At 33.8% G+C, this 144,179-nt stretch overlaps 2 protein-coding genes and 1 long non-coding RNA gene across 4 annotated transcripts; 1 reads left to right on the top strand and 2 right to left on the bottom strand.

Moving 5' to 3' along the window:
• Positions 1-25,028: 25,028 nt before the first annotated feature.
• Positions 25,029-130,947, bottom strand: LOC139862209 (uncharacterized). The gene is made up of 3 exons (XR_011764088.1): positions 130,714-130,947; positions 130,082-130,213; positions 25,029-25,213 (listed from the first exon to the last, which is right to left on the bottom strand). It is a non-coding gene; the product is annotated as an uncharacterized lncRNA (long non-coding RNA).
• Positions 129,932-132,425, top strand: LOC139862207 (glycosyltransferase family 92 protein RCOM_0530710-like). Its single transcript, XM_071850772.1, has 2 exons — positions 129,932-130,197; positions 130,702-132,425. The coding sequence occupies exons 1-2, from the start codon at positions 130,086-130,088 to the stop codon at positions 132,249-132,251; spliced, it is 1,662 nt and encodes a 553-aa protein (XP_071706873.1). The 5' UTR covers positions 129,932-130,085; the 3' UTR covers positions 132,252-132,425.
• Positions 132,426-134,118: 1,693 nt separating this feature from the next.
• LOC139862208 (serine/threonine protein phosphatase 2A 57 kDa regulatory subunit B' theta isoform-like) lies at positions 134,119-138,877 on the bottom strand. 2 transcript variants are annotated; one of them, XM_071850774.1, is made up of 3 exons: positions 138,804-138,877; positions 137,144-138,532; positions 134,119-134,711 (listed from the first exon to the last, which is right to left on the bottom strand). In XM_071850774.1, exons 2-3 carry the CDS (start codon positions 138,329-138,331, stop codon positions 134,355-134,357), a joined length of 1,545 nt encoding a protein of 514 aa, XP_071706875.1. In that variant the 5' UTR covers positions 138,332-138,532; positions 138,804-138,877; the 3' UTR covers positions 134,119-134,354. The 2 variants fall into 2 exon arrangements, with proteins under 2 accessions (XP_071706875.1, XP_071706874.1); XM_071850773.1 differs by lacking the exon at positions 138,804-138,877 and adding an exon at positions 138,686-138,794.
• Between the last annotated feature and the right edge of the window lie 5,302 nt (positions 138,878-144,179).

Genomic DNA, 144,179 nt, shown 5'->3' with positions numbered 1-144,179 from the left:
CAGGTTGTGTATCGACTACCGAGAGTTGAACAAACTTACCATCAAGAACCGCTACCTACTATCGAGAATTGACGACTTATTTGATCAACTACAAGGCTCGTCTGTTTATTCAAAGATTGACTTACGTTCCGGGTATCATCAAATGCGGGTGAAAGAAGATGATATTCCAAAGACTGCTTTCAGAACACGTTACGGTCATTACGAGTTTATGGTCATGCCGTTTGGTTTAACTAATGCACCAGCTGTGTTCATGGACCTTATGAACCGAGTGTGTGGACCATACCTTGACAAGTTTGTCATTGTTTTCATTGATGACATACTTATTTACTCAAAGAATGACCAAGAACACGGTGAACATTTGAGAAAGGTGTTAGAAGTATTGAGGAAGGAAGAATTGTACGCTAATTTTTCAAAGTGTGCATTTTGGTTGGAAGAAGTTCAATTCCTCGGTCACATAGTGAACAAAGAAGGTATTAAGGTGGATCCAGCAAAGATAGAAACTGTTGAAAAGTGGGAAACCCCGAAAACTCCGAAACACATACGCCAGTTTTTAGGACTAGCTGGTTACTACAGAAGGTTCATCCAAGACTTTTCCAGAATAGCAAAACCCTTGACTGCATTAACGCATAAAGGGAAGAAATTTGAATGGAATGATGAACAAGAGAAAGCGTTTCAGTTATTGAAGAAAAAGCTAACTACGGCACCTATATTGTCATTGCCTGAAGGGAATGATGATTTTGTGATTTATTGTGACGCATCAAAGCAAGGTCTCGGTTGTGTATTAATGCAACGAACGAAGGTGATTGCTTATGCGTCTAGACAATTGAAGATTCACGAACAAAATTATACGACGCATGATTTGGAATTAGGCGCGGTTGTTTTTGAATTAAAGACTTGGAGGCACTACTTATATGGGGTCAAAAGTATTATATATACCAACCACAAAAGTCTTCAACACATATTTAATTAGAAACAACTGAATATGAGGCAGCGTAGGTGGATTGAATTATTGAATGATTACGACTTTGAGATTCGTTACCACCCGGGGAAGGCAAATGTGGTAGCCGATGCCTTGAGCAGGAAGGACAGAGAACCCATTCGAGTAAAATCTATGAATATAATGATTCATAATAACCTTACTACTCAAATAAAGGAGGCGCAACCAGGAGTTTTAAAAGAGGGAAATTTAAAGGATGAAATACCCAAAGGATCGGAGAAGCATCTTAATATTCGGGAAGACGAAACCCGGTATAGGGCTAAAAGGATTTGGGTACCAAAATTTGGAGATATGAGAGAAATGGTACTTAGAGAAGCTCATAAAACCAGATACTCAATACATCCTGGAACGGGGAAGATGTACAAGGATCTCAAGAAACATTTTTGGTGGCCGGGTATGAAAGCCGATGTTGCTAAATACATAGGAGAATGTTTGACGTGTTCTAAGGTCAAAGCTGAGCATCAGAAACCATCAGGTCTACTTCAACAACCCGAAATCCCGGAATGGAAATGGGAAAACATTACCATGGATTTCATCCCTAAATTGCCAAGGACTGCAAGTGGTTTTGATACTATTTGGGTAATAGTTGATCATCTCACCAAATCAGCACACTTCCTGCCAATAAGAGAAGATGACAAGATGGAGAAGTTAGCACGACTGTATTTGAAGGAAGTCGTCTCCAGACATGGAATACCAATCTCTATTATCTCTGATAGGGATGGCAGATTTATTTCAAGATTCTGGCAGACATTACAGCAGGCATTAGGAACTCGTCTAGACATGAGTACTGCCTATCATCCACAAACTGATGGGCAGAGCGAAAGGACTATACAAATGCTTGAAGACATGCTACGAGCATGTGTTATTGATTTCGGAAACAGTTGGGATCGACATCTACCGTTAGCAGAATTTTCCTACAACAACAGCTACCATTTAAGCATTGAGATGGCGCCGTTTGAAGCACTTTATGGTAGAAAGTGCAGGTCTCCGATTTGTTGGAGTGAAGTGGGGGATAGACAGATTACGGGTCCGGAGATTATACAAGAAACTACCGAGAAGATCATCCAAATTCAACAACGGTTGAAAACCGCCCAAAGTCGACAAAAGAGCTACGCTGACATTAAAAGAAAAGATATAGAATTTGAAATTGGAGAGATGGTCATGCTTAAAGTTGCACCTTGGAAAGGCGTTGTTCGATTTGGTAAACGAGGGAAATTAAATCCAAGGTATATTGGACCATTCAAGATTATTGATCGTGTCGGACCAGTAGCTTACCGACTTGAGTTACCTCAATAACTCGCGGCTGTACATAACACTTTCCACGTCTCGAATTTGAAGAAATATTTTGCTAAAGAAGATCTCACTATTCCGTTAGATGAAATCCAAATCAACGAAAAACTTCAATTCATCGAAGAACCCGTCGAAATAATGGATCGTGAGGTTAAAAGACTTCAGCAAAACAAGATACCAATTGTTAAGGTTCGATGGAATGCTCATAGAGGACCCGAGTTCACCTGGGAGCGTGAAGATCAGATGAAGAAGAAATACCCGCATCTATTTCCAGAAGATTCGTCAACACCTTCAACAGCTTAAAATTTGGGGACGAAATTTATTTAACGGGTAGGTACTGTAGTGACCCGAACTTTTCCATGTTTATATATATTAATTGAGATTGATATTTACATGATTAAATGTTTCCAACATGTTAAGCAATCAAACTTGTTAAGACTTGATTAATTGAAATATGTTTCATATAGACAATTGACCACCCAAGTTGACCGGTGATTCACGAACGTTAAAACTTGTAAAAACTATATGATGACATATATATGGATATATATATAGTTAACATGATACTATGATAAGTAAACATATCATTAAGTATATTAACAATGAACTACATATGTAAAAACAAGACTACTAACTTAATGATTTTTAAACGAGACATATATGTAACGATTATCGTTGTAAAGACATTTAATATATATATATATATATATCATATTAAGAGATATTCATACATGATAATATCATGATAATATAATAATTTAAAATCTCATTTGATATTATAAACATTGGGTTAACAACATTTAACAAGATCGTTAACCTAAAGGTTTCAAAACAACACTTACATGTAACGACTAACGATGACTTAACGACTCAGTTAAAATGTACATACATGTAGTGTTTTAATATGTATTTATACAATTTTGAAAGACTTCAATACACTTATCAAAATACTTCTACTTAACAAAAATGCTTACAATTACATCCTCATTCAGTTTCATCAACAATTCTACTCGTATGCACTCGTATTCGTACTCATACAATACACAGCTTTTAGATGTATGTACTATTGGTATATACACTCCAATGATCAGCTCTTAGCAGCCCATGTGAGTCACCTAACACATGTGAGAACCATCATTTGGCAACTAGCATGAAATATCTCATAAAATTACAAAAATATGAGTAATCATTCATGACTTATTTACAGGAAAACAAAATTACATATCCTTTATATCTAATCCATACACCAACAACCAAAAACACCTACAAACACTTTCATTCTTCAATTTTCTTCATCTAATTGATCTCTCTCAAGTTCTATCTTCAAGTTCTAAGTGTTCTTCATATATTCTACAAGTTCTAGTTACATAAAATCAAGAATACTTTCAAGTTTGCTAGCTCACTTCCAATCTTGTAAGGTGATCATCCAACCTCAAGAAATCTTTGTTTCTTACAGTAGGTTATCATTCTAATACAAGGTAATAATCATATTCAAACTTTGGTTCAATTTCTATAACTATAACAATCTTATTTCAAGTGATGATCTTACTTGAACTTGTTTTCGTGTCATGATTCTGCTTCAAGAACTTCGAGCCATCCAAGAATCCGTTGAAGCTAGATCTATTTTTCTCTTTTCCAGTAGGTTTATCCAAGGAACTTAAGGTAGTAATGATGTCCATAACATCATTCGATTCATACATATAAAGCTATCTTATTCGAAGGTTTAAACTTGTAATCACTAGAACATAGTTTAGTTAATTCTAAACTTGTTCGCAAAAAAAAGTTAATCCTTATAACTTGACTTTTAAAATCAACTAAACACATGTTCTATATCTATATGATATGCTAACTTAATGATTTAAAACCTGGAAACACGAAAAACACCGTAAAACCGGATTTACGCCGTCGTAGTAACACCGTGGGCTGTTTTGGGTTAGTTAATTAAAAACTATGATAAACTTTGATTTAAAAGTTGTTATTCTGAGAAAATGATTTTTATTATGAACATGAAACTATATCCAAAAATTATGGTTAAACTCAAAGGGAAGTATGTTTTCTAAAATGGTCATCTAGACGTCGTTCTTTCGACTGAAATGACTACCTTTACAAAAATGACTTGCAACTTATTTTTCCGACTATAAACCTATACTTTTTCTGTTTAGATTTATAAAATAGAGTTCAATATGAAACCATAGCAATTTGATTCACTCAAAACGGATTTAAAATGAAGAAGTTATGGGTAAAACAAGATTGGATAATTTTTCTCATTTTAGCTACGTGAAAATTGGTAACAAATCTATTCCAACCATAACTTAATCAACTTGTATTGTATATTATGTAATCTTGAGATACCATAGACACGTATACAATATTTCGACCTATCATGTCGACACATCTATATATATTTCGGAACAACCATAGACACTCTATATGTGAATGTTGGAGTTAGCTATACAGGGTTGAGGTTGATTCCAAAATATATATAGTTTGAGTTGTGATCAATACTGAGATACGTATACACTGGGTCGTGGATTGATTCAAGATAATATTTATCGATTTATTTATGTACATCTAACTGTGGACAACTAGTTGTAGGTTACTAACGAGGACAGCTGACTTAATAAACTTAAAACATCAAAATATATTAAAAGTGTTGTAAATATATTTTGAACATACTTTGATATATATGTATATATTGTTATAGGTTCATGAATCAACCAGTGGCCAAGTCTTACTTTCCGACGAAGTAAAAATATGTGAAAGTGAGTTATAGTCCCACTTTTAAAATCTAATATTTTTGGGATGAGAATACATGCAGGTTTTATAAATGATTTACAAAATAGACACAAGTACGTGAAACTACGTTCTATGGTTGAATTATCGAAATCGAATATGCCCCTTTTTATTAAGTCTGGTAATCTAAGAATTAGGGAACAGACACCCTAATTGACGCGAATCCTAAAGATAGATCTATTGGGCCTAACAAACCCCATCCAAAGTACCGGATGCTTTAGTAGTTCGAAATTTATATCATATCCGAAGGGTGTCCCGAAATGATGGGGATATTCTTATATATGCATCTTGTTAATGTCGGTTACCAGGTGTTCACCATATGAATGATTTTTATCTCTATGTATGGGATGTGTATTGAAATATGAAATCTTGTGGTCTATTATTATGATTTGATATATATAGGTTAAACCTATAACTCACCAACATTTTTGTTGACGTTTTAAGCATGTTTATTCTCATATGATTATTAAGAGCTTCCGCTGTCGCATACTTAAATAAGGACGAGATTTGGAGTCCATGCTTGTATGATATTGTGTAAAAACTGCATTCAAGAAACTTATTTTGTTGTAACATATTTGTATTGTAAACCATTATGTAATGGTCGTGTGTAAACAGGATATTTTAAATTATCATTATTTGATAATCTACGTAAAGCTTTTTAAACCTTTATTGATGAAATAAAGGTTATGGTTTGTTTTAAAATGAATGCAGTCTTTGAAAAACGTCTCATATAGAGGTCAAAACCTCGCAACGAAATCAATTAATATGGAACGTTTTTAATCAATAAGAACGGGACATTTCAGATACGCATATCGGTGGATGTAAGTAGAATAGTAAAAGACTGTTGAATCAGCTTCGAATAATGTACAGTGTAATTTATTAATGTGAAATCTAAATATTCCTCAGGTATTACCTACCCGTTAAAATATTTTCACCATTAACAGTTTGTACAAAGGAATTTTTAATTACAATCTTTATGAAAACATATATACATATATATTTTCTTCAGATGTAATTATGGATTTAATGAGTTAATATTATATTAAACTCATTTGATTTTAAAATAAGGATATATAATCTCTAAAACACTAGAGATTGCATAATCTCCATGTAGAACGAAGATAAATGATGTAGAACGATACGTAGAACGATGATCATACTCGAGGTACAGAATGAGATGTTGAGGCATGAATTGTTGATGGTACTGGTGCTGTTACTGATGGTACTGTTGGTGCCGGTGATGTTGCTGAAGCTGGTACATTTTGCACCATATTCTCCAGATTGATTACTCGAGCGCGAAGTTCGTTGACTTCTTTTATTATTCCGGGATGATTGTCGGTCGGAACAAGTGGATGAATAAGTTTTAGAATTTTAGATAGAATATAATCATGACAAGATATCCTGAAAATAAGGGTGAAAATGGTGTTTCGGGCTGATTCGCTGGTAAATGTTTCAGGTTCTTCGCCAAGAGGTGAATTCGGTTGGTGGAAGGGATCACCTTCTTCGCGTCTCCATTGATTAAGTCACCTACTAAATCATCAGATGAATTGGGGATGGCTGATTGATTGATTCATTCTGGTGACACCGCTTTTGGAGCTTAGGTGAATATCCATGTCGGAATAGTTGTCGGAATAGCTATCAAAATCTGAGGGACTTGAACTGATTGAGGGATTTATCTCGTATGATCAGATGAATGATTTTTGATAAGAAATAGATTATAGGATGTAGATTAGTACCCTGCAATACATAATTTACATATGCATATATAATACTAAAATCCCATAAGTTACGGAGGAATCTACGAAAGCTGTCAGGCAAAGGTAACAATAACAGATACGCTAAGATATGAATTTATCTATACACTGTCTATGCAATAGAGGCAGTAAGACATGTCTAGACTAAGAGTGATAAACAAGTAGTTCCCTGAGAATGATAAGCAGGTAATTTTCGACACAAAATGATAAGCAAAACTTTTGACATGCAGACACGGTCGAAGTCCAGACTCACTAATGCATCTAAACAACTATCAGTTAGACACTCTAACGCAAGACCTGGTTCGCTAAGACCATCGCTCTGATACCAACTAAAATGCCCCGTCCTAATCCATCTGGACGAAGTCATCAACATTTGATTCCAGAGAGATGATCGACTCCAAGTAATGTCCTTAAAATGAGCAAATGCACAGCGGAAGATTTCTTTCATACCTGAGAATAAACATGCTTCCAAGTGTCAACCAAAAGGTTGGTGAGTTCATAGGTTTATCTTAAAACAATAAAATTCATCATTTTGATAGACCACAAGATTTAAATGATGCATGGTACAAATGGGCCCGAATCCTATACTCACCTGTAATGTACATGCGATATCTTTTAAATAAAGTACACCTTTCTCGTGTACGAAATCATCTTTCATAAATCTTAGTAACCGTACACATATCTCGTGCACAAAAATAACATACACATAACCTGTGTATAAAATCATTCTCTCGATACATAACATTCATATCAATTGGTGGCAATTATCATGTCCACATAATTCAATGGTGACAATTATCATCTCCACATAATTCAATGGTGGCAATTATCATGTCCACATAATTCAATGGTGGCAATTATCATGTCCACATAATTCAATAATAATCCGCAGAACTTCTGTCTGCATAATAATTCATTCGAGGAATGTTTTGCTTGTGTCTATCTTGTCAAACATTTATAAAAGCATTTCATGTATTCGCAGTTCAAAACATATTTCAAAAGCATTTAATAAAACAGTTGTAAAAGCAGCGCATGTATTCTCAGTCCCAAAAATGTAAAGAGTAAAAGGGAGCAAATGAAACTCACAATACTGTATTTTGTAGTAAAAATACATATGACGACATTGAATAATGCAGGGTTGGCCTCGGATTCACGAACCCTTTAAAAATCTCCTCTAAAAAGAATTGCCCAAGACGGGGCTCGAACCCGCAACCTCTCCTTTCCCACAAACACTTTTAACCATCGGGCTATTTTGATTTTTCAAATAAAGCACCAATGTGCTGCTGCAGTTCGACAGAAGGAAAAAAAAAGAATTCGGCATTTAATCTCCATCATCATACTTCATAATCATCTAGCTATCATCATCATCATCATTATCATAATACCGTACATCATTATCATATATTCACCATCACCATGATCATATTGAATCACCATCATTATCCCAATCGTCATCATCATCATCATTCGATCTCGGTATTATTCTGGAAACCATCATCGAAGCATCACGTACCATATACATCATCATCGTAACATCGTACATAATCATTATCATGTTATTATTCGACATTCACCATCAATAATCATCTTTTTCTATCGTCACCATACTTCACAGCATCCTCACCTTCATTACCATCATCATCGTTTATTCTCTATCAACATTCTTCAAAACTCATCGTCATTATTATCAAATAATCCCCACTGTTCACCTTCTTCCTCCTTCGTCACCATCATACATAACATCGTTATCCACATAAGCAAAAGACTGGAACGAAAACGAGAAGTAAAGAAAAAAAATATAATAATAGTAAAGGTGATGATGGTGGTTGTTAAGGTGGTTGTGGGTTCTTTAATCAAAAACAGTTACGGTGGTGTGTAGGTGAGTAGTAGTGGTGGACTAAAAGTAGCAACAATAGTATATAGGTGGCGTTTGATGATAGTAGCTGTAGGTGATTTGTTTATGGTTATTTGGTTCTTTAATTGTTAACAGAGCCAGAAAGATCGAATGGAAACAATTACATAACAGTTTATTGTTCGAGCAAGTGGGTTGTGGTGATGAAGTCGAAGGTGGTGATGTTTTAGAGCTAGAGACGGTTGTGATGTTGTGGTTGTTTATGTTGACAGAAACAATCACAGGAGTAGCTGCAGTTCTAGGCTGAAGACGGTGGTGGCGTTTATGGTGATGTATACGGTGGTGTCGTGCTCATGAAAGGTGGTTAAAGAGGTGTTTAACAATGGTGGGTCTAGTGGTGAGTGGTTTTGTGATTGAAACTGGTACACATTTTGTTATCTACATATAAGTAAGATGCTTATATATATTACTCGATTTTTATTGTAAGGAAAAGAGCAAAAGAAACAAAATAGAAATAATTAAGGCAGACAAATTGATTCTTGGTGGGGTTTAACAAAAAATATATATAGAAAGATGATATGTGTTGTAGTTGCAAATGCAAGTTTGAGTGTGAAAGGGAAATGTTAGTCAACATAAAAATTTGGAATGGAATGGTGGTAGCATGAGACAATTGAAACAATCGGGTATTGGTGGGGATCGATTGAAATGTGGTATATATATATATATATATATATATATATATATATATATATATATATATATATATATATATATATATATATATATATATATATATATATATATATATATATATATATATCAAAGGAGTTAGTGGATGAATCACATCAAATACAGTAATTCACAAATAATGTGTCAATTTATAGATTAGGAAAGCAACCGAGATTTTGTTATATAACGGATTGTGTATCGTGCGAAACCAGTGGTGGATAAAAGTGTTCAGAATAATTCCATATTTTTAAATTAACTATATTTATTTATTTTGGTCATTATGGTATAAAATTCAATCATTAATTTAATAAATAAAAATTACATCAACCGTCCCTCTCATTTATGGGTAAAATATAAAAAGTATTAAAATTAAATAATTAGATCCTAAATATACTTTTAATAAGCATATAACTTATATAACTCATTTTTGGATCACTTTTCATTTTAAAATTTCTTAAGTTTTGAATTTAACTTGCTTAGTATTAATCGGAACATCAAACGAGTATTACAAGCATTTAATATTTATTTTTAATATACTTTATTTATATATAGAGATATATTTTAAATAATAATCATTATAATATCCTATCTTTATTTTATTAATTTTTAATAACAACATATAATACTTCAATTTATATTTTCAAATTATTATTTATATATACATACACACATATCTATTTACAATTAATTGTTCGTGAATTGTCGAGAGCAGTCGGAGGTCAAATGAATTCATGTAAACTGTTTCAAAGTTTTCGAGACTCAACATTACAGACTTTGCTTATCGTGTCGAAATCATATCAAGATTAAGTTTAAATTTGGTCAAAAATTTCCGGGTCGTCACACTCACACCCCAAACCCTAGAGAGAGAGTAAAGGGTTTAGAGAGAGAAAGCTCGAATCGGGGATGAAGAAGAGTGATTCGGGTCGGGTCTCAAGAGTTAAAGTTGTTCTCCTCGTTCATGGCTACGTTGTGATAGTGATGGTAAGTTCTAACTCCGAAATTCATCTTTATGATTTGGTATTCAAGTTAGGGATTTTAGCTTTTTAGTTGTAAAACCCATTTAGATGATGAAGTGGGTTTATGGAAACTAGTTATTTTTGATACATGGCGGGTTTTGGGTTGATTGACGTTTTGACCATGATTAGGCTTTGGTTTTGGGTGTAATCACTTAGTTTAGTGATTTTGGACGCGTTGGAACCCTTTTGGGTGTATTCGAGTTGACTAATTTTGAAATGGGTCAAAATTAGGGTTTATGTGTCAAAATGGGTTTCGAGTGATGAAATTATGAGTTTGGGTCTTGCGTGTGTTGGTTAAACGTTAGAACACTTGTGTTGACTTGGTTTTTGGGTGTAAACCCTAATTTAGGTCAAAACGGGTCAAATGGGTATTTCGGGACAAGTAAGCTTGATTCGGTGTCAAATTAAGTTTTAAGTCAAGTTTTGGTAAATCAAGTTGGAAAATACTTGATTTAAGTGTTAGTGGTTGTCTTGAAAATATAATCACTAGTCGTTAGTGATTTTGGGGCGTTTTATGACTTTGGTCAAAATGAACAATTTGAATTGGATCAAAATTGAGGATGACACTAATTTGGATTAATTGGATGTTAAACGCTTTTGTTAAGTGTTAAATGATGCTTTTGATGTAATTACTCGCGAGAAGTGATTTTAGGTTAAAATTTGGTGTTTTAGCAATAAAGTCAAACTTGGTCAACCATGGAATGGGTTTTGTGTAAAATACGAGCTAGTATGCAATATTTGGGTATTTTGGGAACGCGGGAACTAGTCTCGTTAGTTTTGGACCTTCGGGTAGTGTTAAAAGTGCAAAAGGGTGTATTTTGCACTTGTTGTTCATTTGGGCGGGTCGAGAGTCCAAATGGGGTTGTATGTTGATTATGTGTATACCTATATGCGTATTATAGGTAAAATCTTGCTCGATTGCGTGTGGTGAGGATTTCGCGCATGGTTTGTAATGCTTGTAGAGACCCGTCCTAATCCATCCGGATGAAGTCCATATCGATTACAAACGATTCACAACAGTTGATTACATCGCAAGGTAATTGACCTCTATATGATAAATTTTACAAACATTGCATTCCTTTTTAAAAGACAAACTTTCGTTACATCGACAGTTGACAGGCATGTAAAGCATTTCATAATATATCCAAATATAATTGACTTAATAATAATCTTGATGAACTCAACGACTCGAATGCAACATCTTTTGAAATATGTCATGAATGACTCCAAGTAATATCTCTAATATGAGCAAATGCACAGCGGAAGATTTCTTTCGTACCTGAGAATAAACATGCTTTAAAGTGTCAACCAAAAGGTTGGTGAGTTCATTAGTTTATCATAAAGAATCATTTCATAATTTTAATAGACCACAAGATTTCATACTTCCATTTCTCATAATCATACGTCCCATGCATAGAGACAAAAATATCATTCATATGGATTGAACACCTGGTAACCGACATTCACAATATGCATATAAGAATATCCCCATCATTCCGGGATCCTCCTTCGGACATGATATAAATTTTGAAGTACTAAAGCATCCGGTACTTTGGATGGGGCTTGTTGGGCCCGATAGATCTATCTTTAGAGTTCGCGTCAATTAGGGTGTCTGTTCCCTAATTCTTAGATTACCAGACTTAATAAAAAGGGGCATATTCAGTTTCGATCATTCAACCATAGAACGTAATTTCGATTACTTGTGTCTATTTCGTAAAACAGTTATAAAAGTTGCGCATGTATTCTCAGCCCAAAAATATAAAGGGTAAAAAGGTAAATGAAACTCACAATACTGTATTTTGTAGTAAAAATACATATGACGACATTGAACAATGCAGGGTTGGCCTCGGATTCACGAAACTATATCAACTATTAACACATTATAGTATAAATCAATTAAGTTTATATATTTGTTATGTATTAATTATTCTTATAATATATTATGATACTTATTTGATATTTAATTAATGTTATATCAATAATATTAGTTGAAACATAATTTTATGTAATATTATTATATTTTATGTAATAATATATTTACATATATATCTTTTGTTTTGTAAAATTAATAATTGTAGAAATACCTAAGGATAATAATAATAATAATATTAATAATAATAATAATTTTTAAAAGTATAAAACTACCTTAGGAGTCAGTTTTAAAAAAATTGCACCAAGCCGGGCTCGAACCCGAGACCTCTCGCTCACTCATCAACACCCTTAACCATTCCTCTATTTCAGTTTTTCTGATTTATAATACAAACCCAAATACTTATCTATTACATGTTTCAACCCACTTCATCTTCTTCACCAAAATCTAAACAATCAAACAACTTCATTCTTAATAGTCAATCATCAAAATGGTTTTAGGACTTCTAAACAAACATGAAACAAAAAATAAAAATGTGTTCATGATATAAAAAAATGAGAAAAAAAAAACAAAAAAATCCTACTGCTTGCTGGTAGCCAAGAAAAAAAAAATTTGTTTTCAATTTTGAGTTCGTTTTGGACAATCTTTACAACATGAAACATGTTTCAAATCATTCCTAAAAACTATTGAAATCATCAATTGAACTTAAAACATCAAAACAAACTCTAATTTCTCCAAGAACAAAACAGTTGACTTTTGACAATTTAACTTTGACTCGCAAATTCGAATTCGTTATCAAGAATTGGAACTTGAGATTTTGCAGGAAGTTTAAGTAAATGATTCCTAACAACTCTACATTTTTAGTTTTTGAAATTTGTTTCAAATTCACGTTAGTGTATATCACTGTGAAGAACTCAAGAACTCAAAATTGATTTTTAGATTAAGTGTTATAGGTTATGATTACAACATGAATTGTGTTGCAAATCATTCCTATAATCTTTATGGATCATCAAATTAACTGGAGATATCAAAACAAACTCGAATTTGATTCAAGAACACTTAGTTGACTTTGAAAACCAAAACTTTGACTCTCAAATTAGAAATTAATAGAAAGAATTGAGGATTGAAAACTTACAGATAGTTTAGATAGACGATTCCTAACATGACTGCATTATTACATTTTGAAAATTTGTTCTAAATCAAAATATGGTGAAAAATATGAATGTACAGAGTGTCGAGCTTATTTTCTGGGTTTTCTTTGTTTTCAACTCAAATTGCAGTTTGTAACTTATATAGAGTGATTAGGTACATGATTTAACAGTTAAATTGATTTCCAATTGATTTGTGAAGTAGACTTGTAACAAACTGGAGACATGAAGTACGTAAATTATTTTCATGTGAAGAAAAGAAAAAAAATTGATAGTTACTTCTAACAGAATGGGATTCTCTATTTTTATTTTTAATAAATATTAATAGTAAATACCCTAATAATATTAATAATAATTCTAATAAAATAACTAAATAATATCATAAAAATGATAATAAATAAAAATAAGAATTCGTTTAAATCATAAATAAATTTTAATCTTAATTATCTTGTACATTATTTTACATTTTCAATTCAAATGATTATTTTGTATTTTATTAATACAACTTAATATGCACTCTTATATTTATATATGTATATATATTTACACACAATTGTTCGTGAATCGTCGGAAATAGTCACAGGTTAAATGAATCTATATAAATAGTTCAAACATTTCGAGACTCAACATTACAGGCTTTGCTTATTGTGTTGGAACATATAAAGATTAAGTTTTAATTTGGTCGGAAATTTCCGGGTCGTCACAGTACCTACCCGTTAAAGAAATTTCGTCCCGAAATTTGAGTGGAATGGTCATGGCTGACAATAAGTATGTTTTCATGACGTATCCGAGCTAGAAATTAGAATTTTATCATCAGTGAGTAATATAGGTAAAAAAAATTGATTACGCGAAGAGTATAATCGAAGCTATCGCAAGAGAGGGAACTGATGACGTAGTTATGATTGATTTCCGGAATTCATGGGATTTAAAGAAAATCTTCGTAATAAGATTTGGTTCTTCGGCGATATAGGAAATCAGATCTTCTTTGATTAAATGCAATAATCTGTTTCGATTGCTCTGTCGGATATTTTACTATAAATCCACTCCATTCGTTTCCTTATTTTCACAGCTCACACCTTTCATTCTTTCTCCTCTGATTCATATTTTTAAAGCATTCATTAATATGCTCCATCCAGTTCTGATCATTGATATACTCTTAACTTTCATATATGTCATTCTTCTCTTTCATCTACCACCGGAGGATTATATTTACTTCTACTATTATCTTGGGGCTATAGTTTTTCTAATTTTCCCGTGCCTTTACGTGACAATACGTATTGATATGCACGGTTTGTAATTTATGTGTTGTTGTCGAGCTTTATATTTTCTTTATATTCAAGAGTTCCATACTTTCGTCTCCTCTTCCCGACTTCAAGTCAAGCGAATAATGGTCCGGAATTCGTAGATATGGATTTTGAAATGAACATAGTTAATGTTCTAGAAGGAAATCGTAATGGCACGATCTTGATTTTCAAATTACTAGAATATCTGAAAAGATAGAACTATTAAGAATTTATGTTCTTGATATACTTGGAGATTGGGTAGAATGTAAGAGTCGTGTAACATGGCACATGATGACGTTATGATCTGTGAATCATCACGTTCCATTAGAAACTCAGCATGACTTACTGTAATATAATCACGTTGATCAAGTGTCATTATATTATACTAACTCATGCATCAGTTCCCAAAATTACTTCAATAACATTCATATTTCAAGCTCGAAAGTTTACAGAATATAGAAACTAACAGTTTCTATATGATGTAACACTGATAGCACGAAGAGATTAATGATTTCAGATAAGAATTGTTATGAAAATATTCTCAGAAATATCAAAGATATTTATGATGATATTTTCAGAATTTCTGAGATCGAATGTTGATGAAGAAAATCCTTTCGCAAGTATTTAGAATAAATAAGGAGCAAGATATTCACTAAAGACTTCATCAGAAACAGAATCATCAGGGTTCTTTATGTACAAGTTTAGTCCTTGTGATTTGCTCAGAATCTCCTTCATGGTTTGCTCAATTCGTTTTTCAGTACCAAACTTCCTTTTGAGCTTTTCCAACGTATCTTTTTTTTTTATCAAACTTTTGATTGTTAAAATCATCCATAGTTTTTGTTGCTTCATTCAACATTTCAAAATTTAGAGCATTAATTCACAGACTGGGTGCTTTTGTGAATTTCAGAATGGAAGATCATAGTTCTAAGAGATAAATGTTATATGGATACATATAACTGTTGATGTGGAAACGTTGCGAGACTCAAAATACAAATTTGCTGATTCCCGGTAATTGGTATGGCAGTTCTCGTTACAAGATGCGGATGAGTATATGATAGGGTTTCAATGAATAAATATAATGATTTATCAGAGAGATTTAAGCCAAAAAAACAACGAGGCTGCTGGTACGTCTTCTGGTAATATGGTGGAATATAAAAGAATTCTCCGTTATAAAAAGGGTAATTGTATATATCAGGATTATAGTAAGGCTACTTCGAATGAAAAGTCGAAGTTGACTTGCTGGAGCTGTGACAAAATTGGCTACTTTGAAAAGGGATCGCAAAGTTATTTTTGCTAATAAATGCCAAAGGATCTGATGCGGCTACGTGTTAAACTTTTACTCAGTTGCCGAGAGTTTCTCAGGTGCATAACTATATGCATAAACCTTTCCTTCTGTAGATGAAGTGCGGTTGATTCATCCTATCGATTGAGGTGTTTTCAAGAATCATGAAAGGTTTGAACGCAGATTGTAATCGTCAAGATACAGATGAGGTTTAAGATGAGATCAAGTGGCAAACTTGAAGATATGTTTAGTTTCATATGTTATAATCAATATTTTAATTCATTTTAATTATCCAATGTCGACAGTCCATATTTGATAGTCCACAATTAACAGTCCGATAATACATATATAGCTTAATATATAATATCTGAATTAATTAATACGTATCGGGACCCGTGTACATGTCTCAGACTCGATCACAACTCAAAGTATATATATTATTATAGAATCAACCTCAACCCTGTATAGAGAACTCGATCATTACTGCATATAGAGTGTCTATGGTGATTCCAAATAATATATATAGATGCATCGATATGATATGTTAAAACCTTGTATACGTGTCCCGATATTTAAAGTGCGTAAAATAAATAACAGGAATTAAATAACGATAACTAAAGTGCGTAAAGTAAATAACAGAAATTAGATGACAATAAATAAAATTGCTGGAATGTAAATTGCGATAATTAAATTGCAATAAATAAAATGCGATAAATAGAATGTAATCAGTTAGCTAGGAACAGTTAGCTGGAACAGTTAGCATGGTTTCTTAACAAAATTCCATATTGTTAATTAGTCTGTTTCTAATCAATTTTTATTGTGTCCATTATTTCTTCATTATGCCACTTGTTGGATTCTGGTAAGTAAAAATCCAAATATGAAATTGAATTTGAATGAAAATGGTTATTCTGTGGTGAACGGATTCGTTTATCGATAGATGTAGGTAGGATGGTAATCGACCATTGAATCAGATTCGAAGACTATACAATGTAACTTATTAATGTGAAATCTTAAATATTTCTCGGGTATTACCTACCCGTTAAAATATTTTTACCATTAACAGTTTGTACGAAAGAATTTTTAATCACAATCTTTATAAAAATATATTTACATATATATTTTCTTCGGATGTAATTATGGATTTAATGAGTCAATGTGATATTAAACTCATCAGATTTACGATTAGAACTATGATACATAATCTCTAAAACATTAGAGTTTGCATAATCGTCATTTCGAACGAAGATAAATGATGTAGAATGATTTGTGGAACGATAATTATACTCGAGGTACAGAATGAGATGTTGAGGCATGGATTGTTGAAACTTGGGTTGTTGGTGGTACTGGTGCCATTGGTGCAAAGGCTGGTGATGTTACTGGTGTTGGTGATACTGTTGATGATTGCAAATTGTATACCGTGCTCTCTAAAGTTAATACTCGAGCTCGGAGTTCTCTAACTTCTTCTACTAACCCGAGTTGTTTATCAATGTGAGGTAGAGGTCGGATATCTTCTCTAGTTCCATTAATGGTAGTTTCAAGACGAAAAATTCTTGCAAATAGGGTATAAACGGTATTGCGAACGGGTTCGCCGGTGAGCGGGTCAAGTACTCTAAGGTTAGGTGGTAGATTTGATTCATGATATGGAGTACCTTCTTCCTTTCTCCATAGGGTGAGTATGTCGCGAATCCATCCCCATTTTCTCCAGTAATCACGGTAGTTAATTGGTTGGTGTGCTCCTGTCACGCTGTCTTCGGAGTCAGAGGAACTTGGTCGATTCGTAGAGGCCATCTTAAACGATCTCAGGAAAGATTTTTGGTATGAAGAGTTTAGTGGCATCAATTGATAGTTAGATGGTATTCTCAATGCATAATTTGCATAGATATATATAGTACCAGGATCCCTTAAATTAAGGAGAAATTTACGAGAGATATCAGGCAAGGTCTACAGTAACAGATACACTAAGATATGAATTGTCAGATACGCTAAGATATGAATTTTGTCTATACACTATTCATGCAGTCAATGCAGTAAAATGTGTCTAGACTAAGAATAATGAGTAGGTAATTTCCTAAGGATGATAAGCAGATGTTTTCCGATAAAAATGATAAGCAAAACTTTTGACATGCAGACACGGTCGAAGTCCAGACTCACTAATGCATCCTAACGACTATCAGTTAGGCATGCTAATGCAAGACCTGGTTCGCTAAGACCACCGCTCTGATACCAACTGTAGAGACCCGTCCTAATCCATCCGGACGAAGTCCATATCGATTACAAATGATTCACAACAGTTGATTACATCGCGAGGTAATTGACCTCTATATGATAAATTTTACAAACATTGCATTCGTTTTTAAAAGACAAACTTTCGTTACATCGACAGTTGACAGGCATGTAAAGCATTTCATAATATATCCAAATATAATTGACTTAATAATAATCTTGATGAACTCAACGACTCGAATGCAACATCTTTTGAAATATGTCATGAATGACTCCAAGTAATATCTCTAATATGAGCAAATGCACAGCGGAAGATTTCTTTCGTACCTGAGAATAAACATGCTTTAAAGTGTCAACCAAAAGGTTGGTGAGTTCATTAGTTTATCAAAAAGAATCATTTCATAATTTTAATAGACCACAAGATTTCATACTTCCATTTCTCATAATCATACGTCCCATGCATAGAGACAAAAATATCATTCATATGGATTGAACACCTGGTAACCGACATTCACAATATGCATATAAGAATATCCCCATCATTCCGGGATCCTCCTTCGGACATGATATAAATTTCGAAGTACTAAAGCATCCGGTACTTTGGATGGGGCTTGTTGGGCCCGATAGATCTATCTTTAGAGTTCGCGTCAATTAGGGTGTCTGTTCCTTAATTCTTAGATTACCAGACTTAATAAAAAGGGGCATATTCAGTTTCGATCATTCAACCATAGAACGTAATTTTGATTACTTGTGTCTATTTTGTAAAACAGTTATAAAAGTTGCGCATGTATTCTCAGCCCAAAAATATAAAGGGTAAAAAGGTAAATGAAACTCACAATACTGTATTTTGTAGTAAAAATACATATGACGACATTGAACAATGCAGGGTTGGCCTCGGATTCACGAACCTATATCAAGTATTAACACATTATAGTATAAATCAATTAAGTTTATATATTTGTTATGTATTAATTATTCTTATAATATATTATGATACTTATTTGATATTTAATTAATGTTATATCAATAATATTAGTTGAAACATAATTTTATGTAATATTAGTATATTTTATGTAATAATATATTTACATATATATCTTTTGTTTTGTAAAATTAATAATTGTAGAAATACCTAAGGATAATAATAATAATAATAATAATAATAATAATAATAATAATAATAATAATAATAATAATAATAATAATAATAATAATAATAATAATAATAATAATAATAATAATAATAATAATTTTTAAAAGTATAAAACTACCTTAGGAGTCAGTTTTAAAAAAATTGCACCAAGCCGGGCTCGAACCCGAGACCTCTCGCTCACTCATCAACACCCTTAACCATTCCTCCATTTCAGTTTTTCTGATTTATAATACAAACCCAAATACTTATCTATTACATGTTTCAACCCACTTCATCTTCTTCACCAAAATCTAAACAATCAAACAACTTCATTCTTAATAGTCAATCATCAAAATGGTTTTAGGACTTCTAAACAAACATGAAACAAAAAATAAAAATGTGTTCATGATATAAAAAAAATGAGAAAAAAAAAACAAAAAAATCCTACTGCTTGCTGGTAGCCAAGAAAAAAAAATTTGTTTTCAATTTTGAGTTCGTTTTGGACAATCTTTACAACATTAAACATGTTTCAAATCATTCCTAAAAACTATTGAAATCGTCAATTGAACTTAAAACATCAAAACAAACTCTAATTTCTCCAAGAACAAAACAGTTGACTTTTGACAATTTAACTTTGACTCGCAAATTCGAATTCGTTATCAAGAATTGGAACTTGAGATTTTGCAGGAAGTTTAAGTAAATGATTCCTAACAACTCTACATTTTTAGTTTTTGAAATTTGTTTCGAATTCACGTTAGTGTATATCACTGTGAAGAACTCAAGAACTCAAAATTGATTTTTAGATTAAGTGTTATAGGTTATGATTACAACATGAATTGTGTTGCAAATCATTCCTATAATCTTTATGGATCATCAAATTAACTGGAGATATCAAAACAAACTCGAATTTGATTCAAGAACACTTAGTTGACTTTGAAAACCAAAACTTTGACTCTCAAATTAGAAATTAATAGAAAGAATTGAGGATTGAAAACTTACAGATAGTTTAGATAGACAATTCCTAACATGACTGCATTATTACATTTTGAAAATTTGTTCTAAATCAAAATATGGTGAAAAAGATGAATGTACAGAGTGTCGAGCTTATTTTCTGGGTTTTCTTTATTTTCAACTCAAATTGCAGTTTGTAACTTATATAGAGTGATTAGGTACATGATTTAACAGTTAAATTGATTTCCAATTGATTTGTGAAGTAGACTTGTAACAAACTGGAGACATGAAGTACGTAAATTATTTTCATGTGAAGAAAAGAAAAAAAATTGATAGTTACTTCTAACAGAATGGGATTCCCTATTTTTATTTTTAATAAATATTAATAGTAAATACCCTAATAATATTAATAATAATTCTAATAAAATAACTAAATAATATCATAAAAATGATAATAAATAAAAATAAGAATTCGTTTAAATCATAAATAAATTTTAATCTTAATTATCTTGTACATTATTTTACATTTTCAATTCAAATGATTATTTTGTATTTTATTAATACAACTTAATATGCACTCTTATATTTATATATGTATATATATTTACATATTTATTTACACACAATTGTTCGTGAATCTTCGGAAATAGTCACAGGTTAAATGAATCTATATAAATAGTTCAAACATTTCGAGACTCAACATTACAGGCTTTGCTTATTGTGTTGGAACATATAAAGATTAAGTTTTAATTTGGTCGAAAATTTCCGGGTCGTCACAATGCTCGAGTTCACGAGGTGAGTGGAATGATTATACATGTGTGTATATAATGTATTTACTTGTACGAGGTTCGATGTGAGTTTAAGTTCGGGCATTCGATACCACATCGAGTCATTATATGATATGGGTTTAAAGTTCGAGCGTTCGATACCATGTCATATATGTGTGTGGGCGTGAAGTGTGGGTTTAAAGTTCGGGCGTTCGATACCACATTACACGTGGCGGGTGGGTTTAAAGTTCGGGCGTTCGATACCACTCAGGGGTAAGTGATATAATTCGTTGTACACTGACGGTTGTTGGGAACACCGATGGGAAATTGGAAGTACCATTTCCTTGTACGATTGGTTAACCATGGTTATGTGTTGTAGTGTAGCATATTATATTGTTCGAGTTATATATGCTATTGTTTGTGCTAGCTTGTGGTCTTGGAGATTTAGTGTTATACTTTGCGATGCTATGCCATGTAAATTGCTAGCGTGTATGAGGTATTTGTGAAGTGTTTGCAAGTAGGTATATTATATATGTATATGTATAATTATTGCATTCACTAAGCTTTATGCTTACCCCTCTCGTTGTTTACCTTTTTACAGGTATTGTGATTATGAAGCTAGCTAGTTGTAGACTAGATGCTTAGGAGCGCTTGGGCTCGACGGGGTAGCTTTTGGATATTTGGACGTGGATGGGGGATTTGGTAGTCCCCGGGATTATGCTCTTGGTATTGGGTTGGGTTATTGAGTCTTAACCCGTATTTCTTGTGATCGGGTCATTATTACAAATGATTTTGTAAAGTGTAATTTGTGTGCCAAGGGTCATGATAGATTGTTAAACGTATCATTATGATGTTATGATTCGATTAAAACAGAGTTGAAAATGTATTATATTAATGGGACCTAACTAATAATAATAAAAAAAAAAATGTACTCCGTTTTTGGTTAAACGGATTTGGGTTGTTACATCAAAATGTGCAATGAAGTGTTGCAACCTTTCAAATTATAATCAAAGTACGCAACCTTTGTCAATAGACATGTGTTAAAGGGTGCATTGGTATCCTAATAAAGCTCTTAAATATGTCCCAAAACGTTCAGGTACACCAAGCAACTATTTATGAAACGTTGCAAAACGTTTGGGCAAAAAAAGTCACTTTTCTACAACATCTGCAGCATGGTGCGGTGCACCTCATCACTTCATGCCTCACAGAACAGCGCACCATGGAGTGGCGCGTCGCACTCAGAAACATCCAAAATTATCAATTAGCTATTGTCAACGATTTTGTGATTTTGAGTCATATGGTGCGGCGCAATAAGCTTCTATCACGCCACACCACTCTCCCTTATGGTGCGGCGCACCAACTAGCAGGTGTGGTGCACCGTATGCCTGGACAATCACTTTTGTTTGTTTTATCAACAAATCACAACTCAACTCAAACTATCTCTTTAGCTCTTTCACGGACATGTACTTCACACTCTTCAAATCCGTTCTAAAGCATTAGAGATTGCTTCACTTTCAACCTAGCAAATTCAATACACTAAAATGATTCATTGGATCACACTAAAGCAATATAAGGATTTACATGTTGAAGTCTAAAACAATGGACCAAAATTAAAAGCTTTACATGTTGGAGTCTAAAGCAATGGACCGAAATTAAAAGGGAACGAGTCAGATAACTCTCATCCTTTTAAGTGACATGACAATGACGATGATGACGATTTCGGAGAAGCGGGATCAAGAGTTGATTAAAGAGGTTCATGACGTTGAGGTACATGCTCTTCGGATGCGGGTCCCGTACCACCAAAAAAAAGTTTTTCCAAGATCTTTTAGATCGGGGAAAGCTTCCCTCTTCCCCAACCATTTTGATTATAGATGGATCCTCAAACGTTTTATCATACAAAATTGAGAATCTGTCCAGGAAAAATATTTTACAAGAGTAGAAAAATGGTAAGTTGAAGAAGACAGGTACTAAAGGTTGATCAGTTTGTCTTATATTTGTTTGTTTGGTTGTTTTTGGTAGTTGTACGGTTAGACTTTTCGTTCATGCGTGTTTAGCTCAATCTAACCGTTGTTTAGTTTGTTTGGATTGCCATTTTTTGAGTTTTTTTAGTGGAAACTCGGTTATAGATAATTTTCGTTCGTTAGTAGCTTTTTATGTTCGAGTCTATCCGTTCCTCTGGTTGTATATGTCGTTGAAATTGTTTTATTTTGAAAAACGTCTTCGTTTCCACACGAGTTTGTTTTTTTGTTGAAAAAAAAAAGATACAAACTTATAAACAATAATATGAAAAACTCGATTTGAATTAAACTCTGATTAAAAGTAAACAATGATAAGTTCTCCGAATAATGCAAACGTTAATCAAGGAAAATAGAATGTATTTGGATAGAGTTACAATTACATTGATAGTTAACATCTATTGTTATCCATAGTTACAAAATTAGCTTACAATCGAATTTAAAAATAAAATTTACCGTCAACAATAAACACAACTAAATAAACAACAACAATAACAACAAAACTCAATATCACATAAGTAATGTATGGGGAGGTGAGATGTAGACAATCATTCCCCTATCCGAGAATAAAGATAAGTCATTTCTCCACCCAGAATGAAAACACTCTCAAAAGTAGAGAATATCATCAATCTATTTATTCGACTGATAGAGATATTACTTCTATTTTTGAAATATTTGTATCTAAGGATATAATGATGTGAAGTATCACTCTTCTTCTTATTAAAGCATAGTCATATTTAAGTAATATTATTTTCAAATAAAAAATCTTGACCATCCATTCAAACTAATCATATGATTATAATTTATAACCATTAAATTTAATTTTGAAAAGATTATTACTTAATACTTTTTTCAATTAAAAACCTTTTTACATCAATACCCTTTAAACATTTTAGTATTACAAATTTTCAAATTACAATAACAAAAAAGGCTCCACAAATTTCGGGAATCTAAATTTAAATGAGAATAATCTTGCACGATTTATTTAATGCATTCAAATCAAATTAAATTTAAAATAATATAATTATAATCATATAATCATAATAATAATAATAATCAAATAATCAAATACTTATATGTATATCCGATAATAATTTAAATATATTAACACTTTAAAAATAGAAACAAAATAAAAATGTGATAAAATATAACTTTTATAATTAATTGTAAATCCATCCATTTAATAATCAATCCATTTATATTATAAAACTTCATCATCATAAAACGTAATATAAGGAACAAAAATAACCGACTTATTATGGTAAAAAATCATAAAGAATCCAATTATAAATAAGCGATTTATTATGGAAAAATTAAAAAAAAAAATCCTAATGCATTCAATTATAATTAACCGATTTTAACATATATATATACAGTCAGTGGCGAAAACAGGAATTTTTTTCATCCGGGGCGAAAATTTTTTTAAAGCGTATCAACTTTTTTTGGTAAAATATAGAGGTTTTTGGGAAAAATATTGTGATTTTTGAGCAAAATGTGGAGGTTTTTAGGCAAAATATGAAGGTTTTGGGGCAAAATATGGAGGTTTTGGGGAAAATTTTTTTTCCACCGGGCGCAAAGTCGAAAAACCCAAAATTTTTACACTAAAAATTGCAAATCGACCGGGGGCATCTGCCCCCCCCCCCCCCCCCCCCCCCCCCCCCCCCCCCCCCCCCCCCCCCCCTTGCCCCATGCTATTTCCGCCACTGTATACAGTATGAAACAATATCACCATTCTGTCAAACTATGTTTAATAGATATAGATATATATGAAACCGAGTATTACAAGCTATATATTTCTAGCTGGCAGATTTGCATACCTAATATATTTGATATGGTTTTGAATGCTAAATTTACTTTCAAACTTCATGTGATTTTTTCAAATCAATTCTAAAGATAACTTATTTTTGAACGTAACAACCTCCTAAGTTGTAGCAACACATTTATTTCCACGGATTCTATACTACATTTACATACAAACATTATTCACATTACATATTCAAAATACAAAATATTTTCCTTCTCTGGCATCTCACGAACTGTCTAATCTCTACCATCGACATTCATCATTCACTAATAACAGTTCATCATCGTTATTGTGGATGCTTCGTCGTCTAATAAGAATCAAAAGAAGAAACGTGTTAAATATAAGAAAAACAATTATCACCAGAAGAATAGGCCTAGGTACGTTCCAAACATGTTTTGCTCATACATGTTTATCAAATACGTGTATTTCAGTAAACTGTAGGACATCGCATGTATAACAATATCAAATTTTGATTACATCTTCATTTCTTAATTTTGATTTATAACTCAGGCGCACAAGTAGCAAAATCTTAAGGAAAAAAAAACGACTAGCAGTCTAGAAACTTCGAAAGAAAAAAGAGGTAATTTTGGAATAAGTATTGTTGTTTTTATGTTAATGCAATAATAATAATACTATACTCCTTCAGAATAATAAGTTCATTTTGGTGTTTATTGCAATAATATGTAGTTTACAGTGTTGTAAATCTCTCGAGATCTCCCTCGAGATCTCATTTTTAGAAGGAAATCGAGACGAGATGTTCATCTCCCGAGATTTCTCGATCAACGGGGTCAAACTTAGTCAAAGCCACGATTTCTCGGATTTTCTTGCTAATTTGTAAGATTTTCTTGTAAAATTCGTAATTTCTAAGATTTTCTCGCTCATTTCTCGGATATTTTTGTAAGATCTCGTAAAAACGTATATAAATATACATATAGTTATGGTTTTATGTATATTTTTATTAAAAAACTTATAAAGGCAACATAAGTCAACGTCCGAGATCTCCCCGAGATTATTTCGAGATGGCGAGATCTCCCTAAAAAAGTTCAAACGAGATCTCCCCGAGATCCGAATTCTCCAACCTTAGTAGTTTATGAATGAGTTTATAGTTTAATACAATTTTAAATCGTAAATATTAATTTCATGCTAGGAATGCATGAATAACTTGAAAGGCAAAATTCAACAACTAAATGAAAAGCTTCAAAACAAAAACAGATCAGAGGATAATCAGTTCATTTTGATGTTTAGTGCAATAATAATCAGAGAATCAAGTTAGTTACTTACTTATTTACATTTATTTATGTATGATTATAATATTTAATATTATCTGTTACGAATAATCGCTTTATTAAGTTTAGTAGAATTAGTATTTATTTGTTTTAATTAATTGTTTGTGTTAGTTTGTAATTCTCACATGTGAAAAGAATATATCACAAAATAGTAAGTGGTTAAGTCAAATCTATTTTGTAGGGATTAAATGTGATGACCCGGAAATTTCTGACCAAATTTAAACTTAAATTTTATATATGATTTCGACAAAATAAGTAAAGTCTGTAATATTGAGTTACGAAATTTTGAAAACTGTTTTGCATGACTGTATTTGTCCTTTTGACTATCCACGGCGATTCACGAACATGTGTGAGGAAATAAATATGTATATATATATATATATATATATATATATATATATATATATATATATATATATATAACAACATAAGAGTATACATAATACTTCTGAATTAATAAACTACACTTTAAACAATCTGAAATTTAGAAAGTAAAATAATAAATAGAGTAATTAAGTTATTATCAAAATAAATATATATAATTATATAGATATCATTGAAAAGGACATATATAATACTACGTATTAAGATATTAAATTTAAGTACAAGATTTAATGTTATGTCAATATTACTAGTATTACTCTCATTAATTGTATGAATATTAATATTAATATTAAAAATAATTATTTGCATTATCAATAGTATTATTTTTAAGGTATGTTATATAGATATAAAATTGATACATTTAAATTGTTCTTACTAAAATCATTAAAATCATTAATATTATAGTTATCATCAAAATGAATTGTTACTAAATTTATATTTTTTAAAAGATATCATTATTCTAATAACTAAAAATATCATATTATCATTACTAATATCTTACTATAAAAATTATTATTATTAATTGTTTCATTAAGATTGGATTATGATATTTGTGTAATTAATATTATTATATTATGTTCTTTATATATATATATATATATATTATATATAGATATAGATATATGCGTATTAAAAACAGATTTATACAGACTTATTATACATTTTATATAAACAAATTTAGATACAGATTTATATATAAAAATATAAACACTGTTAAACAGATTTAGATGTATAGGGAATCAGATAAGGGTCCACATCGAATTCTTTTTCGTTTTTGTCTATGACTGTTAAATTGATTCTTCAATATAGTACGAACCATGAATCAAACACATAGATAATCCAAAATCTGTTTTGAGTCATTATCAAACTTTTATATTTCTTTTATTAATTCTGTACGATCAATAAATCCTGTCGACTACTCAAATTGCTATAACACGGATTAATTCACGTTGTATGTAATCATACAAATCCCATTTCACTACCTTAGACCACCTCGATCACCACACTACTACAAGGATTCAACAAATGTTCTATTTTCTGAATCAAAGACCACACATACCTGGAAATATATTAACCGAACCACCTTACGTCATCACCATGAAACTATCATGATCAAACACCATCGAGACCCACTTGGGATGCTAATGTTACTATTACTATATATATTCCGTTTCTATTTCCAACCCGAACAAACGGTACGTGTTTCCATTTTATTCTACTAATCAACCAAACAAAACTCACTTGTTACTACCTTCGTTAACATGCTACAACATATTTTTTTTTTCTTTTCCTTCGAAACCCACAATCAAACGACTCAAACTTGCTGCTACTTGTCTGTGTTCATTCACTGAAAACAGACCCAAAACAATCACCACCTTTCCCGTCATCGATTAAAGTAAATCATCAAGCTCAACCACAACTGTTATATTTTTTTCTTTCCTTCTTCTTCTGTTTGAACCCGAGAACACTATGAAGACTTGTTTCTTCTTCAACTATTTTTCTGTGTAAAACCACCACGATCAACAAGCAACAAACCACGACACCAAGAGCCACAACCACCATAAAAATCACCACACACCTTTTCCATCACAAATCGTAGGTACCTGCTGTTTTCGTTTGTGTTTCTATTTAATGAAAACAATGAACATAATGTTAAGTTATATACTATATATTGAATAAGTGGGTTCTCCTTGTTGGCACAATTAAAAAATGCCCCACCTGTTTATTTAAGAAAACGAAATCGAGTATTATGATGATAAATGGGGTCACAATGAGATAATGTGTTTGAATTTATCTACGGTTGAAATATTTTTTTTCCTTTTTGTGGGCCACGACAAAGGGAGTAGGAAGGACACAATATAATTGTTTAAGTTGGCTGTATCATGAAAAGAATGAAAGAAAGGAGCCTACATGACTAGCATGATAATGATGTTAGACAAGGAATGATGGTGATGTTGTAAATGAAAGGATCATGATGATAAAGTGATGTTGTTATTGCTCGCATGTTACCTGTTCCCATTTCAAACCATCCCAAAATAACCATCAACTACAAGTTCGTTTTCCTATTTCTTTTAATCCGTGAACAAGAGAAGTAAAAAGACGATGATGATAGGAAGTGTTGGTGAACCGTATAACTTTAGGGTTTTCTAATCATTTGCTTAAACGAATTGTTAGATGGTAAATTGTTATAATAAGCTATTGGGCTGTTATGATTCTAAATTGTTGGGCCGAACTCTAGTTTTCAGTTGGGCCGAGAACTAATTCTTTTCAGTTGGGCCGAATCTTAATTAATTGGGCCGTGAACTTTGATTTAGATGTTGAGCCAGATTATCTATATAGACGACGGGTTATATAGTTTAGGATATAAGTTAAAACAGAAATGCAATGGACAGAAGAGTGGCTATGGGTGTTTGTGTTTAGGCGAGAGGTCGCGGGTTCGAGCCCGGGCAAGTGCACTTATTCTTGAGGTAGTTTTATTATTATTATTATTTTATTGATTAAATTAATTGTTACTAGTACTAAATTAATACAATTAATATTATTATCATTTTAGTAAAAGTATTATTTTTATTAAAAACTATTATTATCAATATATATAATAACATTCTTAGAAAAATTATCATTTTTATTACTATTAGGAATATTATTATTATTATCATAACTAGTATTATCTTTATCATTAATATTATTATTACTATTATTATATCAAATGAAGATTTTCTATATAAAAAAAATATTTATGACATAAAACCTAATCATATTAACACTTTTGTAATAAAAGTTAATTATCTATATAAAGATAAATATATCTAATTAAGTTATTAATGAAACACATGATATAAAATAACAAATAAAATCACTAATAATATATATATTTGTTCGATTACTGGTACCTGTATTAATATAGATGATGGAATAATAGGTTCGTGAATCCAAGGTCAACCCTACACTTGTTCATTGTCGTAATATGTATTTTTACTACAAAATACATTAGGTGAGTTTCATTATTCCTTTTTAAGTGCTTTTGCAATATATATCTTTGAGACTGAGAATACATGCAAATGCTTTATTAACTGTTTTACAATATTTATATTGCGTGAGTTTCATTTGATCCCTTTTACTCTTTACATTTTTGGGCTGAGAATACATGCAAATGCTTTATTAACTGTTTTACAATATTTATATGCGTGAGTTTCATTTGATCCCTTTTACTCTTTACATTTTTGGGCTGAGAATACATGCAAATGCTTTATTAACTGTTTTACAATATTTATATGCGTGAGTTTCATTAATCCCTTTTTAAATGCTTTTGCAATATATATTTTTGGGACTGAGAATACATGCGCTGCTTTTATAAATGTTTTACGAAATAGACACAAGTAATCGAAACTACATTATATGGTTGAATGATCGAAATCGAATATGCCCCTTTTTATTAAGTCTGGTAATCTAAGAATTAGGGAACAGACACCCTAATTGACGCGAACTCTAAAGATAGATCTATCGGGCCCAACAAGCCCCATCCAAAGTACCGGATGCTTTAGTACTTCGAAATTTATATCATGTCCGAAGGAGGATCCCGGAATGATGGGGATATTCTTATATGCATATTGTTAATGTCGGTTACCAGGTGTTCAATCCATATGAATGATATTTTTGTCTCTATGTATGGGACGTATGTTTATGAGAATTGGATAGATGAAATCTTGTGGTCTATTAAAATTATGAAATGATTATTTATGCTAAACTAATGAACTCACCAACCTTTTGGTTGACACTTGAAAGCATGTTTATTCTCAGGTATGAAAGAAATCTTCCGCTGTGCATTTGATCATTTTAAAGATATTACTTGGAGTCATTCATGACATATTTCAAAAGACGTTGCATTCGAGTCGTTGAGTTTATCAAGATCATTATTAAGTCAATTATAATTAGATATATTATGAAATGGTATATATGTCTGTCAACTTCAGATGTAATGAAAGATTGTCTTTTCAAAACGAATGCAATGTTTGTAAAATGTATCTTATAGAGGTCAAATACCTCGCGATGTAATCAACTGTTGTGAATCGTTTATAATCGATATGGACTTCGTCCGGATGGATTAGGACGGGTCTCTACAGTTGGTATCAGAGCGGTGGTCTTAGCGAACCAGGTCTTGCATTAGTATGTCTAACTGATAGTTATTAGGATGCATTAGTGAGTCTGGACTTCGACCTGGTCTGCATGTCAAAAAAAAAAGTATTACTTATCATTTCTTATCGAAAATCACTTGCTTATTATTCTTAGTCTAGACACGTTTTGCTGCATTGACTGCATGAATAGTGTATAGACAAAATTCATATCTTAGCGTATCTGACAATTCATATCTTAGCGTATCTGTTACTGTAGACCTTGCCTGATATCTCTCGTAAATTTCTCCTTAATTTAAGGGATCCTGGTACTATATATATCTATGCAAATTATGCATTGAGAATACCATCCAACTATAAATTGCTGTCACTAAAATCTTCATACCAAAAATCTTTCCTGAGATCGCGTAAGATGGCCTCTACGAATCAACAAGTTCCTCTGACTCCGAAGACAGCGTGACAGGAGCACACCAACCAATCAACTACCGTGATTACTGGAGAAAATGGGGGTGGGTTCGCGACATACTCACCCTATGGAGAAGGGAAGAAGGTACTCCATATCATGAATCGAATCTACCACCTAACCTTGGAGTACTCGACCCGCTCACCGGCGAACCTGTTCGCAACACCGTTTATACCCTTTTTGCCAGAATTTTTCGTCTTGAGACTACCATTAACGGAACTAGAGAAGATATCCGATCTCTACCTCACACTGATAACCAACCAGGGTCAGTAGAAGAAGTTAAAGAACTCCGAGCTCGAGTGTTAACTTTAGAGAGCACGGTACATAATTTGCAAGCACCAGCAGTATCACCAACATCAGTAACACCACCAACCTTAGCACCAACAGCATTAGTACCACCAACAACAACATCCGCATCACCAGCTTCGACATCTCATTCTGTACCTCGAGTATAATCATCGTTCTACGTATCGTTCTATCTATTTTATTTTCGCTCGACATGGCGATTATGTAATCTCTAATATTTTAGAGATTATAAATTATTGTTCTAATGGTAAATCAAATGAGATTAATAGCACATTAACTCATTAAATCCGTGATTATATCTGAAGAAAATATATGTATATATGTTTTCATAAAGATTGTAATTAAAAATTCTTTTGTACAAACTGTTAATGATGAAATATTTTAACGGGTAGGTAATACCCGAGGAATATTTAGATTTCATATTAATAAGTTATATTGTACATTCTTCGAATCTGATTCAACAGTCATTTACTATCCTATTTACAACCACCGATATACGTATCCGTTCACCGCAGAATAATCATTTTCATTCAATTTCATATTTGAATTTTGATCTATCAGAATTCAACAAGTGGCACAATGAAGAAAACATTTGAAGGAATAAAATTTGTTAGAAACAAACAAATTTACTATGAAAAATTTTGTTAAGAATCCACGCTAACAAAATCCTAGCTAACTGTTCCTAGCTAACTATGGACTAATCAACTGAGGACTACCAACAGTGGACAATTAAAATGAATTAAAATATTGATTATAACATATGAAACTAAATAATACTTCAAGTTTGCCACTTGATTTTCATCTTAAACCTCATTTATATCTTGACAATTACAATCTGCGTTCAAACCTTTCATGATTCTTAAAAACACCTCAATCGAGAGGATGAACCAATCGCACTTCATCTACGGAAGAAAAGATTGATACATACAGTTATGCATCTGAAAACACTCGGAACCTGAGTAAACGTTTAACACGTATCTGTGCTATCTCCTTTGACATTGCTATTACCAAAAATAACATTTCAATTCTTTTTCAAATTAGCCAATTTTGTCACAGCTCCAACAAGTCAACTTCAATTTTTCAGACGGATTAGCCTTATTATAACTTTGATTTATAAGTTTGCCTTTCGTCATCGTTACCGGGGAACCGTTTACACCCCATCACATTACCAGAAAACTTAGCAGCAACTTCATTACTCGTTGGCTTAAGACTCTCCGAAGAACCATTATAATTGTTCATTAAGACCCTATCATATACATATCCGCATCTTGTAACGAGAATTGACATACCAGTTACCGAGAATCAGAAATCAGTATTTTGAATCTCGCAGCATTTCTACATCAATAGTTATAGGTATACATATATAACATTTATCTCTTAAAATTATGATCTCCTATTCTGAAATTCTGAACAGCACTCTAGTCTACGAATCAGTTCTTCGAATTTTGAGAAAACTGATAAAGCAACGAAAACTGTTGATGACATTAACAGCCCAAAGTATGAAGATAAAGAAGGGAGTGTTGGAAACGCTCAATAGAAAAATTTAGTACCGAAAAGCGAATTATGTGAAACCCTGAAGGAGACTTTGAACAAATTACAAGGACTAAACTTGTACATAAAGAATCCAGATGATTCTGTTTCTGATGAAATCTTTAGCGAATACCTTACTCCTTAACCATTCTAAATCATTATGAATGAATTTCTTCATCACAATTTAATTCTGAAATCCTAAGATATCATCGTACCTTTCTTTATTAATATCCTCAATATTTCTGAAGATATCATCATAAATATTCTCGTTCGATATTAAATATCTCTCTGCACTATCCGTATTATATCATAAGAGGAAGCTGTTGTAGTTTCTATATTCTGCGAACCTTCGAATTTAAGATATGAATGTTTTGAAGTAGTGTTGGAAACTGATGCATGAGTTAGTATAATATAATGACACTTGATCAACGTGATTATATTACAGTAATTCATGCTGAGTTCTAATGGAACGTGGTGATTCACAGAACATACCGTCATCATGTACCATTTACACGACTCTTACATTTTATTTAATCTCCAAACATATTAAGAACATATATTCTTGTTAGTTCTATCTTTTCGGATATTCTGGTAATTTACCAAATCAAGATCGTGCCATTACGATTTCCTTCTTAGAACATTAACAATGTTCATTCCGAAATTCATATCTGCAAATTCTGGACCATTACAAGCGATGCTTAATCACCAGAAGAAGAAACGAAAGGACACAACTCTGAAATAGAAATTGGAGTATAAATCGCAGCAAATAGGAGAGAGCATTAACTGTGGATGACAATGATTATTGAAGACAGAAACAGGGACATCAAAATATAAGGGAAGATATAAAACCCAACAACCACCCAAAAATTATAAACCGTATAGATCGATGCAAATAGCAATATAAAGGCACGGGAGAACTAGAAACACTATAAACCCGAGAGTATAGTAGAAGTAAATAGAATCTTCCGGCGGTAGATGAAAGAGAAAAATGACAGATATGAAAGTTAAGAGAATATCAAGGATCAGAATGGGATGGAACATATTAACGAATGTTTTAAATTATGAGTTGAGGAGAAAGAATAGAAGATGTGAGATATGGAAAATAAGGAAAAGAAGGGGGGTGGATTTATAGTGAAATACCCATCAGAGCAATCGAAACAAATTATAGTATTTAATCAAAGAAGATCTTGATTTCCTTAATCGCCGAAGAACCAAATTTTATTACGAAAATTTTCTTTAAATCCCATGAATTCCGGAAATCAATCATAACTACGTCATCAGTTAAAACGATTCTACATTTACTCATTTCGCTCTTTTACGATAGCTTCACACATACGCTTCGAGAAATCGAATTATTTTATCCGTATTTCTTAATCATGATAAAACTCTATGGATCAGCTTATATTCGTCATAATAACATTCTTACTGTTAGCCATGACGACCTCTATCAAATTTCGGGACGAAATTTCTTTTAACGGGTAGGTACTGTGATGACCCGGAAATTTCCGACCAAATTTAAACTTAAATTTTATATATGATTTCGACAAAATAAGTAAAGTCTGTAATATTGAGTTACGAAATTTTGAAAACTGTTTTGCATGACTGTATTTGTCCTTTTGACTATCCACGGCGATTCACGAACATGTGTGAGGAAATAAATATGTATGTATGTATATATATATATATATATATATATATATATATATATATATATATATATATATATATATATATATATATATATATATATATAACAACATAAGAGTATACATAATACTTCTGAATTAATAAACTACACTTTAAACAATCTGAAATTTAGAAAGTAAAATAATAAATAGAGTAATTAAGTTATTATCAAAATAAATATATATATAATTATATAGATATCATTGAAAAGGACATATATAATACTACGTATTAAGATATTAAATTTAAGTACAAGATTTAATGTTATGTCAATATTACTAGTATTACTCTCATTAATTGTATGAATATTAATATTAATATTAAAAATAATTATTTGCATTATCAATAGTATTATTTTTAAGGTATGTTATATAGATATAAAATTGATACATTTAAATTGTTCTTACTAAAATCATTAAAATCATTAATATTATAGTTATCATCAAAATGAATTGTTACTAAATTTATATTTTTTAAAAGATATCATTATTCTAATAACTAAAAATATCATATTATCATTACTAATATCTTACTATAAAAATTATTATTATTAATTGTTTCATTAAGATTGGATTATGATATTTGTGTAATTAATATTATTATATTATGTTCTTTATATATATATATATATATATATATATATCTATATATAATATATATATATATATATATATATATATATATATATATATATATATATATATATATATATATATATATATATATATATATATATTATATATAGATATAGATATATGCGTATTAAAAACAGATTTATACAGACTTATTATACATTTTATATAAACAAATTTAGATACAGATTTATATATAAAAATATAAACACTGTTAAACAGATTTAGATGTATAGGTAATCAGATAAGGGTCCACATCGAATTCTTTTTCGTTTTTGTCTATGACTGTTAAATTGATTCTTCAATATAGTACGAACCATGAATCAAACACACAGATAATCCAAAATCTGTTTTGAGTCATTATCAAACTTTTATATTTCTTTTATTAATTCTGTACGATCAATAAATCCTGTCGACTACTCAAATTGCTATAACACGGATTAATTCATGTTGTATGTAATCATACAAATCCCATTTCACTACCTTAGACCACCTCGATCACCACACTACTACAAGGATTCAACAAATGTTCTATTTTCTGAATCAAAGACCACACATACCTGGAAATATATTAACCGAACCACCTTACGTCATCACCATGAAACTATCATGATCAAACACCATCGAGACCCACTTGGGATGCTAATGTTACTATTACTATATATATTCCGTTTCTATTTCCAACCCGAACAAACGGTACGTGTTTCCATTTTATTCTACTAATCAACCAAACAAAACTCACTTGTTACTACCTTCGTTAACATGCTACAACATATATTTTTTTTTCTTTTCCTTCGAAACCCACAATCAAACGACTCAAACTTGCTGCTACTTGTCTGTGTTCATTCACTGAAAACAGACCCAAAACAATCACCACCTTTCCCGTCATCGATTAAAGTAAATCATCAAACTCAACCACAACCGTTATATTTTTTTATTTCCTTCTTCTTCTGTTTGAACCCGAGAACACTATGAAGACTTGTTTCTTCTTCAACTATTTTTCTGTGTAAAACCACCACGATCAACAAGCAACAAACCACGACACCAAGAGCCACAACCACCATAAAAATCACCACACACCTTTTCCATCACAAATCGTAGGTACCTGCTGTTTTCGTTTGTGTTTCTATTTAATGAAAACAATGAACATAATGTTAAGTTATATACTATATATTGAATAAGTGGGTTCTCCTTGTTGGCACAATTAAAAAATGCCCCACTTGTTTATTTAAGAAAACGAAATCGAGTATTATGATGATAAATGGGGTCACAATGAGATAATGTGTTTGAATTTATCTACGGTTGAAATATTTTTTTTCCTTTTTGTGGGCCACGACAAAGGGAGTAGGAAGGACACAATATAATTGTTTAAGTTGGCTGTATCATGAAAAGAATGAAAGAAAGGAGCCTACATGACTAGCATGATAATGATGTTAGACAAGGAATGATGGTGATGTTGTAAATGAAAGGATCATGATGATAAAGTGATGTTGTTATTGCTCGCATGTTACCTGTTCCCATTTCAAACCATCCCAAAATAACCATCAACTACAAGTTCGTTTTCCTATTTCTTTTAATCCGTGAACAAGAGAAGTAAAAAGACGATGATGATAGGAAGTGTTGGTGAACCGTATAACTTTAGGGTTTTCTAATCATTTGCTTAAACGAATTGTTAGATGGTAAATTGTTATAATAAGCTATTGGGCTGTTATGATTCTAAATTGTTGGGCCGAACTCTAGTTTTCAGTTGGGCCGAGAACTAATTCTTTTCAGTTGGGCCGAATCTTAATTAATTGGGCCGTGAACTTTGATTTAGATGTTGAGCCAGATTATCTATATAGACGACGGGTTATATAGTTTAGGATATAAGTTAAAACAGAAATGCAATGGACAGAAGAGTGGCTATGGGTGTTTGTGTTTAGGCGAGAGGTCGCGGGTTCGAGCCCGGGCAAGTGCACTTATTCTTGAGGTAGTTTTATTATTATTATTATTTTATTGATTAAATTAATTGTTACTAGTACTAAATTAATACAATTAATATTATTATCATTTTAGTAAAAGTATTATTTTTATTAAAAACTATTATTATCAATATATATAATAACATTCTTAGAAAAATTATCATTTTTATTACTATTAGGAATATTATTATTATCATAACTAGTATTATCTTTATCATTAATATTATTATTACTATTATTATATCAAATGAAGATTTTCTATATAAAAAATATATTTATGACATAAAACCTAATCATATTAACACTTTTGTAATAAAAGTTAATTATCTATATAAAGATAAATATATCTAATTAAGTTATTAATGAAACACATGATATAAAATAACAAATAAAATCACTAATAATATATATATTTGTTCGATTACTGGTACCTGTATTAATATAGATGATGGAATAATAGGTTCGTGAATCCAAGGTCAACCCTACACTTGTTCATTGTCGTAATATGTATTTTTACTACAAAATACATTAGGTGAGTTTCATTATTCCTTTTTTTAAGTGCTTTTGCAATATATATCTTTGGGACTGAGAATACATGCAAATGCTTTATTAACTGTTTTACAATATTTATATTGCGTGAGTTTCATTTGATCCCTTTTACTCTTTACATTTTTGGGCTGAGAATACATGCAAATGCTTTATTAACTGTTTTACAATATTTATATGCGTGAGTTTCATTTGATCCCTTTTACTCTTTACATTTTTGGGCTGAGAATACATGCAAATGCTTTATTAACTGTTTTACAATATTTATATGCGTGAGTTTCATTAATCCCTTTTTAAATGCTTTTGCAATATATATTTTTGGGACTGAGAATACATGCGCTGCTTTTATAAATGTTTTACGAAATAGACACAAGTAATCGAAACTACATTATATGGTTGAATGATCGAAATCGAATATGCCCCTTTTTATTAAGTCTGGTAATCTAAGAATTAGGGAACAGACACCCTAATTGACGCGAACTCTAAAGATAGATCTATCGGGCCCAACAAGCCCCATCCAAAGTACCGGATGCTTTAGTACTTCGAAATTTATATCATGTCCGAAGGAGGATCCCGGAATGATGGGGATATTCTTATATGCATATTGTTAATGTCGGTAACCAGGTGTTCAATCCATATGAATGATATTTTTGTCTCTATGTATGGGACGTATGTTTATGAGAATTGGATAGATGAAATCTTGTGGTCTATTAAAATTATGAAATGATTATTTATGCTAAACTAATGAACTCACCAACCTTTTGGTTGACACTTGAAAGCATGTTTATTCTCAGGTATGAAAGAAATCTTCCGCTGTGCATTTGATCATTTTAAAGATATTACTTGGAGTCATTCATGACATATTTCAAAAGACGTTGCATTCGAGTCGTTGAGTTTATCAAGATCATTATTAAGTCAATTATAATTAGATATATTATGAAATGGTATATATGTCTGTCAACTTCAGATGTAATGAAAGATTGTCTTTTCAAAACGAATGCAATGTTTGTAAAATGTATCTTATAGAGGTCAAATACCTCGCGATGTAATCAACTGTTGTGAATCGTTTATAATCGATATGGACTTCGTCCGGATGGATTAGGACGGGTCTCTACATTAAATGGGTGTATTTCTTTAGTGGGAGTAATTGGTGGTTTTGGTAATGTAGGTTGAGTGTAGTATATACATCATATCGCTATACTGTTATGAATAAAGAATGTTTTTAGTCTTCATACTCATTTAATATTTGAAGAATATAAATGTTTAAAATGGATATATATATATATATATATATATATATATATATATATATATATAATATTGTTTTTTTAAGTGGGTAAATATATAATATTGTTTTTCTTTACGGGGTCGGGGTAGATTACTCCGAGCTTTGTTACATGGCCGATAGATTCCAATGTTCCCCCGGATCCTTCCCATTGAAATACTTGGGTCTTCCACTTGGTGTTAAAATGAGCAAAGCTAACTTTTGGCAACCGGTCATCGAAAAGTTCCAAAAAAGACTATAGGATTGGAAATCTAAATCGGTATCCTTCGGTGGACGGCTAACCCTTGTGAAGTCGGTGCTAAGTAGCTTGCCTCTCTACTTCTTCTCTCTCTTCCGAGCTCCCACAAGTGTTCTAAAGCTCCTTGAATCCTTGAGGTACAATTTCTTTTGGGGCTGGACGGGTGAGGGAAAAAAGATTTCTTGGGTCAAATGGGACAAGGTGATTCTACCTTATGATTTGGGCGGGTTAAACATTGGGTCTCTAAATACAAAAAACCTATCTCTTTTGGGCAAGTGGTGGTGACGGTTCAAAACAAACCCAAACTCACTTTGGGTTAAAATTATTTCAAGTATTTATGGGGCGGATGGGGGGTTAGGTGATACTAACTTTGACAGGTCACGCTTTGGATATACAAATTGGTGCAACATCATCAAAGCAGGATCTATAATCGATGCGATGGGGGTGGTTTTCACATCTTCATTCACCAGAGTTATAGGGAACGGGCAGTCAACTATGTTTTGGTTTGATTCATGGCTTGGTGATTTCAAGTTAAAGGATAAATTTCCCAGGTTATTTGCACTAGAAGTTATCAAGGACGTGTCGGTTGCAGATCGAGTGGTAAACGAAAATGGATCCATCACCTTCTGTTGGAATTGGTCTAGTAGTGTTCGAGGTCGTTCTAATAGCATGTTACAGATTCTATGTTCGATGATTACAGCAAATGGGTATTTAAGTGACGCTAATGATTCATGGAAATACAACTTGGAATCGGATGGTATCTTTAAAACAAAAGGGTTATCAAATCTAATCGACATCTCACTATCGTCCACAATCCCGACTCCTCATTTGAAAACTCTTAAAAATAAAGCTATCCCTCTCAAAGTGGAAATCTTTATTTGGAGAGCTTTACATTCAAGGTTACTGGTTAGAGTCGAGCTAGATAAAAGAGGCATTGATTTAGATTTCGTGCTTTGTCCCATATGCAATAACTATGTTGAATCCGTAGACCATCTCCTCACTCAGTGTTCCCGTGTTATTGAGTTATGGAATCACGTCCTTAAATGGTGGAATCTTCCTACAATCAATAGTGCATTGATAATGCTAAAAACGAACATATATTTCATAGCATTATTCCTCAAGAAAGACAAGCTTTTAGTTGCAATTGTTCTATTTAAAAGTGATATTCGTTTAAATAATAAAAGGTGAAGACAAAAGACAGATTCGACGAATTGAAGACGCAAACGACCAAAAAGCTCAAAAGTACAAAAGACAATCAAAGAGGTTCCAATTATTGATAAGAAACGTCTCGAAATTACAAGAGTACAAGATTCAAAACGCAAAGTACAAGATATTAAATTGTACGCAAGGACGTTCGAAAATCCGGAACCGGGACCAGAGTCAACTCTCAACGCTCGACGCAACGGACTAAAAATTACAAGTCAACTATGCACATAAATATAATATAATATTTAAATAATTCTTATAATTATTTATATATTATATAAATATTTAAAACCGTCGGTAAACAAAGAGCCAAACTTGTGTGAGCTGTAAAAGCAAACTCCGCGACTCGCGGAGTTTGAAGGCAAAAATGGCCGCGAGTCGCGGAGCCCCAAACTCTGAAACTCCCTATAAAGCCAACCGAATTCTGATCATTTTTCATCATCCATATAATCTATCTCTCTATCTATATCGTAAAAATATATATATAATTTATATTTTAATTTTAATTTTAATTTTAAATCCTAATAATAAGGGTATGTTAGCGAATATTGTAAGGGTGTAAGTCGAAATTCTGTCCGTGTAACGCTACGCTATTTTTAATCATTGTAAGTTATGTTCAACCTTTTTAATTTAATGTCTCGTAGCTAAGTTATTATTATGCTTATTTAATCCGAAGTAATCATGATGTTGGGCTAATTACTAAAATTGGGTAATTGGACTTTGTACCATAATTGGAGTTTGGACAAAAGAACGACACTTGTGGAAATTAGACTATGGGCTATTAATGGGCTTTATATTTGTTTAACTAAATGATAGTTTGTTAATGTTAATATAAAGATTTACAATTGGGCGTCCCTATAAATTACCATATACACTCGATTGGACACGATGGGCGGGGTATTTATATGTACGAATAATCGTTCATTTAACCGGACACGGGAATGGATTAATAGCCACTAGAATAATTAAAACAGGGGTGAAATTATATACAAGGACACTTGGTATAATTGATAACAAAATATTAAAACCTTGGGTTACACTCAGTCGACATCCTGGTGTAATTATTAAACAAAGTATTAAAATCTTGTTACAGTTTAAGTCCCCAATTAGTTGAAATATTTAACTTCGGGTATAAGGATAATTTGACGAGGACACTCGCACTTTATATTTATGACTGATGGACTGTTATGGACAAAAACCAGACGGACATATTAAATAATCCAGGACAAAGGACAATTAACCCATGGGCATAAAACTAAAATCAACACGTTAAACATCATGATTACGGAAGTTTAAATAAGCATAATTCTTTTATTTCATATTTAATTTCCTTTATTTTATATTTAATTGCACTTCTAATTATCGCATTTTTATTTATTGTTATTGTATTTAATTGCACTTTTAATTATCGTACTTTTTAATTATCGCAAGTTTATTTTATCGCACTTTTATTATTCGCAATTTCATTATCGTTATTTACTTTACGCTTTAAATTAAGTCTTGTATTTATTTATTATTTTACATTTGGTTTTAACTGCGATTAAAGTTTTAAAATCGACAAACCGGTCATTAAACGGTAAAAACCCCCCTTTATAATAATAATATTACTTATATATATATTTGTATTTTTATAAAAGTAAACTAATATAGCGTTAAGCTTTGTTTAAAAAGATTCCCTGTGGAACGAACCGGACTTACTAAACACTACACTACTGTACGATTAGGTACACTGCCTATAAGTGTTGTAGCAAGGTTTAAGTATATCCATTCTCTAAATAAATAAATATCTTGTGTAAAATTGTATCGTATTTAATAGTATTTCCTACTAAAATATAATAGTATTTTATATACACCTTGCGAAACATCAAAGTATTTTTGGCGCCGCTGCCGAGGAATCTCTTAAAAGCCGGAAGCGCAACGCTAATATAAAAAAAAAAGATTTTTAGTTTACTTTTATTAAAATTTGTTTTTATAAAAATACGTTTTAAATATTCAAAAATATAAAAAGAAAAACAAAAATATAAGTATTTTTTTAGAAATTTGATAAATATTTAAGTTTTATAAAGTTTCTTTAGTTTGTAAAAATATAAGTTTTATTTAATTTATTTTTTTAAATATATTTTATAAATATAAAACCGAAAAAAAAAAATTTAATATATATAAATATATTTTTAAGATATTTTTTTATAAAGTAGTTCTATTTTTATTCTAGTTTTCAAAAATATAAGTTTTTTATTATATAAAAATTTTAGATTATAAAACAGAAAATATTAAACAGAAAAAAAAAAACGCGTCAAAATTAAAACTGTACCAGAGTTGAATTTTGAACCCCGCGACTCGCGGAGTTTTCTGCCTCGACTACCGCAACTCGCGGAGCTATTCTGACACCGACAGAAACCCTAAACTGCATTTATTACGGGTAATTAATTATTATTATTATTATTATTAACCCTAATTATTATTATTATTATAATTAGTTTTATTTTAAGTTATTTTTTTACTTAATTTATATTTTAGTTAAATTAGTTTAATTAAATTGTAAAATTAATAGTTTTAATAAATAAATAATATAAAAATAATATTTTTATAAAAATTGTACTTTTTACAACTTTTTGTATATTTTTATATTTTGTCCCTTTTTAATCGTTTTAGCGTAATATTTATATTTTTAGCCCATATTTAGTTTTAAACTTAGTTTTTGCCATAGTTATTTTTACTTCTAGATTTTTAGGCTTTGCCGTAAAATCCCTTAAGTGCTTTTTCTTTAGACTAAGATTTAGGTGCTTTAGAATTTTGCTACGCCTTTTTAAGTTTTAGTTTTTTTTTAAGTGATTTCCATTTGGGATATAGTTTTTATTGTAAGCTTTAATATTTTTAGACGACTTTTACCTATGTATCAATTATCATTCCAATTAGTAATCTCAATTTGCGATTATAATTTTAAGTTAGTTGTAGTAATAAGGTTAGGTTAGTCAAGTATGTTTAAGTTTTATAAGTTTCTTTTATTTTTCCGTCACCTTTTATTTTTCAACCATTTTTCTTTTTCGACCTTTTTCGACGAACTCTTTTTCTTTCTTATTTCTCGCTATTCTAGTTTTAGGACATAGATTTTTATTCTACTTCTTATCTAAATTTCTTAAAATTACGAAAATTTATTTTAAGTGGTTAAATTGATAGACATCAAAATTTTATGGTTCGTAGTAATAGTTGGATTTGTACGTGGACCGGGTTATTGGAGCTAAACAGTCCTCAATTATATTGAGACCAAACGAATCCTGCCCCTCTGCTGCATCTTTTGGCTATTCGAAACGTGGGCAAAATCAGAAAAGTCTATTGATTGGATAACTTATTATAATTTTTCTTTCCTTTTAAAAAACTAATAGGATATTCAGTGAATGCACCGAGCAAGACGTTCACCACCTTTTGTACGTTCACCACCTGTAACTAGATCAAGACATTTAGCAAATATTACCGCCGTTGATTTTTCTTTAGAATCGTCATCCAGTCGACCAAGTACTCCAGTTCAAATTTCCGATAATCCATTTTTTGAACCCGGCCTCACAATTGAGAATCCGGAGAATATTCAGGAACGATTCGTAGATCCTGAACCACTAAACTTTCCTCCGGAACCACCAATCATTCAAACAGAGATTGTTGAGGAACGAACCATTAAATCAGAATCCTCTAGTGATTCCGATTCAACAAATTCAATTATGGAGAATCTGGAACCTTTAAGTATGGAAGACCGAATGAGAGCTAAACGCACTGGCCAAGGTCACGCAATTACTCATCCAGACATTAATGCGCCAGATTATGAAATCAAAGGACAAATTCTACACATGGTGACTAATCAATGCCAATTTAGTGGTGCGCCAAAGGAAGATCCAAATGAACATCTACGTACCTTTAATAGGATCTGCACACTATTTAAAATCCGAGAAGTGGAGGATGAACAGATATATCTCATGTTATTTCCCTGGACTTTAAAGGGAGAAGCCAAAGATTGGTTGGAATCGTTACCTGAAGGGGCGATTGATACATGGGACGTTTTAGTTGAAAAATTTCTTAAACAATTCTTTCCTGCATCTAAAGCCGTAAGACTTCAAGCAAAAATTGTTACGTTCACACAGAAGCCGAATGAAACTCTATATGAGGCGTGGACAAGATATGTAAAGTTATTAATAGGATGTCCGCAACATGGTTTAGACACCTGTCAAATAGTACAAATATTCTACCAAGGATGCGACATCACTACAAGGAAAGACATAGATATAGCAGCCGGTGGTTCTATTATGAAGAAAACCGAAACTGATGCTTAAAAAATTATTGATAACACTGCTTCCCACTCACATGAGTGGCACCAAGAAAAAGATATCATTAGATCATCTAAAGCAGCCAGAGCCGATTCTTGCCATGACTTAGATTCCATTTCCGCAAAGATAGATGCTGTGGAGAGACGAATGGAAAAGATGACTAAGGATATTCACTCAATACGAATTAGTTGTGAGCAGTGTGGAGGACCACATTTGACAAAAGATTGTCTCAGTATTGAATTAACAATGGAACAAAGAGAGAATATTTCATACATAAACCAAAGGCCTGGAAATAATTATCAGAATAATTATCAACCGCCAAGACAAATTTACAATCAAAACCTGAATTATAACAGAAATATTCCATACAACAACCAACAAGGTCCTAGCAATCAACAAGTATCCAATAATACTTACAACCAGCAAAGACCTAATTTTCAAAACAAACCACCACAACAAACCGATGATAAAAAGCCGAATTTAGAAGATATGATGACGAAGCTAGTTGAAACTCAAACGCAGTTTTTCACATCTCAGAAACAAACTAATGAACAAAATGCTCAAGCATTTAGAAATCAAGAAGCTTCTATTCAAAACTTAGAACAAGAAGTAAGTAACCTAGCAAGGTTAATAGGTGAAAGAAAACCCGGAAGTCTACCTAGTGATACAAATGCTAACCCCCGGAATGAAACAGCTAAAGCTATTACCACAAGAAGTGGTACAACACTTAAACCACCTGAAATACCTGTAACTTCTGATGAAGCTATTCCTACTCCACAAGAACCACAACCTAATCAAGATAAGGAAAAAGAACCGGTAGTTGAAAAGGTTAATGAAGATAACACAGTTAAGGCTAAACCTTATGTTAAACCATACCAACCACCACTTCCTTACCCGAGTAAAATGAAGAAAGAGAAACTTGAAGCCGAGCAATCCAAATTCTTGGATATGTTTAAACAGATAAATGTAAATCTTCCTTTCATTGATGTGATTTCAGGAATGCCTAGATACGCTAAATTCTTGAAAGATCTAATCTCAAATAGAAAGAAAATGGAAGAACTCTCGGCTGTTACCATGAATGCTAATTGTTCAGCAGTGCTGTTGAATAAGATACCAGAAAAACTATCTGATCCAGGAAGTTTCACAATTCCATGTTTTCTGGGTAGTCTTAGTTCAATAGAAGCATTGGCAGACTTAGGTGCTAGTAAAAATCTAATGCCGTATTCACTATACGCTAAACTAGACCTTGGAGAATTGAAACCAACCAGAATAAGCATACAACTAGCCGATAGATCAATAAAATATCCTAGAGGGATAATGGAGAACGTGCTAGTTAAAGTTTGTACTTTAGTATTTCCAATAGATTTTGTTGTTCTGGACATGGAAGAAGATTCTCAAGTTCCTCTCATATTAGGAAGACCATTCTTAAACACGGCTAAAGCAATGATAGACGTGTTCGGTAAGAAATTGACCCTAAGTATAGAGGATGAGAGTGTTACCTTTTCAGTGGATAGAGCAATGCAACAACCACAATCTGCAGATGATACATGTTATTATATTCAAACTATAGATGCACATGCAGAATTATTAGAAGAATTTCCAGAATTACAAGGAACATGAGAATGTTCTTTAGGAGAAAGTAATGAACCAATTGATGAAGCTGAAATGTTAGCTACACTTATAGCTAATGGATATGAACCAACAACAGAAGAAATTCAAATGCTAAAAGAAGAAGACAGATATCGATACAAATCATCGATAGAAGAACCTCCGAAATTAGAGTTAAAGCCACTTCCAAACCATTTGGAATACGCTTATTTACATGGTGAATCTGAATTACCTGTAATAATATCGTCTTCTCTTACTGAAAATGAGAAATCACAACTCATTTCTGTGTTGAAAGCTCATAAACCAGCCATTGCATGGAAGATTCATGATATTAAAGGAATAAGTCCTTCGTATTGCACACATAAAATCCTTATGGAAGAAGGTCATAAAACGTATGTGCAACGCCAACGAAGACTAAATCCTAATATGCAAGATGTAGTTAAGAAAGAGATTATTAAACTGCTAGATGCAGGTTTAATTTATCCAATTTTTGATAGTCCATGGGTAAGCCCAGTTCAATGCGTACCTAAGAAGGGTGGCATGACTGTCATTACAAATGAGAAAAATGAGCTTATTCCTACTAGAACTGTAACAGGATGGCGTGTGTGTATTGATTATAGAAAATTAAATGACGCCACCAGAAAAGATCACTTTCCCTTACCTTTCATAGATCAAATGTTGGAAAGATTAGCAGAAAATAGTTACTATTGTTTTCTAGATGGATTTTTCGGATATTTTCAAATTCCAATAGCACCCGAGGACCAAGAGAAAACCACATTCACGTGCCCTTATGGTACTTTTGCTTACAAACGCATGCCATTTGGACTTTGCAACGCCCCTGCAACCTTTCAAAGGTATATGATGGCGATTTTTCACGACATGATAGAAGAATGCATGGAAGTTTTCATGGATGACTTTTCAGTCTTCGGTGATACATTTGAATCATGTCTAGTTAATCTGGAAAGAATGCTTATTAGATGCGAACAATCAAATCTAGTACTTAATTGGGAGAAATCGCATTTCATGGTTAAAGAAGGCATCGTTCTTGGACATAAAATTTCAAAAGAAGGAATTGAAGTGGATAGAGCTAAAGTAGATGTAATTGCTAAACTTCCACATCCCACCAATGTTAGAGGAGTTAGGAGTTTTCTAGGGCATGCCGGTTTTTACCGACGTTTCATAAAAGATTTTTCTAAAATTGCCACTCCTATGAATAAACTCCTAGAAAAGGATGCTCCATTCATCTTTTCAGATGAGTGTATCAAATCTTTTAATATTCTTAAAGAAAAACTCACTAATGCGCCGATCATGATAACACCAAATTGGAATCTACCATTTGAACTAATGTGCGATGCAAGTGATTTTGCAATGGGAGCCGTTTTAGGACAAAAGATTGAAAAACGATTTCAACCTATATATTATGCTAGTAAGACGTTACAAGGAGCACAAACGAACTATACAACTACTGAAAAAGAACTCCTTGCTATTGTCTTTGCTTTTGACAAATTTCGATCATATCTCGTTCTAGCAAAAACGGTGGTCTATACCGACCATTCTTCTCTTAGATACCTATTTTCAAAACAAGATGCTAAACCAAGATTAATCCTTTGGATCTTACTCTTACAAGAGTTTGATATTGAAATCCGAGATAAAAGAGGAGCAGAAAATCTCGCCGCTGATCATCTTTCTCGTCTTGAAAATCCCGAATTAGAAGTTCTAAATGAATCGGCCATACAAGACAACTTTCCTGATGAATATCTATTGAAGAAAGATTATAAAGAAATTCCATGGTTTGCAGACTATGCAAACTACTTAGTTTGTGGATTCCTTGAAAAAGGATTATCGTACCAAAGACGAAAGAAATTCTTCAGTGATATAAAACACTATTTTTGGGAAGATCCACATCTGTTTAAAAGTTGTCCAGATGGAATAATACGCCGATGTGTATTTGGAGATAAAGCCAGTAAAATATTAAACCATTGTCACACATGACCAACAGGAGGGCATTATGGGCCTCAACTAACAGCAAGAAAAGTTTATGATGCTGGATTCTATTGGGCTACAATTTACAAAGACGCACACCTTCTTTGTAAATCCTGTGATGCTTGTCAAAGGGCCGGAAAAATAAGTCAACGTGATGAAATGCCACAGAATGTCATCCAAGTATGTGAAGTATTTGACATTTGGGGTATTGAATTTATGGGTCCATTTCCAAAATCTAATAATAATCTATATATACTCGTAGTCATTGATTATGTATCTAAATGGGCGGAAGCACAAGCTCTCCCAACTAACGATGCACGAGTTGTAGTCAACTTTTTAAAACGTCTTTTTGCAAGGTTTGGAACACCGAAAGCTTTAATAAGTGATCGGGGTACTCATTTCTGTAATAATCAACTTGAGAAAGTTCTTAAAAGATATAGAGTAACTCATAAAATCTCCACCGCATATCATCCACAAACAAGTCGACAAGTTGAAAATACCAACCGAGCTTTAAAACGTATTCTAGAGAAAACTGTAGGATCAAATCCGAAGGAATGGTCCATTAAATTGGAGGATGCACTCTGGGCTTTTAGAACAGCCTACAAAACTCCAATTGGAACCACACCTTTTAGACTTGTTTATGGAAAAGCATGTCATCTTCCAGTAGAAATTGAACACAAAGCATTTTGGGCTTTGAAGACATGTAATCTTGATTTACATGAAGCCGGACGTCTACGATTAAGTCAACTAAACGAATTAGAAGAATTAAGACATGAAGCATACGAAAATTCGTTAATCTATAAAGAAAGAACGAAGAAATGGCATGATAAAAGAATCAGAAGTTCAAAAGAATTTAAAGAAGGAGACAGAGTTCTTCTTTTCAATTCACGATTCAAGCTATTTCCTGGAAAATTGAAATCAAGATGGTCTGGACCATTCATAGTTAAAAGAGTTTTCCCATACGGAACAGTAGAATTGATAAATTCAAATGGGATTGAATTTAAAGTTAATGGTCACAGAGTTAAACACTACATACATGGTCCGATGGAAGTTGACAACAAAGTTAATCACAATTTCGACACCACAGCTAACTAAGTGTGAGGAGAATCAAGTCTTTAAAGGATAATATGTATTTCTGTTAGAGTTAGATTGTCTGTTTTCATGTAGTTCTCTAAAATGGAACCCGAATGGTCTTTTCCTAGCAGACCCTAAAGAACTAGTCTTCTCCCCCCATTCTGAATTTTTATTTTTTTTAGGAAATGAAGACTGCCTGTGAACTAAACCATGGTCTAATGCAACACGCTTTGATCACTAAACGTAATAATGACACACTTCCGAGTGAAATAGTATCAGTAATCAGAGAAAGAATGGACGGAGTTAGAAAAGAATCTAGATGCGAAGATAATAAGTTACAATTTGGTAAAGGAAAATCAAAATCCACAGCAAAAAGAAGATCACGACACCTAGAAAGATGTCACAAATGCGGAAAATGGTCACATGGAGGTAAATGTTCAAATAATCAAACCTATTCAAACACCGAATTTGTTACTTTATGCAGAGACGGACCGTTCATATGTTTAGAAGAAAAGACACTGAATGCTCGAGGTTACGCCTATGTAGCTATGGAAAACCAATTAAACCGACTATCTTATGAATGGGATAGATCATATAACTAAGAAATCTATTTAACAGGTATGTCTGTACAGTTTTTATTTTATTTTTATTTTTATTTTTAACCTTTTGATAATAAAAGCTAATTTGTTCGCTATAAAGTATTAAATTGGTATTGAATAAAATTAGGTTTGGCGACCGAAATTATTGATATCATTCAAAAATTTATTACATCACTGCGAAATTTAACGTTTATTCTTAAGGTATAAATATCTTTAATCAATCAATCCAAAATATTTCAAAAATTCGTCATGAGTTAAATTAGGTCTTGGAACCGAAATTACTTTACCGAAAAGAGGGGCGCATATTTTTGATAATATTTGATTGATTAAAGTGGGATAAAAAGCCAAAAAGATTTTTAATTTTATTTTTACCATGTTTTTAAAATTAATATTTAAATCTTAAATTAATATTGTAAACTTTGTAAAAACAATATTTTTAAAATTGTAAATATTTGAAAAATTAATATAAGTTTGGTTTGAATTTATAATATGAATTTTTAAATTAAGTTTGGTGTGAATTTTTAATTTTTAAAATATGAATTTTATTTTTATGCATTTCAAATTTTAAGTTTGGTGTGAATTTTTAATATTAATTTTGAATTTTATATTTAAGTTGTGTGAATTTAAAAACAAAAATTTACTTTATCTCATTAAGTTAAAAATACGATTTTTAAAATTCGTCGTAAGTTGAAGACTAGGTCTTTGAACCGAAATTGCTTTACCCAAGAGAGGGACGAGAACTTTTATTATCATTATTTTTAATCTTATTGAATTAAAGTATGCCAAAAACATTAAAAAACCCAAAAATCTTAGCTTTTAAAACAATCGCTACAAAAAGACAAATTTTAAAATTTTGTCGAAGGACGGACTAGGACATTGATCCGAAACGACCTCGTCCTAAATAACAAGGGAAACAAAATTTTAAAATTAATTACTTAATTGTTTTAATTAGTATAAGATATAAAAAAAAAAATACAAACTCCGCGACTCGCGGAGTTTGAAGCTTTAAACACCGCGAGTCGCGGGAGGACCGAAATAGAGAAAAGAAAAAAAACGCAAAGAACTGCTCAGACAACACACACAACTCAAACATACAGCGAAATACTGCACGAAAAAACCGCAAAACACCCCCAAAATCACAATTTTTAACCGTTAATCATCAAATCTTTTACTAAAATCATGTTGAGAAGGATGCTATCAAGGAATTACTCAAGAAAAACGGTAAATTTCTACACCTAAACACCATTTAATCCGAAAATTAGTGTTCTTGAGCAATTTTTTCCCCAATTTGATTTTGATGCTTTTTAGTGTAATTATGCTTAAATTGTTTATGTATTATGCTTGTATAACCTAGATTGATGCTATTTAACATGATTAGAAGCGTTAAACTTCAAATTTTGAGTAATCTAGGGTTTGTGTTCTTGAGCAAATTTGGGGCTTTTTGATATAAACAGGTTATGGCCACTTTTGTCATGAATTGTTGCTAAATTAAGTAGTGTAACATGTTTAGGTAGTTAAATGATCCAAACTTTGAGCCTAAACATGATTTTGAGAATTAAAGTGGACTTTTTCAAGTCTAAAAATTCATGAACTTGATTTTTGAGAGATAATGCCATTTGAAACTTGTTTAATTGCTAGTAATGATTATTTTGACATGTTATTTGAGTTGAATGCTTATGAACTTGGCGAAAATTTTCGTATATGCTTATTTGAAAAAGTGTAGATTTGATAAAAATATGAAAATGAGCTTAAGTTTGATATAAATTGATCATGTCATTGTAATTATTTTGATTGATGATTTTGCTGACACTAATGCATATTTGGATGCACAAAAATTGTGTTTGATGTGTTTTGCAGACTGAAAGGGGTGAATCTTCATCCCAAGCTCGCAATGCTCCTGCTGAGAATGCGGAACAACAGGAGGTGGATAACTTCTACAAACAAGATATACCTCATCCAGTCATGACATTTTCTGATATGCACTTGGAAGATTTGCACCCGAACCTGAGATTTGACAGACTTTGGATAGATTATCCAAAATACTAAAGGGGTTTGCATACTCTTCATTCTAAAGTTATTGAGGTACCTAGGGTCATAGAATGGGGACCATTAGAAGCTGTAGAATTGGCCGGGCCAATTAGGGAATTACTTGCACAGAGGTATGGTAATTCTACTTTTAACGACTGGGTACGTTTATTCACCATGCGTAGACCTGTATATAAAGTATGATGTGAAGAATTGTTATGTAGTATAGAATTAAATGATCGGGTAGCTAGTTTAACCGATCGATCTTTTATTAGATTTTTGTTAGGAGGTTCGATACGCCACATGTCTTTACTAGACATGGCTCAGGCTTTACGTATATATACGCCTGAGGAGTTAGCATCTGCCGATTGTAGAGGGTTGATACTAAATGGTAGAAAGATAGATGAAAATTTTGATACACACGGTGTATGGAGTCAAATGACAAGCCATCACCGATTCAAAGGGGGAAATTACTCTTATTTGGATATAGATAGAGCTGAATTAAGAGTGATTCATAGGTTTTTAGCTAATTCGATTACACAAAGAGGTAAGAACAAGGAAAAGGTAAATGAACAGGATTTGTTTTACCATATGTGTATTCGAGACCCACAAAGCGCTGTAAGTATACCTTATTGTGTGGGTTATTATTTATCAGCTATGGTTAGGGGGATGAGACCGCATAGCATAATAGGAGGTGGTATTTTTATTACTTTGATTGCTGAATATCTCGGTGGGGATATAAGTCGGGGGGGATTATTAGTCGAAGAACCAGAACCCCGCGATACTATAGGTTTAAATGTATACCATGGTGCGAAAGTTTTGAAGAGGCGAAATAACGCCGCAGTACAATACCATGGTAGACATCCACAGGTTGAGAGAAACCAACAGCAAGGTAATGTAGGAGGGGGAAATGAAATGCAAGAAATGCAAAGGTTTATAGCTTCACATGAGTACGAAAATGCTAGACAGAGAGCATTTGAGGATTGGCAAGTTCATCAAAATCAAATCATAACTCATTGCCAACATATAGGTAGAAACTATATTCCTACACCAAAACCCATATTCCCTTCCTGGTCTATAGAGATGCAACCACCGTATCCTACGTATAACCCTGCCGAAGCATTCTATAGCACCTATGGTTATGCTTGGAACCCCTATTGGTATCAGTATCATCCCTAGTCTACTTAGTTTTATTTATTTTGTAATTTGTAATATTGATACGTTTAATACTTATGTTAATATTGTAATAGTTTTTATAATTTTCTAACTTTTATTCTTAGATTTTAATAATTTTTGAATGTGGGGTAATATACCAAACTTCAAAAATATGTATATATGTTTGCAGTTTATCTTATGTACACAACAGGGTAAAACAACGCATTTTCAAAGACTGGCATTAAGTTCAGCAAAAGCAACTAATTTTGACGACAAGATGCAAAATATATGTGAAATAACAACAAGACGGAATGAACAAATGATGTGCACCATTTATCATTCAGCAAACAAACGCCAATATATTTGGAAACTTTGGTAAAAATTTAATCATTTTCACACAAATCACCCTCAATAATTTAAATTGTTACTGATTTCTTGCAAATGAGGGCATTGCAAGATCTTAAGTGTGGGAAGGGGTTAAATTCTTTCGGATTTTAAAATTTTTACTTTATACACTGGGTTACCATTAAAAATACTAGTAAAGTAGTAGTTGTATTAGAATCTAGTGCTCTCTAATAATAAAGAACAGCCCTAGTCTTATATACTGACTACCCAATTCTAGTAAAATTTTTAAAAAATTTTCAATTAAATGAACTCAAAATCATGTTTATACATATTTATGAACGATGAAACTAGGTTTTAACATCGAAATTATTGTAACCTCGGAAAGGACATAAATTGAGAAACAAACCAAAATGTTAAAATTCATTTAAAATGGAATAGAGGACGATAAAAAATAAAATAAAAACCAAGTGTGGGAAAATTTACCAAGTTATCTTAAACATATGTCACATATATCTGTAACAAATAACTGAAAATACTTTTGCTTTGGATCTACACGATGAATCAATTCCATCATTAGAAGGAAGTAAAGTCTTCCGAAAAAGACACGCGCTTCTTGATTTAAGTTAAGAAGTTGTCGTCCAGACCAGCTGTAGGTTGACGAAAAATCTAGAAAAGTCATCACTAAAATCAGCAGGAAATCCACGGACCTCAGCATTAAACAGGGTCGCCAAGTGGTCAGATTTATCCTAACCATGAGAAGGATTTATCTCGTAAAATGGGGGAGCACCATGAAAATTAGCTGGATAAGACTAATGAATCAGATCCCCAGAAAGGATAATCTCCTTAAAAGATCAAAAATCAGCTTTTAAGCCTGATATTACTCAATCCTTGCGATTGACCTTAAAGATTGAGAATTACAAACTCATGGAATTCAATGATATCTAAACTCGAGCTTGAACGAGAAAATATTTTGATCAAAATTACAAACCGATTTGTTTTCTGAAAACCCTATTTTCAATACGTTCATTACCATTGAACGTAAAATCCTAGGAATTCACCTGGAATTCATTAGGTCACCTGAACTAAATCGGGTGTCAACCGTAAGAACGGTGGTTGCATAGCATGGTCAAAGACAGGACCTTGTGCCAGACCGAAAAATTATAAGGGTGAGCTTTACTATTGCTCCTACCAAGGATAGTAATTGCGTCCGACACGTTATAGACCATAATTAAAAGCATGTCAGGGGACATTGCCTTAACAGTTGCTTGTTCAACGCTTTCCTTTACAACCGGACGGTAGTTTACCGAAAGGTAATATACGGGACAAGTAAACTGGACGTGTTGATTTCCAAATACAAGGTTAGCAAGTGGGTGACACAAAACCATAAGTTTTGAGCTAAAATTTTCAAATCTGAAACCCACCAAAACCACAATAATATTTTGCAAACACCGGTGAAGGGTTATTCCGGAAAACTTATCTAGGGTAAAAACTAGATTTAATTTTCAAAAGATCAAATGTTTTCATAAAGATCCAATTTCCTTAATGGATCTAAATTTTTATAGTCATGTGGGACTGTAAACCATATCGTTACTACCATTGTTTATACCGCCATATAGAAATCCCTGATGTACAAAGTGTGAAGAATAAAGAAGTGATTCTTGTATTTCAAGACGATATTGCTTGAGGACAAGCAACGCTCAAGTGTGGGAATATTTGATAATGCTAAAAACGAACATATATTTCATAGCATTATTCCTCAAGAAAGACAAGCTTTTAGTTGCAATTGTTCTATTTAAAAGTGATATTCGTTTAAATAATAAAAGGTGAAGACAAAAGACAGATTCGACGAATTGAAGACACAAATGACCAAAAAGCTCAAAAGTACAAAAGACAATCAAAGAGGTTCCAATTATTGATAAGAAACGTCTCGAAATTACAAGAGTACAAGATTTAAAACGCAAAGTATAAGATATTAAATTGTACGCAAGGACGTTCGAAAATCCGGAACCGGGACCAGAGTCAACTCTCAACGCTCGACGCAACGGACTAAAAATTACAAGTCAACTATGCACATAAATATAATATAATATTTAAATAATTCTTATAATTATTTATATATTATATAAATATTTAAAACCGTCGGTAAACAAAGAGCCAAACTTGTGTGAGCTGTAAAAGCAAACTCCGCGACTCGCGGAGTTTGAAGGCAAAAATGGCCGCGAGTCGCGGAGCCCCAAACTCTGAAACTCCCTATAAAGCCAACCGAATTCTAATCATTTTTCATCATCCATATAATCTATCTCTCTATCTATATCGTAAAAATATATATATAATTTATATTTTAATTTTAATTTTAATTTTAAATCCTAATAATAAGGGTATGTTAGCGAATATTGTAAGGGTGTAAGTCGAAATTCTGTCCGTGTAACGCTACGCTATTTTTAATCATTGTAAGTTATGTTCAACCTTTTTAATTTAATGTCTCGTAGCTAAGTTATTATTATGCTTATTTAATCCGAAGTAATCATGATGTTGGGCTAATTACTAAAATTGGGTAATTGGACTTTGTACCATAATTGGAGTTTGGACAAAAGAACGACACTTGTGGAAATTAGACTATGGGCTATTAATGGGCTTTATATTTGTTTAACTAAATGATAGTTTGTTAATGTTAATATAAAGATTTACAATTGGGCGTCCCTATAAATTACCATATACACTCGATTGGACACGATGGGCGGGGTATTTATATGTACGAATAATCGTTCATTTAACCGGACACGGGAATGGATTAATAGCCACTAGAATAACTAAAACAGGGGTGAAATTATATACAAGGACACTTGGTATAATTGATAACAAAATATTAAAACCTTGGGTTACACTCAGTCGACATCCTGGTGTAATTATTAAACAAAGTATTAAAATCTTGTTACAGTTTAAGTCCCCAATTAGTTGGAATATTTAACTTCGGGTATAAGGATAATTTGACGAGGACACTCGCACTTTATATTTATGACTGATGGACTGTTATGGACAAAAACCAGACGGACATATTAAATAATCCAGGACAAAGGACAATTAACCCATGGGCATAAAACTAAAATCAACACGTTAAACATCATGATTACGGAAGTTTAAATAAGCATAATTCTTTTATTTCATATTTAATTTCCTTTATTTTATATTTAATTGCACTTCTAATTATCGCATTTTTATTTATTGTTATTGTATTTAATTGCACTTTTAATTATCGTACTTTTTAATTATCGCAAGTTTATTTTATCGCACTTTTATTATTCGCAATTTCATTATCGTTATTTACTTTACGCTTTAAATTAAGTCTTGTATTTATTTATTATTTTACATTTGGTTTTAACTGCGACTAAAGTTTTAAAATCGACAAACCGGTCATTAAACGGTAAAACCCCCCCTTTATAATAATAATATTACTTATATATATATTTGTATTTTTATAAAAGTAAACTAATATAGCATTAAGCTTTGTTTAAAAAGATTCCCTGTGGAACGAACCGGACTTACTAAAAACTACACTACTGTACGATTAGGTACACTGCCTATAAGTGTTGTAGCAAAGTTTAAGTATATCCATTCTCTAAATAAATAAATATCTTGTGTAAAATTGTATCGTATTTAATAGTATTTCCTGTAAAAATATAAGCTATTTTATATACTACTCTGCTAAAACATCATGTATCTACTGAACAAATCGTGGACGACTGCTCGCTATTTTCATCCCAATTGAATTCGATTGGAAAATGCATTTGGCAAGGCCTTATGTGATGACCCGAAAAATTTCGACTTATTTAAACCAATTCTCTGTACGATTTATTATTTTGACACGTTAAATAAAGTCTGTTAGGTTGAGTCTCAAAATTTTAGAACTGTTTCATATATTCAATTACCTTTGACTACTCTCGACGATTCATGAACAATTATATGTATGTATGTATGTATATATATATATATATATATATATATATATATATATATATATATATATATATATATATATATATATATATATATATATATATATATATATATTATAAGATGTACAAGTAAAAAAAACGACTTTCCTACAGTAAAAACGACTTTTCTACAGTAAAACACTATTTGCTACAGTGAAACCGAAACACTATTTGCTACGGTGACCACTATTTGCTACAGTACCACTATTTGCTACAGTAAACACTATTTGATGTCGGCGAACTAGCAAACAAAAGCAGATCAGGCGGCCATGCGATCGCATGACAAAAACCCTGAAAACTCATGCGATCGCATGGGCTACAGTAAATGAAAAAGTATTATAAATACGCCAGATTCTGCTCGACTCATCTTCACACTCTTCTTCTGTAATTCATATTTATATTTATAATTTTAAATTTTAAATTTAATTTTAAGTTTAATAATAATAAAGTATATTCGAGGGTGTTTTAATTCGGGTTTCAAACCGTTTTAAGCTAAGGAAATATTGGGTATTGTTCGGGGTATTGTTTGTGAATCCAAGACCAACCATACGGTCATCCACTATCTTTACGTCTACGTAATTTGCCTACAATATTGAACCTCAATATTGAAAAGTGAGTTTATAGTCTCCCTTTTTAAATACTTTAAATATTTTTGGGCTGAGAATACATGCAATTTATTTTAAACGCAATAAGACACAAGTACATACTAAATTCTACACTGAGTTAAACTGAAAATCCCTTAGCTTTGGTAACTAGTAGCTGCCAGTACATAGGATATGGACTGGTGGACGCGAATAATTGTATATGGATCCATAGGGCTTGACATCCCCGTCCGAGCTAGAGCGCTAGCCTTTTAACGGACGTATGTTATTTGAGTTTATGACACGTTGGTTTGCGTGTATTAAAACGAATGGGGTAATTATCATTATAACGTTAAAGTTTAGTTACCAGGGTGCTCTGTTACGTAGAATCTATTGATAAACTTTTGATGAAATCTTGTGGTCTATCTTTATATATATTTATGACTTGAGCAATTAAACCTATAACTCACCAACATTCGTGTTGACTTTTTAGCATGTTTTATTCTCAGCTCCTTAGACTGCTTCCGTTGTGATGTGTGATGCCCCGTACAAAACCATCGTGTACGAATCATCAACAACAGGATCATTACAAGGTTAAGTACTATATGCGTTTTCAAAAGAGTTTGCATTCATTAATAAAGTGATGTCTAAACCAACATCGAATGTTTTACAATCCAAAAGCATGCTTCACTAAGTAGAAGCAAATAATAAGTGTATGTGACCACAACGGTCGTTACAAGTCATAGTTCAAAAGTACTAATGTTTGAATGCAAAATAAAGTAGTTCATGCGATAACAACTCTAAGCAGCGGGTGTCTACAGCACGACTAGTACACAGCGGAAGCTAACCTTAAGCACCTGATAAAAACATGCTTTAAAACGTCAACACAAAGGTTGGTGAGCTATAGTTTAAGTATAACAGTAAGTAAGGTAGGCCACGAGATTTCAGTGCTACAAAGAGCGTTTCAAAACAGTATGATAAAGTATATGTTAACCGTGGGCACTTGGTAACTAACTTAACGTTTATACCCCCTGAAAGTACACTTGGCAAGTGCGTATGTTTAGAAGTATTAAACACTCGTTAAATGCTAGCGCTACTAGCCCAAGTGGGGATGTCAAACCCTATGGATCCATATCTAAGATTCGCGTTCACCGGTTCAAAAACCAATGACTAAACGTTACCGAGCTAAAGGGAATGTTTCTGCCGTTGTATAACCCACACATATATAAAGTTTAAGTACTCGTGCCTAGTATGTAAAACATAAAATGCGCATGTATTCTCAGTTCCCAAAATAGTTAAAGTAAAAAGGGAATGCTATAACTCACAATGATAATGTAGTCGTAAAGTCGAGTCGGGAAAAATGTGCAAGTAATCGGTCCGAAAGTCCTCAACCTAAGTCAAATAGTACTAAGTCAGTAAATCATCTGAATAGGTTTAAAATTACGTAAATAAGGTCTTAAGGGTCATCATCATTCATCATCAAACAAAAGGCGTAAAGTAAGTTTCGTTTATGAAAGTGGTTTAAAACAAAGTCTGACTTCGATCAGTCACCACGGCCTCTACCCTTACTGAATTAAGGTCAGACCAGTGGCCATGGCTCCGTATATGAGTCCTTTAAGTGTGGTAAAATTTACAGAAGCAAACTCGTCTTCGTTTGACCGTGACTACGGTCTAAGTGCGAGTAGGTCAGAAATTTCTGCACAACGTTAAAAGGACATAGTGACGATCGGAGGGCCATAAATCCTAAACCGTAACTCGGATTAAGACGAGTCCTATATGAAAAGTTATCTACTCGAACAGAGATATTTGAAAATAATAATCACAACAGCCCAGGTCTACTGGTCTGTTACAGAAACCAGAAAACAGTAGGTAGAAGACAGAAAGCAGAAAAATAATGGGTTCCGGTGAGTTTGGTGCTTGATGTTCATCATGGTTCTCATCCTTGATGCCTATAGCTTCAAGTGTACAACTCATTGATGTGTTTAAATCATATTTACCATGGTTTGACCATCATAACCCAAGTGTAAGTCTAAGACATGAAGCACAACTCACTTAAGTGTTGCAAGTGTTTTGATGAACCAAAGTTACATCAAAGTCTTAGATCTAACACATACATGAACTATAAAAGTAATACTAACTAAGTTTTGACAATTATGACACAAGTGTGAGTCTAAGACATGTAGATCAACTCACTTAAGAGTTGTATGAAGTTGATGAACCAAAGTTACATCAAGGTCTTAGATCTAACACTTACATGAACTTTAAAAGTAAAAACAAGTTACAAACTTGAAAGTAAACTAACTAATCAAGATCTTAAGATGTAGAACATAGTTCTTAGTTAGATCTTGAAGATCCAAGACCCAAAAATCTAGATCTAAGGTTATTAAGTTAAATCCAACACAAGTATGTAAAGTTATAAATAAAGAGCTACACTTCCATGTTCTTGAATCTTTAAAGTTAACTTTAAGTTTCAAGAAAGTATGAGATCAAGACTAACTTGTAGTACTTGACCAACAACAACAACAAACATGAAATTAAAGTGTACAAAATGAAGAAGTAAACTAAGTAAACAAGTAATTTGTTCATGGTTGTTCATACTTTAAAGATTCAAACCAAAGTTTGATCTTTAAGAAAGTAAACTTTAAAGTTTACTAACATGAATTACAAGTATGAGTTTTACAACCATGAACTTACAACTTTTGAAACAATAAATGAAGAACATAAGCTAGAAACTTTATGTTCTTGTATGCCTTGTAAGAACAAGTTAGATTAAGAATCAAACTAATAAGTTTGCTTCTTGAAAGCTAGTAAGTAAGTAACAACAACTAGTAACTACAAGTAATCAAACATTAAACAAGAACAAGTAGCAACAACAAATGATGATGATGATATAAAGGGGTGTTTGGCCTACGGTTCTAGCAAGAAAAGATGAGAGAAAGAACTTGAAAGTAACTCACACTTGAGAGAAAAGTTGAGAGGAAAGTAATTGCAAGTTTGTGTGTGTGTGTTTGAATGAGAGAAAAATATGAGTGAGTATGTAATGAAAATGAAAACCAAGCTCTCCCCATATGCACTCCCAAACCGACGGTTTGGAGTAAGGGAAAGATGAAGAGGAAAACACACTAGGTTAAGCATGTAAAAGTTCATAAAAGTTGGATATAAGATGGGTTTGCATGGGGATTAAGAACTAACAAGATTCCAATTGTATAAACTAACTAGTTACATCTAAAATGATACTTACATGAAGTAGAATGGGCTAGTTAAGTCCATGTATGGTGTAGGATGGGCTCTTTAAGTCCATGTACAAATATAAAGCCCAAGTTCCAAGTTATTAACAAATAAATCCAATTAAAGCCCAAGTAATCAACTAGTAACTTTAGTTAATTAAAATGATTAATAAAACTAATCATGAATGTAAATAATATTTGAAAATATTATTCGTGTAAGTCTCGGGTGTCACAAAGACGTTTCGGGCAATTAAAGTCAAGTACGTTTAGTCATGGCAACATGTAAATGTAATAACATACATTCGTTTAATCGTACGTTTTAATAATAATAATTATTAATAAATAAACGTTGGAAAATCCAGGGTCGTTACATTACCCACCTGTTAAAGAAAATTTCGTCCCGAAATTTAAGCTGAGGTAGATGGAGGAGTCGGGAAAAGGTGAGGGTACTTCCGCATCATTTGATCCTCTCGCTCCCAGGTAAACTCAGGTCCTCGTTTGGCATTCCATCGTACTCGGACGATCGGAATCTTGTTGCGTTTCAAAGTTTTGACCTCACGGTCCATAATTTCAACAGGCTCCTCCACGAAGTGGAGTTTGTCGTCAATCGTAAGTTCCTCAAGTGGTACGATAAGTTCCGGTGCCGCAAGGCACTTCTTCAAATTTGACACGTGGAAGGTAGGATGAACTGAGCTCAATTATGCTGGTAGATCCAAACGGTAAGCAACGGGTCCAACACGTTCCAAGATATCAAAAGGACCAATGTATCGTGGGTTTAACTTTCCACGTTTTCCAAAACGGATCACACCCTTCCAAGGTGCAACCTTCAACATTACACGATCACCAACGTTGAATTCAAAGTCTTTACGTTTAAGATCGGCATAACTCTTTTGGCGATCACGGGCAGTCTTAAGTCTAGCTTGAATCTGATCAATCTTCTCCGTTGTCTCATGGACTACCTCGGGTCCTGTGATTTGCTTTTCGCCTACTTCGGCCCAACAAATAGGAGATCGGCACTTGCGGCCATACAATGCATCAAAAGGTGCAGCATTAATGCTCGAGTGATAACTGTTGTTGTACGAGAATTCGGTGAGTGGCAAATGCCTTTCCCAGGCCTTTCCGAAATCAATGACACATGCACGCAACATGTCCTCCAAGGTCTGAATCGTTCGTTCACTTTGCCCGTCAGTCTGAGGGTGATAAGCAGTACTCATGTCAAGACGAGTTCCCATGGCTTCTTGCAAAGAACGCCAAAATCTAGAAGCAAAACGGGGATCGCGATCTGAGATGATCGATAAAGGTACACCATGACGAGATACAACCTCCTTGATTTATAGTTGAGCAAGTCTCTCCATTGTATCCGTTTCCTTCATCGTTAGAAAGTGTGCAGATTTGGTAAGACGGTCAACAATAACCCAAACGGTATCGTATCCGCCCACCGTCTTGGGTAGTTTGGTGATGAAATCCATTGTGATCCTTTCCCACTTCTATTGTGGAATTTCCGGTTGTTGCAGTAAACCAGAAGGTCTCTGATGCTCGGCTTTAACCTTCGAGCAGGTTAAACATTTACCAACATAGGTTGCAACGCCTTTCTTAAGATTCGGCCACCAATACTATTCTTTAAGGTCGTGGTACATCTTGCCCGCTCCAGGATGAATCGAATATCTCGATTTGAGTGCTTCATCAAGTATAAGGTTCCGTAGATCTCCATAAAGAGGTACCCAAATTCTTCCAGCATAACATCGGAGTCCAGACTCCCTAACCTCGAATCGAGAGACAAGTATGTTCAAATGTTCGTGAGACATGTTCTCCTCCTTGAGAGCCTCATCTTGGGCTACTCTAATCTGGCTGTTGAGGTTCAAATGGATGGTGATGTTCATAGCCCTAACACGAAGAGGTGCCGTCCTCTCCTTTCGGCTTAAAGCGTCAGCTACAACATTGGCCTTGCCAGGGTGATAACGGAGTTCACAATCGTAGTCGTTGAGCGTCTCGATCCATCGATGCTGTCTCATATTCAGTTGTTTCTGATCGAAGATGTGCTGGAGACTCTTGTGATCGGTGAAGATAGTACTCTTAGTTCCATACAAATAGTGTCTCCACAATTTGAGCACAAAGACAGCGGCTCCAAGTTCAAGATCGTGAGTAGTGTAGTTTCGCTCGTGAATCTTCAATTGGAGGGAGGCATAGGCAATAACTTTTGATCGTTGCATCAGTACACAACCAAAACCACTTTTCGAAGCATCGCAATAAACAACAAAGTCGTCACTGCCTTCGGGAAGTGATAAGATAGGTGCGGTGGTTAACTTCTTCTTCAAAGTTTGAAATGCTGATTCGTGTGCGGGTTCCCAAATGAACTTCTTGCCCTTGTGAGTCAGCGCGGTCAAAGGACGCGCAATCAGAGAAAATCCTTCAATGAACCTTCGATAGTAACCGGCGAGACCTAGGAATTGGCGAATATGAGTTGGAGTAGTGGGGGTCTCCCACTTGCTAATGGCTTCAATCTTGGCGGGATCAACTTTGATACCCTGATCGCTCATAACATGACCTAGAAACTGAACTTCCTTCAACCAAAATTCACACTTGGAGAATTTGGCGTAAAGTTGCTCTTATCTCAAGAGTTCAAGCACTAGTCAGAGGTGTTGCTCATGCTCTTCTTCGCTCTTAGAGTAGATGAGGATATCATCTATGAAGACGATAACAAACTTATCCAAGTACGGCTTGCAGACACAATTCATGAGGTCCATGAACACGGCAGGTGCATTTGTCAAACCGAATGGCATCACGAGAAACTCATAATGACCATAACGGGTCCTGAATGCAGTTTTCATCACGTCACTTTCCTTCACCCTCAACTGGTGATAACCGGATCGCAAATCGATCTTTGAGTAGACACTCGGTCCTTGTAGTTGATCAAAAAGAACGTCAATTCGTGAAAGGGGATACCGATTCTTGATAGTCATTTTGTTGAGTTCACGGTAGTCGATACACATACGGAAGGATCCATCCTTCTTCTTCACAAACAACACAGGTGCACCCCAAGGCGAGAAACTTGGTTGGATAAACCCTCGGTCTAGTAGTTCTTGTAGTTGTGATAATGCTAAAAACGAACATAAATTTCATAGCATTATTCCCCAAGAAAGACAAGCTTTTAGTTGCAATTGTTCTATTTACAAGTGATATTCGTTTAAATATTAAAAGGTGAAGACAAAAGACAGATTCGACGAATTGAAGACGCAAACGACCAAAAAGCTCAAAAGTACAAAATACAATCAAAGAGGTTCCAATTATTGATAAGAAACGTCTCGAAATTACAAGAGTACAAGATTCAAAACGCAAAGTACAAGATATTAAATTGTACGCAAGGACGTTCGAAAATCCGGAACCAGGACCAGAGTCAACTCTCAACGCTCGACGCAACAGACTAAAAATTACAAGTTAACTATGTATATAAATATAATATAATATAATATATAATTAATTATATAAATTATATATATATTATATTTATATAATAAACCGTCGGTAAACAAAGAGCCAAAATGGAGTGAGCTGTAATTACAAACTCCGCGACTCGCGGAGTTTGAAGAGCAAAAAGGGCGCGAGTCGCGGAGACCCCCTGAACTCAATTCCCTATAAAAGCAAACGCAGTTTGATCGCAAAATATCCATAATTCAATCTATCTCTATATATGTATACGTAAATATATTTATATTTATATTTTAATTTTAATTTTAATTATAATTCTAATAATAAGGGTATGTTAGCGAATGTTGTAAGGGTGTAAGTCGAAATTCTGTCCGTGTAACGCTACGCTATTTTTAATCATTGTAAGTTATGTTCAACCTTTTTAATTTAATGTCTCGTAGCTAAGTTATTATTATGCTTATTTAATCCGAAGTAATCATGATGTTGGGCTAATTACTAAAATTGGGTAATTGGGCCTTGTACCATAATTGGGGTTTGGATAAAAGAACGACACTTGTGAAAATTAGACTATGGGCTATTAATAGGTTTTATATTAACTAAACAATACCTTGTTAATTTAATATACAAACTTATAATTCGACGTATTTATATATAACCACATACGCTTGACTGGGTACGGTGGGCGGGATATCTATAAATACCAATAATTATTCATTTTACCGGACACGGAACTGGATTAATAGTTAATAGACTTGTTGAAACAGGGGTGAATTACATTCAAGGGGGTGTAATTGTTAACAAAGTAGTAAAACCTTGTTACAATTCGAATCCCCAATTAGTTGAAATATTTGACTTCGGGAATAAGAATAATTTGACGAAGGCTTTCGCTCTTTATATTTATGACTGATGGACTATTATGGACAAATCCGTATGGACATATTAAATAATCCAGGATAAAGGACAATTAACCCATGGGCATAAAACTAAAATCAACACGTCAAACATCATGATTACGGAAGTTTAAATAAGCATAATTCTTTTATTTCATATTTAATTTCCTTTATTTTATATTTAATTGCACTTCTAATTATCGCATTTTTATTTATTGTTATTGTATTTAATTGCACTTTTAATTATCGTACTTTTTAATTATCGCAAGTTTATTTTATCGCACTTTTATTATTCGCAATTTCATTATCGTTATTTACTTTACGCTTTAAATTAAAGTCCTTTTAATATTTTACATTTGGTTTTAACTGCGACTAAAGTTTTAAAATCGACAAACCGGTCATTAAACGGTAAAAACCCCCCTTTATAATAATAATATTACTTATATATATATTTGTATTTTTATAAATTTAAACTAATATAGCGTTAAGCTTTGTGAAAAAGATTCCCTGTGGAACGAACCGGACTTACTAAAAACTACACTACTGTACGATTAGGTACACTGCCTATAAGTGTTGTAGCAAGGTTTAAGTATATCCATTCAATAAATAAATAAATATCTTGTGTAAAATTGTATCGTATTTAATAGTATTTCCTGATAAAATTTTATAGTATTTTATACCCCTTAGCTTTAACTATCAAGTATTTTTGGCGCCGTTGTCGGGGAACTCTTTAACGCCGAAAGCGCAACGCTAAATATTTAAAAAAAAGATTTTTATTTTTAGTTTACTTTTATTAAAATTCACTTTTGTAAAAATACGTTTTTAATTATTCGAAAACATAAAAAGAAAACAAAAATATAAATATTTTTAAGAATTTATTAAATATTTAAGTTTTGTAAAGTTTCTTTATTTGTATTTTATAAAAATATAAGTTTTATTTAAATATTTTGTGTTTATTTAGAACATATAAAAAAAACCGAAAAAAAAAATTAATATATATATAAATCTATTTTTAAGATATTTTTAAAATTATAAAGTAGTTCTATTTTTATTTTAGTTTTTAAATATAAGTTTTTATTATATAAATATTTTAGATTTTAAAACAGAAAACAGAAAAAAAATATAAAATAAAATATAAAAAAAACGCGTCGAATTTTAAACTGTACCTGAGTTGAAAATTGGAACCCCGCGACTCGCGGAGTTTGCAGCCTCGAATACCGCGACTCGCGGAGACACTCTGACACACGTGACAGAACCCTAATTTCGCATTAATTACGAATTTTATTATTATTATTATTAATAAACCCTAATTAGTTTAATTATTATAATTAGTTTAAGTTTTTAAATTAAATTGTATTTTAAATTTTAATTAGTTTTAAATAAATTAATAGTTTTATAAAATAAATAATATAAAAATAATATTTTTATAAAATTTGTACTTTTTACAACTTTTTGTATATTTTTATATTTTGTCCCTTTTTAATCGTTTTAGCGTAATATTTGTATTTTTAGCTCATATTTAGTTTTAAACTTAGTTTTTGCCATAGTTATTTTTTTTTACTTCTAGATTTTTAGGCTTTGCCGTAAAATCCCTTAAGTACTTTTTCTTTAGACTAAGATTTAGGTGCTTTAGAATTTTGCGACGCCTTTTTAAGTTTTAGTTTCTTTTTAAGTTATTGCCATTTGGGATATAGTTTTTCTTGTAAGCTTTAATATTTTTAGACACCTTTTACCTATGTATCAATTATCATTCCAATTAGTAATCTCAATTTGCGATTATAATTTTAAGTTAGTAATAGTAATAAGGTTGGGTTAGTCTAGTGTTTTTAAGTTCTATAAGTCATTTTTTTTCTTTCTTATTTTTATTTTTCGATCTTTTTCCGACACGCTCTTTTTCTTTCTTATTTCTCGTCATTCTAGTTTTAGGACATAGATTTTTTATTCTACTTCTTATCTAAATTTCTTAAAATTACGAAAATTTATTTTAAGTGGTTAAATTGATAAACATCAAAATTTTCTGGTTCGTAGTAATAGTTGGATTTGTACGTGGACCGGGTTATTGGAGCCAAACAGTCCTCAATTATATTGAGACCAAACGAATCCTGCCCCTCTGCTGCATCTTTTGGCTATTCGAAACGTGGGCAAAATCAGAAAAGTCTATTGATTGGATAACTTATATAATTTTTCTTTCCTTTTAAAAACTAATAGGATATTCAGTGAATGCACCGAGCAAGACGTTCACCACCTTTTGTACGTTCACCACCTGTAACTAGATCAAGACATTTAGCAAATATTACCGCCGTTGATTTTTCTTTAGAATCGTCATCCAGTCGACCAAGTACTCCAGTTCAAATTTCCGATAATCCATTTTTTGAACCCGACCTCACAATTGAGAATCCGGAGAATATTCAGGGACGATTCATAGATCCTGAACCACTAAATTTTCCTCCGGAACCACCAATCATTCAAACAGAGATTGTTGAGGAACGAACCATTAAATCAGAATCCTCTAGTAATTCCGATTCAACAAATTCAATTATGGAGAATCTGGAACCTTTAAGTATGGAAGACCGAATGAGAGCTAAACGCACTGGCCAAGGTCACGCAATTACTCATCCAGACATTAATGCGCCAGATTATGAAATCAAAGGACAAATTCTACACATGGTGACTAATCAATGCCAATTTAGTGGTGCGCCGAAGGAAGATCCAAATGAACATCTTCGTACCTTTAATAGGATCTGCACACTATTTAAAATCCGAAAAGTGGAGGATGAACAGATATATCTCATGTTATTTCCCTGGACTTTAAAGGGAGAAGCCAAAGATTGGATGAAATCGTTACCTGAAGGGGCGATTGATACATGGGACGTTTTAGTTGAAAAATTTCTTAAACAATTCTTTCCTGCATCTAAAGCCGTAAGACTTCAAGGAAAAAATGTTACATTCACACAGAAGCCAAATGAAACTCTATATGAGGCTTGGACAAGATTTTGAAAGTTATTGAGAGGATGTCCGCAACATGGTTTAGATACCTGCCAAATAGTACAAATATTCTACCAAGGATGCGACATCACTACAAGGAAAGACATAGATATAGCAGCTGGTGGTTCCATTATGAAGAAAACCGAAACTGATGCTTACAAAATTATTGATAACACTGCTTCCCACTCACATGAGTGGCACCAAGAAAAAGATATCGTTAGATCATCTAAAGCAGCTAGAGCCGATTCTAGCCATGACTTAGATTCCATATCCGCAAAGATAGATGCTGTCGAGAGACGAATGGAAAAGATGACTAAGGATATTCACTCAATACGAATTAGTTGTGAGCAGTGTGGAGGACCACATTTAACAAAAGATTGTCTCAGTATTGAATTAACAATGGAACAAAGAGAGAATGTTTCATATCTAAACCAAAGGCCTGGAAATAATTATCAGAAAAATTATCAACCGCCAAGACCTATTTACAATCAAAACCAGAATTATAACCGAAATATTCCATACAACAACCAACAAGGTCCTAGCAATCAACAAGTATCCAATAATACTTACAATCAGCAAAGACCTAATTTTCAAAACAAACCACAACAAACTGATGATAAAAAGCCGAATTTAGAAGATATGATGACGAAGCTAGTTGAAACTCAAACGCAGTTTTTCACATCTCAGAAACAAACTAATGAACAAAATGCTCAAGCATTTAGAAATCAACAAGCTTCTATTCAAAACTTGGAACAAGAAGTAAGTAACCTAGCAAGGTTAATAGGTGAAAGAAAATCGGGAAGTCTACCTAGTGATACAAATACTAACCCCCGGAATGAAATAGCTAAAGCTATTACCACAAGAAGTGGTACAATACTTAAACCACCTGAAATACCTGTAACTTCTGATGAAGCTATTCCTACTCCACAAGAACCACAACCTAATCAAGATAAGGAAAAAGAACCGGTAGTTGAAAAGGTTAATGAAGATAACACAATTAAGGATAAACCTTATGTTAAACCATACCAACCACCACTTCCTTACCCGAGTAAAATGAAGAAAGAGAAACTTGAAGCCGAGCAATCCAAATTCTTGGATATGTTTAAACAGATAAATGTAAATCTCCTTTCATTGATGTGATTTCAGGAATGCCTAGATATGCTAAATTCTTGAAAGATCTAATCTCAAATAGAAAGAAAATGGAAGAACTCTCGGCTGTTACTATGAACGCTAATTGTTCAGCAGTGCTGTTGAATAAGATACCAGAAAAACTATCTGATCCAGGAAGTTTCACAATTTCATATTTTCTGGGTAGTCTTAGTTCAATAGAAGCACTGGCAGACTTAGGTGCTAGTATAAATTTAATGCCGTATTCACTATACGCTAAACTAGACCTTGGAGAATTGAAACCAACCAGAATAAGTATACAACTAGCCGATCGATCAATAAAATATCCTAGAGGGATAATGGAGAACATGCTAGTTAAAGTTGGTACTTTAGTATTTCCAGTAGATTTTGTTGTTCTGGACATGGAAGAAGATTCTCAAGTTCCTCTCATATTAGGAAGACCATTCTTAAACACGGCTAAAGCAATGATAGACGTGTTCGGTAAGAAATTGACCCTAAGTATAGAGGACGAGAGTGTTACCTTTTCAGTTGATAGAGCAATGCAACAACCACAATCTGCAGATGATACATGTTATTATATTCAAACTATAGATGCACATGCAGAATTATTAGAAGAATTTCCAGAATTACAAGGAACAGGAGAATGTTCTTTAGGAAAAGGAACTGAACCAATTGATGAATCTGAAATATTAGCTACACTTATAGCTAATGGATATGAACCAACAACAGAAGAAATTCAAATGCTAAAAGAAGAAGACAGATATCGATATAAATCATCGATAGAAGAACCTCCGAAATTAGAGTTAAAGCCACTTCCAAACCATTTGGAATACGCTTATTTACATGGTGAATCTGAATTACCTGTAATAATATCGTCTTCTCTTACTGAAAATGAAAAATCACAACTCATTTCTGTGTTGAAAGCTCATAAACCAGCCATTGCATGGAAGATTCATGATATTAAAGGAATAAGTTCTTCGTATTGCACACATAAAATCCTTATGGAAGAAGGTCATAAAACGTATGTGCAACGCCAACGAAGACTAAATCCTAATATGCAAGATGTAGTTAAGAAAGAAATTATTAAACTACTAGATGCAGGTTTGATATATCCAATCTCTGATAGTCCATGGGTAAGCCCAGTTCAATGCGTGCCTAAGAAGGGTGGCATGACTGTCATTACAAATGAGAAAAATGAGCTTATTCCTACTAGGACTATAACAGGATGGCGTGTGTGTATTGATTATAGAAAATTGAATGACGCCACCAGAAAAGATCACTTTCCCTTACATTTCATTGATCAAATGTTGGAAAGATTAGCCGAAAATAGTTACTATTGCTTTCTTGATGGATTTTCCGGATATTTTCAAATTCCAATAGCACCTGAGGACCAAGAGAAAACCACATTCACGTGCCCTTATGGTACTTTTTCTTACAAACGCATGCCATTTGGACTTTGCAACGCCCCTGCAACCTTTCAAAGGTGTATGATGGCGATTTTTCACTACATGATAGAAGAATGCATGGAAGTTTTCATGGATGACTTTTCAGTCTTCGGTGATACATTTGAATCATGTCTAGCTAATCTTGAACGAATGCTTATTAGATGCGAACAATCAAATCTAGTACTTAATTGGGAGAAATGTCATTTCATGGTTAAAGAAGGCATCGTTCTTGGTCATAAAATTTCGAAGGAAGGAATTGAAGTGGATAGAGCTAAAGTAGATGTAATTGCTAAAATTCCACATCCCACCAATGTTAGAGGAGTTAGGAGTTTTCTAGGGCATGCCGGTTTTTACTGACGTTTCATAAAAGATTTTTCTAAAATTGCCACTCCTATGAATAAACTCCTAGAAAAGGATGCTCCATTCATCTTTTCTGATGAATGTATCAAATCTTTTAATATTCTTAAAGAGAAACTCACTAATGCGCCAATCATGATAACACCAAATTGGAATCTACCGTTTGAATTAATGTGCGATGCAAGTGATTTTGCAATGGGAGCCGTTTTAGGACAAAGGATTGAAAAACGATTTCAACCGATATATTATGCTAGTAAGACGTTACAAGGAGCACAAACAAATTACACAACTACTGAAAAAGAACTCCTTGCTATTGTCTTTGCTTTTGACAAATTTCGATCATATCTCGTTCTAGCTAAAACGGTGGTCTATACCGACCATTCTGCTCTTAGATACCTATTTTCGAAACAAGATGCTAAACCAAGATTAATCCGTTGGATCTTACTCTTACAAGAGTTTGATATTGAAATCCGAGATAAAAGAGGAGCAGAAAATCTCGCCGCTGATCATCTTTCTCGTCTTGAAAATCCTGAATTAGAAGTTTAGAAGAAAAAACACTGAATGCTCGAGGTTACGCCTATGTAGCCATGGAAAACCAATTAAACCGACTATCTTATGAATGGGATAGATCATATAACTAAGAATACTATCTCACAGGTAGGTCTGTACAGTTTTTTTTTATTTTTATTTTTATTTTTAACCTTTTGATAATAAACGCTAATTTGTTCGCTATAAAGTATTAAATTGGTATTGAATAAAATTAGGTTTAGCGACCGAAATTATTGATATCATACAAAAATTTATTACAACACTGCGAAATTTAACGTTTTTTCTTAAGGTATAAATATCTTTAATCAATCAACAAAAAATATTTCAAAAATTCGTCATGAGTTAAATTAGGTTATGGAACCGAAATTACTTTATCGAAAAGAGGGGCGCATATTTTTGATAATATTTGATTGATTAAAGTGGGAAAAAAAAGCCAAAAAGATTTTTAATTTTATTTTTACCATGTTTTTAAAATTAATATATAAATCTTAAATTAATATTGTAAACTTTGTAAAATCAATATATTTAAAATTGTAAATATTTGAAAAATTAATATAAGTTTGGTGTGAATTTATAATATGAATTTTTAAATTAAGTTTGGTGTGAATTTTTAATTTTTAAAATATGAATTTTATTTTTATACATTTTAAATTTTAAGTTTGGTGTGAATTTTTAATATTAATTTTAAATTTTATATTTTAAGTTTGGTGTGAATTTAAAAACAAAAAATTTACTTTATCTCATTAAGTTAAAAATATGATTTTTAAAATTCTTCGTAAGTTGAAGACTAGGTCGTTGAACCGAAATTGCTTTACCCGAGGGAGGGACGAGAACTTTTATTATCATTATTTTTAATCTTATTGAATTAAAGTATGCCAAAAACATTAAAAAACTAAAAAAATCTAAGCTTTTAAAACAATCGCTTGAAAAAGACAAATTTTAAAATTTTGTCGAAGGACGGACTAGGATATCGATCCGAAACGACCTCGTCCTAAATAACAAGGGAAACAAAATTTTAAAATTAATTACTTAATTGTTTTAATTAGTATAAGATATATTTAAAAAAAAAATACAAACTCCGCGACTCGCGGAGTTTGATGGGTCAAACACCGCGACTCGCGGAGGGACCGAAATACAGAAAAAAAAATAAAACGAAAAAACTGATCAGTTGAACACCACAACACACAAAACACTGCGATAAAACCCGCAAAAACCCGAAAAAACACCCCCAAATTCACAATTTTTGACCGGTAATCATCGAATCTTTTACTAAAATCATGTTGAGAAGGATGCTATCAAGGAATTACTCAAAAAAAACGGTAAATTTCTACACCTAAACACCATTTAATCCGAAAATTAGTGTTCTTGAGCAATTTTTTTCCCAATTTGATTTTGATGCTTTTTAGTGTAATTATGCTTAAATTGTTTATGTATTATGCTTGTATAACCTAGATTGATGCTATTTAACATGATTAGAAGCCTTAAACTTCAAATTTTGAGTAATCTAGGGTTTGTGTTCTTGAGCAATTTGGGACTTTTTGATATAAACAGGTTATGGCCGATTTTTGTCATGAATTGTTGCTAAATTAAGTAGTGTAACATGTTTAGGTAGTTAAATGATCCAAACTTTGAGCCTAAACATGATTTTGAGAATTAAAGTGGACTTTTTCAAGTCTAAAATTCATGAACTTGATTTTTGAAAGGTAATGCCATTTGAAACTTGTTTAATTGCTAGTAATGATTATTTTGACATGTTATTTGAGTTGAATGCTTATGAACTTGGCGAACATTTTCGTATATTATGCTTATTTAATCCGAAGTAATCATGATGTTGGGCTAATTACTAAAATTGGGTAATTGGGCCTTGTACCATAATTAGGGTTTGGATAAAAGAACGACACTTGTGGAAATTAGACTATGGGCTATTAATGAGTTTTATATTAACTAAACAATACCTTGTTAATTTAATATACAAACTTATAATTCGACGTATTTATATATAACCACATACGCTTGACTGGGTACGGTGGGCGGGATATCTATAAATACCAATAATTATTCATTTTACCGGACACGGAACTGGATTAATAGTTAATAGACTTGTTGAAACAGGGGTGAATTACATTCAAGGGTAATTGGTGTAATTTTTAACAAAGTAGTAAAACCTTGTTACAATTCGAATCCCCAATTAGTTGAAATATTTGACTTCGGGAATAAGAATAATTTGACGAAGGCTTTCGCTCCTTATATTTATGACTGATGGACTATTATGGACAAATCCGTATGGACATATTAAATAATCCAGGACAAAGGACAATTAACCCATGGGCATAAAACTAAAATCAACACGTCAAACATCATGATTACGGAAGTTTAAATAAGCATAATTCTTTTATTTCATATTTAATTTCCTTTATTTTATATTTAATTGCACTTCTAATTATCGCATTTTTATTTATTGTTATTGTATTTAATTGCACTTTTAATTATCGTACTTTTTAATTATCACAAGTTTATTTTATCGCACTTTTATTATTCGCAATTTCATTATCGTTATTTACTTTACGCTTTAAATTAAAGTCCTTTTAATATTTTACATTTGGTTTTAACTGCGACTAAAGTTTTAAAATCGACAAACCGGTCATTAAATGGTAAAAACCCCCATTTATAATAATAATATTACTTATATATATATTTGTATTTTTATAAATTTAAACTAATATAGCGTTAAGCTTTGTGAAAAAGATTCCCTGTGGAACGAACCGGACTTACTAAAAACTACACTACTGTATGATTAGGTACACTGCCTATAAGTGTTGTAGCAAGGTTTAAGTATATCCATTCAATAAATAAATAAATATCTTGTGTAAAATTGTATCGTATTTAATAGTATTTCCTGATAAAATTTTATAGTATTTTATACCCCTTAGCTTTAACTATCAAGTTGACTCTGTAATTCTTGCATCTCGGAAGGTGCGAGTTTATAAGGTGCGCGAGCTACAGGTGCAGCTCCTGGCATTAAATCAATCTGAAACTCTACTGCTCTCTGCGGCGGCAATCCAGGCAGTTCCTCTGGGAAGACATCGGAAAATTCGTTCACAATTCGAACGTCGTTCACGCTCTTCACATCGTTCACAATCCAGGCAGTTCCTCTGGGAAGACATCGGAAAATGCGATAATTAGAAGTGCAATTAAATATAAAATAAAGGAAATTAAATATGAAATAAAAGAATTATGCTTATTTAAACTTCCGTAATCATGATGTTTGACGTGTTGATTTTAGTTTTATGCCCATGGGTTAATTGTCCTTTGTCCTGGATTATTTAATATGTCCGTCTGGTTTTTGTCCATAACAGTCCATCAGTCATAAATATAAAGTGCGAGTGTCCTCGTCAAATTATTCTTATACCCGAAGTTAAATATTCCAACTAATTGGGGACTTAAACTGTAACAAGATTTTAATACTTTGTTTAATAATTATACCAGGATGTCGACTGAGTGTAATCCAAGGTTTTAATATTTTGTTATCAATTATACCAAGTGTCCTTGTACATAATTTCACCCCTGTTTTAATTATTCTAGTGGCTATTAATCCATTCCCGTGTCCGGTTAAATGAACGATTATTCGTACATATAAATACCCCGCCCATCGTGTCCGATTGAGTGTATATGGTAAATTATAGGGACGCCCAATTGTAAATCTTTATATTAACATTAACAAACTATCATTTAGTTAAACAAATATAAAGCCCATTAATAGCCCATAGTCTAATTTCCACAAGTGTCGTTCTTTTGTCTAAACCCCAATTATGGTACAAAGCCCAATTACCCAATTTTAGTAATTAGCCCAACATCATGATTACTTCGGATTAAATAAGCATAATAATAACTTAGCTACGAGACATTAATGTAAAAAGGTTGAACATAACTTACAATCATTAAAAATAGCGTAGCGTTACACGGACAGAATTTCGACTTACACCCTTACAATATTCGCTAACATACCCTTATTATTAGAATTATAATTAAAATTAAAATTAAAATATAAATTATAAATATATATATATATATCGTATGAATGGAGAGAAAGAAAGATAGATTTGTTTTTGGTTCACCAAAGCTCGATTTTTATAGGCATGTGGGCTGGAACTGGGGCTCATGCGATCGCATGGATTTATGCCTTCCAGGCCATGCGATCGCATGGCCAGCTGGGGAGGCTCATTTTTGGTTGTTTTCTTCTGCCGACGGTTTTATAAATAATATAATATATTAAATAATTATAAGAATTATTTAAATATTATATTATATTTATGTGCATAGTTGACTTGTAATTTTTAGTCCATTGCGTTGAGCGCTGAGAGTTGACTCCGGTCCCGGTTCCGGATTTTTGAACGTCCTTGCGTACAATTTTATATTTTGTACTTTGCGTTTTGAATCTTGTACTCTTGTAATTTCGAGACGTTTCTTATCAATAATTGGAACCTCTTTGATTGTATTTTATACTTTTGAGCTTTTTGGTCGTTTGCGTCTTCAATTCGTCGAATCTGTCTTTTGTCTTCACCTTTTATTATTTAAATGAATATCACTTGTAAATAGAACAATTTCAACTAAAAGCTTGTCTTTCTTGAGGAATAATGCTATGAAATATATGTTCGTTTTTAGCATTATCAAATATTCCCACACTTGAGCGTTGCTTGTCCTCAAGCAATATCGTCTTGAAATACTAGAATCACTTCTTTAGTCTTCACACTTTGTACATCAGTGATTTCTATACGGCGGTATAAACAATGACAGTAACGATAGAACCATGGTTAAAGGTGGGTGTGTCATCCACAGTTGCCTCGGGTTTAGGTCAACGACACTTGCAATCAAATAGCCGATTTACTTTCGGTTTCCAAAGCAAAGTGCACATTTAAAAGGCGGTTTACAGTCCCACATGACTATGAAAATGTAGATCCTTAAGGAAATTGGATCTTTATGAAAATATTTGATCTTTTGAAAATTCAATCTAGCTTTTACCCTAGATAAGTTTTCCGGAATAACCCTTCACCGGTGTTTGCAAAATATTTTTGTGGGTTTGGTGGGTTTCAGATTTGAAAATTTTAGCTTAAAACTTGCGATTTTGTGTCACCCACTTGCTAACCTTGTATTTGGAAAGCAACACGTCCAGTTTACTTGCTCCGTATATTACCTTTCGGTAAACTACCTTCCGGTTGTAAAGGAAAGCATTGAACAAGCAACTGTTAAGGCAATGTCCCCTGACATGCTTTTAATTATGGTCTATAACGTGTTGGACGCAATTACTATCCTTGGTAGGAGCAATAGTAAAGCTCACCCTTATGATTTTTCAGTCTGGCACAAGGTCCTGTCTTTGACCATGCTATGCAACCACCGTTCTTACGGTTGACACCTGATTTGGTTCAGGTGACCTAATGAATTTCAGGTGAATTCCTAGGATTTTACGTTCAATGGTAATGAACGCATTGAAAATGGGTTTTTAGAAAACAAATCGGTTTTAAATTGATCAAAATATTTTCTCGTTCAAGCTCGAGTTTAGATATCATCGAATTCCATGAGTTTGTAATTCTCAATCTTTAAAGTCAATCTCAAGGATTGAGTAATATCAGTCTTAAAAGCTGATTTTTAATCTTTTAGGAGATTATCCTTTCTGGGGATCTGATTCATTAGTCTTATCCAGCTAATTTGCATGGTGCCCCCCCATTGTACGAGATAAATCCTTCTCATGGTTAGGATAAATCTGACCACTTGGCGACCCTGTTTGATGCTGAGGTCCGTGGATTTCCTGCTGATTTTAGAGATGACTTTTCTAGATTTTTCGTCAACCTACAGCTGGTCTAGACGACAACTTCTTGACCTAAATCAAGAAGCGCGTGTCTTTTTTGGAAGACTTTACTTCCTTTTAATGATGGAATTGATTCATCGTGTAGATCCATCTCTTCTTTTCTTTCATCGGGTAAAATGGTTTAGTTTAGTCCAAAGCAAAAGTATTTTCAGTTATTTGTTACAGATATATGTGACATATGTTTAAGATAACTTGGTAAGTTTTTCCACACTTGGCTTTTATTTTCCTTTTTATCGTCCTCTATTCTATTTTAAATGAATTTCAACATTTTGGTTTGTTTCTCAATTTATGTCCTTTCCGAGGTTACAATAATTTCGGTGTTAACACCTAGTTTTATCGTTCATAAATATGTATAAACATGATTTTGAGTTCATTTAATTGAAAATTTTGAAAAATTTTACTAGAATTGGGTAGTCATTATATAAGACTAGCGCTGTTCTTTATTATCAGAGAGCACTAGATTCTAATACAACTACTACGTTACTAGTATTTTTAATGGTAACCAAGTGTATAAAGATAAAAATTTTAAAAATCCGAAAGAATTTAACCCCTTCCCACACTTAAGATCTTGCAATGCCCTCATTTGCAAGAAATCAGTACAATTCAAATTATTGAGGGTGATTAGCGTAGAAATGATTAAATTTTACCAAAGTTTCCAAACATATTGGCGTTTGTTTGCTGAATGATAAATGGTGCATATCATTTGTTCATTTCATCTGTTGTTACATCATATTTATTTGTCATCTTGTCGTCAAAATTAGTAGCTTTTGCTGAACTTAATGCCAGTCTTTGAAAATGCGCTGTTTTACCCTGTTTTGTACAATCGACAATATACATACATACAAATATAATCATGCATGGCAATTTGAAATGGGACTTAATATCCCACTTTCAAATTCTAAATATGAAATATTAGTACACAATAGTAATAAAAATAATAAAAATTACACAAATATATCCAATAACATAAGTTTAAACATGAAAAAGTCAAAAGATAAAAACATAAAAATCATAAAAATAACCAAATGGAACTAAATCAGTCTGGATAGGGGTTCCAGTTCATCTCATCGGGTGGGTTCCATTGTTGGTTATAGGTGTTCTGATAGGCTTGGTCATAGTCATACCGGTTAAAGGGTGGTCGGATATCGGGGCTATGTGGCGGAAAATGAGCAGGTCGAGTAGGTACATAGTTATTTGGTACCTGATATGATAGCTGGCTCATGATTTGGTGCTGATGAACTAACCAGCTATCGTGTTGGCGTCGCCTATAATCCTCGTATACTCGCTCGGAGTTCCACTGCTCATACATACTATGTCTTGCCGCGTTCGTCATTGCTTCCTCATCTATACGAACGTGGACGTCAAGAATAGCATCTCGAAAGACATCCCTAATGTCTTCCGCCTCCTCCATTTCCTCGTCTGAGCCTCTCTCTACCTGAGGATGAAATCCCTCATAGGGTACTGCCTGGTTACGTCTACTTTTCAATACCTTAGCACCCACATAAACTTTCAATCCTAAGGGCTCAACCTGTTCTCTACAAATCTGTAATGGACCCCCTTGGTTCCTATCAACACCTAAATACTCTCCAATGAGAGTAACAAAAATACCTCCTCCTATTATACTCCCGTCCTGCATTCCCTCTACCATTTTAGATAAATAAAAAGCAACACAGTAAGGGATATTGACAAAGCTTCTAGGATCCCGAATACACTTTAGGTAGAATAAATCATATAAGGTAATTTTTTCTTTATTATGACCTCTTTGTGTAATCGAGTTAGCCAAAAATCTATGAATAATACGAAGCTCGGCTCTGTCAATATGTGTATAGGAGTGTCCTCCTGCTCGTGTAAAAACATCAAAATGTGACATACGCCTCCAAATGGCGTCAGCGTCAAAGTTACTATCTACCCGTTCACCATAATGAATCAAGTTTGTACAATCGGGTAATAGCAACTCACCAGGAGTATATATCTGTAAGGCCCTGGCCATGTCCAGCATGGACATTCTGTACATCCTACCGCCAAGGATAAACCTAAGAAATCTTCTATCATCTATTCTAACTATATTTGTATCAAGTGATACAGTACTCATCAACTCAACACACCATTCCTTATATACAGGTCTACGAATGGTGAAAAGACGTTCCCAATCTGTAAAAGAAGAACTGCCATACCTTTGAACTAAAAGTTGTCTAACACGGTCAGCTAGATGGACCGTTTCCAAAGGGGCCCAATCAATTACCCTTGGCACCTCTACATTTTTTGTTACCAATTTGAATTTGTTCCTTTGATATGTCTCGTAATCTCTCCATCTTCTATCAAATCTCAGATTAGGATGTAGAGTGTGCTCAGGAATCGTTGGGAATTCTACTGGCGGCCTCATTGGGAATACTATGAATTCATCAACAAACTGTACCGGATCATAATAAGGTATGTGCTGATCAGGCTGTTGTTGTTCCTGTTGCGGTTCTTGTTCGTGTTGCATTCCTGGTTCTGGTTCTGGTGCTGGTGCTGGTCGTCTAGATGATGATGCTCCTGAACCTCCAGTGTCGGCTCTCTGTAAAACACATTAAACACACAAATTGTGCATCCAAATATGCATTAGTGTTAGCAAAATAACAACTTAAAACAATCACTATAACATGTTAAATCAAAATTAAACTTATACACATTTTCACAATTTTTCACAATTCTACACTTTTCAAATAAGCACATATGAAAATGTATACAAAATTCATAAGCATTTAACTCAAATAACATGTCAAAATATTCATTATTAATAATTAAACAAGTCTCAAATGGCAAATATATCAAATTAATCAAGTTCATGAATTTTGGACTTAAAAAGTCCACTTTAATCTCCAAAAATTATGTTTAGGATCATTGTTTGGATCATTTAACTATCTAAACATGTTACACTACTCAATTTAGCAATAATTCATGACAAAAATCGGCCATAACCTGTTTATATCAAAAAGCCCCAAATTGCTCAAGAACACAAACCCTAGATTTCTAAAAATTTTAAAGTTTTTGGCTTCAAATCATGTTAAATAGCATCAATCTAGGTTATACATGCATAAAATACTAACAATTTAACACTAATTACACTAGAAATTAACAAAATTGCATTAGGTAAAAAAATTGGTAATTATCACAAAAACTAGGAATTTATAGAGTTTAGGGGTGTAATTTTTACCAATTTGCTGAAGAATGAGAATCTAGGCATGATTAGAGCAAGAAAAATGACGAATTACGGTGGAAAAATGGCGAAAATTGGTGAATTTTTGGGTGAGTTTCGGGTGTATGTGTGTGTGTTGTGGTGAAGAACAGACTCGCTGAGAGTTTTTGATCTGGCCAGTTTTCCAGCCTCATGCGATCGCATGAGGTTGGTGTGTAAACCCCATGCGATCGCATGGGGTGCCGGCTACAGTGTTTTCAGGTTTTTTTTTTTTTTTTTTTTTTTTTTTTAAACCTTATGCTTTATAAAACTTATAATTAATTAAATTTTAAAAATTTTGTTTTCCTTTAGGAGCGAGGGCGTTTCGGATCGTTGTCCTAGTCTGTCCCTCGACAAAATTTTAAAATTTGTCAAATCAAAGCGCGGTTTTTTAAAAGTAAAGATTTTTGGGTTTTTTAATGTTTTTGGCATACTTTAATTCAATAAGATTAAAAATAATGATAATAAAAGTTCTCGTCCCTCCCTCGGGTAAAGCAATTTCGGTTTAAAGACCTAGTCTTCAACTTACGACGAATTTTAAAAATCATATTTTTAACTTAATGAAATAAAGTAAATTTTTGTTTTTAAATTCACACAACTTAAATATAAAATTCAAAATTAATATTAAATATTCACACCAAACTTAAAATTTGAAATGCATAAAATTAAAAATTCATATTTTAAAAATTAAAAATTTACACCAAACTTAATTTAAAAATTCAAATATTTACAATTTTAAAAATATTATTTTTACAAAGTTTACAATATTAATTTAAGATTTAAATATTAATTTTAAAAACATGGTAAAAATAAAATTAAAAATATTTTTGGCTTTTTATCCCACTTTAATCAATCAAATATTATCAAAAATATGCGCCCCTCTTTTCGGTAAATTAATTTCGGTTCCAAGACCTAATTTAACTCATGACGAATTTTTGAAATATTTTGGGTTGATTGATTAAAGATATTTATACCTTAAGAATAAACGTTAAATTTCGCAGTGATGTAATAAATTTTTGAATGATATCAATAATTTCGGTCGCCAAACCTAATTTTATTCAATACCAATTTAATACTTTTTAGCGAACAAATTAGCGTTTATTATCAAAAGGTTAAAAATAAAAATAAAAAATAAAAACTGTACAGACATACCTGTGAAATAGATTTCTTAGTTATATGATCTATCCCATTCATACGATAGTCGGTTTAATTGGTTTTCCATAGCTACATAGGCGTAACCTCGAGCATTCAGTGTCTTTTCTTCTAAACATATGAACGGTCCGTCTCTGCATAAAGTAACAAATTCGGTATTTGAATAGGTTTGATTATTTGAACATTTACCTCCATGTGACCATTTTCCGCATTTGTGACATCTTTCTAGGTGTCGTGCTCTTCTTTTCGCTGCGGATTTTGATTTTCCTTTACCAAATTGTAATTTATTATCTTCGCATCCGGATTCTTTTCTAACTCCGTCCATTCTTTCTCTGATTACTGATACTAATTCACTCGGTAGTATGTCATTATTACGTTTAGTGATCAAAGCGTGTAGCATTAGACCATGGTTTAGTTCACAGGCAGTCTTCATTTCGTAAAAACCTAAAAAAAAATAAAAATTCAGAATGGGGGGAGAAGACTAGTTCTTTAGGGTCTGCTAGGGAAAGACCATTCGGGTTCCATTTTCGAGAACTACACGAAAACAGACAATCTAACTCTAACAGAAATACATATTATCCTTTAAAGACTTGATTCTCCCCACACTTAGTTAGCTGTGGTGTCGAAATTGTGATTAACTTCGTTGTCGACTTCCATCGGACCATGTATGTATTGTTTAACTCTGTGACCATTAACTTTAAATTCAATCCCATTTAAATTTATCAATTCTACCGTTCCGTATGGGAAAACTCTTTTGACTATGAATGGTCCAGACCATCTTGATTTCAATTTTCCAGGAAATAGCTTGAATCATGAATTGAAAAGAAGAGCTCTGTCTCCTTCTTTAAATTCTTTTGAACTTCTGATTCTTTTATCATGCCATTTCTTCGTTCTTTCTTTATAGATTAACGAATTTTCGTATGCTTCATGCCTTAATTCTTCTAATTCATTTAGTTGACTTAATCGTAGACGTCCGGCTTCATGTAAATCAAGATTACATGTCTTCAAAGCCTAAAATGCTTTGTGTTCAATTTCTACTGGAAGATGACATGCTTTTCCATAAACAAGTCTAAAAGGTGTGGTTCCAATTGGAGTTTTGTAGGCTGTTCTAAAAGCCCAGAGTGCATCCTCCAATTTAATGGACCATTCCTTCGGATTTGATCCTACGGTTTTCTCTAGAATGCGTTTTAAAGCTCGGTTGGTATTTTCAACTTGTCCACTTGTTTGTGGATGATATGCGGTGGAGATTTTATGAGTTACTCCATATCTTTTAAGAACTTTCTCAAGTTGATTATTACAGAAATGAGTACCCCGATCACTTATTAAAGCTTTCGGTGTTCCAAACCTTGCAAAAAGACATTTTAAAAAGTTGACTACAACTCGTGCATCGTTAGTTGGGAGAGCTTGTGCTTCCGCCCATTTAGATACATAATCAATGGCTACGAGTATATATAGATTATTATGAGATTTTGGAAATGGACCCATAAAGTCAATACCCCAAATGTCAAATACTTCACATACTTGGATGACATTTTGTGGCATTTCATCACGTTGACTTATTTTTCCGGCCCTTTGACATGCATCACAGGATTTTCAAAGTAGGTGTGCGTCTTTGTAAATTGTAGGCCAATAGAATCCAGCATCATAAACTTTTCTTGCTGTTAGTTGAGGCCCATAATGCCCTCCTGTTGGTCCTGTGTGACAATGGTTTAATATTTTACTAGCTTCATCTCCAAATACACATCGGCGTATTATTCCATCGGGACAACTTTTAAACAGATGTGGATCTTCCCAGAAATAGTGTTTTATATCACTGAAGAATTTCTTTCGTCTTTGGTACGATAATCCTTTTTCAAGGAATCCACATACTAAATAATTTGCATAGTCTGCAAACCATGAGATTTCTTTATAATCTATCTTCAATAGATATTCATCAGGAAAGTTGTCTTGTATGGCTGATTCATTTAGAACTTCTAATTCAGGATTTTCAAGACGAGAAAGATGATCAGCGGCAAGATTTTCTGCTCCTCTTTTATCTCGGATTTCAATATCAAATTCTTGTAAGAGTAAGATCCAACGGATTAATCTTGGTTTAGCATCTTGTTTTGAAAATAGGTATCTAAGAGCAGAATGGTCGGTATAGACCACCGTTTTTGCTAGAACGAGATATGATCAAAATTTGTCAAAAGCAAAGACAATAGCAAGGAGTTCTTTTTCAGTAGTTGTATAGTTCGTTTGTGCTCCTTGTAACGTCTTACTAGCATAATATATAGGTTGAAATCGTTTTTCAATCCTTTGTCCTAAAACGGCTCCCATTGCAAACTCACTTGCATCGCACATTAGTTCAAATGGTAGATTCCAATTTGGTGTTATCATGATCGGCGCATTAGTGAGTTTCTCTATAAGAATATTAAAAGATTTGATACACTCATCTGAAAAGATGAATGGAGCATCCTTTTCTAGGAGTTTATTCATAGGAGTGGCAATTTTAGAAAAATCTTTTATGAAACGTCGGTAAAAACCGGCATGACCTAGAAAACTCCTAATTCCTCTAACATTGGTGGGATGTGGAAGTTTAGCAATTACATCTACTTTAGCTCTATCCACTTCAATTCCTTCTTTTGAAATTTTATGTCCAAGAACGATGCCTTCTTTAACCATGAAATGGCATTTCTCCCAATTAAGTACTAGATTTTATTGTTTGCATCTAAGAAGCATTCGTTCCAGATTAACTAGACATGATTCAAATGTATCACCGAAGACTGAAAAGTCATCCATGAAAACTTCCATGCATTCTTCTATCATGTCGTGAAAAATCGCCATCATACACCTTTGAAAGGTTGCAGGGGCGTTGCAAAGTCCAAATGGCATGCGTTTGTAAGCAAAAGTACCATAAGGGCACGTGAATGTGGTTTTCTCTTGATCTTCGGGTGCTATTGGAATTTGAAAATATCCGGAAAATCCATCTAGAAAATAACAGTAACTATTTTCGGCTAATCTTTCCAACATTTGATCTATGAAAGGTAAGGGAAAGTGATCTTTTCTGGTGGCGTCATTTAATTTTCTATAATCAATACATACACGCCATCCTGTTACAGTCCTAGTAGGAATAAGCTCATTTTTCTCATTTGTAATGACAGTCATTCCACCCTTCTTAGGCACGCATTGAACTGGGCTTACCCATGGACTATCAGAGATTGGATAAATTAGACCTGCGTCTAGCAGTTTAATAATCTCTTTCTTAACTACATCTTGCATATTAGGATTTAGTCTTCGTTGGCATTGCACATACGTTTTATGACCTTCTTCCATAAGGATTTTATGTGTGCAATACGAAGGACTTATTCCTTTAATATCATGAATCTTCCATGCAATGGCTGGTTTATGAGCTTTCAATACAGAAATGAGTTGTGATTTCTCATTTTCAATAAGAGAAGACGATATTATTACAGGTAATTCAGATTCACCATGTAAATAAGCGTATTCCAAATGGGTTGGAAGTGGCTTTAACTCTAATTTCGGAGGTTCTTCTATCGATGATTTGTATCGATATCTGTCTTCTTCTTTTAGCATTTGAATTTCTTCTGTTGTTGGTTCATATCCATTAGCTATAAGTGTAGCTAACATTTCAGCTTCATCAATTGGTTCATTACCTTCTCCTAAAGAACATTCTCCTGTTCCTTGTAATTCGGGAAATTCTTCTAATAATTCTGCATGTGCATCTATAGTTTGAATATAATAACATGTATCATCTGCAGATTGCGGTTGTTGCATTGCTCTATCAACTGAAAAGGTAACACTCTCATCCTCTATACTTAGGGTCAATTTCTTACCGAACACGTCTATCATTGCTTTAGCCGTGTTTAAGAATGGTCTTCCTAATATGAGAGGAACTTGAGAATCTTCTTCCATGTCCAAAACAACAAAATCTACTGGAAATACTAAAGTACCAACTTTAACTAGCATGTTCTCCATTATCCCTCTAGGATATTTTATTGATCTATCGGCTAGTTGTATGCTTATTCTGGTTGGTTTCAATTCTCCAAGGTCTAGTTTAGTGTATAGTGAATACGGCATTAGATTTATACTAGCACCTAAGTCTGCCAATGCTTCTATTGAACTAAGACTACCCAGAAAACATGGAATTGTGAAACTTCCTGGATCAGATAATTTTTCTGGTATCTTATTTAACAGTACTGCTGAACAATTAGCATTCATAGTAACAGCCGAGAGTTCTTCCATTTTCTTTCTATTTGAAATTAGATCTTTCAAGAATTTAGCATATCTAGGCATTCCTGAAATCACATCAATGAAAGGAAGATTTACATTTACCTGTTTAAACATATCCAAAAATTTGGATTTCTCGGCTTCAAGTTTCTCTTTCTTCATTTTACTCGGGTAAGGAAGTGGTGGTTGATATGGTTTAACATAAGGTTTATCCTTAACTGTGTTATCTTCATTAACCTTTTCAACTACCGGTTCTTTTTCCTTATCTTGATCAGGTTGTGGTTCTTGTGGAGTAGGAATAGTTTCATCAGAAGTTACAGGTATTTCCGGTGGTTTAAGTGTTGTACCACTTCTTGTGGTAATGGCTTTAGCTGTTTCATTCCGGGGGTTAGCATTTGTATCACTAGGTAGACTTCCCGGTTTTCTTTCACCTATTAACCTTGCTAGGTTACTTACTTCTTGTTCCAGATTTTGAATAGAAGCTTGTTGATTTCTAAATGCTTGAGCATTTTGTTCATTAGTTTGTTTCTGAGATGTGAAAAACTGCGTTTGAGTTTCAACTAGCTTCGTCATCATATCTTCTAAATTCGGCTTTTTATCATCGGTTTGTTGTGGTGGTTTGTTTTGAAAAGTAGGTCTTTGCTGATTGTAATTGTTATTAGATACTTGTTGATTGGTAGGACCTTGTTGGTTGTTGTATGGAATATTTCGGTTATAATTCTGGTTTTGATTGTAAATCGGTCTTGACGGTTGATAATTATTTTGATAATTATTTCCAGGCCTTTGGTTTATGTATGAAATATTCTCTCTTTGTTCCATTGTTAATTCAATACTGAGACAATCTTTTGTCAAATGTGGTCCTCCACACTGCTCACAACTAATTCGTATTGAGTGAATATCTTTAGTCATCTTTTCCATTCGTCTCTCCACAGCATCTATCTTTGCGGAAATGGAATCTAAGTCATGGCTAGAATCGGCTCTAGCTGCTTTAGATGATCTAATGATCTCTTTTTCTTGGTGCCACTCATGTGAGTGGGAAGCAGTGTTATCAATAATTTTGTAAGCATCAGTTTCGGTTTTCTTCATAATAGAACCACCAGCTGCTATATCTATGTCTTTCCTTGTAGTGATGTCGCATCCTTGGTAGAATATTTGTACTATTTGACAGGTGTCTAAACCATGTTGCGGACATCCTCTTAACAACTTTCCATATCTTGTCCACGCCTCATATAGAGTTTCATTTGGCTTCTGTGTAAACGTAACAATTTCTGCTTGAAGTCTTACGGCTTTAGATGCAGGAAAGAATTGTTTAAGAAAATTTTCAACTAAAACATCCCATGTATCAATCGCCCCTTCAGGTAACGATTCCAACCAATCTTTGGCTTCTCCCTTTAAAGTCCAGGGAAATAACATGAGATATATCTGTTCATCCTCCACTTCTCAGATTTTAAATAGTGTGCAGATCCTATTAAAGGTACGTAGATGTTCATTTGGATCTTCCTTCGGCACACCACTAAATTGGCATTGATTAGTCACCATGTGTAGAATTTGTCCTTTGATTTCATAATCTGGCGCATTAATGTCTGGATGAGTAATTGCGTGACCTTGGCCAGTGCGTTTAGCTCTCATTCGGTCTTCCATACTTAAAGGTTCCAGATTCTCCATAATTGAATTTGTTGATTCGGAATCACTAGAGGATTCTGATTTAATGGTTCGTTCCTCAACAATCTCTGTTTGAATGATTGGTGGTTCCGGGGGAAAGTTTAGTGGTGCAGGATCTACGAACCGTTCCTGAATATTCTCCGGATTCTCAATTGTGAGGTCGGGTTCAAAAAATGGATTATCGGAAATTTGAACTGAAGTACTTGGTCGACTGGATGACGATTCTAAAGAAAAATCAACGGCGGTTATATTTGCTAAATGTCTTGATCTAGTTATAGGTGGTGAACGTACAAAAGGTGGTGAACGTCTTGCTCGGTGCATTCACTGAATATCCTATTAGTTTTTAAAAGGAAAGAAAAATTATAATAAGTTATCCAATCAATAGACTTTTCTGATTTTGCCCACGTTTCGAATAGCCAAAAGATGCAGCAGAGGGGCAGGATTCGTTTGGTCTCAATATAATTGAGGACTGTTTGGCTCCAATAACCCGGTCCACGTACAAATCCAACTATTACTACGAACCAGAAAATTTTGATGTCTATTAATTTAACCACTCAAAATAAATTTTCGTAATTTTAAGAAATTTAGATAAGAAGTAGAATAAAAATCTATGTCCTAAAACTAGAATAGCGAGAAATAAGAAAGAAAAAGAGTTCGTCGAAAAAGGTCGAAAAAGAAAAATGGTTGAAAAATAAAAGGTGACGGAAAAATAAAAGAAACTTATAAAACTTAAAAATACTTTGACTAACCTAACCTTATTACTACAACTAACTTAAAATTATAATCGCAAATTGAAATTACTAATTGGAATGATAATTGATACATAGGTAAAAGTCGTCTAAAAATATTAAAGCTTACAAGAAAAACTAAATCCCAAATGGAAATAACTTAAAATGAAACTAAAACTTAAAAAGGCGTCGCAAAATTCTAAAGCACTTAAATCTTAGTCTAAAGAAAAAGCACTTAAGGGATTTTACGGCAAATCCTAAAAATCTAGAAATAAAAATAAATATGGCAAAAACTATGACTTAAAACTAAATACGAGCGAAAAATACAAAAATTACGCTAAAAGAGTACAAAATATAAAAATATACTAAAAATTGTAAAAAGTATAATTTTTATAAAAATATTATTTTTATATTATTTATTTTATAAAAATATTAATTTTAAAATTTAATTAAACTAAATAAACTAAATATATAAATTAAATAATAAAACTAAACTTAATTAATATTAAATATAAAACTAAATAGGGTTTTATAATTATAATAATAAATAATACCCGTAATTAATGCTGATTCAGGGCTACAGTTGGCGTGTCAGCAGGGCTCATGCGATCGCATGAGTCCTCAGTTGCTCAGCCATGCGATCGCATGGGCTAGGGTTTCGGGCCAAAAGCTGGGCTGCTACAGTGTTCGGGCCGAATTAAATTTTTTTTTCTTCTGTTTTTGCTGTAAAATATAAAATATATTTATTAATTAAATAAAACTTATATTTTTCCAAACTAAAAAAAAATGGAAATAAAGAAACTTTATAAAACTTAAATATTTATCAAACTCCTAAAAATATTTATATTTTTGTTTTTCTTTTTATATTTTCGAATATTTAAAACGTATTTTTACAAAAACGAATTTTAATAAAAGTAAACTAAAAATCTTTTTTTTTATATATTAGCATTGCGCTTCCGGCGTTTAAGAGATCCCCGGCAGCGGCGCCAAAAATACTTGATGTGGTAGCGGAGTGGTATAAAATACTATTAAATTTTACAAGGAAATACTATTAAATACGATACAATTTTACACAAGATATTTATTTATTTATAGAATGGATATACTTAAACCTTGCTACAACACTTATAGGCAGTGTACCTAATCGTACAGTAGTGTAGTTTTTAGTAAGTCCGGTTCGTTCCACAGGGAATCTTTTTTAAACAAAGCTCAACGCTATATTAGTTTACTTTTATAAAAATACAAACATATATATAAGTAATATTATTATTATAAAGGGGGGTTTTTACCGTTTAATGACCGGTTTGTCGATTTTAAAACTTTAGTCGCAGTTAAAACCAAATGTAAAATAATAAATAAATACAAGACTTAATTTTAAGCGTAAAGTAAATAACGATAATGAAATTGCGAATAATAAAAGTGCGATAAAATAAACTTGCGATAATTGAAAAGTACGATAATTAAAAGTGCATTTAAATACAATAACAATAAAAATGCGATAATTAGAAGTGCAATTAAATATAAAATAAAGGAAATTAAATATGAAATAAAAGAATTATGCTTATTTAAACTTCCGTAATCATGATGTTTGACGTGTTGATTTTAGTTTTATGCCCATGGGTTAATTGTCCTTTGTCCTGGATTATTTAATATGTTCGTCTGGTTTTTGTCCATAACAGTCCATCAGTCATAAATATAAAGTGCGAGTGTCCTCGTCAAATTATTCTTATACCCGAAGTTAAATATTCCAACTAATTGGGGACTTAAACTGTAACAAGATTTTAATACTTTGTTTAATAATTATACCAGGATGTCGACTGAGTGTAATCCAAGGTTTTAATATTTTGTTATCAATTATACCAAGTGTCCTTGTACATAATTTCACCCCTGTTTTAATTATTCTAGTGGCTATTAATCCATTCCCGTGTCCGGTTAAATGAACGATTATTCGTACATATAAATACCCCGCCCATCGTGTCCGATTGAGTGTATATGGTAAATTATAGGGACGCCCAATTGTAAATCTTTATATTAACATTAACAAACTACCATTTAGTTAAACAAATATAAAGCCCATTAATAGCCCATAGTCTAATTTCCACAAGTGTCGTTCTTTTGTCTAAACCCCAATTATGGTACAAAGCCCAATTACCCAATTTTAGTAATTAGCCCAACATCATGATTACTTCGGATTAAATAAGCATAATAATAACTTAGCTACGAGACATTAATGTAAAAAGGTTGAACATAACTTACAATGATTAAAAATAGCGTAGCGTTACACGGACAGAATTTCGACTTACACCCTGACAATATTCGCTAACATACCCTTATTATTAGAATTATAATTAAAATTAAAATTAAAATATAAAATATAAATATATGTATATCGTATGAATGGAGAGAAAGAAAGATAGATTTGTTTTTGGTTCACCAAAGCTCGATTTTTATAGGCATGTGGGCTGGAACTGGGGCTCATGCGATCGCATGGATTTATGCCTTCCAGGCCATGCGATCGCATGGCCAGCTGGGGAGGCTCATTTTTGGTTGTTTTCTTCTGCCGACGGTTTTATAAATAATATAATATATTAAATAATTATAAGAATTATTTAAATATTATATTATATTTATGTGCATAGTTGACTTGTAATTTTTAGTCCATTGCGTCGAGCGTTGAGAGTTGACTCCGGTCTCGGTTCCGGATTTTCGAACGTCCTTGCGTACAATTTTATATTTTGTACTTTGCGTTTTGAATCTTGTACTCTTGTAATTTCGAGACGTTTCTTATCAATAATTGGAACCTCTTTGATTGTATTTTGTACTTTTGAGCTTTTTGGTCATTTGAGTCTTCAATTCGTCGAATCTGTCTTTTGTCTTCACCTTTTATTATTTAAACGAATATCACTTGTAAATAGAACAATTGCAACTAAAAGCTTGTCTTTCTTGAGGAATAATGCTATGAAATATATGTTCGTTTTTAGCATTATCAGATAGCGTGCAAGAAGCAAATTTGATTTTGTTGTCCTCCGAACAGTTGCTAACTCGGAATACTGATTCAAGTTTCTCGAACCATCTGGTGAGACCAACCGGTCCCTCAGTGCCGCTGAAGTTATGTGGTTTACAGCTCTGGAATTCCTTGTAAGTACACCCATTTCGAACGGGTTGAATAACCGGTGGTGGTGGCGGTGGCGGTGGAGCTTGGGGTTGCATTTTCGCAATGGCTGCGGCTACACGTTCTTGGATCATCTCTTCAATTTGAGCAGCAGTAGGTGTGGATCGACCGTTAGCCATGGTGTTCTATAAAAACATTTTGACTCGAGTCAAAATCCAGCATTCAATATATAATAATATAGTATATAACAACCAACATGTAAACAGCACAACACATGTTAATTAAGTAATGCAAGTTGATACAAGTACCGCAAAACACCATACAGTAACGTAAATAGAACACTTGTGCAAAAAGTAACATCACAAAGTTTCCATTCATTAATAATAAGTTTCATACATCATGATAGATTCGTACAATACATAAGCGAAATATGAAACTACAACTAGATTACATAATGAAATCTAATACAAAAGGTCCTACGGTGAAGGTGGGTGTAGGATGTCTAAAACCTGAGCCAACTGCTCCTCGAGCTCAGTAACCCGAGCTCGGAGGGTTCCCACCTCCCTCCTCAGTTCCTCGTTAGAGGGAGATGGTGGGGCAGGAGTTGCAGGTGGTGCGGGTGGTGCCGGTGGTGCGGGTGGTGCCAGTGGAGCGGATGGTGCAGACCGTACGAAACGGGGTGCAGATGTCCCGGCTCCAGAAATAGTCAGTACGTAACGGGGAACCTTACGTATCTGTGGGTCGGCAGGGTACGGCACAAGCCGTTTACGGGCAGTAACCCTCCGACGCCGACCAAAAGCGTCAGTGAAATCACGACCTCCATTCACCCCTAGAATGACGGTGCCATCAGGACGGTACCGCTTCTTCGGCGGGGTGGAGGGTGCCTGTATAGGTACGTCATCAAGGTTCTCTTCGTCGGAGTCACTGGAGTCATCTGTAGAGGAGTCATCGGATGAAGGATCATCAGAATCATGTGGTGGTGACACGGGTGGCTGAACTGGTCGTCCATGAGCGGCCATCATCTGTCTGTATCTGAATGGCGGAATCGGCACTAAACTCCCATTAGGAGCGCGTCGGCACGGCATGCGCATATGGTTACGGAATGGACCTTCCCCGAACTCCGCGGGAATCACAACACCACCGATGCGGGGCTGTGGCTCCGAGGATCCGGGAGCAGACGGAGCCGGAATCTCCGTAGGGTCCATGTGTCCGTCAATAGTAGCCACTGGTGCAGGCGGCTGGCTGCTAGTCCCGGAAGATGAAGCGCCGGGGTCACTCGTGCGTATCGGGATCGGTGGTTCGGCAACGGTGGTAGGTGGAGTAGCTGAAGAGTCTAAACTGCCCAAAACGATAGCAGGTGGTACATCCGACATCTGAACAAGGAAAAATAAATTTTCCATGTCAGTAAGTCATAAAGCAAGCACGTATTAGGCCAATAGTTTAAATCATGTATAACAATAAGTAGCATGGCAATAATAACGAATCGTACAGAAGTAGCATGCAATCGAAAGCAAGTAATATCATACAGTAGTGAAATCATGTAATATCATACGGCATATAGCAGTAAAAGTAAGCAGCAGCATGCAGTAAGTTCAGCGGAAACAAGTAAACAAGCAAGTTGTAGATTAGTCCTATTAGTGAATCCTACTCGGGTCGGTCTTAGACTCACTAATGCAACCTAATTCCCTACAACCAATGCTCTGATACCAAATGTGATGCCCCGTACAAAACCATCGTGTACGAATCATCAACAACAGGATCATTACAAGGTTAAGTACTATATGTGTGACGCCCCGTACTAAATCGTCATGTACGGACCATCAACAACAGGATCATTACAAGGTTAAGTACTATATGCGTTTTCAAAACAGAGTTTACATTCATAAATAAAAGTGACGTCATAACATACGTCAATTGTTTTACAAATCAAAAGTATGCTTCGTTAAGTAGAAGCATTAAATAAGTGTACGTGACCATAATGGTCGTTACATAACATAAGTTCATAAGTAAAAAGTTTGAATGCAACATAAGTAGTCATGCGATAACAACTCTAGGCAGCGGGTTCTACAGCACGACTAGTAAGATAGCGGAAGCGACTTCAAGCACCTGAGAAAATACATGCTTAAAAAGGTCAACACAAAGGTTGGTGAGTTATAGTTTAAGTATAACAGTAATGTAAGTAGGCCACGAGATTTCAGTGCTACAACGAGCGTTTCAAAAGTATGTAAAAGTATATGCTTAACCGTGGGCACCCGGTAACTAACTTAACGTTTAATGTACCCCCTTAAAGTGCACTTGGCAAGTGCGTATAACCTCGAAGTATTAAACACTCGTTAAATGCTAGCGCTACTAGCCCGAGTGGGGATGTCAAACCCTATGGATCCATATCTAAGATTCGCGTTCACGGTTCAAAAACTAATGATTAAACGTTACCGAGCTAAAGGGAATGTTTATGCCGTTGTATAACCCACACATATATAAGTTTAAGTACTCGTGCCTAGTATGTAAAACATAAAATCCGCATGTATTCTCAGTTCCCAAAATAAGTTAAAGTAAAAAGGGAATGCTATAACTCACAATGATTAGTAGTAATGGTAAGGTAGTAGTCGGAAAGTGGTGTGCAAGTAACGGTCCAAACGTCCTCAACCTAAGTCAAATAGCACTAAGTCAATAAGTCGTCTCAAAAGGTTTACAAGTACGTAATTAAGGTCATAAGGGTCATCATCAATCATCATTAAACAAAAGGTAACAAGTAAGACTCGTTTATGAAAGTCGTTTAAAACAAAGGCTGACTTCGGTCAGTCACCACGGCCTCTACCCTTACTGAATTAAGGTAAGACCAGTGGTCATGGCTCCGTCTATGAGTCCCGTAAGTGTGGTAAAATTTACAGAAGCAAACTCGTCTTGGTTTGACCGTGGCGACGGTCTAAGTGCGAGTAGGTCAGAAATTTCTGCACAACGTTAAAGGACATGGTAACGATCGGAGGGCCATAAATCCTAAACCGTAACTCGGATTAAGACGAGTCCTATATGAAAAGTTATCTAATCGAAAAGTTCTATCTAAAAATCAAGGTTAGAACAGCCCAGGTCTACTGGTCTGTTCCAGAAGCATCAGGTCAGTAGGTTTTGGACAGGACAGTGGGTTTTGGAGAGTTCCGGTTGTCTCGGTGCTTGATGTTCATCACGGTTCTCATCCTTGATGCGTATAGCTTCAAGTGTACAACTCGTTGATGTGTTAACATCATTTTGACCAAGGTTTGTCCATCATAACTCAAGTGCAAGTGTTGTAAGTGTTTGATGAACCAAGGTTACATGTAAGTTTATGAACAAGTTCATGAACACTAAGAAAGATCACAACCAAGTGTTGGATCCATGATACTTGCACCAAAGTGTAAGCTCTTGTTGGTTTCATGTCCTTGTTCAAATGTGTAGTAAGCAACTAACAATAAGAAATAAATAAAAATGAATGATAAGCCTAAACCAACCATGAAGGTGGTATTCTAGTAACATACAACAAACAAGAACACAAGTAACAATTATAAAGATTATAAACTTTAAATCTTTGAAACAAATAAAGTAGAAAACTAAATAAACAAGAAAATGATTCATAGTTGCTCATACTTTTAAAGATTCAACCAAGTTGATCTTTAAGTGAAGTAACTTCAAAGTTACTTCAAGAACTACAAGTAATGAGTTTATACAACTATGAACTTTAGTTATTTTGAAACAAATATGTAGAACATAACTAGATAGATTATGTTCTTGAATGTTCTTGTTATAACAAGATAAAGATGAAGAAATCAAACTAGTAAGTTTGTTCTTGAAAGTTAGAAAGTAAGTAACATATAACTAGTAACTACATGTATTCAAACATTAAGTAAGAACAAGTAAACAAACAACAATTGATGATGATGTTTAAGGGGTAAAAGGCCACGGTTTTTAGGGAGAAAGAAGAAGAAGAAATGTCTTCAAATTACTTACAAAGAACAAAGAACTTGAGAGAAAAAGAGAGAAGGAAATTGCAAGTAAAGTGTGTGTGTATTTGAGAGGGAAAATGCAAGTAAGTTGTGAATGAAAAATGGAAACCAAAACACCCCATATGGGCATCAAAATCTCGGCATTCAGCTGAATAGAGAGGGGGAGAGGTTAAGTTTAATGGTTATTAGCATGTAAAGTTCATAAAGGTGGATATAAGAGTTGATTTCATGGGGATTATAAGGCAACTAGATTCCTTAAGCAAGTAACTAGTTAGTTTATGTTTAAATGATACTTACAAGTATGCAAGAGTGGGCTTAATGTCCATTAAAAGAAGTAGGGTGGGCTTGTGAGTCTTATTCAAGAGTCCATTACACTAATTAAAGCCCAAGTTGCAAATAATCCAAATAAGTCCAACTTAAGCCCAAGTAATTAACTAACCATCTTAGTTAATTAAAATGATTAATAAAATTAATCATGAATGTAAATAATACCTTAAAATATTATTCGTGCAAGTTCCGGGTGTCACAAAGACGTTTCGGGCATTTAAAGTTCAAGTACGGGCAATTAAAGCAACATGTAAATGTAATAACATACGTTCGTTTAATCAAGCGTATTAATAATAATAATTATTAATAAATAACGTTGGAAAAACCAGGGTCGTTACATTACCCACCTGTTAAAGAAAATTTCGTCCCGAAATTTAAGCTGAAGTAGATGAAGGAGTCGGGAAAAGATGAGGATATTTCCGCATCATTTGATCCTCTCGTTCCCAAGTAAACTCAGGTCCTCGTTTGGCATTCCATCGTACTCGTACAATCGGAATCTTGTTGCGTTTCAAAGTTTTGATCTCACGATCCATAATCTCAACAGGTTCCTCCACAAAGTGGAGTTTGTCATCAATAGTAAGTTCTTCCAAAGGTATGATGAGTTCGGGTGCAGCAAGACACTTCTTCAAGTTTGACACATGGAAGGTAGGATGAACTGAGCTCAATTGTGCTGGTAGATCCAAACGGTAAGCAACTGGTCCAACACGTTCCAAGATCTCGAATGGACCAATGTATCGTGGGTTCAACTTTCCACGTTTTCCAAAACGGATCACACCTTTCCAAGGTGCAACCTTCAACATTACACGATCACCAACATTAAATTCAAAGTCTTTCCGTTTAAGATCGGCATAGCTCTTTTGGCGATCACGGGCAGTCTTAAGTCTAGCTTGGATCTGAGCAATCTTCTCCGTGGTTTCGTGAACTATCTCGGGTCCGGTGATTTGCTTTTCGCCTACTTCGGCCCAACAAATAGGAGATCGGCACTTACGACCATACAATGCTTCAAAAGGTGCAGCATTAATGCTTGAGTGATAACTGTTGTTGTACGAGAATTCGGCGAGTGGCAAATGCCTTTCCCAGGCCTTTCCAAAATCAATGACACATGCACGCAGCATGTCCTCCAAGGTCTGAATCGTTCGTTCACTTTGCCCGTCAGTCTGAGGATGATAAGCAGTACTCATGTCAAGACGAGTTCCCATGGCTTCTTGCAAAGAACGCCAAAATCTGGAAGCAAAACGGGGATCGCGATCGGAGATGATTGATAAAGGTACACCATGACGAGATACAACCTCTTTGATGTACAGCTGAGCAAGTCTTTCCATTGTATCAGTTTCCTTCATCGCTAGGAAGTGTGCAGATTTGGTGAGGCGGTCAACAATAACCCAAATAGTATCGCATCCGCCCACCGTCTTCGGCAGCTTAGTAATGAAATCCATTGTGATCCTTTCCCACTTCCATTGTGGGATTTCCGGCTGTTGAAGTAACCCAGAAGGTCTCTGATGTTCGGCCTTAACTTTCGAACAAGTCAAACACTTCCCAACATAAGTTGCAACGTCCTTCTTAAGATTCGGCCACCAATACTGTTCTTTAAGGTCGTGGTACATCTTACCTGCACCGGGGTGAATTGAATATCTCGATTTGTGTGCTTCATCAAGTATCAGGCTTCGTAGATCTCCATAGTAAGGTACCCAAATTCTTCCGGCATAACATCGGAGCCCAGACTCTCTAACCTCGAATCGAGAGACAAGTATGTTCAAATGCTCGTGAGATATGTTCTCCTCCTTGAGAGCCTCAACTTGGGCTACTCCGATCTGGTTGTTGAGGTTCGAATGGATGGTGATGTTCAGAGCCCTAACACGGAGAGGTGCCGTCCTCTCCTTTCGACTTAAAGCGTCAGCTACAACATTGGCCTTGCCAGGGTGATAACGGAGTTCACAATCGTAGTCGTTGAGCGTCTCGATCCATCGACGCTGTCTCATATTCAATTGCTTCTGATCGAAGATGTGCTGGAGACTCTTGTGATCGGTGAAGATAGTGCTCTTAGTTCCATACAAATAATGTCTCCACAATTTGAGTGCAAAGACAACGGCTCCAAGTTCAAGATCATGTGTAGTGTAGTTCCGCTCGTGAATCTTCAGTTGGCGGGAGGCATAGGCAATAACCTTTGATCGTTGCATCAGTACACAACCAAAACCACTCTTCGATGCATCGCAATAAACAACAAAGTCGTCACTGCCTTCAGGAAGTGATAGGATAGGTGCGGAGGTTAACTTCTTCTTCAAGGTTTGGAATGCTGATTCGTGTGTGGGTTCCCAAATGAACTTCTTGCCCTTGTGAGTCAGTGCGGTCAAAGGACGCGCAATCAGAGAAAATCCTTCGATAAACCTTCGATAATAACCGGCGAGACCTAGAAATTGGCGAATATGCGTTGGAGTAGTGGGGGTCTCCCACTTGCTGATGGCTTCAATCTTGGCGGGATCAACTTTGATACCCTGGTCGCTCACAACATGACCCAAAAACTGTACTTCCTTCAACCAAAATTCGCACTTGGAGAATTTGGCGTAAAGTTGCTCTTGTCCTAAGAGTTCAAGCACTAGCCGAAGGTGTTGCTCATGTTCTTCTTCGCTCTTAGAGTAGATGAGGATATCATCTATGAAGACGATAACAAACTTATCCAAGTAAGGCTTGCAGACACGATTCATGAGATCCATGAACACGGCAGGGGCATTTGTCAAACCGAATGGCATCACGAGGAACTCATAATGACCATAACGGGTCCTGAATGCAGTTTTCATCACGTCACTTTCCTTCACCCTCAGCTGGTGATATCCGGATCGCAAATCGATCTTTGAATAAACGCTCGATCCTTGTAGTTGATCAAAAAGGTCATCAATTCGTGGAAGAGGATATCGATTCTTGATTGTCAATTTGTTGAGCTCACGGTAGTCGATACACATACGGAAGGATCCATCCTTCTTCTTTACAAACAACACAGGTGCGCCCCAAGGCGAGAAGCTTGGTTGGATAAACCCTCGATCTAATAGCTCTTGTAGTTGACTCTGTAATTCTTGCATCTCGGAAGGTGCGAGTCTATAAGGTGCGCGAGCTACAGGTGCAGCTCCTGGCACTAAGTCAATCTGAAACTCTACTGCTCTCTGCGGTGGTAATCCAGGCAATTCCTCTGGGAAGACATCAGAAAATTCGTTCACAATTCGAACGTCGTTCACGCTCTTCACTTCAGTTTCTACCGCTTTCACATGTGCTAGGACAGCAAAGCGTCCCTTCTTCATAATCTTTTGCGCTTTCACGCAACTAATGAGGTTCAACTTCGAGGTACATCTCTCTCCATAGATAACCAGTGGTTCGCCATCTCCTTGTGGTATGCGAAGTTGTAACGACCCGGAAATTTCCGACCAAATTTAAACTCTAATCTCTATATGTTTCCGACACGATAAGCAAAAACCTTAATGTTGAGTCTAGAAAGTCTGAAATCTATATCTGGATGATTAGTTACCCTCTTGACCAAGCCCGACGATTCACGAACAACTATTTGTAAATAGATAGTATATATAATTAAATAGGTATTTATAATTTGAAATATAATTTGGAATATTATATAATTTAATTATTAGAATTCATATTGTAAAATAAATAATTTCGAGCATAACTAGTAAACGTCAGTAACACTCGAATGACGTTTTGTTACTCTTAATATAGATATAGTACATGTTCATGAAAGACTTAAAATAAAAGATGGTGTGTAAATTGATTACGAAGATTATAGGTTTGATAAAAATATTTTTATCTCTTTAAGTTTAAATATTAGTACTCCGTACATATAAATTGGAACAGAAAATAAATAATTAACGAACCATTTTGATCAGGTTTCAAACATGTAATGAGTGAAATAATTTGATTGGCTTAATCTAAAAATTTGGGATTTTTCGGAACACTTTTAAACGACAACTGTTTAGCAATGTACACGATATAGCACTCCGCTAATTGAAAATATCTAATTATGGCCCATAAACAGTAAATTAGTCCGTGATTAAATTGCACCTTTTCAAATCTCCTTTCAACTAATCACACGTATTATTGTTAAATAATATATCATATTTTAATTATTATTAAGTTTAGGAATTTATGTGTATATATATATCTTATGTAGACATAATCCACCATGACCATTCATCTTCACCATCGACAACCATGAACCACCCTTATCTACTTCACTCTCGGTCACCTCCAAAACCATCACCCATCAGTCACACCACCGCCACCTGATATCTCGTAGTCATGAACCACTAAGTCACACATCACCATCGTGAACTTCAACTCGCCTTCTATCTTCGTTTTCCCATTTTAATTCGACTAACACCATCATCCTTCAATCTCGGGTTCATTGTTCACTTCCGGGTCATCATCTCCCTCAACTCACTCCACCATTACTAACCACCACAATCACCATCACCTTCAACAACCTTCACCTTATATCACGAAACCACCATCATTCAAGCATAATTCATTGGTGCTGCTATTTCATCATCTTTTAAACCCATCCTTATCCTTGTTTTGATCACAAAAACCTAATCAAATCACATGTGTATTAATCGAGTTCTATCTGCTATTCAACTCGTCATCTTCGAACACACCATCGTTTATGTTTTTGTTCTAGGTTCGAAACCTTCATGTTGTTAACTACTGTTGCTATCCTATTTCTATATGAACCGTAATCAGTAATATGACTGCACAAGGGGGCTATGTTGTCACTTTGTAGATCCATGCTTTTATTATTCTAAGATAATGAAGATAAGATGGTGATTATGAGATAAATGACGAGATGATAAAAGATAAGTTTGAATATGATTCCACGCTATCATATTTTTTTCCTTCTGATACTTTATCGGTCCACTGAAGCAAGAACCCAGATCGAGTTGTTTATAATATTCGTGGGTTCAAGTCCCGTCCCAGGCAATCTATCTCTTTTTAGTGATTCTAAGGTATAAATTCATTTTATTATTATTATTATTATTATTATTATTGTTATTATTATAATTATTATTATTAGTACATTTATTAGTTATTAGGAATTATTATTATTAACCTAAGTATCATATATATATAAACACTAGAGTTATTATTATTATTATTAACATGTGTAATAGTATAAATATTTTCATTACTAGTATTGTTAGTATCAAAAATTACTATTATTATTATTTTTTTTTTTTAAATATATCAGTTTTATTAAAAGTATTAATATCACTATTAGGAAAAAAAAAAATTTATTTTTATCAAAGTTATTATTATTATTATCATCGTTATTTTGACAACAATATTATTATTATTTTATATTATCATTGTTATTATTAATACTAGTATCAATATTGTTATTATTATTATTATTATTTCAATGAAATACAACACTTTATTTCATTATCATTATTAATATTATTTTATCAGTTAAATACTTATATAAAACATATAAATATATGTATAAAAAATATATATATATATATATATGTATATATATATAATGAAATAATATATACTAAAATATAAACTTATTCGATTACGATTATATGTTTTAATAGATAAACAATTGATATCGGTTCGTGAATCCGAGGCCAACCTTATACTTGATCAATGATGTTATATGTATTTTTACTACAAAATACATTAGGTGAGTATATAGTCCCACTTTTAAACTCTAAGTATTTCGGGATGAGAATACATGTATTTTATGTTTTACGTTATGGACACAAGTAACTGAAAAATATATTCTACGTTGAGTTGTACCACTGGCATACTTCCCTGTAGCTTGGTAACTGTTATTTACAGCGGTATTGTAAACGCGAATCCTGTTGATAGATCTATCAGGCCTGACAACCCCAACCGGACTGGACGACCAGTATTCAACGGTTGCACAGTACTTCGTTTTGTGACTACACTTGGTACGGTGTAGTAAGATTTCATAATAAAGGGAATATGCGACGTGATTGAATGTTAAGTATGGTTACCAAGTGCTCAACCACTTAGAATATTTTTATTAAATGTTTATATATGAAATCTTGTGGTCCATGGTTATTATATCGTTGCTAGCATCAAACCTATATATCTCACCAACTTTATGTTGACGTTTTAAAACATGTTATTCTCAGGTATGAATTAAGACTTCCGCTGTGCATTAGCTCATGTTAAGGATACTACTTGGGACCCTTTAAGCCATGATACAAGGACGTTGCATTCGAGTCATTGAAGTTCATTAGAGACTATTGTTAAGTAAATGACAGATTAGGTCATTTGGTTATTATGAAGTGTTAGGTGGATATGTCAAATCTCGGTGTAATGATAGATTGCCTTTTAAGGATAAATGCAACGTTTGTAAAATGTATCATATAGAGGTCAAGAACCTCGCAATGTTATTAACTTTTGTAATTCGTTTATAATCAATATGGACGTTGTCCGGATGGATTAGTTCGGGTTATTAGAGAAGTGCTTTATCTCCACAGATAACATCGGCCTTTATCTTGCTCAACCAATCCATACCGACGATCGCGTCAAAACTTCCCAGTTTGATAGGTATCAAATCAATTTCGAAATCTGCACCAGCTATGTTGATAATAGCTCCACGACTAATATGGTCAACCTTTTCAAGTTTTCCATTGGCGACCTCGACAAGCATACTTTCCTTCAAAGGAACTAACGACCAACCTAACTTATCACAAAAATGTCTACACACATAGCTCCTATCGGCACCAGTATCAAATAGGACAGAAGCTAAAAGATTGTTGATCTTGAATATACCTGTCACCAAGTCGGGGTTGTCGCGAGCGTCCCTTGCATTAACGTTGAAGGCTCTAGCACGTGGTGGTCCGCCATCCTTACGCTTGTTAGGACACTCGTTTCTGAAATGGCCCGTCTTTCCACATTCATAACACTTCTTAGGCCCATTGTTGTTGTGGTTTGGCTTCACATTCAAAGTGGTAACCTTGCAATCCTTGCCAACATGTCCAGATCGTTGGCACTTCTCACAGATAACATTGCAATACCCAGTGTGGTGCTTGTAGCACCTATTGCATTGTGGTAAGGTTCCTTTGTAGTTCGGATTGGTGCGGTTGTTGTTGTTGGGGTTGGTGTTGTTGTTGTGTATGTTGTTGTTTTGCCTGAACCCTTCATGTCGTTTTGCCGGGTTTTGATCATAGTTCCTACCCCTGTTGTTGTTGTGGTTGTTGTCCCATTTCCTCTTTTCACCACTAACAGTTTCAAACTTAGCCTTCTCCGGCTCGTCCAGGATGATTTGATTCAAGAGAGTATGCGCCATGCACATTGCTTCGGGAACACTTGGTGGTTTGGATGAGGTAACATTACCCTTGATGGACTTAGGAAGTCCCGAGAAGTATTTCTCCAAACGCTTAAATTCGGGGGTGACCATGGTTGGACACATAAGAGCCAATTCCAAAAACCTACGGTTGTAGCTGTTAAGGTCGTTCCCTACGGTTTTCAATTGCATAAATTCGATTTCCATCTTTTGAATCTCGGTTCTCGGACAGTATTCCTCGATCATAGCACATTTAAATTCTTCCCAAGGCGTAGCATACGCCTCATCAATTCCTTTCGCTTGGGCCATGGTATTCCACCATGTGAGCGCGCCATCAGACAGCGTGCAAGATGCAAATTTCGTTTTGTTAGCCTCAGAACAATTGCTAACCCTGAATACCGATTCCAACTTTTCGAACCATCTGGTGAGACCGACGGGTCCCTCAGTGCCACTGAAGTAGTGTGGCTTGCAGTTTTGGAATTCCTTGTAAGTACACCCATCTCGGACGACAGGTGGATTGACAGGCGGTGGTGGTGGAACTTGGGGTTGTCTTTCAGCTAGTGCAGCAGCGACTCGCTCGTTAATCATTTCCTCAATTTGTGCCGCGGTGGGGATAGATCTCCCGTTGGCCATGATGTTCTATACAAACATTTTGACTCAAGTCAAAATCCATTATGCAAATAATAATAATATAGTATATAACAACCAACATGAAAACAGCACAACACATGTTGATTAAGTAATGCAAGCATATATAAGTACCACAAAGCCATGATATGATAATGTAAATAGAACACTTGCGCACAAAGTAACAACACAAATTCCATTCATTAATGATAATAAGTTCATACATTACAATAAGTTCGTACATTACATAAGTGAAATATGAAATTACAAAAAGAGATTACAATACAGAATCTAGTACAAAGTCCTACGGCGATGGCGGGTACAAGATGTCCAAAACATGAGCCAACTGCTCCTCGAGCTCAGTAACTCGAGTCTGGAGAATCTCAATCTCCCGCCTCATTTCCTCATTAGAGGAAGATGGTGGGGCAGGTGGTGCTGGCGGTGCAGGTGGAGCCGGTGGTGCTGAAGTGGATGGTCCGGCTCTGGGTGGAGACGGTAATATCTGTGGGTCGGCGGGGTACGGCACCAGCCGTTTACGAGCAGTGATCCTACGACGCCGACCATAAGCGTCAGTGACAGTACGACCAGGAATTATGCCAGCGAAGCGATACCGCTTCTTCGGCGGGGTAGAAGGTGCCTGAATCGGTCGATCAGCGGGATCCTCCTCATCACTGGAGTCGTCAGATGAGGTGTCGTCTGAAGAAGCATCGGTGGAAGAACCGTCGTCTGAATCATGCGGTGGTGGCGCGGGTGGCTCAACATATCCGAAAGCGGCCAACATCTGTCGGTGTCGGCCTGGCGTAATCACGGCTAAGCGGCCGTCGGCAGTGCGTCGGCAAGGTGTGCGCCAGTGGTTACGGAAGGGACCTTCCCCGAACTCCGCGGGGATCTCCATGCCACCAATGCGAGCCAGTTGCCTCAGGGGTCTGGAAGAAGACGCCGGGATAGGCACACTAGAGCTAGCTCCAGAACTAGAGGCGCCGGGGTCGCCAGTGGGTGTCGGGGCCGGAATGTCGGCAGCAGCAGCAGCAGCAACAGGTGCAGCAGTGGGTGGAACAACGGGGCCTGAGCCGCTCGGGATGTCAGTAGGTGGAACGTCCGACATCTGAACAAGGAAAAATAAATTTTCCATGTCAGTATGTCATAAAGCAAGCAAATAATAGGCCAACAGTTTAAATCATGTATAACAATAAGTAGCATGGCAATATCAGTAATCGTACGAAACTAGCATGCAATCGAAAGCAAGTAATAGCATGCAGTAGTGAAATCACGTAGTAGCATACGGCATATAGCAGTAACAGTGAGCAGCAGCATGCAGTAAGTTCAGCGGAAACAAGTAAACTAACAAGTTGTAGATTAGCCCTATTAGTGAATCCTACTCGGGTCGGTCTTAGACTCACTAATGCATCCTAATTCCCTACAACCAATGCTCTGATACCAAATGTGACGCCCCGTACTAAATCGTCATGTACGGACCATCAACAACAGGATCATTACAAGGTTAAGTACTATATGCGTTTTCAAAACAGAGTTTACATTCATAAATAAAAGTGACGTCATAACATACGTCAATTGTTTTACAAATCAAAAGTATGCTTCGTTAAGTAGAAGCATTAAATAAGTGTACGTGACCATAATGGTCGTTACATAACATAAGTTCATAAGTAAAAAGTTTGAATGCAACATAAGTAGTCATGCGATAACAACTCTAGGCAGCGGGTTCTACAGCACGACTAGTAAGATAGCGGAAGCGACTTCAAGCACCTGAGAAAATACATGCTTAAAAAGGTCAACACAAAGGTTGGTGAGTTATAGTTTAAGTATAACAGTAATGTAAGTAGGCCACGAGATTTCAGTGCTACAACGAGCGTTTCAAAAGTATGTAAAAGTATATGCTTAACCGTGGGCACCCGGTAACTAACTTAACGTTTAATGTACCCCCTTAAAGTGCACTTGGCAAGTGCGTATAACCTCGAAGTATTAAACACTCGTTAAATGCTAGCGCTACTAGCCCGAGTGGGGATGTCAAACCCTATGGATCCATATCTAAGATTCGCGTTCACGGTTCAAAAACTAATGATTAAACGTTACCGAGCTAAAGGGAATGTTTATGCCGTTGTATAACCCACACATATATAAGTTTAAGTACTCGTGCCTAGTATGTAAAACATAAAATCCGCATGTATTCTCAGTTCCCAAAATAAGTTAAAGTAAAAAGGGAATGCTATAACTCACAATGATTAGTAGTAATGGTAAGGTAGTAGTCGGAAAGTGGTGTGCAAGTAACGGTCCAAACGTCCTCAACCTAAGTCAAATAGCACTAAGTCAATAAGTCGTCTCAAAAGGTTTACAAGTACGTAATTAAGGTCATAAGGGTCATCATCAATCATCATTAAACAAAAGGTAACAAGTAAGACTCGTTTATGAAAGTCGTTTAAAACAAAGGCTGACTTCGGTCAGTCACCACGGCCTCTACCCTTACTGAATTAAGGTAAGACCAGTGGTCATGGCTCCGTCTATGAGTCCCGTAAGTGTGGTAAAATTTACAGAAGCAAACTCGTCTTGGTTTGACCGTGGCGACGGTCTAAGTGCGAGTAGGTCAGAAATTTCTGCACAACGTTAAAGGACATGGTAACGATCGGAGGGCCATAAATCCTAAACCGTAACTCGGATTAAGACGAGTCCTATATGAAAAGTTATCTACTCGAAAAGTTCTATCTAAAAATCAAGGTTAGAACAGCCCAGGTCTACTGGTCTGTTCCAGAAGCATCAGGTCAGTAGGTTTTGGACAGGACAGTGGGTTTTGGAGAGTTCCGGTTGTCTCGGTGCTTGATGTTCATCACGGTTCTCATCCTTGATGCGTATAGCTTCAAGTGTACAACTCGTTGATGTGTTAATATCATTTTGACCAAGGTTTGTCCATCATAACTCAAGTGCAAGTGTTGTAAGTGTTTGATGAACCAAGGTTACATGTAAGTTTATGAACAAGTTCATGAACACCAAGAAAGATCACAACCAAGTGTTGGATCCATGATACTTGCACCAAAGTGTAAGCTCTTGTTGGTTTCATGTCCTTGTTCAAATGTGTAGTAAGCAACTAACAATAAGAAATAAATAAAAATGAATGATAAGCCTAAACCAACCATGAAGGTGGTATTCTAGTAACATACAACAAACAAGAACACAAGTAACAATTATAAAGATTATAAACTTTAAATCTTTGAAACAAATAAAGTAGAAAACTAAATAAACAAGAAAATGATTCATAGTTGCTCATACTTTTAAAGATTCAACCAAGTTGATCTTTAAGTGAAGTAACTTCAAAGTTACTTCAAGAACTACAAGTAATGAGTTTATACAACTATGAACTTTAGTTATTTTGAAACAAATATGTAGAACATAACTAGATAGATTATGTTCTTGAATGTTCTTGTTATAACAAGATAAAGATGAAGAAATCAAACTAGTAAGTTTGTTCTTGAAAGTTAGAAAGTAAGTAACATATAACTAGTAACTACATGTATTCAAACATTAAGTAAGAACAAGTAAACAAACAACAATTGATGATGATGTTTAAGGGGTAAAAGGCCACGGTTTTTAGGGAGAAAGAAGAAGAAGAAATGTCTTCAAATTACTTACAAAGAACAAAGAACTTGAGAGAAAAAGAGAGAAGGAAATTGCAAGTAAAGTGTGTGTGTATTTGAGAGGGAAAATGCAAGTAAGTTGTGAATGAAAAATGGAAACCAAAACACCCCATATGGGCATCAAAATCTCGGCATTCAGCTGAATAGAGAGGGGGAGAGGTTAAGTTTAATGGTTATTAGCATGTAAAGTTCATAAAGGTGGATATAAGAGTTGATTTCATGGGGATTATAAGGCAACTAGATTCCTTAAGCAAGTAACTAGTTAGTTTATGTTTAAATGATACTTACAAGTATGCAAGAGTGGGCTTAATGTCCATTAAAAGAAGTAGGGTGGGCTTGTGAGTCTTATTCAAGAGTCCATTACACTAATTAAAGCCCAAGTTGCAAATAATCCAAATAAGTCCAACTTAAGCCCAAGTAATTAACTAACCATCTTAGTTAATTAAAATGATTAATAAAATTAATCATGAATGTAAATAATACCTTAAAATATTATTCGTGCAAGTTCCGGGTGTCACAAAGACGTTTCGGGCATTTAAAGTTCAAGTACGGGCAATTAAAGCAACATGTAAATGTAATAACATACGTTCGTTTAATCAAGCGTATTAATAATAATAATTATTAATAAATAACGTTGGAAAAACCAGGGTCGTTACAATATGCGTTTTCAAAAGAATTTGCATTCATTAATAAAGTGATGTCTAAACCAACATCGAATGTTTTACAATCCAAAAGCATGCTTCACTAAGTAGAAGCAAATAATAAGTGTATGTGACCACAACGGTCGTTACAAGTCATAGTTCAAAAGTACTAATGTTTGAATGCAAAATAAAGTAGTTCATGCGATAACAACTCTAAGCAGCGGGTGTCTACAGCACGACTAGTACACAGCAGAAGCTAACCTCAAGCACCTGAGAAAAACATGCTTTAAAACGTCAACACAAAGGTTGGTGAGCTATAGTTTAAGTATAACAGTAAGTAAGGTAGGCCACGAGATTTCAGTGCTACAAAGAGCGTTTCAAAACAGTATGATAAAGTATATGTTAACCGTGGGCACTTGGTAACTAACTTAACGTTTATACCCCCTGAAAGTACACTTGGCAAGTGTGTATGTTTACGAAGTATTAAACACTCGTTAAATGCTAGCGCTACTAGCCCGAGTGGGGATGTCAAACCCTATGGATCCATATCTAAGATTCGCGTTCACCGGTTCAAAAACCAACGACTAAACGTTACCGAGCTAAAGGGAATGTTTCTGCCGTTGCATAACCCACACATATATAAAGTTTAAGTACTCGTGCCTAGTATGTAAAACATAAAATGCGCATGTATTCTCAGTTCCCAAAATAGTTAAAGTAAAAAGGGAATGCTATAACTCACAATGATAATGTAGTCGTAAAGTCGAGTCGGGAAAAATGTGCAAGTAATCGGTCCGAAAGTCCTCAACCTAAGTCAAATAGTACTAAGTCAGTAAATCGTCCGAATAGGTTTAAAAGTACGTAAATAAGGTCTTAAGGGTCATCATCGTTCATCATCAAACAAAAGGCGTAAAGTAAGTTTCGTTTATGAAAGTAGTTTAAAACAAAGGCTGACTTCGATCAGTCACCACGGCCTCTACCCTTACTGAATTAAGGTGAGACCAGTGGCCATGGCTCCGTATATGAGTCCTTTAAGTGTGGTAAAATTCACAGAATCAAACTCGTCTTCGTTTGACCGTGGAGACGGTCTAAGTGCGAGTAGGTCAGAAATTTCTGCACAACGTTAAAAGGGCATAGTGACGATCGGAGGGCCATAAATCCTAAACCGTAACTCGGATTAAGACGAGTCCTATATGAAAAGTTATCTACTCGAAAATAGCTATTTGAAAATCATAATCACAACAGCCCAGGTCTACTGGTATATTACAGAAACCAGAAAGCAGTAGGTAGAAGACAGAAAGCAGAAAAATAATGGGTTCCGGTGAGTTTGGTGCTTGATTTTCATCATGGTTCTCATCCTTGATGCCTATAGCTTCAAGTTTACAACTCATTGATGTGTTTACATCATCTTTACCATGGTTTGACCATCATAACTCAAGTGTAAGTCTAAGACATGAAGCACAACTCACTTAAGTGTTGCAAGTGTTTTGATGAACCAAAGTTACATCAAAGTCTTAGATCTAACACATACATGAACTATAAAAGTAATTGATAATGCTAAAAACGAACATATATTTCATAGCATTATTCCTCAAGAAAGACAAGCTTTTAGTTGCAATTGTTCTATTTACAAGAGATATTCGTTTAAATAATAAAAGGTGAAGACAAAAGACAGATTCGACGAGTTGAAGACGCAAACGACCAAAAAGCTCAAAAGTACAAAAGACAATCAAAAAGGTTCCAATTATTGATAAGAAACGTCTCGAAATCACAAGAGTACAAGATTCAAAACGCAAAGTACAAGATATTAAATTGTACGCGAGGACGTTCGAAAATCCGGAACCGGGACCAGAGTCAACTCTTAACGCTCGACGCAACGGACTAAAAATTACAAGTTAACTATGTATATAAATATAATATAATATATAATTAATTATATTAATTATATATATAATATATATATATTATTAAAACCGTCGGCAGCCAGAAACTCCAAGGGTGTGAAATGAAAATACCTCTCCGCGACTCGCGGAGTTTTAAGGCCATTTTGCCGCGAGTCGCGGAGCCCCAAATTTCACTTCTGGCTATAAAGCCAACCGAATTCTGATCGAATTTTTACACAATTTTTTCATATCTCTCTCAATATATACGAGTAATTTATATTTATAATTTATATTTTAATTTTAATTATAATTCTAATAATAAGGGTATGTTAGCGAATGTTGTAAGGGTGTAAGTCGAAATTCTGTCCGTGTAACGCTACGCTATTTTTAATCATTGTAAGTTATGTTCAACCTTTTTATATTAATGTCTCGTAGCTAAGTTATTATTATGCTTATTTAAAACGAAGTAATCATGATGTTGGGCTAATTACTAAAATTGGGTAATTGGGCTTTGTACCATAATTGGGGTTTGGACAAAAGAACGACACTTGTGGAAACTAGACTATGGGCTATTAATGGGCTTTATATTTGTTTAACTAAATGAAAGTTTGTTAATGTTAATATAAAGATTTACAATTGGGCGTCCCTATAAATTACCATATACACTCGATCGGACACGATGGGCGGGGTATTTATATGTACGAATAATCGTTCATTTAACCGGACACGGGAATGGATTAATAGCCACTAGAATAATTAAAACAGGGGTGAAATTACATTCAAGGGTAATTGGTGTAATTGTTAACAAAGTAGTAAAACCTTGGTTTACACGCAGTCGATAACCTGGTGTATTCATTAAACAAAGTATTAAAACCTTGTTACAATTCGAATCCCCAATTAGTTGGAATATTTATCTTCGGGTATAATAATAATTTGACAAGGACACTTGCAATTTATATTTATGACTGATGGACTGTTATGGACAAAAACCAGACGGACATATTGAATAATCCAGGACAAAGGACAATTAACCCATGGGCATAAAACTAAAATCAACACGTCAAACATCATGATTACGGAAGTTTAAATAAGCATAATTCTTTTATATCATATTTTATTTCCTTTATTTTATATTTAATTGCACTTCTAATTATCGCACTTTTATTTATTGTTATTTCATTTTATCGCACTTTTAATTATCGTACTTTTTAATTATCGCAATTTAATTTTATCGCATTTTTATTATTCGCAATTTCATTATCGTTATTTACTTTACGTTTTAATTTAAAGTCTTGTATTTATTTTATATTTTACATTAGGTTTTAACTGCGACTAAAGTTTTAAAATCGACAAACCGGTCATTAAACGGTAAAAACCCCCCTTTATAATAATAATATTACTTATATATATATTTGTATTTTTATAAAAGTAAACTAATATAGCGTTGAGCTTTGTTTAAAGATTTCCCTGTGGAACGAACCGGACTTACTAAAAACTACACTACTGTACGATTAGGTACACTGCCTATAAGTGTTGTAGCAAGGTTTAAGTATATCCATTCTATAAATAAATAAATATCTTGTGTAAAATTGTATCGTATTTAATAGTATTTTCTGCTAAAATTTAATATTATTTTATACCCCCCTGCTTTGACATCAAGTATTTTTGGCGCCGCTGCCGGGGAATTACATCTTAAAAGCCGGAAGCGCAACGCTAATATAAAAAAAAAAAAAAGATTTTTTTTTTAGTTTACTAAAAGTCGTTTTTGTAAAATTACGTTTTAATCATTCAAAAATATAAAAAGAAAAACAAAAATATTAGTATTTTTAGGATTTTGTTAAATATTTAAGTTTTATAAGTTTCTTTATCTTTATTTTAATTTATAAAAATATAGATTTTATTAAAAATCGTTTATTTAAATTAAAAACAGAAAACAAAATAAAAAAAAAAAAATATAAAGAAAAACGCGTAAAAAGTGAAACCTGTCAACTGTTTTTCTGAACCCCGCGACTCGCGGGGTTTTCCTCTTTATTCACCGCAACTCGCGGAGGCCCTCTGACACACGGACAAAACCCTAATCACGGGTTTTAATTTATTATTATTATTATTAATTACTTAATTATTATTATTATTATTAATTTTAGTTTTATTTTTACTTTTTACTTTATATTTATGTATTTTGTTTAATTAGTTTTATTAAAATTGTAAAATTAGTAGTTTTAATTAAATAAATAATATAAAAATAATATTTTTATAAAAATTGTACTTTTTACAACTTTTTGTATATTTTTATATTTTGTACCTTTTTAATCGTTGTAGCGTAACTTTTGTATTTTTAGCTCATAATTAATTTTAAACTTAGTTTTTGCTATAGTTATTTTTACTCCTATATTTTTAGGCTTTGCCGTAGAATTCCTTAAGTGCTTTTTCTTTAGACTAAGATTTAGGTGCTTTAGAATTTTGCGACGCCTTTTGAAGTTTTAGTTTCTTTTTAAGTTATTTCCAATTGGAATTTAGTTTTTCCTTGTAAGCTTTAATATTTTTAGACCTTTTACTATGTATCAATTATCATTCCAATTAGTAATTTCAATTTGCGATTATAATTTTAAGTTAGTTGTAGTAATAAGGTTAAATTAGTTAAGTATTTTTAAGTTTTGATAAGTTTCTTTTATTTCCGTCACCTTTTATTTTTCAACCATTTTTCTTTTTCGACATTTTTCGACGCGCAATCTATTTCTTTCTTATTTCTCGCCATTCTAGTTTTTAGGACTTAGAATTTTTTTCTACTTCTTCTCTAAATTTCTTAAAATTACGAAAATTTATTTTGAGTGGTTAAATTGATAGACATCAAAATTTTCTGGTTCGTAGTAATAGTTGGATTTGTACGTGGACCGGGTTATTGGAGCCAAACAGTCCTCAATTATATTGAGACCAAACGAATCCTGCCCCTCTGCTGCATCTTTTGGCTATTCGAAACGTGGGCAAAATCAGAAAAGTCTATTGATTGGATAACTTATTATAATTTTTCTTTCCTTTTAAAAACTAATAGGATATTCTGTGAATGCACCGAGCAAGACGTTCACCACCTTTTGTACGTTCACCACCTGTAACTCGATCAAGACATCGTTTAACAAATATAACCGCCGTTGATTTTTCTTTAGAATCGTCATCCAGTCGACCAAGTACTTCAGTTCAAATTTCCGATAATCCAGTTTTTGAAACAAACCTCACAATTGATAATCCAGAAAATATTCAGGAACGGTTCATAGATCCTGAACCATTAAACTTTCCTCCGGAACCACCAATCATTCAAACAGAGATTGTTGAGGAACGAACTATTAAATCAGAATCATCTAGTGATACCGATTCAACAAATTCAATTATGGAGAATCTGGAACCTTTAAGTATGGAAGACCGAATGAGAGCTAAACGCACTGGCCAAGGTCACGCAATTACTCATCCAGACATTAATGCGCCAGATTATGAAATCAAAGGACAAATTCTACACATGGTGACTAATCAATGCCAATTTAGTGGTGCGCCGAAGGAAGATCCAAATGAACATCTACGTACCTTTAATAGGATCTGCACACTATTTAAAATCCGAGAAGTGGAGGATGAACAGATATATCTCATGTTATTTCCCTGGACTTTAAAGGGAGAAGCCAAAGATTGGTTGGAATCATTACCTGAAGGGGCGATCGATACATGGGACGTTTTAATTGATAAATTTCTTAAACAATTCTTTCCTGCATCTAAAGCCGTAAGACTTCAAGCAGAAATTGTTACGTTCACACAGAAACCAAATGAAACTCTATATGAGGCGTGGACAAGATATGGAAAATTGTTAAGAGGATGTCCGCAACATGGTTTAGACACCTGTCAAATAGTACAAATATTCTACCAAGGATGCGACATCACTACAAGAAAAGACATAGATATAGCAGCTGGTGGTTCGATTATGAAGAAAACCGAAACTGATGCTTACAAAATTATTGATAATACTGCTTCCCACTCACATGAGTGGCACCAAGAAAAAGATATCATTAGATCATCTAAAGCAGCTAGAGCCGATTCTAGCCATGACTTAGATTCCATTTCCGCAAAGATAGATGCTGTGGAAAGACGAATGGAAAAGATGACTAAGGATATTCACTCAATACGAATTAGTTGTGAGCAGTGTGGAGGACCACATTTGACAAAAGATTGTCTCAGTATTGAATTAACAATGGAACAAAGAGAGAATATTTCATACATAAACCAAAGGCCTGGAAATAATTATCAGAATAATTATCAACCGCCAAGACCGATTTACAATCAAAACCAGAATTATAACCGAAATATTCCATACAACAACCAACAAGGTCCTAGCAATCAACAAGTATCCAATAATACTTACAATCAGCAAAGACCGAATTTTCAAAACAAACCACCACAACAAACCGATGATAAAAAGCCGAATTTAGAAGATATGATGACGAAGCTAGTTGAAACTCAAACGCAGTTTTTCACATCTCAAAAACAAACCAATGAACAAAATGCTCAAGCATTTAGAAATCAACAAGCTTCTATTCAAAATCTAGAACAAGAAGTAAGTAACCTAGCAAGGTTAATAGGTGAAAGAAAACCGGGAAGTCTACCTAGCGATACAAATGCTAACCCCCGGAATGAAACAGCTAAAGCTATTACCACAAGAAGTGGTACAACACTTAAACCACCTGAAATACCTGTAACTTCTGATGAAACTATTCCTACTCCACAAGAACCACAACCTGATCAAGATAAGGAAAAAGAACCGGTAGTTGAAAAGGTTAATGAAGATAACACAGTTAAGGATAAACCTTATGTTAAACCATACCAACCACCACTTCCTTACCCGAGTAAAATGAAGAAGGAAAAACTTGAAGCCGAGCAATCCAAATTCTTGGATATGTTTAAACAGATAAATGTAAATCTTCCTTTCATTGATGTGATTTCAGGAATGCCAAGGTATGCTAAATTCTTGAAAGATCTAATCACGAATAGAAAGAAAATGGAAGAACTCTCGGCTGTTACTATGAATGCAAATTGTTCAGCAGTGCTGTTGAATAAGATACCAGAAAAACTATCTGATCCAGGAAGTTTCACAATTCCATGTTTTCTGGGTAGTCTTAGTTCAATAGAAGCATTAGCAGATTTAGGTGCTAGTATAAATCTAATGCCGTATTCACTATACGCTAAACTAGACCTTGGAGAATTGAAACCAACCAGAATAAGCATACAACTAGCCGATAGATCAATAAAATATCCTAGAGGGATAATGGAGAACATGCTAGTTAAAGTTGGTACTTTAGTATTTCCAGTAGATTTTGTTGTTCTGGACATGGAAGAAGATTCTCAAGTTCCTCTTATATTAGGAAGACCATTCTTAAACACAGCTAAAGCAATGATAGACGTGTTCGGTAAGAAACTGACCCTAAGTATAGAGGATGAGAGTGTTACCTTTTCAGTTGATAGAGCAATGCAACAACCACAATCTGCAGATGATACATGTTATTATATTCAAACTATAGATGCACATGCAGAATTATTAGAAGAATTTCCAGAATTACAAGGAACAGGAGAATGTTCTTTAGGAGAAGGAAATGAACCAATTGATGAAGCTGAAATGTTAGCTACACTTATAGCTAATGGATATGAACCAACAACAGAAGAAATTCAAATGCTAAAAGAAGAAGACAGATATCGATATAAATCATCGATAGAAGAACCTCCGAAATTAGAGTTAAAGCCACTTCCAAACCATTTGGAATACGCTTATTTACATGGTGAATCTGAATTACCTGTAATAATATCGTCTTCTCTTACTGAAAATGAGAAATCACAGCTCATTTCTGTGTTGAAAGCTCATAAACCAGCCATTGCATGGAAGATTCATGATATTAAAGGAATAAGTCCTTCGTATTGCACACATAAAATCCTTATGGAAGAAGGTCATAAAACGTATGTGCAACGCCAACGAAGACTAAATCCTAATATGCAAGATGTAGTTAAGAAAGAGATTATTAAACTGCTAGATGCAGGTTTAATTTATCCAATTTCTGATAGTCCATGGGTAAGCCCAGTTCAATGCGTACCTAAGAAGGGTGGCATGACTGTTATCACAAATGAGAAAAATGAGCTTATTCCTACTAGGACTGTAACAGGATGGCGTGTATGTATTGATTATAGAAAATTAAATGACGCCACCAGAAAAGATCACTTTCCCTTACCTTTCATAGATCAAATGTTGGAAAGATTAGCCGGAAATAGTTACTATTGTTTTCTTGATGGATTTTCCGGATATTTGCAAATTCCAATAGCACCCGAAGATCAAGAGAAAACCACATTCACGTGCCCTTATGGTACTTTTGCTTACAAACGCATGCCATTTGGACTTTGTAACGCCCCTGCAACCTTTCAAAGGTGTATGATGGCGATTTTTCACGACATGATAGAAGAATGCATGGAAGTATTCATGGATGACTTTTCAGTCTTCGGTGATACATTTAAATCATGTCTAGTAAATCTGGAACGAATGCTAATTAGATGCGAAAAATCAAATCTAGTACTTAATTGGGAGAAATGCCATTTCATGGTTAAAGAAGGCATCGTTCTTGGACATAAAATTTCAAAAGAAGGAATTGAAGTGGATAGAGCTAAAGTAGATGTAATTGCTAAACTTCCACATCCCACCAATGTTAGAGGAGTTAGGAGTTTTCTAGGGCATGCCGGTTTTTACCGACGTTTCATAAAAGATTTTTCTAAAATTGCCACTCCTATGAATAAACTCCTAGAAAAGGATGCGCCATTCATCTTTTCAGATGAATGTATCAAATCTTTTAATATTCTTAAAGAGAAACTCACTAATGCACCGATCATGATAACACCAAATTGGAATCTACCATTTGAACTAATGTGCGATGCAAGTGATTTTGCAATGGGAGCCGTTTTAGGACAAAGGATTGAAAAACGATTTCAACCTATATATTATGCTAGTAAGACATTACAAGGAGCACAAACGAACTATACAACTACTGAAAAAGAACTCCTTGCTATTGTCTTTGCTTTTGACAAATTTCGATCATATCTCGTTCTAGCAAAAACGGTGGTCTATACCGACCATTCTGCTCTTAGATACCTATTTTCAAAACAAGATGCTAAACCAAGATTAATCCGTTGGATCTTACTCTTACAAGAGTTTGATATTGAAATCCGAGATAAAAAAGGAGCAGAAAATCTCGCCGCTGATCATCTTTCTCGTCTTGAAAATCCCGAATCAGAAGTTCTAAATGAATCGGCCATACAAGACAACTTTCCTGATGAATATCTATTGAAGATAGATTATAAAGAAATCCCATGGTTTGCAGACTATGCAAACTACTTAGTTTGTGGATTCCTTGAAAAAGGATTATCGTACCAAAGACGAAAGAAATTCTTCAGTGATATAAAACACTATTTCTGGGAAGATCCACATCTGTTTAAAAGTTGTCCCGATGGAATAATACGCCGATGTGTATTTGGAGATGAAGCTAGTAAAATTTTAAACCATTGTCACACAGGACCAACAGGAGGGCATTATGGGCCTCAACTAACAGCAAGAAAAGTTTATGAAGCTGGATTCTATTGGCCTACAATTTACAAAGACGCACACCTTCTTTGCAAATCCTGTGATGCATGTCAAAGGGCCGGAAAAATAAGTCAACGTGATGAAATGCCACAAAATGTCATCCAAGTATGTGAAGTATTTGACATTTGGGGTATTGACTTTATGGGTCCATTTCCAAAATCTCATAATAATCTATATATACTCGTAGCCATTGATTATGTATCTAAATGGGCGGAAGCACAAGCTCTCCCAACTAACGATGCACGAGTTGTAGTCAACTTTTTAAAACGTCTTTTTGCAAGGTTTGGAACACCGAAAGCTTTAATAAGTGATCGGGGTACTCATTTCTGTAATAATCAACTTGAGAAAGTTCTTAAAAGATATGGAGTAACTCATAAAATCTCCACCGCATATCATCCACAAACAAGTGGACAAGTTGAAAATACAAACCGAGCTTTAAAACGTATTCTAGAGAAAACCGTAGGATCAAATCCAAAGGAATGGTCAATTAAATTGGAGGATGCACTCTGGGCTTTTAGAACAGCCTACAAAACTCCAATTGGAACCACACCTTTTAGACTTGTTTATGGTAAAGCATGTCATCTTCCAGTAGAAATTGAACACAAAGCATTTTGGGCTTTGAAGACATGTAATCTTGATTTACATGAAGCCGGACGTCTACGATTAAGTCAACTAAACGAATTAGAAGAATTAAGACATGAAGCATACGAAAATTCGTTAATCTATAAAGAAAGAACGAAGAAATGGCATGATAAAAGAATCAGAAATTCAAAAGAATTCAAAGAAGGAGACAGAGTTCTTCTTTTCAATTCACGATTCAAGCTATTTCCTGGAAAATTGAAATCAAGATGGTCTGGACCATTCATAGTCAAAAGAGTTTTCCCATACGGAACGATAGAATTAATAAATTCAAATGGGATTGAATTTAAAGTTAATGGTCACAGAGTTAAACATTACATACAGGGTCCGATGGAAGTCGACAACGAAGTTAATCACAATTTCGATACCACAGCTAACTAAGTGTGGGGAGAATCAAGTCTTTAAAGGATAAATATGTATTTCTGTTAGAGTTAGATTGTCTGTTTTCGTGTAGTTCTCGAAAATGGAACACGTATGGTCTTTCCCTAGCAGACCCTAAAGAACTAGTCTTCTCCCCCCATTCTGAATTTTTATTTTTTTTAGGTTTTTACGAAATGAAGACTGCCTGTGAACTAAACCATGGTCTAATGCTACATGCTTTGATCACTAAAAGAAATAATGACATACTACCGAGTGAATTAGTATCAGTAATCAGAGAAAGAATGGACGGAGTTAGAAAAGGATCCAGATGCGAAGATAATAAGTTACAATTTGGTAAAGGAAAATCAAAATCCGCAGCGAAAAGAAGAGCACGACACCTAGAAAAATGTCACAAATGCGGAAAATGGTCACATGGAGGTAAATGTTCAAATAATCAAACCTATTCAAATACCGAATTTGTTACTTTATGCAGAGACGGACCGTTCATATGTTTAGAAGAAAAGACAATGAATGCTCGAGGTTACGCCTATGCAGCCATGGAAAACCAATTAAACCGACTATCTTATGAATATAATAGATCATATAACTAAGAAATCTATTTCACAGGTATGTCTGTACAGTTTTTATTTTTATTTTTATTTTTAACCTTTTGATAATAAACGCTAATTTGTTCGCTAAAAAGTATTAAATTGGTATTAAATAAAATTAGGTTTGGCGACCGAAATTATTGATATTGTTCAAAAATTTATTACATCACTGCGAAATTTAACGTTTATTCTTAAGGTATAAATATCTTTAATCAATCAACCCAAAATATTTCAAAAAATTCGTCATGAGTTAAATTAGGTCTTGGAACCGAAATTACTTTACCGAAAAGAGGGGCGCATATTTTTGATAATATTTGATTGATTAAAGTGGGATAAAAAGACAAAAAGATTTTTAATTTTATTTTTACCATGTTTTTTTTTAATCTTAATATTTAAATCTTAAATTAATATTGTAAACTTTGTAAAAACAATATATTTAAAATTATAAATATTTGAAAAATTAATATAAGTTTGGTATGAATTTATGAATTTTTAAATTAAGTTTGGTGTGAATTTTTAATTTTTAAAATATGAAATTTTAATTTTATGCATTTCAAATTTTAAGTTTGGTATGAATTTATAATATAAATTTTTAAATTAATTTTGGTGTGAATTTTTAATTTTTAATTTTTAATTTTGAATTTTATATTTATGTTGTGTGAATTTAAAAACAAAAATTTACTTTATCTCATTAAGTTAAAAATATGATTTTTAAAATTCGTCGTAAGTTGAAGACTAGGTCTTTGAACCGAAATTGCTTTACCCGAGGGAGGGACGAGAACTTTTATTATCATTATTTTTAATCTTATTGATTTAAAGTATGCCAAAAACATTGAAAAAACCCAAAAATCTTAGCTTTTAAAACAATCGCTACAAAAAGACAAATTTTAAAAATTTTGTCGAGGAACGGACTAGGACATCAATCCGAAACGACCTCGTCCTAAATAACAAGGGAAACAAAATTTTAAAATTAATTTCTTAATTGTTTTATAAGTTAAAGATTATAAAAAAAAAAAAAAATAAAAAAAAAAAAAAAAAAAAAAAAAAAAATAACTCCGCGACTCGCGGAGTTTTAAGTACAAACCTCCGCGACTCGCGGAGGGACCAAATTACAGAAAAAAAAATAAAACAGCTGCTCGAACTGATCACTCTCACACACACATAAACACCCAAATACAGCTCGAACAGAACCCGAAAACCCACGAAAATCACCCCCAAAAATCTCAATTTTTAACCGTTAATCACCAAATTTTTTGCTAAAATCATGTTGAGAAGGATGATATCTAGGAACTACTCAAGAAAACAGGTACAATTATACCCCAAATCACCCTTAAATCCGAATTTTAGTGTGTTCTTGAGCATATTTTCATAATTTGAATTTTGTTAATTTTTAGTGTAATTAGTGTTAAATTGTTAGTATATTATGCATGTATAACCTAGATTGATGCTTGTTAACATGATTTGAAGCCAAAAACTTCAAAATCTTTAGAATCTAGGGTTTGTGTTCTTGAGCAATTTGGGGCTTTTTGATATAAACAGGTTATGGCCGATTTTTGTCATGAATTGTTGCTAAATTGAGTAGTGTAACATGTCTAGGTAGTTAAATGATCCAAACTTTGAGCCTAAACATGATTTTGAGAATTAAAGTGGACTTTTTCAAGTCCAAAATTCATGAACTTGATTTTTGAAAGATAATGCCATTTGAGACTTGTTTATTTGCTAGTAATGATTATTTTGACATGTTATTTGAGTTGAATGCTTATGAACTTGGCGAAAATTTTCGTATATGCTTATTTGAAAAAGTGTAGATTTGATAAAAATGTGAAAATAAGCTTAAGTTTGATATAAATTGATAATGTCATTGTAATTATTTTGATTGATGATTTTGCTGACACTAATGCATATTTGGATGCACAAAATTTGTGTTTGATGTGTTTTGCAGACTGAAAGGGGTGAATCTTCATCCCAAGCCCGCCATGCTCCTGCTGAGAACTTGGAACAACAGGAGGTAGATAACTACTACAAGCAGGATGTACCTCATCCAGTCATGACCTTTTCAGATATGCACTTGGAACAGTTGCACCCGAACCTGCGATTTGACAGACTTTGGATAGATTATCCAAAATATCAACGGGGTTTGCATACTCTTCATTCCAAGGTTGTTGAGGTACCGAGGGTCATAGAATGGGGACCCTTGGAAGCTGTAGAATTGGCCGGGCCAATTAGGGAATTACTGGTACAGAGGTATGGTAATTCTTATTTTAATGACTGGATAAGTTTATTCACCATACGCAGACCTGTATATAAAGTATGGTGTGAAGAGTTGTTATGTAGTATAGAGTTGAATGATCGGGTAGCTAGTTTAACCGATCGTTCTTTTATTAGATTTTTGTTAGGCGGTTCGATGCGCCACATGTCTTTACTGGACATGGCTCAGGCTTTACGTATATATACGCCTGAGGAATTAGCGTCTGCCGATTGTAGAGGATTGATACTAAACGGTAGGAAAATAGATGAGAATTTTGATACACACGGTGTGTGGAGTCAAATGACAAGCCATCACCGTTTTAAAGGGGGAAACTACTCTTATTTGGATATAGATAGAGCCGAATTAAGAGTAATACATAGATTTTTAGCTAATTCGATTACACAAAGGGGTAAAAACAAAGAAAAGGTAAATGAACAAGATTTGTTTTACCATATGTGTATTCGAGACCCACACAGCGCTGTAAGTATACCATATTGTGTGGGTTATTATTTATCAGCTATGGTTCGAGGGATGCGTCCACATAGCATAATAGGAGGTGGTATTTTTATTACTTTGATTGGTGAATATCTCGGTGTGGATATAAGTCGGGGGGGATTATTAGTAGAAGAGCCGGAACCCCGCGACACTATAGGATTAAATGTATACCATGGTGCGAAAGTGTTAAAGCGGCGAAATAACGCCGCAGTACGATACAATGGTAGACATCCACAGGTAGAGAGAAACCAGGAACAAGGTAATGTAGGAGGGGGGCAAGAAATGCATAGGTTTATAGCTTCTCAGGAATACGAAAATGCTAGACAGAGAGCATTTGAAGATTGGCAAGTTCATCAGAACCAGATCATAGCGCATTGCCAACATATAGGTAGAAACTATATTCCTACACCGAAGCCCGTCTTCCCTCCTTGGTCGATAGAGATGCAGCCACCATATCCTACGTATGACCCTGCCGAGGCATTCTATAGCACTTATGGTTATGCGTGGAACCCCTATTGGTACCAATATCATCCTTAGTTTACTTATTTTTATTTTTATTTTGTAATTTGTAATTATTGATATGTTTAATACTTTTGTTAATATTGTAATCATTTTTATAATTATCTAACTTTTATTCTTAGATGTTAATAATTTTTGAATGTGGGGTAATAAACCAAACTTCAAAAATATGTATATATGTTTGCAGTTTATCTTATGTACACAACAGGGTAAAACAACGCATTTTCAAAGACTGGCATTAAGTTCAGCAAAAGCAAGTAATTTTGACGACAATGATGCAAAATGTATGTGAAATAACAACAAGACGGAATGAACAAATGATGTGCACCATTTATCATTCAGCAAACAAACGCCAATATATTTGGAAACTTTGGTAAAAATTTACTCATTTTCACACAAATCACCCTCAATAATTTAAATTGTTACTGATTTCTTGCAAATGAGGGCATTGCAAGATCTTAAGTGTGGGAAGGGGTTAAATTCTTTCGGATTTTAAAAAATTTTTACTTTATACACTTGGTTACCATTAAAAATACTAGTAAAGCAGTAGTTGTATTAGAATCTAGTGCTCTCTGATAAAAAAGAACAGCCCTAGTCTTATATACTGACTACCCAATTCTAGTAAAATTTTTCAAAATTTTCAATTAAATGAATTCAAATCATGTTTATACATATTTATGAACGATAAAACTAGGTTTTAACACCGAAATTATTGTTACCTCGGAAAGGACATAAATTGAGAAACAAACTAAAATGTTAAAATTCATTTAAAATGGAATAGAGGACGATAAAAAGAAAAATAAAAAGCCAAGTGTGGGAAAATTTACCAAGTTATTTTAAACATATGCCACATATATCTGTAACCAATAACTGAAAATACTTTTGCTTTGGACTAAACTAAACTGTTTTACCCGATGAAAGAAAAGAAGAGATGGATCTACACGATGAATCAATTCCATCACTAAAAGGAAGTAAAGTCTTCCGAAAAAGACACGCGCTTCTTGATTTAGGTCATGAAGTTGTCGTTCAGACCAGCTGTAGGTTGACGAAAAATCTAGAAAAGTCATCACTAAAATCAGCAGGAAATCCACGGACCTCAGCATTAAACAGGGTCGCCAAGTGGTCAGATTTATCCTAACCATGAGAAGGATTTATCTCGTACAATGGGGAGGCACCGTGCAAATTAGCTGGATAAGACTAATGAATCAGATCCCCAGAAAGGATAATCTCCTTAAAGATTAAAAATCAGCTTTTAAGACTGATATTACTCAATCCTAGAGATTGACCTTAAAGATTGAGAATTACAAACTCATGGAATTCAATGATATCTAAACTCAAGCTTAAACGAGAAAATATTTTGATCAAAATTACAAACCGATTTGTTTTCTGAAAACCCTATTTTCAATGCGTTCATTACCATTGAACGTAAAATCCTAGGAATTCACCTGGAATTCATTAGGTCACCTGAACTAAATCGGGTGTCAACCGTAAGAACGGTGGTTGCATAACATGGTCAAAAGACAGGACCTTGTGCCAGACCGACAAATTATAAGGGTGAGCTTTACTATTGCTCCTACCAAGGATAGTAATTGTGTCCGACACGTTATAGACCATAATCAAAAGCATGTCACGGGACATTGCCTTAAACAGTTGCTTGTTCAACGCTTTCCTTTAAAACCGGACGGTAGTTTGCCGAAAGGTAATATACGGGACAAGTAAACTGGACGTGTTGCTTTCCAAATACAAGGTTAGCAAGTGGGTGACACAAAACCGCAAGTTTTGAGCTAAAATTTTCAAATCTGAAACCCACCAAACCCACAAAAATATTTTGCAAACACCGGTAAAGGGTTATTCCGGAAAACTTATCTAGGGTAAAAACTAGATTTAATTTTCAAAAGATCAAATGTTTTCATAAAGATCCAATTTCCTTAATGGATCTAAATTTTTATAGTCATGTGGGACTGTAAACCATATCGTTACTACCATTGTTTATATCACCGTATAGAAATCACTGATGTACAAAGTGTGAAGAATAAAGAAGTGATTCTAGTATTTCAAGACGATATTGCTTGAGGACAAGCAACGCTCAAGTGTGGGAATATTTGATAATGCTAAAAACGAACATATATTTCATAGCATTATTCCTCAAGAAAGACAAGCTTTTAGTTGCAATTGTTCTATTTACAAGAGATATTCGTTTAAATAATAAAAGGTGAAGACAAAAGACAGATTCGACGAGTTGAAGACGCAAACGACCAAAAAGCTCAAAAGTACAAAAGACAATCAAAAAGGTTCCAATTATTGATAAGAAACGTCTCGAAATCACAAGAGTACAAGATTCAAAACGCAAAGTACAAGATATTAAATTGTACGCGAGGACGTTCGAAAATCCGGAACCGGGACCAGAGTCAACTCTTAACGCTCGACGCAACGGACTAAAAATTACAAGTTAACTATGTATATAAATATAATATAATATATAATTAATTATATTAATTATATATATAATATATATATATTATTAAAACCGTCGGCAGCCAGAAACTCCAAGGGTGTGAAATGAAAATACCTCTCCGCGACTCGCGGAGTTTTAAGGCCATTTTGCCGCGAGTCGCGGAGCCCCAAATTTCACTTCTGGCTATAAAGCCAACCGAATTCTGATCGAATTTTTACACAATTTTTTCATATCTCTCTCAATATATACGAGTAATTTATATTTATAATTTATATTTTAATTTTAATTATAATTCTAATAATAAGGGTATGTTAGCGAATGTTGTAAGGGTGTAAGTCGAAATTCTGTCCGTGTAACGCTACGCTATTTTTAATCATTGTAAGTTATGTTCAACCTTTTTATATTAATGTCTCGTAGCTAAGTTATTATTATGCTTATTTAAAACGAAGTAATCATGATGTTGGGCTAATTACTAAAATTGGGTAATTGGGCTTTGTACCATAATTGGGGTTTGGACAAAAGAACGACACTTGTGGAAACTAGACTATGGGCTATTAATGGGCTTTATATTTGTTTAACTAAATGAAAGTTTGTTAATGTTAATATAAAGATTTACAATTGGGCGTCCCTATAAATTACCATATACACTCGATCGGACACGATGGGCGGGGTATTTATATGTACGAATAATCGTTCATTTAACCGGACACGGGAATGGATTAATAGCCACTAGAATAATTAAAACAGGGGTGAAATTACATTCAAGGGTAATTGGTGTAATTGTTAACAAAGTAGTAAAACCTTGGTTTACACGCAGTCGATAACCTGGTGTATTCATTAAACAAAGTATTAAAACCTTGTTACAATTCGAATCCCCAATTAGTTGGAATATTTATCTTCGGGTATAATAATAATTTGACAAGGACACTTGCAATTTATATTTATGACTGATGGACTGTTATGGACAAAAACCAGACGGACATATTGAATAATCCAGGACAAAGGACAATTAACCCATGGGCATAAAACTAAAATCAACACGTCAAACATCATGATTACGGAAGTTTAAATAAGCATAATTCTTTTATATCATATTTTATTTCCTTTATTTTATATTTAATTGCACTTCTAATTATCGCACTTTTATTTATTGTTATTTCATTTTATCGCACTTTTAATTATCGTACTTTTTAATTATCGCAATTTAATTTTATCGCATTTTTATTATTCGCAATTTCATTATCGTTATTTACTTTACGTTTTAATTTAAAGTCTTGTATTTATTTTATATTTTACATTAGGTTTTAACTGCGACTAAAGTTTTAAAATCGACAAACCGGTCATTAAACGGTAAAAACCCCCCTTTATAATAATAATATTACTTATATATATATTTGTATTTTTATAAAAGTAAACTAATATAGCGTTGAGCTTTGTTTAAAGATTTCCCTGTGGAACGAACCGGACTTACTAAAAACTACACTACTGTACGATTAGGTACACTGCCTATAAGTGTTGTAGCAAGGTTTAAGTATATCCATTCTATAAATAAATAAATATCTTGTGTAAAATTGTATCGTATTTAATAGTATTTTCTGCTAAAATTTAATATTATTTTATACCCCCTGCTTTGACATCAGTAATACTAACTAAGTTTTGACAATTATGACACAAGTGTGAGTCTAAGACATGTAGATCAACTCACTTAAGAGTTGTATGAAGTTGATGAACCAAAGTTACATCAAGGCCTTAAATCTAACACTTACATGAACTTTAAAAGTAAAAACAAGTTACAAACTTGAAAGTAAACTAACTAATCAAGATCTTAAGATGTAGAACATAGTTCTTAGTTAGATCTTGAAGATCCAAGACCCAAAAGTCTAGATCTAAGGTTATTAAGTTAAATTCAACACAAGTATGTAAAGTTATAAATAAAGAGCTACACTTCCATGTTCTTGAATCTTTAAAGTTAACTTTAAGTTTCAAGAAAGTATGAGATCAAGACTAACTTGTAGTACTTGACCAACAACAACAACAAACATGAAATTAAAGTGTACAAAATGAAGAAGTAAACTAAGTAAACAAGTAATTTGTTCATGGTTGTTCATACTTTAAAGATTCAAACCAAAGTTTGATCTTTAAGAAAGTAAACTTTAAAGTTTACTAACATGAATTACAAGTATGAGTTTTACAACCATGAACTTACAACTTTTGAAACAATAAATGAAGAACATAAGCTAGAAACTTTATGTTCTTGTATGCCTTGTAAGAACAAGTTAGATGAAGAATCAAACTAATAAGTTTGCTTCTTGAAAGCTAGTAAGTAAGTAACAACAACTAGTAACTACAAGTAATCAAACATTAAACAAGAACAAGTAGCAACAACAAATGATGATGATGATATAAAGGGGTGTTTGGCCTACGGTTCTAGCAAGAAAAGATGAGAGAAAGAACTTGAAAGTAACTCACACTTGAGAGAAAAGTTGAGAGGAAAGTAATTGCAAGTTTGTGTGTGTGTTTGAATGAGAAAAAATATGAGTGAGTATGTAATGAAAATGAAAACCAAACTCTCCCCATATGCACTCCCAAACCGACGGTTTGGAGTAAGGGAAAGAGGAAGAGGAAAACACACTAGGTTATGCATGTAAAAGTTCATAAAAGTTGGATATAAGATGGGTTTGCATGGGGATTAAGAACTAACAAGATTTCAATTGTATAAACTAACTAGTTACATCTAAAATGATACTTACATGAAGTAGAATGGGCTAGTTAAGTCCATGTATGGTGTAGGGTGGGCTCTTTAAGTCCATGTACAAATATAAAGCTCAAGTTCCAAGTTATTAACAAATAAATCCAATTAAAGCCCAAGTAATTAACTAGTAACTTTAGTTAATTAAAATGATTAATAAAACTAATCATGAATGTAAATAATATTTGATAATATTATTCGTGTAAGTCTCGGGTGTCACAAAGACGTTTCGGGCAATTAAAGTCAAGTACGTTTAGTCATGGCAACATGTAAATGTAATAACATACATTCGTTTAATCGTACGTTTTAATAATAATAATTATTAATAAATAAACGTTGAAAAATCCAGGATCGTTACATGATGTGCTTGTTGCCTGCATGGAGTCTCTCATGCTTTGTATAAAGTTTATTGCATTCGAAATAAAACTGCGTTGTGTAATAAATAATTGGACTGTGATGTCAACCTGTATGATAAAAACTTATGTATTTTGGGGATTTGCTTATACCTAAGCACTCGCCCACATGCTTATAACTTTCTATGTTTAGAAAGTCACTTATTTTAATGAATGCAATATTTTATCAAAACGTATCATATAGAGGTCAAAACCTCACTGTGGAATCAATGATTAACGTGTCGCGTCAATAGCGATTTTGACGGGTCGCTACACCTTAAGTGGGTAGTTTGTTACTCTTTGTGGAAGGCTAGAAACGATGTAGTGTTTAACAAAGTCCAGTGGTGTATTCCAAACTTCATTAACTCCATCCAAACAACTTCTTTCTTTTGGATTTCAAAGCGCCTCAAAAAGACTTCCCTTGATTGGTCCCAATGGCTCATCAATCCAAGCTCGTATGTCACTTCGGCATCTAGATCCGGAATTGGTTGATTTGGCTCGTTTGTTTGTCTTTATATTTCTTTGTATATAGTTTTTCTCGTTGGGTTGTTTTTGTCCGGCTAGGTTAGCTCCTAGTTCTATTATCCGTGGATATTACTCGTTGTTTGTTTTCTCTTGGTAATATAATGCTTGCTTTTAAAAAAAATATATATATATATATATATATATATATATATATATATATATATATATATATATATATATATATATATATATATATATATATTAACATATAAATGTTAAGAATGGACAAATATGATATAATCATGTTTAGGTGGGTAAATATGTGATTATTAATGTTAAGAAGGGTATATAATATGTTAAGAAACCCTTTTTCTTTGATGCATTTTTGAGAACTTGAATTATATTCGTCTGTATTTATTGTTAAATTTTTGACTATGTTAAACGATCATATCATAATAGTTCAACTGTTAAATTAATACTGATTTTTTTTTCCAAGTAAATCCGCGAATTTGCGGGTCTTTTAATAGTTATGTTATTATAAATATATCTTTTTGTTGTTGTGAAGTTTATTAAAATAGCTATAGAAATCTAGCGTCCTAACAAAATTCATAAAATAGTGGAGTATCCTTTAACAACTCAATACTCTAGTGGGGTAGGGGCAATGGTATAAACTATAAAGTAGTTTCACTATCAACAATTTTTCATATGACTTTCTTCTTTTCCTACAAAATTCTCAAGTGTTTGTATTGAATCTACCCAAATTTTATTTGGTCAAAAGCTTCAATCTTCTGTATCATATATCTATCTCTAATCTTCTGTATCTTACATATATATAAAAAAAAAATAAAAAAAAATTATAATAATTCGTTTATAGAATATACCTTGATGAAAGATCGGCGGAAACGTTGTTCCTTGTTTCTCGTATCTCAGTGTGCCCTAGCTCTCCTTTTCTTCTCCGGCATCACTTTTTCATCTCTCCGATTGTTTTTAACCACCGGTAACCTCCTTATCCCCTAATCATTAACATATATTTTTATAAACTGAGCTTAATTAAACATTAATCGCTTGTTGATCGCGCACTTTTTATGAAAATCGAGCATTATTATTTGTTAATCACATACTTTTGTTGAAAATTAAACATGAAGTACTTGTTAATCAAGTAATAAATTTTAAAATCAGCTTGAATAACTAGATGATCACATGCTTTAGTAGAAATTTGTACACTAATTACTTGTTCATTGTAAAATTATTTGAAATGAATTTAGCATCGATTATTATTCGTCAATCCTACTTTTTTTTACTGATTATTAAGAATTAAGAATTATTTATCATGCAGTTGTTAAAATCGTAATCCTAATTTCGTTTATAGCTGAGGATAAATAAATATGTTTATTACTGTAATTAATTACTCGATTTATTACGCAGTATTATTATCATCATTATTATTATTATCATAATCATAATTTAAATTTAAATATGAATTTTTGGACTTGAATAACAGAGAGGTACCAACCGAATTTGATATCATCATGGATGACGTCACCAACGGAAGTTATATCCAGTGACTCACCACCGGCGAGGGACTTATCCGTTTCCGAAACGGTAACGTTCCCAGACCAAGTACTAATTTTACTAAAATACCCTCCAACAGCTCCGTTACTAACGAAAAACGATATCAAGTGCGTTTTCTCATCACAAAACACATCTCTATCATCACCACCGTTATCAATCGACAATGGATACCTGGACCACCAGATCGTACGTTGCGAGCTTCCGCCACGTGGCATGATCTTATCCATTAGTTTGAAAGGTCAAATAAAACTCCCGCCTGGTCCCAAACATGACTGGAAATCGTTAGTTTATGAAGCTGTGATTGACCGTGATAATAATAATACAACTGTTGTATTTGTAAAAGGATTGAATCTACGTTCCGGAAAGGTTAGTAATGCTTCTAGGTTTGAGTGTGTGTACGGTTCAGATTTAACTAACGGGCAGTTAATGGTGACGTCAGAAGTTGTATCTATTGCACAAGAGATTGTACGGTGTAAAACTCCGTTAGACATTTTAGAAGGGATTACTAATAGTAAAGGTAATAGTAACAGTAATAGTAACATTAATTCGGTTAAAGTTTCGGTTAAGGTTAAGGGCAAGGGGATTTTGGGCTCGATTGCCCGGCCCGATTTTCGGATTGGGCGTGGCCCGCGTGGTTTGGTTAAACATCATATGTGTGTATGCACTATGCTACGTAACCAAGCGTTGTTCTTGCGTGAATGGGTTATGTATCATTCGCGAATTGGTGTTGAACGTTGGTTTGTTTATGATAATAATAGCGACGATGATATTGAGAAAGTGATGGAGTCGTTAGTTGGTCTAGGTTTTATGATCAGTCGACATGTGTGGCCGTGGATCAAGACACAGGAGGCGGGCTTTGCACACTGTGCGTTACGGGCTAGGGACTTTTGTGAATGGGTCGGGTTTATAGATGTGGACGAGTTTTTGAATTTACCGTCCGGGGTTCATTTGGGAAGTGTAATTAGGAACTTGACTGAAAGTCCTGAAGTTGCAGAGTTAAGAGTATCGTGTCATAACTTTGGACCATCGGGCCTGAAACGGGTCCCACCGGAAGGAGTCACGATGGGATACACTTGTCGGTTGGGCCTACCCGAAAGGCACAAAAGTATAGTCCAACCCGATAAACTAAACCCGACATTGATCAACATGGTGCACCATTTTCATTTGAAAGATGGGTTCAAGCATGTGAATGTGGATAGAAATTTGATGGTGATTAATCACTACAAGTATCAAGTTTGGGAGGTGTTTAAAGAGAAGTTTTATAGGAGAGTGGCAACTTATGTTGCTGATTGGCAGCAAGAGGAAAATGTTAATTCAAAGGATCGGGCACCGGGTTTGGGAACCCGGGCAGTCGAACCAGATGATTGGTCTAGTCGATTTTGTGAAATCAACGATACGGGGTTAAGGGATTGGGTTGTGAAGACGTTTAAGGACCCATATACAGGTATACTACCATGGCAACAAGGAGTAGTTTTGTGAACTTGTTATTATTATAATTAGATTAGCTGTTAGATGATTGACCAAACTATATGTACACAGTACACCTGATATGGTGGTATATAGTAATGTATTTACATTTACAATGTATATATATAGCTTAAAATATTATGTTGGGTCATTGTATAGTCTTAAAACATTATCTTTCTAATAATATATGGAGTACTTGCTTTTCATAGTTTACAAGAACAGGTGAGATATATTTGGAAATTGGAAGAAGTCAAGGCATGGGTGTATATTGTTAAAAATAGGGTTCCAAAGATGGAGCATCTTTTGCAAGCTTATGGCGTGTTTTTTTTATCGTTATTAATTTATGACCAACATTCCATATGATAACATTGGTGGGAATCACATGGGGTTGCTGTCTTGCTTCCACTTATGTTAGTTATTACGTAGTACCATTTATGAATCTTTTGAGAATGATTAACTATTTATAGATGGTAAAAAATCAAACAAAATGGATGTCATGTCCATGGTACAAACATTAGTTTGTTAATTTATTGCATACGTGTAATGAAGAATGCAATTGAGTGTCATCTATTTATGGAAACAGGGTTTCGTAATGAAACAAATCATTAATACATCAATGATGCATGTTTTGATTTGATGGTACGAGAAATATTCAAATGAGACCAACTTTTAAGTTGAGATCCAAGGAACTAATCAGAGTGCGACACGTGGCGCGATAATCACATGTGATTGAAAAAAAATTAAAAACTTTTTTTTTCAAAAAAAAAAAAATTTATTTTTTTTTCGAAAAAAATTTTTTCGCAAATTTTTTTTTTCAATCACATGTGATTGGATTTGACATGCAGTAAATCACATGTGATTCTGAATGTCAATCACATGTGATTGTAAAACCCAATCACATGTGATTCTGCATGTGAAATCCAATCACATGTGATTGATTTTTTTTTTTTTAGTTAAAATGATAAATTTCAGTAAATTTGTGTTAAAACCTTTAAACACCAAGTTTTTGATCAAAACTTGATCAAATCACCGAATTAAAGTCTGAAATTTTGAATATATGGTCACGAAACGCTAACAAACTTGATCAAATCACTCAATTAAAGTCTGTTTTCGGTTGAAATTATTTTTTTGAAAAAAAAAAATTTGCATTTTTTTTTCAATCACATGTGATTGGATTTGACATGTAGAATCACATGTGATTGGATTTTACAATCACATGTGATTGGGTTTTACAATCACATGTGATTAGAATTGAAATGCTAAATTTAAAAAAAAAAAAAAAAAATCAAAAAAAAAAATTATTTTAAAAATTAAAAAAGAAAAAAATTTTGAATTTTTTTTTTTTTGAATTTTTTTTCAATCACATGTGATTGTCGCGCCACATGTCGCGCTCTGATTGGTCCTTTGATTTTCAAGCAAATTATTGAATTCAAGTGATTACAACTCTTGATGGCATCATATAAGGTAGAATGAATCAATGAGCATGGTTACAATTTGGTAGTTGTAACAATTTTAGAAATATTGAAATGGGTCCAGGTCAAAATAGCATCTTTTATGTGCCACTCAATTATCATCCGAAGATAGTATAGTAGTTAAAGTCTTGATGTTTTAAAAAAAAAAAAAAATCTTAAGTTCAAAACTCAATAACAACATATCTTGAGAGCCGAAAATGATAGCAGCTTAATCTAGTTAGATCATGAACATCTATACTCTCCTTCCGTGTTTTATGCTATGGCATATGTACATTTGGTATCAAGGTGGTATTTTACCAAGAGCAAAAGCCAATAATGAAAAGTACAAAGGTTGTAAGGGAAATAGAAAAGAGTAACAGTGGGTCAACCAAATCATAGTTTACAAAGAAAATATTATACACATTAAAAATAACAAATAGATTACAATCATAGTATAACTCTGAAAGTTATATGAAGAAGCATAAGAAGTTACAAGGAAACAAATGCCTAAAAAATGAAAGCTTTTTCTTATCACCCATTGACACTTAACAACAAAATGGCCAAATTCAAACTCTAATGACACAACATTTTCATATATAAAGATATGAATACACACATTCTTGGCATACAAATCATACATTTTACAAACCCAAGACGCTTACTCTTAGCTGATGGATACCTTTTGAGGAAATAGCACGTGTAGGTCGGTGGCACCATTATCAGATCTCTTTGCAGCAACCTCTTCTAGACGCTGCCATACGGCTTCACGTTTAGATTTGGTTTCTTCCTTCTTAGATTCCTCTTCTTGGAACTTTAACAAGCATTCTTGAAAGAGTTCAGGGTCAGCATCAGAAAATATTTTTCGAACGTTTAAAGTCAAACTTTTGACTGCTTGATTCCAGTGGGTTTTCGTGTTTCTTTCTAAAGCAGGTAATATGATTGGTAGGATTACTTTGCGGTTCTGTTTGATTAAGTTCTCAATGTGATCATTGTTCCATAAAAACAATGCTCTTTCAGCCACCTATATACACAATAAACAGTCAGCGAGAAGTACACAATTGATCCCACAAGATCTGCAGCATTACCTTTTTCGAATTTTTTTAAGTAATAAAGTAAATTATTTATTTGTATCTAGACGAATTGAACATATCTATACAAGTGGAGTGGGTAGGGGCAGATCAGGATAGTGAAACTTTAAGCAAATATAGGGCACAAAGCGTCATACTTCATTATGGTATCTTGTTTATATATGGAGGCATGGAGCCTTACTTTAGATAGCAGAAGTTAAACTTCACCAAGTTTTGTTATTATACGCGAAAGTTACAAGCTACACTTAAAAAAATTGGTTATATATTATAAACCTATGCAATCATGATTTGTAAGAAAAAAATGCACAACATGCAGTTTCAAAACTCTAAAATCATCATACGAGAACACAATACACGCCAAGTAAAGATATTCAGATGTTAATATCAGTGGAAGTGGCGGCTGGCTACAAATGGTCGATTTACCGTAAACAGTTTATTCAGATTGCTCGAGGATCAAGCGGCTTCGACGATCAGCGGAGTAACAGAAACTCTTAGAAACAATCTAATTCCGAAAAAGCTGGAGATCTTTATATGGCGTTCTATTTTGAAGCGGCTACCGGTTAGGACCGAGCTCGACAAAAGGGGCATTGACTTGCATACGGTTAGATGCCCTCTTTGTGATGACCACATGGAAACCGTGGAGCATTCTTTAATTTTTTGCAAAGATACATTGGAACTTTGGAACCGAATATTCAAATGGTGGAACTTAGGTCATTTTAATAATCTAAGCATCAATGAACTTTTTCGTGGAAACATCCCGGTTAGTACTTCAAGCTTTGGTAAGAAGATATGGCAGGCGGTCGAGTGAGTTTGTGCGTACTACATTTGGAAAAACAGGAACAACATGGTATTTCGAGGCAAAAGTTGGGGTGTCCCGGTAACTTTGAATGAGATCCAACTCAAATCCTTCGAGTGGATATCACAGAGATCGAGAGGAAAGAAGTTCGAGTGGCTAACTTGGATGTCTAATCCGAGTATATATCTCAATATGGCATGATTTTTAGTTTTAGTTCGTGTCTATTACGTGTTGTATTTTTATTTCGTGTTGTATTGTGTTATTGGCTTTGCGCTTTGCAAACCAATTGGACAGTATGATTTTCGTGTATATTGGGTTGGCTAGGGTCTCATCTTGATCCTGCCTCCTGACACTTGTTAATATTGGTAATAAATTTTGCTTTTCAAAAAAAAAAAATAAATAAATAAATAAATAAATAAAATATCAGCCTGGATACAATAAGGCAGTAACAATAAAGTACGGATTAATCAAGATCTTATGACGCCAAAACTAACTGATGAAAAACAAGTGACCAACCACGAATGATCTTTTTGGCTTGTGGTTTCAAAATGTATTGAACTTTCTACCTTTTACTATTGTATAAGGTGAACTACGAACATAACTATTTTATGTATCTAAGATCCAAGAAACGTCTATTGTATGCATTTTGGCTGTTTTTTGATACGTAAAAAAAATGTAAGTTCTAGACATATAATAGTATGTTAAATGTATATAATAGTCAATAGACGATTTTTGAACTTCAATGCATACAATAGAACTTTTCAAAGTTTTCCACGTACAGATGTAAAAAGTGTATAGTTTACTACATGTCTACATTTTCACAAAACAATATCCTTTCCAAAAATATAAAATCAAATCTGGTTTTGAAACGGGCCTGAACCAACAGGTACCAAACGTAAACTAGATCTGGATTTTATTCATACCATCTTTTGGTTCAAGGGACTCTGGAACCGTTAAGCGTCAATTAAATTCCTCTACTTGTTACCAATTACAGTACTGTTTATTCACAAGTAACAGCAAGTATGCTATGGAAGACTCTTCATTGTACCCAGTTAACTGCTTGATGGTATACAAATAGCTAACCAGCTCCATATATCAACCTAATGACTAGTTAAACTCAACTTATATCAATGGCTAAGATTACATGTCCCTTAAAGTTCCCAGAAGCTATCTATATGATGGAGATAGCTACAGTTCTTTTAAAAGTGACAGTTCACTGTAAGTCTGTGGAAAAGATGAAAGTAACAATTCATGTAAACATGAAATGCATGTACCAAAATAGCGACACACTGTCACCAATGGTTATCTATTTCATGAGCCTAGTTTTTCTTTAGAGTATTCAAGTATTTAACATTTTCATTTTCAGGTTCTATATATGCGGTGAAAGTCCATCTAATCATATTATATTACTAACTTTGTAAATATTAAGAGCATATTGAAACACTCAAACAACCAATTGTCACAACTTCACAATCACATAATCACATTCAAACGCACATCCAAACAGCCCTAAGAGATAACAGCAAGCAGAAATAGTAAAAGAATGAAGCACCGATCGAGGCTCATTACCTGAAAGTGTGAACTACTCAAGCAGTGAGAGATCTGACGAAACAGGGGTACCATACACCTTTGAAACTCTGGAGCCTGAGTTGCTTCTAAAACTTCTTCAAGCTCACTCAAGAACATCACCTCCTTTGAACTGTTTGTAATCGGCCAATACTTCAATAAACCTCTAATAACAGTATCAGCAAGTTTGCAGTCTTTTTCAACAAACTGAGTAATGCAATAAGATAACTGTTGATGATACATCGGTATGCATTTCGGCTTGTGAAGTGGTATCAATGCCCTAACAAGAAAAAGCTTGTGCTCTTCTTTCAACGGCAACGCAAAACCATTAATAATACTCCCTAGTATCTCTAACAGCTCTGCAATACCATTGTGTTTCTCTGTTTCAAAAATAAACTGAAAGAATATGTTGTTTATTGTTTTCCTGATAAATGGACGGTGCACCATAAACTTTCCATACATACGATGAAGTACAAATTTTAGATACTCGCGTTCTCGTGGATCCTCAGAATCAAACAAATCTAACCACTTAAAAATAAAAGCATGATCAATATACCTTTTAGCCATTTTAGCATCTGTTTCAGGTGATGCTACAAATCTTAGAAAAAATTCATACACTAACTGCAAATGAGGCCACGCAGGATCCATGCACGGCTCCTCTTCTTCCCCATCAAAAGTTTCTAACATTTTGTTATCACGAGGTTGTGGTGTGAGTCTTCTGAATATGTTTACCGATACCATCTTAACAATTTCTTGCATGACTGTGTCTGAAAACTTCCCATTTACAGAAGAAACATAATCAACAAGTTCAACCAAAGTCTGTCTTTTAATCTCCTTTTCTTTCAAATTCTTAGTTGAATCAGTAAAATCAAATACAACACAGCACAAGTTCAATTTTCTAATAAACAAGTTTTGCTTCTCTGCATTAGGAACATCTTTGAGACTAGGCAACGCCTCGTATGCATTCGAAACCGCTTGATTTCCATCCAACTTTGAATTCGCAGCATTTGAAACATGTTGACTTTGACTAGATGTAAGATTCGAGGCATTAGGCCGAGTATGTGCTACATCAATATTATTTCGTGAACTCGTTGACGTATTCGATGAAGAATTAGATTTTTCTCCATCTCGATTATCGGTTGACTTATGTCCTTTCCGTGATGGAATTCTATTAAGTATCTGTTTGATCATTACTTAAATAACAACGACGTTTTCAATTTTCAAACACTAAATGCTAGTTATGAATATCAACAAACTTGTTTACTATCCTCTACGAGATCGTATTAACGAACCACATGCTGTTTAAACCAATCACCATTCAGCTTCATAGCAACATCAACATCCAAAACACTAAATACTGATTCTAAACATAATATTGGAAACAAATTTCTCCTGCAAACAAACAGATTACAGATACACATTATTTAACAGATCGAATAATACGTAAGCCCTAGAAATTAAAGGTATTACACAATTCAATTTCATCAAACGCAATTGAATAGAGCTGGCTCAATTGTATAATATGTACAACAAGATCTGGATTACCTAGATAACGTAATTGATGAATAATCGCATAGAATTATCAGGAAACTGGATAAGCGGAAAATGTTTAGCTGAATAAAAATAAAGGAAACAGATGAAATGATATGATTATGATACTTACGTGAGGTTTGTTGATTGAGAGCAGATAATGGAGAATATCATATGATCAGAAAATTAACAAAAAAAAAAAAAAAAAAGGTCAAAATAAAGGGAACTCTGAAAGTGACAAGAAATTGTTAAAGACGATCTGTTTCTTTCAATTGAGAAGAGAGAGAGAGAAACGGAGAAGAATTCAATCTCTGGTTTTTGTCATGATCCGGTAAAGAATTTTGTAAATTAATTTTTATTTTCTTTTTTATTTTTATTTTGATTTTGATTAATAATTAATTAAATTATTATAATTATAATATAATATGTTTTCCTCGCAAACTGGTTACACGGTGCGTGGTGTTTATGCCCAACAAGCACCAATCACCAACACCATGCACCAAGCTCTATGCACCAAACACCATGCGCCGAGCAACAAACCACACGCGCGGTGCATGTTGCGTGGGTTTTGTTGCGTGTTTACGAGCAAAAAGGGTTGTCATGCTGAATATCTCGAAAACACGGATCACGCACGGGTTCGCATGCATCATGCGTGGTGCGTGATGCGTGGACAGGTGGCATATCATGCAATTTCAATTTTTTTTTTTTTTTGGCATATTGTTAAAGACATTCGGAAATAGGGTCATATTGACCAATTTCCTTTTGAATAAACTTAAGGGTCTTGATATGTTACAAAAATATCGGATTAAATGAGACGTGGAAGGTGATGAAAATTCGAAGTTTTTTCATTGTTTTCTTAAGCATAAACAGAACCAACAACATATTAAAGGACTTATGATCAATAGGTGGATCCTTTGGATATTAAATCTAAATTTTTCCATTTCTTTAAGCATAAACTTTTTTCACTTCATACAGGTGCTACTTATAATGCTATTCATCCGCATGATGAGCTATTTCACGAAGATGTGATTTTTTAGAGGATGATTTTGATGATGCGGAGATCAAGCGCGCAGTATGGGAATGTAGCAGATTAAAGGCTCCGGATCCGGACGAGTTTTCATTTCACTTTATTAAACACTTATAGAACTTTTTTTCGTATGACATTTGTAGGGATGTTCGAAAGAATTTTGCTACTTCGATCATGACATACGATGCAAACTCAGTGTTTTTTGCTCTTATTCCAAAGGTAAAGAAACCCGGTTCATATAACAGATTCTCATCGTATATCCTTAATTGATGTCTTTTATAAGATTATTGTTGTCAAATCGGTTATCTCATGTCATCTATAAGTTTAACGCCATTTAAACGATAAATTTTTTTATTTTTTTTTTCTAAAACAAGTGTCCGCCCAGACCAAGTGTTATGCCGCGGCGAGGCGAGCCTTGGTCGCGGCGCGACATTACAAAAGAAATCATCCCTTCTTAGCAGCCCTTCTGTAATCAAAATCTTTGATATGTCGCGGCGCGACATATGGGGTCGCGGCGCGACCTTTCACGATTGCTGGTACTGTTCTGCAACTTGATACAAAAATCACATTTTCACCATTTCTTCCTTACCCAACACAATTAAACAACATAAATCATAAACAAACTTAGTTAAACCAATTTCTTACATCGTTAAACATTACGAAGATCCTTTAATCAAGAAAAACGTGTTTACACAGTTTCAAATACATCATTTGGTCCCAAAGCTTAAAAGAAACATAATCATCAAACACAAAAGACTTAGCGTTGATATGCGGTATCATTTGAGCTAGATTCAAAATAGGGACTTGCACTACCACTTACTACAATGCCAATGCTCCGCTATCCTCAAATGGGTTCCTTACATTCGCAATGACCTTTCGTTCCTATAAAACATAAAACAACACGGGGGTAAGCTTTTACACTTAGTGAGTTATAGGCGAATAATAAAGCATACAAAGTTGGGCATAATCATTACATTACTTTGTCTTTCCAACCAAATGATTGCTTACTTACTTTCGGATCCGACCCATCACTTACCATAGACATAACTTACTAGGCCAACCCTAGTAATTATGTCTAAGCTAAACACAACCATAGACATACTCTTATGCCTAAGCTACTTTAATCACATTTCATTCATGCATATGTACATAGACACCCAAGTGTCTAAGCTAAGTCATACCATAGACAAGATTACTAAGTAAGCTTACTAATCTTGCCTAAGCTAATCATCATCCATAGATACAATTATTAGGCGAACCTAATAATTCTATCTAAGCTATCCAACTAGTGCACTTAGTCGTTGCTCTCTTGCACGGATGCAATCCGAGAACACTAAGCCACTCTTGACCCGCCCAATTTACCCCCTATAAACTCACCTTGATTAAATGAGGTTCCTTGGTCACTTGAAGCTCCTTTGTCTTGATTAGCACCTATACATGAGCTAATCTCATTAATATCATAACTCAACAAAATTACAACTTTTAAAAGCTTTCAACACTTTTATACACTTACACATTGACTTAATTCCCCTTTTTACTCCAACATTCACATGAACACTTACATACATAACATTTTAACTTATCTTTTCTAATATAACCTCATTATCATGCCAACATCATTTCCTTAATTACACAATTCTCTAGTTCATCTCTTACAATCATGACTTGCAATTCTTTCAAGTATCTCATTAAACATCAAATGTGCATAAAACCCATTTCTACTACTAGCAACCCTAAATCATCATTTATCCAAATTTCATTACTTACAACAATAACAACAATTCACATATAAACTTTCTTCTTTACAATTTTTAACTAAATCACATAAGCATTTCATTGAGACATTTCATCAAACACCTAGTGTGCATGACTTGATTCTAAGCTAAATTAGCATCAATTCCATCTTATACACTACATGCACTCAATTAGCAAGTTCATATATAAACTTACTTCCAATATCAATAACAAATTCATTTTTAGTCATACAAGTGTGCACCATTTCAACATACTACAACTTTAAAGCTTGAGATTCATCACAAACACTCAATTTTAGTAATACTTAGACATAGAAGTTCATACCTTGTCTCTAAGGATTCAAGAACCCTAATTGTGCACAAGGGAGAAGAAATTGGAGAATTAAAACTTGTTAGGATGATTAGAGTACACTAGATTTCACAAATTTCCAATTGCATGTGCTCAATTTCTTCAATTGAAGATTTCCTCTTCTTCCTCTTATTTGGGTCGACACACACAAGCACACACACACTGATTTTATTTTTTTGCAACTGATACAAAAATTCTGCATTTTACATCTTTTATTAAAATAACTTTGTCTTATTTGCACTGTCTACCCTCCCCACCAAAACTCTAATATGGGAGGTCCTTAATTCTAACTTTGCATCTCTAGTCCCTTCCAACTTAACTAACGAACATTAACTATTGTCCATTTATTTATACTAAATCATACCATCCATATATATAATAATTAAATTACATAAAATAATACCTTACTTAATTGGGATGTTACAACTCTCCCCCCGTTGGATTGTTCGCGTCCTCGCGAACCATTCTTGATGCAATGATGGATAATACTTCATAAGCCATTCTTCGGGTTCCCACGTACATTCGGAGCCCTTTCTAAATTGCCATAACACTTTCAATAACATAACCGACTTATTCCTTAATTGATTAACCTTTTGATCCAAAATCTTTATTGGCCTCTCCGCATACCGTAACTTATCATACACTTCAATCTCATTTAATGGAACATATGTTGATTCATCCGCCAAACTCTTTCTCAATTATGACACGTGAAACGTGTCATGTATATTACTCAATTCATCGGGCAAGGCCAAACGATAAGCTACCTTCCCGACTCTCGCCACTATTTCAAATGGTCCCACAAATCTTGGACCCAATTTTCCCCTTTTTCTAAAACGAATAATACCCTTCCACGGGGAAACTTTAAGCATTACCTTCCATATATGACTTTTGTCGATCTTGTGCCGCCTTCATTCTTTCACGAATTTGATCTATCATTTCGGTTGTTTGTTATACTACTTCCGTGCTTCCTAATTCCCTTTGACCAACTTCACCCCAACATATTGGGGTTCTACACCTCCTTCCATACAACATCTCATAAGGCGCCATTCTGATGGTAGAATGATAACTATTATTGTATGAAAATTCAACTAAAGGTAGGTGAGTATCCCAACTACCACTAAAATCAATGACACACGCCCTTAACATATCCTCAAGAGTTTGGATAGTTCGCTCACTTTGACCATCCGTTTGTGGGTGAAATACCTTGCAACAACCTCCTTCATATATAATTTAGACATTGCTTCCGACGATGAAGCTTCTCTTATTGCCAAAAATAGCGCGCTCTTAGTTAATCTATCAACAATAACCCAAATGGCGTCGTGTTGTCGAGGGGTCTTAGGCAACTTAGTCACTAAATCCATTGTAATGTGTTTCCATTTCCAAACCGGTACTTCTAATGGTTGTAACTTACCGTATGGTATTTGATGATCGGCTTTCACTTGAAGGCAAGTAAGACATTTATGTACGTACTTTACTATATCTCTCTTCATTCCAGGCCACCAATAGTCTTTCCTTAGATCCCTATACATTTTTGTAGCTCCGGGGTGAATCGAATACTTAGATTTATGAGCCAAATCAAGGAGCTCACTTCTAACACCACTTTGTAAAGGTACCCAAATCCTTCCATATCTAAGCCTTAGATCACGGGAATCTACCATAAAATAATTAACTTGCCCTTTGATCCTTTCTTTCCTCACGTTTTCGGGTTTTAATGCTTCATCTTGTGCTACTCGGATACTATCGAATATTTGTGGTGATATTACCATGACCAAACTCGTTATCTTAATCGGTTGATGGCTCATCTTTCTACTAAGAACATCTGCCACCACATTAGCCTTCCCGGGGTGATATAAAATTTCACAATCATAATCTTTCACCAAGTCGAGCCCTCTTCTTTGCCTATCATTCAAATCTCTTTGATCGAACAAATACTTTAAGTTCTTATGATCGGTATAAATAGAGAACTTAACACCATAAAGATAATGACGCCATATTTTCAAAGCAAAAACCACGGCCGTTAATTCTAAATCATGGGTGGGATAGCGTTTTTCATGTACCTTCAATTGTCGGGAAGCATAAGCTATGACTTTCCCATTTTGCATTAACACACACCCCAAACCTTTCTTAGAAGCATCGCAATAAACCGTCATATTCTCATTTCCTTCCGGTAAAACTAGTATAGGAGCTTGAACAAGTTTCTCCTTAAGGAGTTGAAATGCTTGTTCTTGCATTTCTTCCCATCTCCATGGCACATTCTTACGGGTCAACTTTGTGAGTGGGGTGGCTATTCTAGACAAATCTTGTATAAACCGTCGATAATACCCAGCTAAACCTAGAAAACTCCTAACTTCGGTGGGATTCATAGGCGGTTCCCATCTC

Source organism: Rutidosis leptorrhynchoides, chromosome 8 (genome assembly GCF_046630445.1).
Source record: "Rutidosis leptorrhynchoides isolate AG116_Rl617_1_P2 chromosome 8, CSIRO_AGI_Rlap_v1, whole genome shotgun sequence".
Classification (NCBI taxonomy): domain Eukaryota; kingdom Viridiplantae; phylum Streptophyta; class Magnoliopsida; order Asterales; family Asteraceae; genus Rutidosis; species Rutidosis leptorrhynchoides.
Note: the sequence above shows the minus strand (reverse complement) of the source record. Positions and strands in the feature narration are given on the sequence as shown.

Coding starts and splice junctions, on each gene's coding strand:
- LOC139862207 (XM_071850772.1), top strand. CDS start 130,086: ATGAAAGATCGGCGGAAACGTTGTTCCTTGTTTCTCGTATCTCAGTGT. Junction 130,198..130,701: donor CCGATTGTTTTTAACCACCG/GTAACCTCCTTA, acceptor CTTGAATAACAG/AGAGGTACCAACCGAATTTG.
- LOC139862208 (XM_071850774.1), bottom strand. CDS start 138,331: ATGATCAAACAGATACTTAATAGAATTCCATCACGGAAAGGACATAAG. Junction 134,712..137,143: donor TGAGTAGTTCACACTTTCAG/GTAATGAGCCTC, acceptor TTGTGTATATAG/GTGGCTGAAAGAGCATTGTT.